General features: G+C 40.7%; 3 long non-coding RNA genes across 7 annotated transcripts; all 3 read left to right on the forward strand.

The window, feature by feature from the left end:
* The first annotated feature begins 39,698 nt into the window (after window positions 1–39,698).
* LOC109311058 lies at window positions 39,699–113,622 on the forward strand. 4 transcript variants are annotated; one of them, XR_002101390.1, is made up of 4 exons: window positions 39,699–39,784; window positions 41,355–41,451; window positions 41,603–41,635; window positions 113,306–113,622. It is a non-coding gene; the product is annotated as an uncharacterized LOC109311058 (long non-coding RNA). The 4 variants fall into 4 exon arrangements; XR_002101391.1 differs by lacking the exon at window positions 41,603–41,635; XR_002101393.1 differs by lacking the exons at window positions 41,603–41,635; window positions 113,306–113,622 and adding an exon at window positions 48,427–48,538.
* Window positions 113,623–126,313: 12,691 nt separating this feature from the next.
* On the forward strand, window positions 126,314–127,195 carry LOC109311059. The gene is made up of 2 exons (XR_002101394.1): window positions 126,314–126,445; window positions 126,838–127,195. It is a non-coding gene; the product is annotated as an uncharacterized LOC109311059 (long non-coding RNA).
* Window positions 127,196–132,546: 5,351 nt separating this feature from the next.
* LOC109311060 lies at window positions 132,547–136,868 on the forward strand. 2 transcript variants are annotated; one of them, XR_002101396.1, is made up of 2 exons: window positions 132,547–133,269; window positions 136,758–136,868. It is a non-coding gene; the product is annotated as an uncharacterized LOC109311060 (long non-coding RNA). The 2 variants fall into 2 exon arrangements; XR_002101395.1 differs by having other exon boundaries at window positions 136,761–136,868.
* The last annotated feature ends 7,311 nt before the right edge of the window (window positions 136,869–144,179 follow it).

Raw genomic sequence — 144,179 nt, forward strand, 5'->3', positions numbered from 1 at the left:
TACCCCATTATAGTACCTAATAGAAACAACTGTTTTTGAACTATTCACCCAGAAGTGTTGAGTCTCTTCTTCTTTACTTTTCCTGTAATCCAGATCCATTTCAGTATTTTGTTCTGTGTCAGTATAAATCTTAAGCTTTAATTCTCTGTGTAACCCACTGATAGATCATTTAGGATCATTCCTTTTAAGAACAGTAAGACTACCACATAGCTGACTTCCAAAATGATTGCTTGTCTTGTTATAGATAACTGTTGACCTGCTCCTTTAATGCTTCAAGTCTGCAACTAACTGCTCGCTTAAGCCATTCTACTTCCTTCTTTTTAATGAAATTGTTCCTTTAGCCCTTTTCCAGAGCTGGCTTTTCAACAATAACGTTAGAAACGCTATGCTCAGTTCTTTCCTCTGCTAACACCTTGCCCAGAGCTAACTTGCAGCCTCACTCTGTCAGCTGTAAGATATAGATATACTGTTGTCTTAATTACTCATATTTCTCCTGCTGCTCATAATTCTGCTTGTTCCACCAAAGAGCTCTTCAGAGAGCTTTACTGCTTCCTTTTTCCTTTCTTTGGGGGTTTAAAGGTTGTCAGATATATAAATGATCCTTGTTGTAGAGCTTTGGTTGTGACAGTGTCCTTTGTGGGAGAGATTTAGGGGGATGGGAGAACTAAATATGAGTGCTTTTGGATTGCAGCTCAGTGAAAGAAAATACACACCACATTGCAGAATAGAGCAGCAGATACTGCATATGGTAAATTCAGTCTCTAATGGGTATCTATTGTACCTCTTAAATTGTAGAAGCTCATTGTTGATGCCAAATATTTTTTGACTTTCAATCTCCATCTCTGATTATTTCTAGGCAACATATTTGCTACTGTATCTGATCTCCTTCTTTACTTCTTTTTAAAAATACTGCTGAAGAAGGGCCAGAAAGTCCAAAAAGAGCTGTGCAGTAGCTCTTATACTTAGTCCTTTGTGATTTCGACTCCCTCTTATATGAATATGTACTATTGTTTCTTTTATCTGTATTAATTAACTAAATAATCCTTCCACAACTACAAGTAGAACACCCTAGAGCAAACCAATAATATAATGTTCCTGTTTCATACGCAAAGGTTCGAACAAGTTTTGTCATCAGCATGAGATTTCTAGTAGGCAACATCCTTGACCTTGACATGCTGCCCTTCATTTGCAATTACTTGAAGTCAACTTTGAAATTGTGTCTTTTAGAACAGTTTGACTCTGCTGGCAAGGATCTTTCAGTGGCAAAATATGGTTTGGTATTAACCTTGGCTGTTTATGGTCCAATGCAGAAAACATTATTATGCTTTTACTTTGCTTGAACAGATTCAATAGAAGTGCATTCACTGGACATTAATACATCTGGGCACTGAGATACTTGTAGCTGAATCTGTTACCATTTCCATCATAAAGTTTTTTTGAGATGTTGGAGGCCTTTGAGATGAAGCAGAATTTGGCAACATTTCAGCACTATGTTCTCTTCTCATGTTTGGTCTCAACCCAGAAATGTACATTTTGCTGGCTCTGCTTGGGTTACTTTTTAAACATTCTATGGTAAATATACTGGACAAGTATATCTAGCCAAACATTACATTACTGGAGAAAAGACGACACCAAGGGATAGCTGTGGAACTTTTCAGGGTTTAAATTCACATAAGTACAGGTCATAGACCTACAAACAGTGGGTTACAGTAGGCTCATGACCATACTCAACCAGTGCAGATGTGACTAAAATAGCCATTTTAATGGACTCAATGACTCAAATGGAAATGGATGAGCGAACTCAACTGGAGTCATTGGAACTAAAAACCAATTCTGTTGGTTTGGGTTTTTTTGGTTTGTTTTTTGATTTGTTTTATGGAGAAACTGAGCCTGAAGAAGAAAGGTCCTTCAAGTTTTTGCTGTCTTAAAAAATGGCTGGAGTCTTTCAGTGGTTTAAATAAGGAAAATAAAAATTTGAAAATCTGAACCACAGATTTATAGAAGTGATAGTTCAGCTAAGGACCTGCCATTTATGATACCTGGAAAATGTGTAAGAAAAGTATTACTTAATTTTTGTCTGACCTAACTCAGCATATGGCTTATAAAGAAGGTATAGTTACAGTGCTGGATCTTAGTGTCAAAGAATGCAGTTTGAAAAACCTAATACACATTTAGTCTGAGGATGAACCTTGTGAAGTGAAAGTAGAGTACTTATGAACTCGTGAAAAAGGTGTCCTTGATGTTCACTGCCACCTTTTATTTATTATAGAGCAAATGGATGCAAGCTCTATAGCAGAAGAGCAACATCTGAAGAATGTGTCCAAGGTAGTTTTTTCTCATCCTTCCCCCATCCTTCTGGATTTGGTGTGGGGTAGCAGGAAGGCATATGGCCAGGCAGTGTGTATCCTGGATTACAAGTGTATGGAGAATTGTAGTTCTCCAGTGGAGTTTGCTGCTGCTGAGGGATGTAGGACAATGTCATCCCATTTCTGGCTCTGAAGCCTATGTTGAGAGGGCAAAAAAAGTCTAATTTCAGCAGCAGAAAATGGGGCCAGTTTTCTCCCCAGCATCAGCAAATTCCACTGCTCCTCTACAAAACTACAATTCCTAGAACGTCTTGTGCTCCATGATACACCTGGCCTATGTTGGCTGCTTCCTGGAGCCCTCTTTGCTGATGGAGAGGGGATGGGAGGGTGAAGCACCCTCTTCCCCCTTCTGGCCACCCCCGCCCCCATTAGGCAGCACCTGAGGCGTGTGCCTTGCTCACCCACTGCATGCTATATTACTGCTCTATAGATTTAAGAAGCCAAGGCCACATTCTGTAGGGAGCTCCATGTGGCCATATGGGGTTGCACCTTCATAGGGCTCTATGCAGGAGTAGGGCATAAATTCACAGAGGAGCTGTTGTATAAGGTGGAGTACATATGTGGACACCATAAGAGAACATAAATATGTTCAGGAAAGGCAATGTTAAGTTTAACTTGGACAGCTCTTGAACTGGATTATTTACAGTAATAATAATAATGTGCATTTACAGATGCATGATGCCTTTCCTCTGAGAATCTGAGTGCTTTACAAACCAGGCTAAACTCAGAGAGGTATGTGGGTATTTATACACCCATTTTATAGCTATGTAAAACAAAGTGCATGAAACCCAGCTAATTTTTTTCATATTTCCCCAAATCTTGAGCATCTCAACTCTTGGTCCTAAACCTGGAATGCCAATACCTTGATTTTCAGAGGTGCCGAGCCATCTTCTCTCCAGGGGAAGTAAACGTTAATTATGGAGGTTCATATACCCTAGTAAACAGGTCTCAAACCTGGGCACATGAAAATGGAGGTGCCCAAATTAGTGGTCACTTTCTAAACGCTTGGCTTAGCTCTCTTGTTTGTGGCAAGCCAGTGGCAGAGACCTGACTCCTCCCTGTTTAAAGTGTTAGCCAATCTTTTGGTCATACGTTTATTCATCCATAGATAGATTTTTGCTAACATTTAAAAAAAGCAAGAGTACATACAGTTTGGGCTGGCCAGAACACAACTATTTCTGTTTCTCCCAACATTTGAGGTTTCTAACTTTGTCTTTGTTTTACATGGGAATGAAAATAAGACCTTTTGAATTTGTTCATGAACAAAACACAAATCCTGTTCCAGAATAACCACCAGCCTGGTGGTTTCAGCATTCACTTGGGATATGGGAGAACTATGTTCCAATTACTGCTCTGCCTGATTCTGAATGGGGAGCTGACCCTGGGCGTCTTGCATCCCAGGTTGGGGACCTCACCACATTGCTTTCTGTGCCCAGTGGTTGGTCTGTCTGTCTCTTTCTTTGCTTTCAACAAGTTAATATTTTCTGATAAAAGAGAAGAAACAGGGTTGGAAAGATGAGATGACAAGTTTTGGGCTGGTTATAAGGGGATCAGGGTTCAGTTCCCTGCTCAGTCAGCTTTCCTCTGTGATGTTGAACAAATGACTCCATGTTGTTCCTCTGTTCCCCACAGGTAAAATTGGGATAAAACATTGCTACTGCCAAAGGTTGTTATGAGGATAAAAAGCATCACCATTTGTGAAATGCTTAGTTGCTATGGTAATGGGGACCATGTAATTGGATAGATAGGAAACTGGTTTTCCTAAAAATACCTCTGAGGGACAGGAATAAGATTTGTAGAACTTGTTTAAAAGTGGAGAGGGATGATTGTCAAGAGAGCAAGTTTCTACGTGTTATGGTCCACTACAAAGTCTCACAAAGTCTGAGAGTCTGATTCTGAAAAAGTGGCTGTTATTTGAAGACAGGGAGTTGGCTGGCAACACAACCAAAGATCCCCAGGGTAGAAAGCCCAGTGCAGAAATGTCTGCTGTCTCCTGCTCCCTTCTCCTTTACCAGTTTATTTTTATCTCTTTGGTCTTATTCTCTTTCTTGTCATAGGTTGAGCTGTGAAGCTGTTAAACCCAAATAGTATCCATGTGTAAAATGGATGTATAGACCAAAATATTGACTAGATAGACACACTGAAGTCATAAAAGCCCCTAGATCTGAGCAGTCTGTACATTGTTTTAATCTGCTGGGATTTAAACATCTATAAATTTTACATTTAACACTGTGTAGCTGAGAGTTATTTTTTAGTCATTTTGTCAAGTTCTTCTTTCAGTTACATTCTTACAACCCCGTCTGGGTATAATTGAGGGTGAAATTTGGTCCCCTTTCTATGTTTAAGTTCATAATGCATTCATACAACAAAAGATAAACCATTTCCACTGATTTAATTGAACTAAAAAGAATCCCAGCAATGTGATTAAACTTCCATAGCAAGATTCAGAACATTTTCACTTAAATTAATCAAAGGAGGATCTAATAGTGGATGGGTGTGTGTGTGTGGGGGTGGGGGGGGAGTGCAAACTTGTCCTGGTAGGTGCTGTTTTATATTTGCTTAATCAGTCAGTCTCCTTTGGATTTTTTCATGCTAGTGCACTGCAGGGCATATTCAACCATGTTTTCTATCCTGATGAATGAAGGAATTTAGCTCAAGGAGTTTAGCTCAAGGGGTTTAGCTCAGATTGGCTTCCACTTCAGGAAAGATTGCTCCTTGCCATCTGAACCATAATTTTAAAATATGAAAGCTGTTCGTCAGGGAGGCAACACTTAAAACCTTTGTCTCTTGCACCTGATCTTTGATGGGGAAAATCCTGGCCCAGTGATGTCAACTGGAGTTTTGCTCTGGACTTGAACAAAGTCAGATTTTCATCTTGATCACTGTATCTGTGTGATACCATCAATATACTCTTTACAACTCAGTCCTAGGTGTTTCACTCATCCAAATATATTTCGTAAGATATTATCCAAGTAACCATCTGAATGATCCAAATATCCGTCAAGGCACCAGAGCTGCAGGTGGATTTAGAGTCTTGTGCTTCCCAGAAGACATGCTGACCTCAGTGATGCTGCTCCTGGGTACAGGGATCTACACTAGTAGATGTAGATGCAGGTCAGGGGTCATGTCAGCAAAGTTTGGTGTTCTAGCAGATTTCAATTTTTCCTGTTTTATGAGGCAGTTGCTTTGGGGCAGAAGAAGATACGTGTACTCTTAGCCTATCATGACAACTTTGACTGTGACACATACCCAGATCAAACAACATGTATAAAATAATTTCAGGTTATTCCTGAGGAATAAATCTCAAAAACATTTGACTTTCATTTTTAGCTGGATATTTCAGCTTCACAATTACTGTGCCAAGGAAGAGCCTGAAATCTTAACTGTATTTCCTCTGAGAAGTTTTTTGTGATGCCAGGTTATATAAATGTTTTGAAATTTTCCTCTTTCTGGAATCACTCCTCCTTGGTTTCACTGTTAACACAATGCACTATCAGATCTGTTACTAAATGTCTTGTAGGTCTAAATCCGGCAAAGCACTCAAGCACATGTGTAACTTTCAGCATCTGAATAATCCTATTGAAGGCAATATGGGCATCCATTAACAATGCAAACTAATCCTTAGCAAATTTTCTAAAGTGCAAAAAGACAACCACTTAGTTTTGAAGTCTATAAAACTACTCATGCTTACAGTTTTGCACATACTAAGTGCTGGATCAGGATCCCATTGAGGGAGCAGTGAGGTTGAACCCATATTTAAATTGTAATTTATCAGTTACCTACCCAATGAGAACCTAATGTAATGTGAACTTTGCATCCTCCATATTGTGCCACATTAGATGCATTTCTGGCTTTAGATTAGCATTGGGTTTTTTGGACATTTTGTAATTTTCTAAGGATTTATTTTTATTTTAAATAGACACACACACTAGCTAAAGCCAGATAGCTGCTTCTGACCAGCTTTGCCAGTAAATCACTGAGCTATGTAATTGAGTTTGTGTAAAATTATGCATTGTGATCTTGGGAATAAATAAAACAGAACCAAAAAGGTTGATCTCTTAACAGTACCACATTTGTTCAGTAAAACTTTTGATTCTTCTCTTTTTGCCCTCTAGCTTCATCATGTTTGCCCTCCTTTTGAAGTTCAAATGAAAAGCAGCATGCAGTCTAAAAGTGGTGAAATCTAACAATAATGTTTGATTTAATTTGTAGGTGGAGTCAAAAACAATGCCTGCATTTGTGGTTAGTTACAAGAGGTTTATTATGAAGAAGATAGTATTCAGACACATATAAACAATTTGATTCAGACAGATTGGATACAAGATTTCAACCAGCATAAGGAGAACAGGTGAGAACACTCGAGAGTGAAACTGAAATGATAAGTGTTCTGGTGGTCAGGAAAAATATTTAGATCTTCTATTATAGATCAAAACAATAGATCTTCCATTATAGATCAAAACTACTAATTACAATCTGTCCAAAGACGTATTATAAATTAAGTGGAAATACAAACATGTTTATCAAATGGGGAGGCTTATTTACAGATAAACAGTAAACCAGCCACGCATCTTCACAAACATAATTTTAGCTGTTTTAATTAGCAGGTTTGCTTTGATTTAATTTAATTCAGTGATTACTTCTATCTTCAGAGACACATTTGCGAAGAAAATCTCCTGACCTGACTTCTGACTTCCAGTTTCCTTGTTCACTTGTATTTTTTGTTGTTGTTGATTTCCACACTGTTTACAGTCAAATGATGGGGTCAACACTTTCGAACAGCATGGCCAACAGATGTAGCACAGAGATGACAACTGTACATTTCAGTGCTCTTTTGTTACCTTAGCACTGACTGATTGTTGAGATGCTGGAAGTCAGAATGTCAAAGGGCACCAGAAGGCTCTAATAGTCTTTAGATCCCAGTTCTACTTAGGGGGAAAAGGCAAAAATATGCCTTTTCATTTACCTTTATGTAGCGGTGCAGTGAATTGTTTGCTAGAGACTCAGACTCGAGAAAACAAGCCCCTTATGTGCTCTTAAGAATTTAATGCATTTTGCCTGTCAACTTTTGGATGAAAAGCAAGCTTTGAAGGCTGTCAAAATTCATATATTTAATGTTTGGAGATTTGGTGGTTTTATCTGACAGTAAAACTAGATATTGATGGAAAAGAAAAATTTTGAGTTGAGAATAAAAATAGCTCATTTGTGCTTTCTGGAAAAAAAATCTGTATTGACTTTGTTTTAGCTTTCTGTTGGTTTCAAGACTGTTTTTTCTTTGTCAGGAAAACAATCACTAATAGACCAGGTGTTGTTCTTCCTTCTCTTTCACTTCCCCTCCCCTTCCAATGTCTCACAGCTGTATGGTAGGTAATTAAAACAATCATTGAAATGTTTCAAAGCCGTGTAGCCTTTAGTTGACTTTTAAAATTTGTATTTGAAGAAGAACAGTAAAATTAATTTGTATCTGGCTCAGGAAAGTGCTCATGACTTGAGCAATGGACTTTACAACACTGCCAACAAAAAGAATGAAATTAATATTACACTTGCCTTTATCTAGGGTTATTCAGTTACCTGTTTTATATTGGAAATTAATTTCAATATCTTAGAGATGTCTTACAGACTTATGAATGCTACTGAACTAGCATACAGCCATATAGATAGCTCTTCCACTTAACATTCATGGTATTTAGGGAAGAAAAAATCAAAAGAAGGTAAACTGAGGCTTGTCTAGGTAATTGAATAGTTCTGCCTCCAAATAATGTAAATAGTAAGTTTACATTTTGTGGTCCATTATATTTTATAGTATGTAAAATTAAAAAGTGTCATGGACAATTACTTCGGAGAATACGAAATAAGAATTAATTTACAGGCTTGTCTTTCTAGCAAAAAATGTACATTCAAAGCCGTAAGCGACGGAGACTTACAGAAAGGCACATATTTTGTTTCTGAAACACTTTTTTCCTGTCTCATTTGGTACTTTAATAACTGACTTTAGAAAACTTGTCATTCATTCATTAACAAAGGAGGCAGCTGGTGGGACACAATTTTATTTTTATAATAAACTTCTTAGTAATTCATTCTCTTTCATCCTTTAAAAAAACCTGCTCCACCATAAACATCAGTTTAAATCAGTGTACTATGTCAATTTAAAGTGAATCAGTCAAACTATATAGCATAGGTGAAAAGTATACAGGATGAACGATGTATATAATGCCTGGGAACATGGGCTAGAAAAATATTTCTTACAAGGCAGGCATTAACCAGAAAAATATTTGTCAAACAAATCCTATTCCCTTAAAAACTAGTGAGAAGTTGTTCATGTAATTTATTGATAAAAAGTGTTTATTTGCCAAAATGAACAAAATATACTTCAGAAGGAGCAAGTACTACATGATGTGACAGTTACTATAAAATCATTACATTCCCTAACAATTAAGTCAGTAGCTGCAGAATACACACAGACCAGTTGAATGGGTCCATACAGAAGTGGTTACAGTCTTCAGTCAACTGGGCTGTTTTTAGGAGCTTATAATTTTTATTTATACCTTCTGTTTTAACTGACCCATAAGTCTTCCCTTCCTCTTATCATTCCTCTTCCTTTCTCCCTTTGTTTGTTTGTTTGGGGTTTTTGGTTTGATCTTATTTGGAACCTGTGTACCTCTTTGGGCTGAAAGTAAATGTAATAACCAATTCAACCAGAATAGAGTGAGTTTTCAAGACATGCTTATTTGATGAAGCTTGTGCGATCACCTGTTTTCTAAAGCGCGCACACAAACATGAATGAATACCTCTTCCCACTCCTTATTGCACTCAGGCAGATGTTACTTGACAGGAAACCACACAAAAACATATAAAACTACATACAAAAAAGAAAGAGTATTTTCAGACATTCTTTCACAAATCAGGACCAGTATTTATGAGAGAACCAGCATATCAGTAATACAAAACAAAACATTAGATGTGAAAGCTCTAAATAATGGTTTTCCCTTATAAGATTTTTTTTTTGTTTAAGATCTGTCATTGTTTTTATAAACATTTTCCATTCACTAATAGCTGTGTACTGTCCTCCCTTTTCTGTATTTTTCTATGGACAATTTTTTTGACTACACACAGGACAAGAAAATTTACAAACATGGATAGAAATTAAAAGATTTTTATACTAATCTGTATCTCTGTTTCATCACAATTTCAATTTGACAATGCATTTTTGCCAGGTGGAACAAAGAGCAATAAATTAGTTTTGAATGTTTATGATCTTGCATTATAAAGATTCTGCAACACACTGTGTTCAAAATCAATTGCCAAAGTGATGGGGGATTAATAACTCTGGCACTATACCTTTTACATATCTGTACACTGGATAAGGATACATTTCAAAATCAGCAGCCATATTTCATTATTGTAACATTTTAAAAACCTTTTGGTTGCTTAAAAGAAGAAACATATTATTTTTTTCTAGTGCTGAGTGAATAATTCATTATTAATAATTCATTTGGTGAATTTTGTTATATTCTGTTAGTGATTTAAAAAAAAATATTTGACATTTTTTTCCATGGGTTGCATTGACTGTATGGCTTACTACTGAAAATTAGAAATCATAAATTCAAACTTCAATGCCTATATGTCAAACATGAGTCACATGATATTGTTTGTGTTCCATGATTAGTTGAAGGCAACTTGACTATACTCAGATTTATGGGGTCAAGATATGAAGTAGGTGAACTTAAATATCTATTTAGAAGTGTGCAAGCTTAACAGATTGGTTTTAACAAATGTTATGGATAGTAAAAGACAAATTGCACTAAATTGTTAGAAAGCAAACACAAAAGAGGTATGAATGTGACCGAAACAAATTCTTTAGAAAATTAAACTGTTTTTTGTTTTTCTTTAGGTATTTTTGTGGTATTCATCCAGATCTACTTTTCCCTGTTTGATTAGATCTCTATTTTTGGGAAAAATACCCAATTTAGAAGACTAATATAGGGGAAATGCTAAGGAGATTTATATGTACCAGGGGTTCTAAACACTGACAACTTATTGAATGCTTTAGCTCACCAACCTGAATCTGAATTGTGCTTCATAATTATTGTATAAATGCATAAAATCAGTGATAGCTGTCATGTTCTGGTACCACCCTAATTTTGTTCATCCCTCAGCCAGTGATTGTGGATCACATCAAGAGGAATTCCACTTGTAGACTGTGGGGCTTTACTGATGCATAGACTTTTTCTTTTTATCTAGGCATGGTATTTGGCTTCTTTCTCAATGCAGGGAAAACACATTAAAATATTTTCCAATAAAATACACATAGATAATCTCAGGAGTCATGCATGCCACTTAACTATCATTTCCTATGATTAACCTTCACCTGACCTCTCTCCCTGTGGTAATTTCAATTCTTTTGTTCCTACATTTAAGTACTGCACTCTATCAGGTAAGGGCATCTGTCATTAACAAGCTGGCTGTTTTTATAGCACTGACCATAGATGTTTGTGATAGAAAACTCTTTGCAAAATCTTTCACTGTTTAAGCCATCTAAGTCCAGTGCTGCCAGACTTGTTGTAAGCAGCTCTATAAACCCTTTAGACATGATAAAGGGACCATATAAGGGTAATTGAAGACAGCTGAATTTTCAGAGGGTGTGATTCAGTGTTTTACTTAAGAGATATTAAGGCCAGAAAACCATTATTGGAGCTGACTGGGGCTTTTCCAGAGAAATACTGTTGTCAGAAAATGCCACTTTGTTGAAACTGAAGCCACAGGGAGATGGTCAATTTCAGTGACTCTCCTGATTCAAAATAAAATTTAAAAAAAGTTGCAAAGTTGATAAAAACAATCCATTTCAACAGTTTCAGAATAAACGTTTTTAAAAAGTTGAAAGGCCAAAACTCAAACAAAACATTTCAAAACAGGCAACAAAAAAAGTGTTAACCAATTTACTCTGATTTCTCTCCCCCCCCCCAGTTATTGATGTACAAACAACAACAACTTTTTTCCCGTGATTTGAGGCAAGAAACATTTTTGGAATCTCAACAAAAGTCTTATGGGATAGGAAAATTGTTTCCTGACTAACTCTATCTAGTCTGACCTTATGTATACCAGATGCCAAAGAATCTGATGCAGTAGGTTTTGCACTAAGTATCTAACTTCTATTTGAGAGGTAGCATATCCGTTGAAAACTGATTTAGTGCTGATTTCAAAATTGCAAACAGTAGAACATCTCTGACCTTCCTCAGTGGGTGATTACCCTTACAGTTAAAAAAAAAAATGTGCTTTATTGCCGGTCTGAATTTGTGTGGCTTCAGGGCCATCATGCTACGTCTTTTCCTGCCAGATTTCGGTCTACTGTTAGAACACTTTTCCCTGTGTTCACAGACTCTGATCAAATTGCCCCGTAGCTTTCTCCAAGCTTGGTAGATCAAGCTTCTTTAAGACTTGCAATATTAGGCACATTTTCCAGACCTTGCCTCATTTTTTCCAGATGTTTTCCAGTATTTTTCAATACTTTATAAACACCATTTGTAATTGGATGACTAGAATCAAGAATTGCCACCCTCAAGCATGCAAAAATCTCATGGGGTTGTCCGCACTCACTAGATTAGCTTTAAAAATTCAAGCTTTTAAAAATGCTATTACTGTCATGCATTAACTTTGTGTTGTACTAATACCTATAGGAGTCCAATTCAGGGACCAGGACCCCATTGTGCTATGTGTTATATAAGCACAGAGCAAAAGGTTGGCTCCTAGTGCAAGAAGTTTGCAGGCTAACTGCTCTCTGCATTTGGAGCCATTAGGTCATGTTTTTCAGCTTTCTCCAGAGGCATGGAGGGTAGAAACGGAGATATTTTTTTGTTACCAAGTGAAAATCAAGGTTGTCAGAACTGCAGGAGTTGGGGCCTTAAGAAAAACATAAAATATCAGAAGACTTGTAAAATTATGCAAGTTGGCAACATTGAGATCCTCAGCTGCTGTCAATTGGCGGAGCTCAGCTGACTTCAGGGTTTTTTTCCTTTTGCTTAAAAATATGTCACTTTTTAAAAAGTCAAGAAAGAGTTTCTCTTGGTCTAAAGTCTCATTTTGGGCTAAACTTGACTCAATATTGTCCCTTCAAAGATTTTGCAGACAGTTCTCCAAAGCAAACTTTTTTGATGAAAATCTCTGTAAAAGCAATCTGCTCTCAGTGAATGTTCTTTAATGACAGAGATGTACTTACCTGGTATACTGAAGAATCTAAATGTAAGAACAAAAAGAAACTGGAATTGCCTTAGGGACTGAGGTCAGGTGAAGGTTAATCAAAGGAAATGACAGTAAAATGGCATTCATGGCTTTTGGTACATTTTTAATCATCTCTCTCTCTCATATAGACATACACACAGCATTTATAACATTTGACCAATATATACAGTTAGAATGGGGTTATGTTTTCGTTATTATTTTAAAAGAGCTTTCTCATTTTTCATTTCTACTGAAGTTTAGATGCTTAAAATTGTACAGAGATCCTTCAAAATGTTTGCAGAAAAAAGGACTGTTAAGTAAAGTGGATTTTCCTCAATTATATATATAGATATGTTTATGTTTTTCCTAAATTATGAATTACAATGGAATGCCAGAAAATGGGGAGTAAATATCTTGATAAAGCCAAGTTTGACAGTTTTTTAAAAATGGGTCCAAATAGTTTTTGAAGACAAAGTAAAGCAACAGATCTGCTGCCAGTAAGGAAAGTTGTAATCCATGAATAATAACTTTGTTTTAAAATGTAGTGTTTATATTTTACATGATTTATAAAAAAAAAAAAAAAAAAAAATTAAATTGCGAAGGGAGATTTTATTTTATTATGTTGGGTGTCAGTCATCTGACTTTTTTGTGGGTGAAATAAGCCAACATTTAGGAAAAATGGGTTGCAAACTTTTGGGTTGTCATTTTATGCTAATCACCATAGATAACTTTGACACGTGGAATGATATGAATGGGGGCAAATTTATGTAATTTATCACTGCCTGAGGCATCTTTTTAAAAAATGAGAACAATGCATTTTTCTTCAACTATGTTTATCTAACTCTTTCTCCAATAATATGAGGAATTCTAAAGCAAACGTTTAAAAAAAATCCTCTGCTCTGGTACATTTGCTGTAGCCAAACTATTTCCTTCACTCTTTAGACCTTATGCAGTAAAGCACTGAGCATTTTTAGCTCTCACTAGAATATGGGAGTTGAGGTTGTTCAGCACCTTCCTGGGTTAAGCCTTTTGAGAGCAGTGGTAATGTAAAGCAAACATTGCATTACTATAAAACCTTGTTATAACATTACACAGTGAGATGTACCAAAAAGTGATGTTTTATCCATATGCTGTATCCACATCTGAGCAAAAGTCTGGAAATAGTTTTCCTTGTATCACTGTGCTGTTTATCAGCACAATCACTACTGGTAAAATGGCACTTCCCTGCCAGATCCCACATACTGAATGCTGTCACATGCATGCCATATGCGATGTTTGACACTGAACTGTAGAGGGAAGGGAAAACATTGAGGTTACATGTCTATGAGCAAAGCTGTGAAAAGGTGAGCCAGATAATGATAATAGTAAAGTGGAGAGTTGGTCAAAAACAGAGAACATTGATCTGAACTCAGCACATGCTTGAATCCAATTCATCCCTGATTTTGGTTTTGTAAAACAAGACAGCTCCGTTTTCTGTGGTCTGTCATCAGTTGTGCCTGTGAAAGGAAACAAGCAACAACACCTTGAAGTCTGAGCTAAGTTCCAACCCATTAACCTATGGTTAATTCAATACAAAGGGCTTGATCTTACAAAGAACTAACTAGGAAACTCATGTGCTTACCTGTTTACAGGCTTGGACTTTTTCTGATGTCTGATGCTGTAACAGGCATAACGGTACATAGGTTGATTCATAGATTGTAAGGCTGGAAAGGACCTTGGAAAATCATAGGGTCCAGCCCCCCTGCACTAGGCAGGAAAGACAACTGGGGTCAGGTGACCCCAGCAGGGTGACCGTCCAGTCTCCCCTTGAAGATTTCCAGGGTAGGTGAATGGGAGTTTCAGAGGTGTACTTGGTAGCCGTTTTCCAGCTGGTCTAATAAAAGGTATCGTTTTGGAACCAAGAGTTCTAGTTTTTTGTATGGGAGCTCCAGAGAGATTTAGTGTAGGCCTAAAGAGTAGGAGAAGGGTTGACAATGCCAGCATAATAACATACTATTCTTGTGAAGCTTTTCCATTTGGTTACCAATTATTGATGAACCTTTGACTAAACAGGAATGTGTACCAAAACATGTGTCACTGGCAAGAGCAGTAGTGACATGAAACTTTTCTTCTCTAATGTTGTACAAAGCCAAATCATATATCCATGTAAAAAAAAAATCCAAAAGGTAATACAAGTAAAAATATCCAAGTCACTGTGCTGGATATGGAACTATTCAAATACAGGAAATATGCAATCAAATATAGCATAATTTTCCAGACCATTCAGACTTGCATTCAGTGCATAATTATTACTTTTGTTTCTATGTTTCTTTTTAAAAGTTACAACCTTTTTTCAGTGTTATATTTAATCTCCAACAGAAATTTGGCTGTAAAAGGCACTGGAGTTTTGATGCAGAATGAAAGGAGATTCTGTAATTTCCTAATAAAATGTATGCCTGGGTTTCTCTCTTTCTTTTATTTTTTGTATGAACATAATTAATCACTGTTCAGGTTTTTCTGCAAGGCCATACTGGTAACAAACACTGGACAATTATGGTAGACTGGAAAGAGCTTAAATCCCAGTCCTGCCATTTGAACCTTTCAGGAAAAATCTTTTCCCTTTTCAGAATTCCCTGGAATGCCATGCTGGTGATCCTTTATTATCCTGCCTTGAGAATCACACACTTATGTTTCCCTTTCATGACTGAGATCACAGGATCAGGGCCTATTTTTCTGAGGTTTTCAGGTTTTTTTCCCTTTACGCATTTTTCAAGATTGTTATAGTGGAAGAAAGCACCATTTGCCTACTAGGCAAAGAGCAGGTTTTTGTGTTTTGTAAAAACTGTACTTCTGTGGTATAATGAGATGGAAAAAAAGATGGAGATCAGTGGTTCCATTTCAATTTTCATGAGCAGATTTTTTTTACATCTTTTACCAGGTTAACAATATTCTTCTTCTGGTGGGGTAGTTTGGAGAGTGAGGGAGCTCACTTGATTAAAAAGAAGGATGAACTAGCAACAAAATCAGGATGTATTTGCCATTAATTTTCTTTTCTGTTTTTGGAAATGGGGGGCATTATTAGCTGTTATGGAAAATTTGTTCTCAGCTTAATTATTTTGATGGAGAGTCAGAAAGGACTGGAGGCCTCAGAGACAGTGAGTTTGAATCTGGTAATGATAATATTAGGAACACTACACCCAAAATGAGGGGAAAAAAATTGGGAGTGGAGGGGAAGAGGGAGGGAGAATGGAGAGAAGAAATGGGGGAAGAGATGGAATGTAAAATCTTTTCCCATTGTGTGCTGTCTACCAGCATCACCAGCAAAACAGCAACCACAGCAGTTTCATTTAATTTCAAAGTGGCAGGGGCACATGCTGAAATAGCAGCTGTACCCACAAAGGTCAATGATATTGATAGTTTCTGCCTCCTCTCAGTGAGTGCATCAATGAAAACTTCAACGCTCATCTTTGTGACTTGGCCTCAGTCAGGCTTGTGGCACTATAGCAGTCTCATATGAGGAAAGGGGAAAGGTAAACAGCTGGAGTGCCACAAAGGGCCCCTCCGCATGAGCAGGTAAAGGTGCAATAGGATCTAATGTGTGACCCACACAGTTGCATCTTCTGCCATGCCACACGTGCATGGCAGGAGGCATGATTGTGGGATCACTCCACAGATCCCATCACACCTTATTGCCAGTACAGAGTTAGCCTGGGATTTGGATCCCCCTGCACTGGCAAGAAGCAAGTTCTGGCAGCTGGGAGCCCCAGGGATCTGCTATGATCTCCCAGCCTTGGTAATGCATGAAACCTCTGGGATGGGAGATCACAGCAGCTACAGTCTCCCAGCCCTGTGTGTGCATGAAACCTCTGAGGGCTGGAAGATTATAGCTGCCACAATCTCCCAGCCCCAGGGGCTCCATGGACCCTGAAGGGTGGGAGATCAAAGCTATGGCCTACAGCTGCCAGGACACAGTTGGGTTCTGGCACTGGGATAGCCAGCTTCCACAGCTGTGGGACTCTGGGTCCTTATGCTGCCAAGACCCAGAGCTGGCAGCTGCTGGGGCTGACAGTACCTTCAGTGGCAGGACTCCCAGCCCCAGCTGGCATGGTGCACCCCTGTGGCTGGGAGCCCTGTCAGCTAACAAGGCTCCCAGCTGCTGGTGAGACCATGGTCCACATGCAAATTAAACCTGGATAGCAGCCAGCTATAAAGTTAGTACATATTTTTGAGGTCTAACCTTATAGCTGGTTGGAGCTTTTTATGGTATGATAGCTACTTTGCAGGTGTAGCTGGTCTCAAGATAATTTCAAGATCAACCAGTTAATTACATGAAACCTGTAATGTGTAGAGGGGGCCAAAGTGACTGGTGGTCAGAAATGAAGACTTTGGCGATATAGAGAACCTGCTTCAATGACCACTTATCTGTGAGTGTGTGTATGGGAAAATGGATTGGTATGCATGCAGGAATTATTACCTTGCTATTCTTAAGATAGTTTTGTTATAAAATGGTTTATTCACTGCCAGTGTGGTGGTCATACGAGAACAAAAGTTGCCCCCAAACTATTGTGGTTTATAGTCTCAAATGAATTACTATAGTTACCTTACAGTTTGATGGTTATTTGGTAGTCTACATTGAAATCAATTGTGGGTCTCAGTTTTGTCTGTAGTCCACGGATTCCACAGTACCAAAATTGTCATTTTATAACAACTTTGCTGATACTCAGAGTCCAAAGTCTGATGGCTTAAAGAGAATGAAGGACCTTCCAAAGCCATTTGTGGTCACTTTAGCATCAATGTGATATATGAAGTAATGGAGCTTGCAGCTCTGTGCTGTAGCTACTCTGTTGACGGAGGATCTAATGCTGCCAGTTATGGAAACTTTCACATTGGAATAATCAGACAGAGCACACAATGACACTTAGAACCTAAGAACAAAGATTATAGACTGTCTTCTCTTGAAGTTACAGTAAAAGCTTTGTTATCTGGCAAGAGTGAGATAAGGGAGGTGCTGGTTATCTATAAATTCTGGTTATTTGAGAGTTATACCAGCCCCAGCCTGCAGCGGCAGCCCACCCTGCCCTGTGCAGATCCCTCCCCGCTCCCCTGCAGACTTTCCAGCCGGCAGGGGGAGGGGTGTGTGTACACATGTGTGCGCTTGCTCAGCTCCTCCCTCTCCCCAACTTTTTCTTCCTTTGCCTTTGCAAATATCAGCTAGAAGGGCTCCTGGCAGCTCCTCTATCGACAGCATCACTGACTAATGTAAACAGCAGAAATACTTGATGCACATCCCAGATAGACTCGGCAAAGATTCTGGTTGCTAAAGTGAGGATTTGTATTGGGGGGGTGGATATTGGAAATTCTGGTTGATAGACTATTCCAGTTAGTAAAATGCTGGTTAACACAGCTTTACTGTAATTTTGTATGTGTGGCTATAAATGTTTTTATATGTATTAAAAATTAGAACAATGATAAACTCCTCCCCCAGAAAAACAAAATAAAACAAAACAACCCCCCACCCCCAAAATGTGTGAAAACATTTGAAACTGGACAAAAATTTACCCTGTATTTTAAGCCTGGTGGCACTTTATGAACGAAACCCAAAGTTTTCCTTTAGCTATTTAGAATAAATGCTGAAGAAGGGTGTTTGTGCCCAAAAGCTTGCAAAGAACAAATTTTCCAACTATTTAGTTCGTCTAATAAAAGATATCGCATCTACCCAAATAACCTTGTTTGCCAAAGGAATGTTATGATATCCTGATAGCACTAAGTGTTCCTGGTTCAGCTCAGCTTGAGCTCTTTTGGGCATGTTCCCATCAGAGGTGTTCTTCAATGCTGGAAAGACGTGAGGCAGGAAGAGACCAGTCCTGAAGTTGTAAGCCTTTTCTTAAATTGAGCAGATGTGGACACGCCGAGGTCACTTCATATAATATATGTAATTAATTTATCATATAATACATCCCAAAATGAGCACTAATTTCTTTTAAGAGTTTTTGAACTGGAAAATGAACTCACCAACATTACTGCCTCAAATTCCCCTTTGTAGAACTGATCAAGCAGAAGGATGGGTATTATCTGAAATGTAGATCTGAAAAATGCACATTAACAATAATGGCATTTCTTTATGGTGTTAATTTAGAAATATGAGCATAGCAAGAATTGGCTGGCAAAAGATGCCTTCAGTTTCAGAGCTGTTGTCCTTACTGGGGTCATCAGACGGTCAGGAGAGGAATATCTGACTGAGCAGCCTTGGGAGACTTTGGGCCATGTAGAGCTCCAGCCTCTGGTTATTAGTTTAGCAAGTGTGTGAGTATTTGGCATCTGCTCAAAGTACTAGTTCCATCAGTTAGGAGTCTTTCAGATGAAGAAGGTGGAATCCTTTCCTGCCACCCAATATGTGAGTAAATTGACATCAGATGTACTGATGGAAAGACAGCTATTGTGAGAAGAAGCAAGGCACAAGAAAATCTGGGATAGTGGGTAACTTCATGATACATTATAAATCTTCAAGGACTTTTATTGCTCATAAACATTAATTTCAAATGACATCTAAATGAGGGGTTCTCCTTTAAATGCATTTACAATAATAACTTAATTCAACTGCAATTTCATAAAATACTACCATTTATTTTTTGTCAGTTCTGTCCTCCATAAGCCAGTATTTTTGCTACTGAGTGTTCCCGCCTTCCTGTTGCTTCCATTTTCTCTTCCTCAGACACAACACCTTCTTCACTGCCCACCTGCAGTCCATATGTTAGTATGTGAAATACAGGGCTATTTTTCAAATGTCTATACTAGCATGTGCTATATTTTGGCCTTTAAAATTGTTGTATACTATTTTATTAGCACTATGAACCTGCTTGCTCACTACATATCTACTGCACAAACTGCAAGAAAGTTCTCATTTCTGGTGTTACTCTCTTGGATTTGGTCTTCTCTAAGAAACTTCTCATTGACTGGAGTAGCTTTAACTAGAAATGCCTCCTTCCTTGTTATAGTTCAGTTGGTTTAAGTGCTCTATTATGTATAATAACTGAGAACACGGTGGCAAAATAATGGAATATTTTGACCTACCAAGCTGTCCCTACTCTATATTAGCCTAGTAGACAGAACAGGAGTTTCTAACAGGATTACAGTTCCCTAATGTTGCACTGGATATCAGTATGAGTTTTATAGAAGGTTGGTCCAAAGTCTTTTAGTCCAATTAGTTTTCACCTGGGTTACCTCATGTTGTAGGAAAGTGATCAGTAGCTCAGGTAGGCCTAATAGGACACTTGCATGAGCTGTTAGATAATGTGATTCTTTTAGCTTGAATTTATTCTCCATTCAGGAAAGTGTCAGATAATGAGTATGGATGGGGATGAGAGAGAGTGACTGAAAATTGCCAGTGCACTGAATGCTGACTCTGGTGTTTTTGGAGACTATCTTTACCTTCTTTGAGCTGTGCTTGGGGTGTATCATTCATTTGCATTTACAGCACTCCTAAAAAGTGAACTTTAAAATAATTTCTTAGCCTGGGAAATGACTGAGCCATTTTGATTTTATTTAAGAGAGAGAAAGAGAGAGAGAGACTTTTTACAGGACTGCCAATTAAGATATTTAGAGAATTTTCATCCACATTGTATTCCCGAGGAATTAATCCAATGAGAAACAAAATGATTACTTCTCTTTTTTTAAATTTCTGAATTAAATTCTCAAGTTTTAAATGAAAAAAAAAAAGGCTTTTTCCCTCCTAAACAATGGGAGAAGGATTACACAGTGGACCTTGCAGATACTTGAAGGTGCTTCTGCGAACCATCACTATTACTCAGCATAAAAACTCTTTACTTATAGAAAAGATTTAGGACAGATTAAATTCGGGTTCTGAATTCCCCCTGTTCTTGAAGTGGGCAACTAGACTAGGACGGTTCCCTTGTATTACTTTATCTTCTGGAAAGCAAGGATAAGGCTATACAATTAGTTTTGTATAGCTATACAATTAGTTTTCTGGCTCTTCTTCATGGAGAAAAAAAGACCCTGTTTGAGGTAATGTTTATATGAAACAAAACAATCAATTCTCAATATACAGAATAAAGATGGAAATTGAGTTAATCTTAATTTTCTCGTACAGCTATATTTTAGAGAACAAAGCTGGAAAGGAACTGCTCCTACAAAACCTGATTTTGCTTTGATTCTAGCTTAAAGTACAAAATATTTGACAGTTAATGTTGGTGTGTACCTTTTGAAATAACTGACCTTTTGGGAGTTGACAGAGCTATAATATTAGCCTTTGTATTCTAGCCTGGGTTTTAAACTCTCTGCCTAGTGGATGTAAGTTCAGTGGATACAGATCTGAAACTTGATTTCCTCAGTATAGCTGCATTAGCATTCAGCTGTGGGTATGTAAGATAATAGTATTAAAAGCAACCTTCCATCCTGTTGTCATGGATGCAGCACAACCCAATATTGGTAGCAATACACCACTAGTCTTTGTACAATCTCATTTTTATCTACCAATTTTAATTTAATTATACCAGAAATTCTTTAACTGTATATAAAATTTGATTTTATTTTCTGTTTTAGGCATTAAAATGTAAGAATTGAGCAGCTAATGTTCTTTGTCCAACGCTCATTTTTTGTATTCCAAATATCTGTCAGTTTTAGTTATGAGACTGTGTGGAATAAGTAGCCATGAAAGATGCCTGCTCTTATGACAGAATGAGTGGTTTCATGAATTTTAAAGGAGCATATTTGTATTTCTTCCTCTTGAACTACATGGGGCTACTCACAAATAAATGACAGAAGATAATTGTTTGAGGAATTATGATGCCTTTCAAGATTTTGTTGGATATTACTATTTTCATAATCTTTCATTTATCAGGTGATATAGCTTGATTTACTTATGTATATAATTTGGAAATTAAAGTACTCCCATTCTGTCAGCATAGGTACATGTTTTCTCAGTATAGCTCATACTCTCCTATTAGCAAAAATAATGACTGTACTAATTTTTTTGTCAGTTACTAAAGAAATGGAAAAGAATTGGCTGATAGTCAGGCATTATACCACGTGAGATAATAGGAAGCTATACATATTGCTCTGTCAATGTTTTAGGATTTCATGAGAGCCGATTGCAATATGTAGTAACATTAACTGTGTCACTAGTCAGCATGTGTGCTGTAGCTGGTATAGATTTAAATGAATGCCTTTTTTGCATTAACTTCAACAGGGGTTTTGTATGACTAAGTAAAGACTTCAAGCCTTTAATTCATTAAGAACATCTCTTTAGTTCCGACTGTAGGGACAGATCCTTCACTGGTGTGAACTGATGTTGCTCCACTGAATTGTTTTTTAAACCAAATCTGAAGTCAGTGGAGCAGCATTGATTCATTCTGATTTATACCCGTGCTGTTTTTGGTCCATGCTTTTTAAAATGGTTTTTCCAATTTGGGACTGGAATGGTACAGTGAGCTCTTTATCAGAGATCTTCTCAACTTATGATTAAAATTTTAATCAATTCTAGTGTAAACAAATCTTCGGGCTCAAAGAACCTATCTTATTTCAGTCATGACTTATTACTTTAATTCTGTTACAAGGTAGGCATTGTATGCTATTTCTGTAAGGTACTTCTTTAATCACTTCTTTAAGAATTTGGTATTCAGTGTAAAATTATATTTTTATTTAAGGAACTAAAATTAGTCCTTTATATATCTACCTTTCTTCCTTTTTATTAATGAATTTTTCTCTCTTTCTTTTGGTAGCTTTTAGCCACTTCCCGCCCTTCGATAATTGGGTCCAACTTTATGATAATAAATCTTATTTTATTTTATTTTACATAGAAATGGTGTTTATGGCATCTTCAGTTATTTTGACTGAAAACTTCCCCCCCCCCAAGAAATATTTGTTGTGCACCCATAATTAAACTACTATGAAGGTGCAGTCAAGAAAACTAGGCACCAGTGCTATGGAGTGAAAATTAAAGAAGCAAAACATCAGAGTGTCTACTGTATATATGCCTGCTGTTAGACACTCAAGCATGGTGAACAGGATATACCTCTATGGATGGATAGCTTTCCTTATTAAAAAAACGCAGTAGGATGCACAGTAGGGGAACATACTAAAACAAGGCTTTGTAGTAATTTCCTTGAAAGAAATTTCCCAAGATAGCAACTTGAAAAGCTTTTAATCTTATGACTAGCTATATAGTGAGTTTTACTGTAGGTGGTATAAAAAAACCCATTAGATTACAGCTGATTTGGTAGTGTTGGTCCAAAGTCAAGTCCCTCTACCCTTCCTGTTCCCCCTTCTCCACCATGCCCCCCCTCAAAAAAAGAAAAGAAAAGAATTGGAGTTTTCTAGTATTCAAATGCAGTAGCATACATCAATGCAAGTTCTGGTATCTCTGAGAACTTTATTTTTTTTCCACTTAGATTGGTTTTTAACTTTTGAGCTTGAGACAATATTAGAAACTAGCCCAAATGCCTTACATGGATGGAATAATAGTTTTCAATAACAAATTCACTTCATTTAAGAGAGTGATCTTGTTTATTTAGGGGTTTCTGCACAAAAATATTGAAAATAAGTTTTATTCCCATCATTACTTCTATTTTCTGAGCTGTTTTAATGTTTTGGCACTTGCCAGATTGACACCTAAACTTAGTTTTCTCTTATTTGAAAGGAACACTAGAAGTAATTCTCATAACATCCAGAAAAATAACATTTGATATACCATCCTACATTTGTTCCATGTAGAGGAGTGCATTAGCAGTGGTCTTCTTGAACACTGTATGGTTTATATTTTTTATTCAATGCAATTTTTAATCCTCAAAAATATGGAAAAAAATTCCACACAAACATACACAGAATATATTGTGTGTATTATGTTGCTGGAATACAATGAGCTGGGCTTTATCATGTCTCATTCCTGTGTCTTTTAGTACAGTAGACATGCTTACATGTGAAGGCAGAACTTCCGTTGCTTCATCAGACTAACAGTTGCAGACTTGAGCTGAAAGTTTTGGGTTTTTTCATTAAAGCAAATCAGTGGTTTTCCACAGGTAATACAAGGTTAGGTCCTTCTCCTGCAAGACAATGACTGTCTCCTGTCTGGGTCTGGTGCTTACCACTCTCAATTCTTGTTAAAGTCAACGCAGGTTGAAGATATTCAGCACCTTGTGGATTTGAGCCATAACTGCAGTATATTTGAATCTTGTGAATAACTTGTGTCAGCCACCAAAAGCTGGGAACAGGAAACAAACATGCTTGATAACGTGTTTCACATTTAAATAATTAGAGAGAATTGTTGCTGCAGGGAAATTTGTCTTTAAAAATTAGCCCTGACATTTATACTGACAAAATGGTTTATTATGCAAGATTGTTGTTATTTATTTATTTATTTATTTTGAGTTATGCCGAACCTGATATTGGCCAAGTTGTAATCCTGAACTTTATGTAGGTCTTTCAGCAACTTAGAAAAGAAGAATTGTAGACCCAGTCCTTTAGAGCTTGTTTACATGAGTAATCCTTACTCACGAGTGGTGTTCCATATTTCCCCCCCATTGAATTACTCATCTGAGTAAGGGTTACAGCATCTGTCTCTTAATAGGCGAGTCATCAATATTTTAATCTCTGGAACCCACACCAGTAATGGTTTGAATATATCTCCCTATTGTAAATGTTGTGGTATTACAGCATGCAAGATTCCAATCTTGACATTTGTACATTCAGTTTCAAATAGCCATTAATTGAACTTGCTTTTCTTTGTCTTATTATAACAAAACTGGTCCTTGTAAAAGGAAGTGACTAATTCCCATCTAGTATTATTAATTTCAAAAAGTAATACATATAATTATGTATTATGTATGTCTGTATGTTCAGTGGCACATGAGAGCTATGCTGGTGCTTTTAAAAATACTAATATGAAAGCAGTAACTATATTAAGCATATTTAGTTGTGGCAGGTTAAAGATGGAGATAGATATAGATGGTTTGAGAGATGTGCTTTTGTTATAACATGGCTAATATATACTTAATTTACTGATTCGAATATTGGAAACCTTATCATGGTGCACTAATACTTGATTTTCATCTCTTTCATTTGATCAAAAATTTGGAAATGCAGTGTGCAAAAGTTTTGGGTTTGTTTCAGTTTGTTTGATCATTTTTGAACCAATATAATACTGCACGATCCATTTAAACATAGCAAAAGAAGAGTCTAAGGTGACAGAAATGTGTGTCTGAGGTTCAGATGGCTTTTTATCGGTTTGATGTTGTTTTAGCTGCTTCAAATTGTTTTTTTTAAAAGAAGCGTTTCTTCTTTCTGTGTGTCTGACTGTCAATGTAGGGAATTAAAATAAATTATTCTAGTCATAATAGCATAGAATTTTAAAATTCTCTGTCCTGAGAAATGGTTTGATTATATTTACATATTTTCAACTTGAATCAAATAATTAGCAAAACAGAAAGGCACACTCTCCATTTGGAAAGTTTTTCTTTTTTTTTCTTTTTTTTAAATGATACTATAATCACTAAACATACAGCAAAGAACACATAGGTCTGAAGAAATACTTTAATTATTTTTTATTACAAAACTCACTAATGAGTTTGCAAACACTGGAGATCATATTCTCAGATGGATTGATTGGCTTAGAGACCCATTTGACCTCCATTTGGATCTACGCAGATTTACGCCAGTGGAGATTCTGATCCCAGGACTTGATTCTGAAGCCTTTATATGGTCATAGGGAATTTTGTCTAAAGGCTGTAGATTCAAATCCCCCCACCTTTTTTGTACTTCAGATCTTTTAATACTGGATGAGGCAGGGACCAATCCTGCAGGGGGCTGAGCAGCCTCTGTTGGGACTGAAAATAGTAATGGTAAGGAGCATGTAACAACTTTTAGTGTTGGGCACTCTCTTGGCTATTTTTTTTAACACTTTGCAAATACAATATATTTTACATGACTTGGAAAAACATTTTATGATTGATGTTAAAATGGGACATGACCATTAGGTGTTGTGACACTTGCTATAAAGCCAGTTGTACTCTTGCATAGTACATTGTACACTACATTTGGTACATTCTTGCTGGCTATTAAAGGCTTATTAAAAAAATTAAAGTCTCCACAATTTACCATATTTTCCATTGAAATAGCATGTTAACACATTTCTTTAATCAGGGTATAACTGTCAAGGGAAAGTACAATTCATCTAGTATATGCATATATTAGAAAAAATTATCAGATATAATTTTATTTGTTTTATATTCAGTTTTTTTTCAAGGAATTCCTGCAGGGAAATGGTTAATCTATTTTTAACTAAAGCTTACTTTTGTAATCTATCCAGTGCTTAGAGTTCTGTCATTGATCTATGATTTATGTGATTTAAACCACCTCTTGGCTGTAACATTGGTTTCTATCCAAGATGCTGAGCTGAATACTAATTACAAGATCAAATTTATGCTGTTGGGCTAAGCAGCTGAAGGAGCTTTCCATGCAGGACTCCCTTAAACCATGCTACTGTTGAGCTTCAGTGATTTTTGGGGGGGCGCGGAGGGGGGAGAGGAAATGCTGACGGGGAGAGAAAAAATGTTGCATAAAAATTATAATGTCCTTTGGAAGCTTTATTTTGAAGTATATTGGACTAATGTTCTGTGCCACATACAGATCTGTTTTGCATGTGCATTTATGCTGGTATGTACATTTGTATGTATTTTCATCAGAACCTCACTAATTCACACTAATGACTGGAAAACCTACTGAGGAGAGCCAAATGGCATGAGTGAACAAACAAATAAGACTAGGATATCTTATCCCAAAACGTATTTTGTGCTTTTGTTTTGATGAGTATCATTTGTTGAAATGATTTATAGCATCTCATGGCATACTAGTATATGCATGGTACTTTACTTCCTTAAAGTAAAGAAGTGTTAGTAACATCAGCCTTACTCTAGCACTCCTTATAACACCTTTGTTGAGAGGAGGGCTGAGACTATCAGTTTTATAGTGAGCCTTATAGATCTTATGGATTCGTGCAGTAAGAATGAATAATGTTCTTTACTTGGTGTGTGTGTGTGTATTACATTTATGGTGGAGGTGGGGATTAAAAGGAGGAATATTCTTTGCTAGAGCTGGCTGACTATTTTTCAGTGGAATGGTTTTCTGTCAGAAAATGGAGTTTTGTCAAAAACAAAACACTTCATAGGAATCTATTGGTTTGGATCCGTTATTTTGTGGGAAACTGTTTGGAAGAATAATTTGAGCTTTTAAGTTAATTTTTGTGATGTTGAAATGTTTCATTTGATTTTGTTAATACTTCTACATTCTCTTAAAAAAATAATTTTATTCCGCTATCTATTGATAATATGCTACACATGTTGTATTTTTTATTTTCTTGTTTCAGCATTATTAAACTGGAAGAACTTTACAGCAAAGCAAAACACTTCAATGTTTCAGAACAGAACTGTTTTAGAACTCCTATTTTGTGAAAAAAAAATCAAACGGAGTTCTGATTGAAAAATATCTAAATATTGGAATAAATGGAAATTCTGTTTTTTGACAAGCTCTGTTTCTCAGAAGCCCTAACCCTCTTTTAAAATGATGCATCTTGAAGGCCTCTCAGGTGTTCTTGGCAAAAAATAGATTAGTGAGCAGCCTGCAGGGGAGGTGATCAAGAGTGCGCACTTAGAACAACCCCAAAGCTCTGGAATTTACCACATTAATATTGCCACTGCATATATAGGTTGGATTGTATTTGAAACATACAGTTGATAGTGTATCTACTGGAATCTAGAGGAAGAAATATATCACGTCTGATTACTGTATGTCCTACCTGTGGAAACATCCATGTCAAAGCAGGTAGAAAGTGCTGTTTTCAGTTGTGCAGTTTGCTTCAGCAGTATCTGTATGTGACAATGACCTCAAAACAGCAGCACATGCCCTGAGACTCCAGTTTTGTGATTCTGTGCCCAGGCTGTACCACAGGTATCTGCAGCTTGTTCAGAATGCAGCAGCCTGATTGCACTTTGGTCCGAGATATCGCTGCTATTTTCTGCCCACTTTGTGTTTTTCACAGAATCTAATATCTAAATCTCACTAAAGCAGGGAGACCAGTAAAAGTAGTTTAGCAAAACCCCACTAAAGAGAAGTTAGTATATTTAGGGGGATGAAGGCAAATACAAGAAGCCCAACAGAGCATGCGCAAGCATATTCCAAACATCTATACAAGTTATGGTGAGCAAACGCACATTGTGGTGGCTCAGGTGGGCAGAAAAAAAAAAAGTGCGTGAAGCTTGGACGAAAGCCACTGAATTTTCCTCTGAGGTTTGACCTCGCCAGTATCCACTATTGGGGATGAATTGGAGGTGTCTCCTTCCCACTGGCAAATGGGACAGGGATTCTTGTGGAAAGTTAGGTTGCTGTATTATACATGTGCTCTGGGGTGGAGGGTGGGGACTTTTAATTAGAGTGGCTCTTGTATTCAGTGTCCAGTGTTTCAAAATGGCAGCGGGGGCGCTTTAACTGAAGCTTGTTTCATGAGCTTCATTAAAGCGCCCCCACTGCTATTTTGAAAGGCCGGGATGCTGAATACGGAGGACGCAGCGTGCTGGACCATTCTGATTAGAACGCTCCAGCAGGCTGGAGTGCTCTGATGCTGCCTTCTAATCAGAACAATTGGAGAACCTGTAAAAATGCCATCAGGATGACCCCAGACAAAGGTGCTTCCTCCTGATGTTGCATTTTCTTTGAAGCTATGAGTTACATGACCAGCACTAGGGATCTCGCATCTAACCACAGGTCTTTCATGCTCCTAAGACTGACTTTGCATCATACTGAGATATCCACATACAGTTAGAAACTTTTTTATTCACACGAGGCCTGATTCTATCAATGTAAACTGCTACAGAAATGGAAGCAAATGTAATGATGTATGTTAGAACCTGCCAAACATTTTTACCCTCAGCAGAATCTTATTATGTCACTGCTAAAGCCACTTTCTCATGCCTGGCATAAAGAATTCAGTTTGGAGAGACTTGTGGCAAACCTTGCCTGTAGGGCTCGTTCCTACCCTAGCTTGTGTCTCACAGTAGATACAGGTGAGAATGGACGAGGATCAAAGCAAGGCAAATGTAACTTAGAGCAAGCTATGGACCTTGCCTTCTGCCTTGTTTCTAACATGCCCTGGATGGGCTTCTAGTCTGTCACTCAGTACATTTAATGGTTTGTTCCTTTCTCTGACATTCAAGCCAATGTCCCTCATACCAGGAACCCTGAAAATAAGTTCTTAAACATATCTGTCTTCATGCAGCCCTAAACATAGCTGCAGGCTCATCTGCACAAAGAGCTGTAGAGTTTGGGCTGAAGAGTAATAGCTGGATGAGGTGGATGATCTTTCTTTAGTTTTTTTTTATTGTCTTACTGCAACAACATGGTTTTCTAATTCATGGTTTAGAGACCACCAGACTTGTTTCAGAACGAAATGGCTGGTGACAGGGAATACCACCATTTCCCTTCACTAGTGACCTTACATACAAAGTTCAGATGACCTAATAATGAACAAATTTGTTTTAGTAGGCTTCTTTCTGTGAAGGCAACTTGTGCAAGCAGCATTTTTAAATATAGTTTATGGAAAAGAATGATTCCCCCTCCTCCCCCCCCATCTTGAATTACCGTCCATAGTTGATGATAATGAACTGGTTCCTGAAACTCTCTTTTCATCTTTTCATCTCTGAGACAAAGGATCTTCTGATTCTCAGGTTATGCTCAGAATACATTCACAGACCTTGTTAGCCATAGTCTCAACTGGGGCAGTTCAAGGGGCAGTGCAAAAGTGTGGTCACAGCCCAGCTTCCACAGTAAAGGTCACACACTGAAAGCTCCATTTCCCTGAGGCCCCAGATGTCTGGGTCCCTGCAGTGTCTGAGGCATGGCTGGAGTCCTCAGCTGGAGTAGGACACTGGGAGACCAAATGGGATCTGATGAGGAAGTGGGGGGAGGGGGAAAGCTCCAGGACCACTCCTGCCCCACTCTGGCTGGGGGCTCTGGGGAGTGGCTGAGCAGGGTGCCAGGCCCCTTCTCTCTTCTTTTCCACTGCGTTTACCTCACTGGCCTGAGGCTGCCAGCTGTGGAGAGCAGCTGCATGGAGGACCAGGCAAGGCTGGGGATGGTGGTGTCAGTGCGTGATCTCCCCTTTTCAGCACTTGCTTCTGGATCATGGGAGACAACTTGGGGGTAGGCATAGTATAGGAGCACCTGAAAGGAGGGAATCGCCCATCCTCAATTCTGCACAGCATTCCTTGCAGCTGGAGCTGCTGGGCCCTTGGAGGAAACAGTGGAGTGGGAGGAAGCAGGGATTCAGCTCCCTGTGCAGCTGCCCCTTTGCAGTACAGAAGGTTGAAGTCAACCCAGGTATATGAACAACTAACCAGTAAGAAAAAGAACCACAATGTAAATCTCTTATAGTAAAAGCAAGAATTCATACAACCTGTGGAAATACAGTGTTCAGCAAAACTGTTTTCCCTTGAATGTAAGCACTAGCTGCAGCAAATGAAAAATTACTGAGGAATATAGACAAAATATGACAATGGAAATTTAGTGTCTGTCTATACTGTGAGGGTGCCCATGTCAGAAGGCTAATATACTTCAGATACTATTATTTTTTTCTTGCATGGTGGTCAAAGTCAGCTCCTAGACTACTGTTTCTGGTAGCACAGTTTAGGGAGATGGTGAGCAGCCAACAGGTGTGAAAGAACAGGTTGGGGCCTATCTAGAAAGTCTGGATGTGTACAAGTCCCTGGGGCCAGACATGATGCACCTGAGGGTGCTGAGGGAGTTAGCTGATGTGTTTGCAGAGCCTCTGGCCATTATCTTTGAAAACTTGTAGCAACTGAGGGAGGTCCCAGATGATTGGAAAAGGGAAAATACAGTGCCCATCTTTAAGATGGGACAGAGGAAAATCCAGGGAACAACAGACCAGTCAGCCTCTCTGTAGTCTCTGGAAAAAAGGAGAAGGTCCATGAGAAATCTGTTTCTAAGCATTTGGAGAAGGTGATTAGGAGCAGTCAGTATAGATTCACTAAGGGCAAGTCATAACTGACCAACCTGATTGCCTATTATGATGAGCTGACTAGCTCTGTGGATGTAGGGAGAGCAGTGGATGTGACATACCCTGACTTTAGCAAAACTTTTGATACTGTCTTCCACAACATTCTTGCAAGCAGGCTAAGAAAGTACAGGTTGGATGAATGTACTGTAAGGTGGTTAGAAAACTGGCTGGATCATCAGGCACAAAGTGTAGCAATCAATGTCTCAATGTCTGGTTGGTGGTTGGTATCAAGTAGAACACCCCAGGGTTCAGTTCTAGGGCCAGTTTTGTTCAATATCTTCATTGGTGACCTGGAAGATGGGATGGAGTGAACCTTCAGCAAGTCTGCAGATGGCACCAAGCTGGGGGAGTAGTAGATACGCTAGAGGGTAGAGATAGGATTCGGAGAGACATATACAAATTGAAGGATTGGACCAAAAGAAATCTTATGAGGTTCAATAAAGACAAGTGCAAATCCCTGAACTTAGGAAACAGTCCCATGCACTGGTACAGACTAGGGACTGACTGGTTAAGCAGCAGCATTCTGGAAAAGGACCTGGGGGTTGCAGCAGACGGTAAGTTGAATAAGAGCCAACAGTGTGCCTTAACTGCCAGGAAGGCTAATGGTGTACTGGGTTGCATTAGTTGGCAGCAGATCAAGGGAACTGATTATTCCCCTTTATTCAACACTTGAGGCCACATCTGGAGTACCGTGTCTAGTTTTGGGCACCCCACTACAGAAAGGGTGTGGACAAATTGGAGAGAGTCCAGTAGAGGGTAATGAAAATGTTAAGGGGGCTGGGATACGTGACATCTGAGGAGAGGCTGAAGAAACTGGGTCTATTTAGTTTAGAGAAGAGAAGACTGAAGTAGGATTTAATAGCAGCCTTCAACTACCTCAGGGGTAGCTCTAAAGAGGGTGGAGCTGCATTATTGTCAATGGTGGCAGATGATGGAACAAGAAGCAAAGTTTTCAAGTTGAAGCAAGGGAAGTTGAGGTTAGATATTAGGAAAACTTTCTCACTAGGAGGGTAGTAAAGCATTGAATCAGGCTACCCAGAGAGGTTGTAGGATCTCCGTCCTTGGAGGTTTTTAAGGCCTGGGTATGGCCTTGGCTGGGATGATCTAGTTGGGCCTGGTCCTACTTTGAACATGGAGTTGGACTAGGTGACCTTTGAGGTCCCTTTCAACCCTAATTTTCTATGATGCTACATATCAGGATGTAATATAGAATAGCACATACAAACATCTAATTCCTGTAAAACAAATACAAATTAAGGAAGCCAATTTTGATAAAACTCAGCATGGGAAGTCCATATTTATTTATTGGCTTACATCACAGACATGAAAGATAATGAATCAAAAATTTTCTGAGCTTTTTTGGGATAAACTGTATCAGCATACACTCTATTTCTACAATGTGGTTTGCCTATAAACAGTCTGTGGTATAGTGGTGGTGGTGGTACATTCAAAACACTCACCCATCTCTTGAAAATATTTGAAGTCTGACAGCAGGCAAGAAGACTTGCACCAGAGAAACCTATGTTTGGACCGTTCAAGATGTGGTGGGTTGGATACCCTATGGGCGTTCTGTGATAGCCATACTATTGACATGTCATTTAATGACTTAAGATGCCTAGAAACTACAGAAGTGCCGCTGAGACCATATAAAATATAAATATTATCTAGTTTCAATCCTCATGTACACATCACTGATATCGACTGCTTAGATTTCTGTTGTTATGACACATGCATGGAATTTTCATGTTTGGGGTTTTCTAAATCAAGAGAAAAAACTAAACACATAGAAGGTGTCAAAATGGGTATACGTATGACATTTATGCAGAATGTGGTTGATTATCATGGTTTGACAAACCTTTGTAATCCATGCTAACCTAATAAGCGCTCTAGGAAAATACAGAAGCTTCTGCATGGTAGTATAGGGAGAAATGTAAACTCTGCTGATTTGCTGAAGGCTGGAATGAGCTTCCCAGGTAAAGAACAGATACACAGGTGGGTGAATGGCTCGAACCTAGAGCATTCACATAGTTCATTTTTCAGTTCTTTTCTTTGCAAGGCTGCATACCTTTAGGTCTAGGATTAAGCTGTCTTTTATCCTGTAAAATGAGTTATTTTCTCCAAATGTGGTGGTTCCAGTCATTTCTATAATTCATTTTGTATAAAAACATATGAAATGTTTCCTAAAGAAAGGCTTGAGGAACATTCTCTCTGCAAACATTTTTCTTTCTTTTTTATTAGATATATTTCTCTGAAATCAGGAATTTTTCAGCCTTAAAAGCTTACCTGAGTTCATTGCTCATATATTGTTTATCCCACTCAGAGGTTAAAATCCCCTGGTTTTGATATGATCATTGTTACCATGGCAACCAATCATGACTTTATTTACTTGTGCTTGGAGACCAGCAAGATTTATTTCTAATTTAGCTACCTCAAAGAAGCTGAGCAAACTTGGCTAAGGTAGTATTCTCCAAAAGGCAAACTTGTATGCCAACCTTGAATGACAATATCCCAGTGCTGACTGCCATACTATCATTCACATGTTTCTTGCTCTTCAAGAGTGAATTAGAAGATGGAAGCTCCTTATATTTGAAAGTGCTCTTCTGAAATAACTGAATGTATTTCAAATCTCATTGCATCAGTATGATGAAATCATGCACTCCTCAGGTGTATCAACTCTCCTGATGTTCCTATTAACTGAAACAAAATTCTTTGAAGAAACCATTTGAAAAGATGAATTGCATTTCTTTCATCCTTGTCCTGGTGCTAAAAATCTTTTATCTCTTCACTTCCTTGAAGGTCAGAAATCAGTTGTCTTTCTTCTGGGGCATCACATTGTACTTTATTTCCCCTAATGTTCTAGACATCTAACAGCAAAGATTACTTGACATAAAGGGAACAACCAGGAAAACTAATAAAATGAATTAAGCAACATACAAACATGGAAGGACTTGATACAGCCATTAGAGAAATCCACTTTAAGGTTAGTTACAAAGAACTTTGGTTAAGGGACTTGAAGATTTTCTATATAACCAAATTCTTTGTTTCTTCACTCTGTGTGGTATCAGGTAAATGGCAAGCATCAGCTTGTAAAGGGCTTGTCTTTTGTTCTCAGTTCCTCCCTTCTTTCATATAACTCAGTCCTGTTTCCATTGAATCCAACTGCAGAACTGCCATTGAGTTCAGTGGCAATAGAACTGGCTAATAGGCATATGAGGCTTTCTGAGTTCAGTTTTAGTAGCATGTTGTGAATTACCTCATGTGTTAATCCAAGATATCAGTATTCAAGTATAGTCTTATTTCAGAGCTGCAGCATATTTGGTTAGTTTTCATATTCTTATTTTCCTATATACACCTTGTATATATGCTCTGTAACTGCCTTTGGAAAATTTGATATTTTGGTGTGTGCATATACGTGTATCTCACAGATTGGTTGTCTCTTTCAGAAGAACTTTCTGGACATATTTAAGGGACAGTTCTTTAATAGGATGCAAAATCTTGTGTAACATTAAGCAGGCGATGGCATTTACCTTTACAAGTGTAGAACCTTTAAGTGAATTCTTATCTCCATTTTTTCTGCCTAAGACTATTTTCTCACTGGAGCAGAATAAGACTACCAGTTTGAAACATAGGAAAAGAAGTTAGAGGCCATTTCAGGTATGAAACCTGCCCTTGACTCTCCCTGTCAAGTTCTACATTTGTACAATGATAATTTAAATTTATTTAAAAATGTTTTTTAGCTTGTTATTGGTGTACGTCCTTTCCATATGATAGAGAAAATAGACTGTTCATGGGGAAAATGGAGGAACTGATGATACATGAATGAAGTGCTGTAAAATGCACAGACAGTCAAGCTGGACTTTTCCCCATTGCATCTCTTTCAGTTATCGTAATCTTAATTGTTACTTGGAATGATAGTATATAAAAAAAGTTGGAGAAGGGAGAGTTTTTTACATTGATTTTTGTAAGTCTTTAATGGTCATTTTACCTTAGGATTTTTCTGTCACTCTGTATATTATGGTTTAATTTGTAAATAGTTTATAAAGGGGTAATAAATGATTAATAGATATTATTAGCATGTTACAGCCATGAGTAAATCAGTAAGAGGCGTTACAGATGGTTAAAAACCATATTTTATAAACAACCTATTGAACTATTGGACTCTCTAGGATTGTTCATTTATTAAATCATGTGTTGATCATTAATTATAAACTATTCATAAATAGAAGCTTAATATAAAACACGACTGGATTGTCTGTGTTTTCAGTCTGGGTACAATTTGAAAAAGTCCAGCCTGATTGCTCTGGCAGCTATCTTTCACCTCAAAAGGAAGACATTTCTTATTACCAGTCAGGTATCCAGAGTTTGAGTCCATATCCTTCCATTGATGAAGGTTACTTGCTGTGATGAAAATCATTTAGATAGAGCAGCAAGCCCTTAATCATCAGTAAGGTACCTACCATCATCTAATGATGCCAGTCTTATTGTCTTCTCTGCTGAAGGAAGTATGAGTTCACCTAGTAACAAGCTCTTTTTCTGTGTTCTTTTTCTGCGTTGGACTCGTCAGAACATTTTTGGCAAAAGGGATTTTTCTCAGGAAATGTTGAATCATTAAAACTGATACCGTTAGTCGGAATACCCACCCTAAGTGGTCATCAGGCCATTGATTTGGTCACTTTCCTGGAATAGGGTAGGTTCAACTTCAAGTCTGCCTGATTTATCCTAAGGACTTGAAGTCCAAAGACTCAATCTCTTTCCAAAAGAGTGCTCTGCCCATCAGGCCCTTGTTGTTCTGGACTGAACATCTTAGTTCCTCCTCTTAATGTAATTCCATTTCTTATAAGTAATTAGGTAGTTATGGATTTAAACCTCAGTCTTTTTACATTCCAGGTGAGGGCACCAACTCCTTGGCTATTGAGTCAGTCTTTCTCTCTGGCCCAATAAGTCATTGATTATTTATATTGCTGAAGCACTCAACAGGGATGTGGGAGACTGAAATTCAAGTCTGTACATTTATAGTACAGAGAATCCCTAATGGTTTCATCTTGTAAAATGGTTTGTGTAACCCAGTGACAGAACCTACCCAATTGGAAAACTAACAACAGGTTTCTAGTTACACCTGCCACTTCTCCCACATAACCAGCTCATTACCAAAGTGTACATCATTGCTTACTGAGAAGCTATGTACAGTCTGTCATAGGTTTTGTACATTTTTGAAGAGCCAACCTATGCCTTTGGCAAGTGAGCTGATAGACAAAAGAAAGATGAAGAGTGGATAGTCCAAATTTGAATCTCTCCTAGCTGACATAACTGGCTTCATTATCTTCACTGTTTATATAGTACTGTAAACCCCTATCCCAATAATAATGTTCATCGCCAATGTGAAATGATGAAAAAACAGACATCTTTCTTCTTTTATGGGTGGGGGGTTGATTTGGGGCAGCAATGGAGTTAGAGAGTGTTGCATCGAGAGCAGAATACTAAGAGCCAATAGTCTTAGTTCTCGGCTCATAATTGGCTTCTGCTAAAAATGACTTATGAGAATGCACTGTACAGTAGGGCTGTGCAAAATTTAACCTGGCTTTCTGTGTCGAAGCTGTTTTGATGCGTTTCGAGCTTGAAACAGTGAAATCAAAATGAGACAAAATCCTCTGAAACAGTTTGGAAGTGAAAGTTTCGAAACATTTCAAGTTTCGAAGTCAGGCTTACTGGCTTCAGCGCCAGGCCCAGTGGGCAGCACCCACCTCCTGTCATCCGGCAAGCAGACTGGGGGCTCCCTGCACCCCCAGGAGGGCTGCGGGGGCTATGCCAGAGCTCTCCTGGTGCTGTGAGCCCCCGATCTGCTTGCCAGTTGACAGGAGCTGGGTGCTGTTGCTTGGGACCCGTGGAAGCAGTGATCTTCTGTACGCTGGTCCCAGGTGGCAGCACCTGGCTTCTCTCATCTGGCAGCCAGATCCAGGCTCACACCCCTGGGAGGACTCAGGCATAGCCCCAGCAGCCCTCCTGGGGGTGCAGGGGGGTCCCCGATCTGCCTGTCTGCTGCACTTCATGATTCCCCATAATAACCTATGGTTGAATCATCAAAACAGCAAAAAGGTTTCAACAAAACAAAATGGAAGTGGTTTCAAAATGAAATGAAACTTGAAACAAAACACTGTTCAGTCAAATCCTCGAAACGGAAGTCGAATAGGAACAATGCTGTTTCGCACAGCCCTATGTATAGTACACAGTATTCTATGGCTGCAGCATTTTTTCATGAAAAAAACAACCACGAATGAAACATTTTTTGTATTACATGCTCTTCCTCACTCATGTTATTTTGACTGTTCTCAAACAGGATGTGGTAGACCTCCAGTGATGACTACTCGGATCACATGGTGCCTTTCTGCCATTCTGAAATGAAAATTATACTGTGCTGTTGCACTCTCATCTCTTGATCACTGAACAGACCTCCTTGAAACCAGCAGACTATACTGTATGTTCAGGCTTCCTAGATTTCATTAACATTTTGTTAATGAAATAGTGCTTTGTCAAAGAGTCTTGAAAACTTAAAAGGGTATTTAAGCTTCTTCCATGAGTCATTATAATGTAATGTCAACATTACCGCCAAGGGATAATTCAGCGATGTCACACAAAGAATGTGTTATGCCATTTGCAGTCTAGCAAAACAGCTCAGCATTTATGTTGTTTAGTCCATCTTCAAAAATCTTTTGTTTTGGAAAAAGTTTTAAATCCATCCTTTTGGTATTTACTGACACAACTGATGTCAGTCACTGTAGCTTTTTTGGCTTCACTAGAGCTCCTCTGATTTGCATCAGCTGAGGATCTGGCTCATAAAGGACTTTTTAAGATCAAACTTTTAAATAATGTAATAGTGAATGATGCATTTCCTACAAATGAAAAAAATGCCAAATACAGAGTGAAGTATATAGCTTGAAATATTACAAGACAGCACAGAGAAATGACTGAAACAGATTGTTCAGAAATATGTTTGAATGTTCAAGAAAGGCAGCATCATATTTTTTTAATTTCTCATTTGTGAAACAATACAATTCCTGATTAGAAGTAAATTTGAAATATTAATGTGTCTAAAGCATAGCCAGACTCTGAAGCCATTCAGACTAGAGTACACAAACTCAGTTGGATAGTAGTCTCACTGGGTACACACAGGCATTACATTTAGATTGCTCTAACCAGGGTTAGGTTGATCTAAATCCTCAATCATATGGGCATGCAGAGGGCTTAAATCACCCAAAAAATGGTGCACCTGATCTAAATCAGTTCACCTGAGTAGGTACACTAATTTGAATTGAGATTAGGTTCACCTGATCTAAGAAAGAGTTCCAGGGATGGCCAACCAATGGTTCTGGAGTCCAAGCTTCCAAGTCCAAACAGAGTAATGTGCTCACTGCGAGCAGTTGCATCATGTGACATGACATAATGGCTATGGAAGCTGGTCACCTTGTGCTTATGCAAAGATTCAAGGAGATGCATATTAACTTCTGAAGAGCCGTATGTGGCTCCAGAGCGACAGGTTGGCCACCCGTGGACCTGATCTCGTGAATGCCTATATACATTTGCAGTGCAGCCTCGGGGCTCGGAGAGCCCAGCCACTTGCCCCAGCCCTAGGACTGCACTGTTCCTACCCTTGACCCTGACTGGGCTATTTTTAGCCTCTCAACACCCACTCCCTGGACCTACCAACACCCCTATGGTCCACTGATTTACACTGGGTGTGTCTACACATTCATTATGCACCTTTGCTGCTGCGCATTAAGTTTAGTACCTCTAATATGAGATACTAGATAAAGGCACAGCAGCTGCACTACTGCACAGTAGCAAAGGTGAACATTGCTTTTTTGTGATCTTCAGGCACAGTAGACTAATTCTTCTGTGCATTAGCACATTATCATGGTTTTTGCTATGACATGCTAATACACAGTATGAAAAGGAATCATATAGGTGCACCCACTGTGTGTTATAAAATGCTTTAATAGACTGTTTTATGAGATTGTCTTGTATTTTCTCACATATAATACATAGCCTTTCCCCAAAAATTAGATCACCCAAACTGGGGTGCAGGGAAGCTTATTTTCTGTGTGGGATAGAAGCACACTGCTCTACAACGCAGCAGCTGTGGTATTACTATTACTATTCAGACAGTGAAGGGAGTTAGTGGTCTTAATGATCCATTAATTAAGCTAACCTTCCTTGTAGCAATTTTAATGTCTGCTAGCTGCTCCTGGTCTCTCTTCTGTTTCATAGCCCTGGACACTTTTTAGCTGTTTTCAAAATCATTGATCCACTCAGGGAAACCAGTTTGCAGCAGCCACTAGGTTTTCAGCTTTAAGCAAGCGGGAAAGGGAGGGTGAGTCAAGTGAAAATTAGGCTCTGTCCCTGCTCTATGCATCCATAATTCTGGAAAAATCTTTTTTTTTCATTCTGCCTTTCAAAAACAAGACATGTATTATATTCTATGGTGTGTTCTATGTGAAAAAATATGGTTATAACTGCATCACCAGTTCACATACTCTGTGATATGTCATCATGGAATCCTTTGACATACTGTTTTATGAGGCAACAGATTCTTTTTTAATGGTACCATTAATTCTTACTATGTCTTATCTTCCTTCTTTCTGTATTCCATTATGGCATTGTTTCCATGACATAGATGTTTCAGTTTTCTGGCATTTCAAACTAAACTGTCTAATGAGGTAATTCTATACTACCAGGACTTTATAGCAACATTGCTTGTTTATTTTGTGCTTTACGATCATCTTACCCTCGTGATCTATATAATTATTGACATATTAAGATAATTTTAGGTAATAGAAGTGAAGTACAGATTTATTTGCAGAAAATACAGCGCATTATCCTGCATACGTCGGCTGACTATAAAATACTTTTATGTGGTTATTTCTTAGTGCATTAATTCTATTTCAGTTTCAGATTTTCTGGATATAAGAGGTAACCTCTACAAAAGATAGAATTATGTCTTATTTTTAAAATAAATTTTCATATTTCTGGGGCAGAGGTTTGTGTTTCAGTCACATTTAATTATTTTTTCTTTTAAAACAGATGACATAGAAAAAGAAAATATTATGGACCGGAGAGGACTCCAGAAAGAAAAGAATACCAGCTCTACACAAAAAATGTGAGTGAGGGAGAAATCATTTTAATGCTGTATTAGAGTGGGTGATTTAGGTTCATTTGCAGGATCTTAGTTTTCTAGAGTAGAGGATTCTTTTTGGCTTCATTGCACACAGCAGGAAGAAAAATAGCGTAACATGCTTATTTGTACTATTATGTTGTTTCATAACCCAGGAACCATATAAGACACAAACCAATCCCCCTTTCTGTGAAGACTTTGAAGAGTTTGCAGCATAGCTGCTTTGAGTGAAGTCACTCCAAATACAACAACAACAACAACAACAACAACAACAACAACAATAAAATACAGATAGAAATCAAGCAATTGGAGACAATAAAGGCTTTAAAAAAATCTGAAAACTTTACACAGCCTAACATATCTCTTGGTAGTATTAAAATAATTCCATGATTCCAGTCCATTTTTTTTCCTTCTTTTATGAAAGATGTATCTGATAGAAAATTAAACTATAGATGATGACCAATCATATGCAATACAAACTGTATATTACTGTTATACTAAACAACTGGAATTTTCCCAAAAGTCTTAGTACATTTGATAAATCAGGTTGAAGCAATAAATGTACAGCCCTAGATGCAAATGCTCTTTGCTAGATGGAAATGAAAATATGATAAAGCAAAGGTTACACAAGAAAAAAAGCCAGGAATAAAGTTTATGATCCATCCCAGTTTGCTTTTATAAACCCAACTTGAAGTAAATACATTGAATTTGAATGATGTAGTCAGCACTGAAGTAAACGAAGCATATGGCAAAGAAAATGAAAACAATGTTTAAAATTTTAAAAATGTTATTTCTAATAAGAAAGTATTCTGTACAGTGTGTAGCACAAGTGTATCTATACTGTACCACTCAGGCAAAAAACATCCCAAAATGCTTTACAAATTTAAATGAATATTTGCAGTGTAAATTATAAATTGTAACAGGGGAAGAGAGAGATATAGAGGAAAAGGCCAGTAAGAAAAGTACTGTATATTTTAATTCAGGTATGAAAATAAATAATTAATGAAGAGGCGAGATACAGAAAAGCTATTCTAAATAGGAGGAGTTATTGTGAAAGATAGTTTTTGCACCTACTGCAGTGAAAATGAAATGTGTTCCTAACTCACTTAAGTTAAATTAATACGAAGTAGATGTATATCCATTTCAGTGATATTTAACTAAGTTGAAATTAAATCACAGCTATAGTTAAGCCATTACAAATCTGTAAGCCAGCAAGCCCTAAATCTCTCTTTCACTCAGTACATCACATGTAAAATGAAGATGGTAATACTTCCTTTTTCCCATGCTTTATCTATCTTTTATATTCAATCAAAAACTCTAGGAAAGAGGCTGTCTTTTACTGTGTGTTTGTACAGTACTTGTCAGAGTGGTGCTTCAGTCTCACTTTAAGGCCTGTAGGTACTACTGCAATAAAAATACTAATAATTTAAGGAAAATAAAGAATATTTTAGCATGTATTTCATTTTAAAATTAATTCTGCTGTTTAACTTAAATGAAACAATGCTCTGCAATGCTGTGTTTTTCCCACTTCTTCTCACCTGCTTCCTTATTTAAGGTAATTTGGACTCCAGAGCCCTGTGGTCTTCCTGCTTATTGAAAACCATTTTTTTATTCATATCAAGAGGTCTGCTTTGGGTGGAACTTATCTGAGGGTAAGTTGTCTGGAGGCCATTATGTCTCCTACAGTTTTTATTATTTTTTCTAAGGGAGGCAGTGCTCTGTGTGTGTCTGTGTGTGAGGGAGGGATAGAACATTGCCTAGAGGGTATGGTCATCATAGTGTATAACTATCCCTTATTTTTAGTTGGAGTCTTCTGAATATCAGATCCCACTACAGGTAGGTGCACTGACCTCTTAGGTTTTCAATTTGCTCTTCTCTGGCAGCTGCAAGACTGAAACTTTGAAGGGGCACCCCCTCCTGTTCCATGTAAAACTCTTTGAATTGCCCCTGATGTGCTTCTGAGGCTCCCTGCTTGTAGGTAAGGTTCTTTGAAGATGAATACTCCTTCATAAGGAAAACATGAAACAAAACGTACTCCCTTATGTCACAGAGTGCTGTAGATGTCTCAAAGATCTTCAGTAAAATGGTTGCTCTTTGGTGGGTGGGAGAACATAGAATGGTTCATCAACCTGCAAAAGCACCAGAATAAAATTATATCCTGAACATACGTTTGGCAAAAGAAAAGCATTCAGAGTCCTCAAAATATTCAGCTATAGCAATACCTAATTCAAGGGAACTTATATAGAACTTATCTAACTAAATGCTTTCCCACCCCCACCTCCTCTTTTTTATCACAAAGCTCACTGCATTGTTTAACGATCTGGCACCCAATCCTGCCCTCTTTTGTGAATCCAAATGATTTTCACCAAGATGGAACCACTATGGCTATGTGGGATAGGAGGAGTAATTTGGGGACGCCGTACAGGGATGTATAAAACCAGTGGATTACCTATGGAATTCCCTAGTTACCAAATTTAACAGCTGTCAGAAACAAAGCAAGGTTGTTGAACAACCACCCTATGGATCCACTTCCTGTTGATTCTCCACACTGGAGGATATGGGTATAAGTTTTGCAAAACCTTCTTCAGTTGTGAGGTTGGAATAGATGCCAGGAAACTAAATCAGCAGCTGTTCCTTGTCCTGTTGCTGTGGCATGTTCTTCTTTGTCCCCATGGAAAGTCTTAACAACCAAGTGAACTACTAAGACCGGGGTTCTCAAATTGTGGGTTGTGACCCTCTGGGGGGTTGCAAGCAACTTAAAAAGGGGCTGCAAACTTCCCAGGGGGTATACGTGGCGACACAGGGAAGCGATGTGTGGTGGTGGCACAGAGTGGTGGGTGGCAGTGGTGGCTGCCATGTGTGAGCTCCCCGTTCCCCATCGCCACCATCCAGCACTTGGGGTCATGGTATCACAAAGTTTGAGAACCCCTGACTTAGACCATATGTTACAATAAGGATTTTGTTTTATATAGTTAGCATGTACAGTCTGACAGAAGGTAGGGCAGGGTGGAACCTTAGGGCATTTCTACACATACTCTGGGAGTGGGAGGAGAGGGTGCTTTAATTAGAGCAGCTCTCAGACTGGCTTTAATTAAAGTTCCTAGAACGTCTTGTTTATCAGTGTCCCTGCACTTAAAAATAGTGGTGGGGGTGCTTTAGCTACTGCTTGTTTGATAAGCTTTAGTTAAAGTGACCCCGCCACCATTTTTAAGGACAGAGAAGCTGATATGCAAGATGCTGGAGTGTGCTAATTACCACACCCCAGCAAACTCGATTAATCAAGCCTGCTCCGATGCATTGTAGTTAGGTATAATGCAGCACATGTCTAGGTGCCCTGAAAGATTAACTGGTTCAGAGTGGCATGAGTTTTGTAGGCAACAAGCTACTTCATCAGATACTGGCATGGTCATGAATGCTTATGACTGAACTAGTTAATCTCTAAGGCTAAGTACAGATGCTGAAAAAGTTCCTGGAGGAAGTGCTTTATTGTGCTTTCCACTAGAGTGAAAGCAAACCAATGCTGTTTGGTGAGGGGCGTGAAGCCTGCCTGCACTGGCTAATGGGGGTGCTCCCAAATGCCTCCCAGGAGGCTGCCAGATTGATCCCTGTCTCAAGCTCCAACCCCCACCAGCTAGTGATGGTTGGCAGTGGCTGGGAGGAGAGACCTTGGACCCCTCTCCCTGCAGTCCCTCACCCAGGGTGTGCTATGGTGTTGCTTAGCAGGGGCTGCTTTATGGGGGAGAGACCCTGAAGCCCTTTTCCTGTAGCCCCCTGGCCAGGCTGCAGTGCACCACCCCTTTTCCCCCATTCTCATCCCCTTCCCTACCAGGCTGTGCGCCAGGCTCTGAACAGAGTCTGTCACTGACTAGGGTCAGTGACAACCAAGGGGCTGAGGCTGGTCCAGCACTTGGACAGAGGAGAGAGCTCTGCCTGAGGCTAGAGCACAGCCCTGCACAGTGCTGATCATACTCTAAGTTAATCCTCAATGGGATCTGGCAGAGACATTTGATAAAGCACCCCAACGAAAAATGCTTTAGGTTAGTACACATCCACACAGGGTTAACTTAGAGTGGGATCTACCATTTTTGAAGTGCTCTAAGAGCTGTGAATGTCTGCTCAGTTATGGCTTTAGAGCACTTTGTTTGTTTAACATGTGATGTGTAACGTTTGTACCTAGCCTAAGGTGCCACTCTGACCTACCTTCTGCTTGACTTCAGACTAATACAGCTAACCACCTCCATGCACTATAGTCTGAGGAAGTGAAGAGTCCTTGCATCTTAAAAGGCTAGGTTTTATGTCCATTACTCAGTCTTCATGTGGTAGTTATTCTGTCCAACTATACATGTTTGATGGGTTTAGCACCAACATGCCATCAAATTTTAGTTCTTCTGATGTGGTGAATGTGTAACCAAGAAGTCAGTATTATTGTCAGTTGAATCTTACAATGTTGAATGAATAGGTGGCTTTATATAGGAAAAAATAAATTGATTGCTATGCCGATTTGGTTAAATTAATCATGCCTCCTCTAGAGGCAATAGATGATAGTAGAACTGGATGTAGGAAAATAAAGAAAAGAGAAACAGAAAGAGACAAAGTAAAAATGCATATTGCAGTTAATGCACAGTGAAACTACCATTCTTTAGTTTACTTGGCACCTTGTAGCGGTAACTTCCCCTACATAATTCTAAAGATATCTTGTTGGTTGCAAAATAAAATGGTCAGAGAGACACCTCTGTGTTCCTGCTTCCATATTTTACTATTCGGGACTCAAAGGGTAATAACAGTTAGTTCTAGAAATGGGAAGAGACCTTTTCTCCTTCCATAAAAATTTTGGTAATTTTAGAAAATTCAGGATTTGTCTACTTTAGGCAACTCTAATATGTACATATTTCTGTTTGTTTGCAAGACCTTATGAAAAAAAAAAAGAGCAGGAATAAAAGGCTCTTTCTAGTTTCTTTTTTAAACTATAATAATGATCAGACTGCCTCATAAAATGTACCTCCAGAGGCAGTTACTGCCTGTGGCATCATAAAATGGAATCCTTCACAGTCCTCTCCTGGTAACTACTACGTGTGGATGAACTGCAGGTTTTTATTGCTGGGAAACCCCCAAAAGAAGCATTTAGTAATCCATCAAAGTGGACTCCTAGTGAAGAACACACACATCTAAGCAATTACCACTGTTTGTGTAATTCATCTTTGATTTAAAAAAATAAGTAAAGTCATGTGCAATTTAAGCATGACCCACAAGCTTCTAGCAATTGGAAAATGTGTTCCTTGTGTTTCAAAAGTCACTGCACCTGATGCACAGTTAAAGTCAATATGAATTGCAAGGGGTAAATAGTACAAGCAAGTAAAATCTGAGTTATTTATTCTTAAATCAGAAATGGAATAGTTGTAAAAAATCATGTAATTTTGCTTTCTCTAACCTGTTCTGAGAAGCAAGATGAGCCTCCAGAATATTCAAAAGCTTGCAAATTTTTACATTTTAAAGTACAAGTTTTTTTTTAACATGATTTGTATTCAAATTATTAGTCCAATCAACAAATAAAGCAAGTGTCCGAATTCCTATCTGTTACAGAAAAATGGATGTGTCTACATAAGCATTTAAGTGTGCCTAAATTTAATGTGCATTAGCTTAATGTGCATTAAACAGGTTTAGGAAGGCATCTACATGTGCAGGCATTAAAGCACATTAATGTTGTATGTGGACTGACTTGGGATTAAAGCTGGTCCCAAGTCAGTCAACGCACACAGTGCTAACATGCTTTAAACTTCTACATGTTTGTTAATGCACTTTAACTATCATGCCTAAATCTGATACCTTCATTTACAAATATCAATTTTAGGCATAAGTAGCCTATATTAGTCATTTTAATGCATATTAAGGGTGCGCATGTGTAGATGTGCACCCTTAATGTGCATTAACTTAGGATAATGCTCATTAAAGCATTACATGTACACATACTCAGTATCACTTTTCTCCAAATGATAGGCATGGTTGTTGTATTTTTATCTTAATCTACAAATCTTTCTGTCTAATACTGGAATATTGTTGCTTGTAATAATTGGTTCTTTATTGGTATTTTGTGTTTTTTCTGCAATGTTTTGACTTTCTTCACAGAGTCCTTTTTCATTCTATTCCTGCATGATCAAGTGCTTACAAATGTTACTAATTCTGGTGGAGCTGTGAGGTTGTAAGGAAAAGGCAGTATTTTGATTTGTTGTGCAAGACATGTCCTGTATTTGGTATCTCTCTATTTATCTTTTCTAGTAAAAATATCTCAGTTGTTACTGGATATATTTAGCAAGTGAACTCAATCTCTCTCCTCTATCTGTTATTTTCTATCTGTCCCTAGCTTCAAGGGCTGGTGGCACACACTACAGTGGATAAATGCAAGCAAATCTAATAATGTCTTTCTAGTAAACACATTTATCTGGTATCATACTTTATTTTAACTCTTAATGCAACTGGATAATCACTTCTCCATTATTATAATTGGATTTGGAAGTTAATTTCTGCAATTTCATTACACCTATAGCATTTCTATAGGCTTACTTAGAGTACTTAATCCTGTAATTTCTACTGGAACTATATTTTATTTCTATTGTATGTTCACTTTTTGTCCTGTGATTCCTCAGTGCATTTACTAATTGCACTTGTCCTCACTGGAAGTATAAACAAAAAAAGTATAATAAAATTTAAACATCTCCTTCTGGATCAGGCTAATAGGGTGTAAATAGCACTCAGTCTTGTAATATTTTAATATAAGACATACAAAGCAACATTTCATTACTGAAGTCACTGTATAACAATGCATTTTATATTGATGGTAGATAAAGAATAGCTGTTTCCAGATTTTTAGATTTGATAATTTATAGATATATTCATGCAACTTTAATATTCTCTAGCTATTAAATTATGGCACTGTAGTGGCTTTTAAAATATTCATTTTAACCAGATCTTTTTGATAAACTTCAGATAGAGAGATTCTAGTAAAGTCTGCATGACAGAGACTTAAAATATTAATATTTTAAGATATCCATGTTTAAGTTTTGGAAATCCTATTTCTAAAAATGGGATCTTTTTCATTGATATGTTAATTGAAAATTTGTTCCCTTTTTAATTGAAAATTTTAACTTGAAATTTGAAATTATTCCCTCAATATTATGTGCATTTTTATCTACAATAAATTGTTAAATGGAAAAAAATCCTCTTGCCCCTCATACCCAAAGCTAGAAAATGTCTCCTTTTTAGTTCAATTATTTTCAGTCAATTACATTTTGAAATATTCACAATATATGATACTTCAGTGTTATCACTGTTTTAAGTTTGCAATTGATGACTCTCATTAACTCATTCCAATATTAAACTACATCTTAATCATTGTGGGATTTTTTTTTAGGATTCTTTTTATTTTCTGCATGGTTGCCACTTCTTTGATTAAAGATTTTTTTTGCTCAGAGACTGTGTATCTCTCTTTTAAAGAGTTATAATTAATGGAATGTCTCCAACCTACCATTTTAGGGGTAAATTTTGGGAAGACAGTGAGGTGGGGTTACTTCTTGAACTCAGAAGTGTTGTTGATGTCTCCTAGTCAGGTTTCAGATGTAAGGTGGAGTACAGAAGTGATACTGAAGATCTTCTAATGTTATCTAGAGACATCATGTGTAAAGAAGAAAATATTCATTCTGCCTTGTAAGTTCTAACTAAAAAGTTTTGCTGACTTTCCAGATGGACTAAGCTTGCTTTGGATTACACAGAAAGAATATAAGAGAACAGGGATTGTTATAATGGATTAGAATAGCAATCTGTCTACAATAGTAACTTGTTTCTGATACCAGATGCTTCAGAAGGAGGTGTAAACTCCTCATACTAGATTGCAGTGTACTGGAAGCAGGGGTTTTATTTCTAACCCCATGCAGTTAATGTCTTAAAAGCATGAAACTTATATCCCTTAGACATATTTGTCCTATACATTTATCCTATATAGTATAAATGCCAATATTTTTATTATTCAAGTAAATTTCTATTTTTTTTGGCTCTTCTCCACCTTGATATCATGTGGCAATAAATTCCGCAGGATAATAGGTACAGTACATGATCAGTCATCTGCACTGCAATTATCTGAATTCTTGGCTATCAAAATGGCAATCTTTTTATAGTGTTAAATGATGTTGTATCCACGAGGGCCCAGGAAATACGAAAGAGGTAAGGACTGTTGTGAGTAATACCTTTCACAGAACCAACTGCATGGCTGGAATTGACTTAGACAAGCTTTCAAATGCAATGCATTCTTGTTCAGCTCACTTTTTTATACTAGCTTAATAGTTTTTGTGCTCCAGACCATTTTCCTTTTAAGCTCAGTGGTATAACAGAGGGGAGGGGTGATAGGGGCAACTGCACTGGCACCAATGTGTTGGGCGGGAGGGGAGAGAGATGAAAAAAAGTGGCTGCTGTTAGTAACCTAGCATTTGTCATCACAAACCAGAAGTTACTATTTCTACTTAGCCCCAGGCACCCAGCTGCATCCTTACACTGATGTTCAAGCTTAAATTAAACATCTCTAATGAAGTTACCTGTAGCTGTTCACTTAAATGGATTCACTTTTGTGAATGGCTTTTCAGCATATGCTTTCTAGAGGGGTAACTAACTGATGGATGGATAGGACTGCCAGTGAAATTCACCTGGGATGATAAGGATTAAATAGAAGATATCAGCTTTCTTTTAATCTTTTGCGAGGTTGTATGGGTTGGGTGAATGGACTGTAAGAGCATGGAAAACTGGCTGGAACATCAGGCTCAGAGTGTAGTAGTCAATGGCTCGATGTCTAATTGGCAGCCAACATAAAGTGGAGTACCCGAGGGATCAGCCCTGTAGCTGCTTTTGTTCAATATCTGCATCAATGACCTGGAAGATGGCATAGAGTGCACCCTCAGCAAGTTTGCAGATGACACCAAGCTGCGGGGAGTAGTAGTTATGCAGGAGGGTAGGGCTAGGTTTAAGACACCTTGGCTAATTGGAGGATTGGACCAAAAGAAATCTCATGAGATTAAATAAAGACAAGTGCAAAGTCCTGCACTTAGAATGGAATAATCCCATACACCGATAAAGGCTGTGGACTGACTGGTTGGGCAGCAGCTCTGCAGAAAAGAACCTGGAGGTTACAATGGGCAGTAAGCTGAATAGGAGCCAACAGTGTGTCCCTGTTGCCAAGAAAGCTAATGGAATACTGGGCTACATTGGTAGGAACATTGCCAGCAGGTCAAGGGAAGTAATTATTCCCCGCTATTCAGCACCGGTGAGGCCACATCTGACATACCATGTCCAGTTTCAGGCCCCCCACTATAGAAAGGATGTGAGGAGAGGTTGAGAGAACTGGGCTTAGTCTACAGAAGAGAAGACTGGGGAGATTTAATAGGCCTGATTGTGTGAAAAATGTATCTTCTGTCTGTGCCCTGAAGTTCTTTTGTGGATTGAATTCTTCATCCTTCTGTTCTACTCAGTTCCTTCCCAACATGATACAGCTTTCCTGGAATATTTGCTTTAGGACACGTAGCTCTGATGTGGACCTACATTACAATGTCCTTGAACATTGTATGCATAAGAATTTCTGCATCTCATTGAGCTTCTAGGCTCAAGATAAAAGGACACCATACCTGAACTCCCTGTACTTAAGTTAGAAGATCAAGAGCTGCTTGCACTGAGTGCAGACATTTGCTACAGTACAGCACAGCACAGCACAGTACAGTACAGTACAATACTTGGCCAAAGGGCAAGTACAATTTTTCACTCTTCAGTAAACTGGATAGCTTCTATACTTGTTAGACAGTTGTTTTTACTTTAGCTGCTTACTCCAAACTCTTTAATGAGTGATTAGTTGCTTGTTCTACTTCTGATTGATTACTGGGTTTACTTCGGACTTTTCTTCCCAATTTGTCTACTAGATATTTATTGAGAAATCTGGTGACTTCATCGCCTATTTCCAGCTCATTTTAAACCCCTCTTAATCTGTGTTGTCTCTGTCACTGGTTTGTCACTGCTCTGACTACCAGTTGGTTTTTTGCCTATGGAAACTTATGCCTTTCTGAACCAGTTGGTCTCTATGGCCAGATCCAGATGTGCAGGCATGTGCAGTTTGTGGCTCTGCACCCCTCTTTGCCATGCCACAAACCACACATGTTGCATGTTAAACTGTGTCCTGCACTGCTGACTTACACTACTGGGGCAACATTTGCTGCCAGGATTTTCCAGTAGCAAAAAAAAAGCTTCTCAAAAAAATGTGGCACAAAGCAAGTCAAAGTACAGTGTGCCAGGCCAAAGGTGGAGATAGGGAGCAGGCAGCCCAGGGATGCCTGCCCCCTTTCTCCATGCTGCATGGCCCCCATGCTGAGGCACCCTGTGCCCTAGTGAGCTGCTTCCAAGCTGGCTGGGGTGCAGTGTGCCTCGAGACAGTGGAGTATGCAGCCCTGGAATAGCTGCTCCCCTGTCTCCACGTGCCTCAGCGTGGAGGCTCAGCTGTGGAGCTCCTATGCTGAGGCCCATGGAGCTCCCATCTCCAGGCTGCTCTATGGCTGGCTGCAGTACAGTGTGCCTCGTCAGTGGAGCCCTCGCCCTGTGGCACATGGAGACAAGGGAGCAGCCAGGCCAGGGCTGCCTCCTCCTCTGTCTTGAGGCATCCTGATCTGCAGCCAGCTGAGGAATGGCAGGCTGGTGCTCGGGATGCTTCTGTGTGTGGGCTCCACAGTGCATGGAGATGAGGGAATAGGTAGCCCTGGGTTGGCTTCTCCACTGTCTCCGTGTGCCACTCGCTGGCTGGCTGGGACATAGAGTGCCTCAGTGTGGGGGCTGGCTAGCACCATACTGAGGCAACCTGTGCCCCAGCCAGCCCCCCTGCAGCACATGAAGCAGCAAGACAATGCACCCCACTGCAAACTGCACGAGCAGGGGCATGCTGCTGCAAATGCACTCCCTTGCTCATGTGGATGCAGCTTGTGGTGCCACCCTGCCCTACCCTTCTGCTTGATCTACAGGCTATCACAGATAATAACTAATTATACTCACTAGCTATCAAGAGTTGCTCCTTCATGAAATTTGTGTTTTATATATGATCTATATAAATCCTGCGTCTATCAGTGCTGTGCAAAGCTTCAGTCCCTGATTTGATTTGGCAGAGATTCAGCCTGATTCAGTGGCCGAATCTCTGAATCCACATTGAATCAGAGGATCCTTTAATCCTTCCACTCTCTGAATCAAATTGGAACCCTCTGAATTGATTAATAGAGATTCAGATGGATTTGGTGATTCAGATGTTGATACAGCTTTAAATCTGTTTTTTTGATATACCTCTATTTTTCTATATACCTCTATTTTTCCACTCCTTAGTCTGTGGTTTTGTAGGTGTTAATTGTTGCTCATTAACTCATTATCCTTGCTAGCTACTGTGTATTGAGCTGATCCCTGAGTGAATCATGATTGATTGGTAATGCAGTAAGGACAGGAAAGAATCAATACAGAGCTGGGAACTGCTTTTGTCCCAAGACAGAGACAGTCAATTGCACAAGCACCCATGTCATGAGTTTTGCCTGTCAGCAGCTGGGGGTGCAGGGCCCCAGAACCCAGAATATCTACACATATCTCCTTGACAGCTGGCAGGCTTCATGGCCTCAGCAGGGGCTAGCAGGCCTGCAGCTTGCACACTGCTGCACCTTAACACACACAGTGTCGCTCATGTCACAAGTTTTGCTTGTCCTCAGCTTGAGGTACAGTTTCCCTCAAACCCCTGCACCTATCTCCTTGAAACTTGACAGGCTTTGTGGCCTCGGCAGGGGCTAGCATGCCAGCAGTTTTGATCCCACAGTGACTTAACACACACACAAAAGACAACAAAGTTATAGATATTTCATTGATTTCCCATTATACCCAAAGGCTGAATCACTGAATCTTTTCCAAATCTTTTCTGAATCTATTTGGAAGCTCCAAATCAATTTGTAAAGCCTAAAGCTTCCAGAGATTTGATTTGGATTCATAGATTTGGCCTCCAAATCATCCGAATAATCTCCAAATCTGAATCCTGATCCGAAGCTTTGCATAACCCTAATACACACACTCACACCCACACACACATGTGTATGTGTGTGTATATATCTCTTTGGTTAATGTGTGTGTGGGTGTGTGTGTGTATAGTTCCTTCTTTGGTTAATATGTGTTGTAATCTCCATTAAGCCTAAAGGAAACTGAATTCCAGAATTGAGAGGGCCTTCCCTATCAAAGGTCACATTTTGCCTTGGAAGCATATGTGCCACTTCCATTAAAGTTTTGTCAAAAAACTTTAAGTAGTGTTTTGCCACTTTAAAAGCCTGGAAACATCACAACATTCCTTTAGAAATGACTCCAGGAATTAATTGCAAATGACTTATTAATGAAACAAATATTCAGCTGTCACTTGAGCTGAACTACAGGATATGCTTAATGATTATTTTTTGAGAAAACACTTTAGTGTTTGTTTGATCCTCACAGTGTTAACAGCATTTGAAAAGGAGGAATGTACTTGGTGTCTGAAGGGAAACTTGAAACTCGCAAAAGCAGAATACAGAAAAGCAGAAGCAAATAGTAAATGGCTGCATGGTAGGGAAGAGCTTGAAGAAACAGGAGAGTTCTGGCAAGTATGAGGGGAAAAAAATCATTCAGTTAATGATTACGTATTAAAATATAGAAGCTTACATCAGTGTGATGTGTCTGTTCCAAAAAAAATTCATCTAAGATTAAGAAATCTAGAAGTGAAAGTTCTATAGTAATACAAATACAGGCAAGTTGTGTGCTCTGTAGAATGAGCATTTACCCCATAAGGGTACTGAGTGCTGCAGAAGTTCATGGGGATTCTCAAACTGATGATGTTCAATGAAATAAAATAAAATAAATTGATTTTTATGAAGTTATAAGAAAAATAGACACAGCTAATCACTAACGTATTGTTTTTCTGGTGGATTTCTCACATCTCTGGACTCCGTCTCAGACAAAACCACTATAACTGTGAACTTAAACACTCTCAGCATGACGGCTTGGTTTTTATCCCAGTTTAAATGGCTGAATAGTGGTGAGCCTAGTGGAGCCTTAATAGGTGACTGTGGTACACCCAATAGGACTTTCACTAGAATTGGCAGACAGTTTGCTGAAGCTTCACATTTTTTTCATTTGCAAGGGGCAGATATAAATAGATAGCTAAAGCTTTTGTTCTCTTTGCTGCATGATTCAAGCTGTTTATAAGACTTGAAACATGGGGGAGCATATACACAAGACTGGGGTGCCTGAATTTTGAAGTTTGAATCTCAGACTCGTGCTGTTGCTGCTAAATTAGTTACCTTCTATATCTGCACATCTGCACAAGATATTTAAAGAGGGGTATTTGAGGTGAAATCTCTTCAGTTTACCTAGAACTGATGCTGAAATACTCATTATCATGTTAGATATAACCAGAATTAAAAAGAAGGCTTCCATTGATGGAGAGCTAGTACACATAACTTCTGTGCAAGCAACCCTGTGTGACAGAGAACTGACTATGAAAATTAATAAGTAGAAACAGTATTCTTTATTGCTAACTTTAATTTCTTGACAAAGATGAGAGTTGGTAGATTTAAATTCCATTTTAAATCCAGGGTGGATTATATAACTTTGTAAATAGCCAAAAGTGATAGAAAATTAGTACATATTCTAGAGGCTCAAACCTAGTCATAGGCATGATTCAAAATTTCTGATAAAATGCAAAATGTGGTTTTGATTTTAACACACGTTTGCCTTTGTAAAAAATTAGTTTTATGTCCTCTAGGAAGGCAATTGTTAGTGCCACCATGGGTGGATCCAGAATTTCTTAAAAGGGGTGCAGCACGCCACCCCTCAGACCATGAGGAGATGGGGGTAAAGCGTGGCTGGAGCCCCTGGGTCAGCAGCTAACACCAGGGTCCTGGGCAGGGAGCAGGCTTATGGGAGAGGAAGAGGGGAGCTCGCCTGCCAGTGCCCCTGCTGGTGTTCCTGGCTGACCTAGGGACAGGGAGAGCCCCAGGGCCACCCCTATCCTTTAGAGCCCCAGCTCTGGGATGTTGGAAATAGGTGACTGGAGAGCTGGGCTCTGCTGGGGACAGTCACAGCGGTGTGCAGTTTCCTCCCTCCAGTGCCTGCTCCCTGCCCAGGTGTCCCCCACTGGCTAGGAGCAGGCATTGAAAGGAGAAACCTTTATGCTCTTGTGAAACCTGCCCTGCTCTCTGAACAGCCACTTCGTGCAGCCTGCGGCTGGAGAAAAGTCGGAGCGACTCTGGGACTTACCTTTGTCTGTGTCAGCTGGAGACAGCAGCAGCAGCAGCAGCAGCAGCAGGGGGCAAGTTCCATCTTTCAGTGCCTGGTGCCTGCCAGGAAGGGGCACCCTCGGGGGTGGCAGGGAGCAGTCACAGGAAGGGGAAACCCACCTGCTGCAGCAGCTTGAGGCTGTTAGTGTGTACAGCTTTCCATTGGAGGATTGTTAGAAGGATTTAGGGAACCGTTTGGGACTATGACTCCAATGGGGTTGAGTAGCAGTGAGAGATATGAGAAGTCATCATTGAAAACACCCTCCCTCTCTAGAGACCTTGAGGGATAACAATTAAAGGAGTTATATCTACTCCTTCCATGGTGATGACATTGGAGAGTTGGTTGAAACTCATTGAATTTGACTCCCTAGAGTAGGTTAATCCCATGCAGGAGTCAATAGGGGCCTGTGATCTATTTCATGGGATTGTTTCTCATAAAAGAATTTGCAGATAATACTGGGAGAGCTAATGTTAGATTCAGCAGTGATGAACATATAAATAAATGAGAGAATAAAACCTGTTTCTGTTAAGTTAAGTGTAGGTGCAACACAAGCAAATGAAAAGGATTAATTCATAATTAATGTTTTGTTGAAGTATGGAAATGTGAGAGTGATTGCACCACCGTGAGGAATTTTACAGTTGATAAAATGAAATTATTCTGTCCTGTAATAGTTATAAAAGGCATTCTACTCTGGCAAATAACAAGGGAAGTAACACTCTCTGTGATCTAAAGAAAGGCTTGTTTAGGCATAAATGACAATTGATAAATTCTGAGTTGGAGCTTGGTTGCAATGAAATCATAATTCTACAGAATAACATGAGGTCTCTTCATAGTACACTGAAGATATTTTATGGCACATTCTTCTTTTTATGCCTCCTGTTTTCATCTTTAGTTGTAAATGTACTTAGTGAGCAAGAATAAAATATAAACTTGCATGCTGTAGATACAAATGTGCAGAGTACCTTCAGCTTTCATTAAAGCTTGTACTGCAGGCAGATAGGAAAGAAATGATCTGTGAGTAAAATTTAGAGAACAAGAAACAATCTATGTTTAATCAACATATAAAGGAGGAATTACATATGCCCCAAACCTCCTCTTATATCATACTTAAAATCCACCCACCTTCGATGTGTTTTTCATAGTTTGTCTTATCCCTTATGACAATTAATCATGTTTCAACAGAATTTGGTCACCATTGCCCATCTGCTCTTCCTTTTTAATCCTGCATCGATGCCAAAGCAACATTCCGATAGTGTTTATTCTAATATGTTTTGCTATTATACATTCAGTGATTTTTATTTTTCACTCAAGAACAAACAGAAAAAAATGACCTGGGTTGTGGGAAAGATAGATTTTATTTTAAACACAAATATCCTTAGCAATAGCAAGGGGTACATGAATAATGAAATGCAAACAAAATTCATTCTTGTTCAATTCCTATTGAGGTCAATGGGAGTTTTGCCTACAATGTAACTGCATGATTGGGCCCTAATGGCCACATCCTGCTTCCATTGAAATCAGTGGCATGGCTCCCATCAATTTCAATGGGAGTTGTATTCAGTAAATTTTCTTTGTATCAAGTTTGCTTCAGTGTGAGAATCATCTTCCTAGCATCATGGAGAAATGGAACTGTACAATGAGTTAAGAACACAAGGCTAAATTTTCATCCCAGGATTCCCACTGACATTTATTTGAGCTACTCTGTTAGATCCACACATACAAAATTAAAAACATTGTTCAGAATATCTTGATGTATGCTACCAGCTTAAAGTAATTGAATCACAAATCCCTATGTCTTTCTTTGTGTTTTGAGAGATGTTAATAGTCCAGAAAATAATGTGATGCTGCTTTAGGATATATCATGTAAATAGGCCTACTTGGAATGGGAAATATTTTTTTTTATTCCTTTAGAGTTTGACAAGATCTCTTGCAAAGTTGTAAGAGCCTGTCCTCCATACTTCGGCACTTTCTAAAAAGTTTATGTTTGATACAAAGCCATTATAGTTGCTCATAGAACTACTGCTTAGTCTATGGCTCATTGACCTTATTAGGTCACCACAAAGACTACTTTGGGGATATTATCTTTTCTCTCACATCTTTCTGGCTGCCACACATATTTATTAAGTCCTCATGATCACCCTTGTAAAAGTTTTGTTTTGGAAAAAAAGTACTGAACAACTGCAATGGCCAATTTATAAACCTTGGTTTTCCTGATGATGTTTAAATTACTAGTAAAATATTTTTACAAATCTGCCCTGACGCTGAATATAGCTTATAAAGTTTCTTAGTGGCATAACTGTGCAAGTAAAGTCATTCCTTTATAATCATTATGAAGTCATTATTTCATAATAATACTTGTTTTCCTTCAAAGTGGGTGAATAAGTGTACTTTGCTTCTTGCTGTCCTTTGTTACAGAAATCCTGATCTGGCCTGTGTATTATAATAGTTAGGTTTAGGGATTCAGAAGATGTCTATTCTTGCTGAGTGGAGCAATGACAAAATACTACAGAAATAACTCCCTCTCCCCCCCCCCCCCAAAAAAAAAAGCTGGAGGCCAACCAAGCAGCAGTATGCTGCCCTGCCATGTTTGAGAGCAGAAGTTAAATTTCACTTTCTGAACAAACTAAAAAGGACTTCATGTAAATGGATCAAATCCTGCTATTTTCACCAAGTTCTTATTTAGATATAACTCCAGTTGATTTAATGAACTGACATGCATGCTTAAAGATACTGACTTGGATGACAGTTGTTTGCAAGTTCTGGCTTTGAGATGGAATGAACAAATCAGGACAAATAAAACAGTACATGTAAAGAAAGCTACATGAGGTGTCACTGGAGAACAAAGCAGGAAGGTCACCACTTAAGAAGCAGGAAGAGAATAGATGTTTGAAGAAAGGGCAGAGAATGTGTGCTTCAGGCACAGGTACTGAAGCAGTAGCCAGAAAGAATTGGGAAGAAGAAAAAAAGAAAGGAAGCACTGTATCCAGCTGAAACTGAAATAACGTAGTACCTTGAATATGAGAGTGAGAAGCTTGTTTGATGCTGGTGTCATCAATAAATATGTGTCTCCAAGAAATGTATAAGTAGAAGGGGAAGACTTTAGGAGTACATACAGACATTTGGGGAGGTTAGGAGGAGGTTAGATCATGTTAAAAAGAGCCACCCAATCTAACTTGCTTTGCCCAGGTGTGGACCTGAAACTTTGATTCCTAGTCAGCTCAATTTAAGTGTGTACTGTATAGAAGTTCAAGGTTAGCTAAGATAAACTAACTTACATCAGGTTTGGAGAGATCATTCTAATTGAACTTCTGTACAGTTCTCACTGCTGCCCCAGGTGATGCGAAAGCCCAGCTGCTAGCCCCAGCCCCAAGGCACTGCTTTTCCTCCCCCTTCCCCCCAGTACCAGGCTTTTTTTAGCCCACAGACCCCTCCCCCAACCCCAGATGGACACCCTGCCTCCCAGACCAGACACTCCCCTATGAGCCTGCCAAACCTTCCATCCCACAAGCCATTCCTGTTACCAGTTTTACCAGTGTTTGCCAGTGCTGGGAGCCAAGTAAGTAAGACAGGGTGGGGGGAGGGGCAAGTGCAATTGTGAGGGTTGGTTTACTGGGGGGGAATGTTCATTGGGGGGTGGAGGGAATTGGAGGGCTAAAAATAGCTCTTGACCCTGGTGGGGGAGAGAGTTCCCCAGCTCCCCTGTGGATGCTGCTGGCCCCTAAATCCTGCCACCTCTCCCAGACTGAAATAACCCTACTGCAGAACTTGCTAGCCCCTCTAATCTTCTCAACCCTCTGCAGATGCTGCTTGCCTCCTCAAATCACCCAACCCCTCCCCTTCAGCCCCACCTCCCCCCCGATTCTTCCCACTTGCCCCACTAACCGCCCCACATCCTGACTTACCTTAGATTGGGTGACCATTTTTAACTCAATGTAACCTCCCCAAATGTCTGCATGTACCCTAGGAGGAGTGTTTTGTAGTCAATATAGGGGCAGTGGTAGGCTGGAGTGAAAGGGTATAGTAATCAAGGTGATCAGCATATGAATCTGAGCTTAGCAGGAAAGGGTGGATTTAATGAAGCAGGAGAAACAGAAATTAGTAAAAATGGATAATAGAGAATAACATGACACAATGGGTGCAGGCAAAAGTGCAGCTCCTTGATTTAACTCATGGCACTGAACTCCACAGAAAGCGCCATAAGTTAGACCTATCCTCCCAATGCAACAGGCATTAACTGTTGGGTCAGGAGGATGGGGGATTGAGCTCCAATTTGGAGCCAATCCAAGGAAAGACATGGCATTTCTGCAGCCTCTTCCCCTAGTGTGTCCCTCCCACACCCCTGGTCCCTAGTGCTGTCTCAGGATGGGAGGGGGAAAAGGCAGGGAAGGGAAGTCCATTCTGGTGTTTCCCCTGCCTGAGCTGGAGTGGAAGGGCGGATTGGAACTTCCCACTTCCCACCTTGCCCTCTACTGCTGACTCGGCAGCCCCCAGAATGAGCTCCCTCTCATTTTGAAAACAATGCCAGGAGAAGAGGCTTGTGTCTGTGCCTGCTCTTGGCACACACAGACGCAAGTTAATGAAGGTGCTCTGCTTTGGAGCACCTTAATCTGAACCCTCATGTCATGAGGGTTCAGATTGTCATGGGATTGGGCCCTTTTAAAGTTCTCTGCAGCCATGCACTTGTGTCAGTTCATGGCTGTGGAGCACTTTCAGGGGCCAGATCAGGCAAAAAATGTCACTTCTGTCTGTGTGCGGTAAACAGAACCCCTTCCCCAAAGCCTGAGAGTTTGCTAATCTCCCCATGTCATAACAATACCCTCAACATCATAACAATAGAACTGTAAGTAAAAGAATGACTAAAGAAAATAACAATGTCACCCACATATCCTGTGCATTTGTGCACACACACTGTGCATGCCCATCATGCTAGCAGACTAGCAGTATACTTTTCCTGGAAGTTGTGTCTTCTGAATCAGTCCAATAAATAAACTTGATAAGTATACAACAGTACAACTAATTGTGAATAAAAATATAAAGTGGATTTTAAAAGCTATGACTTCTCTTTAGTAGGACAAGGATTATTAAATTTATGGCAATATTTGTTAGAAAAAAATCCAGCTACAAATATTTGGTATCTAAACATAACATCCAGCATGGGACAGATCTATTATTAACAAAACTTGTTGCCAGGGCACATGAATTAATAATGATGATGATGAAAACATTTATCATTTTTTACCAATTTTTTTAGGTCTTGATTTTATGATACAGTGCTTGTGGGTGGACCCCTCTTGTAGATGGTGGGGGTCCATGTGGGCACAAGGTTTTGCAAAAGTAAGGCCTTAAATACTTTGATGATAAACTCTTTGGAGTAGGTATTGTTTTTTTTATTTGATATGAGTGCAATGCCAATCAAAATGGGATTCTTGATCATTGATTAAGGCCTCTATGTGACACCACTGCAAGTAATAGGCTACATAGAGTAATAATGCACTATTTAAGGATTTGGATAGTTTACATTTGATCATAAAGGATGTAGAGCACAACTGGCTAGAAGCAGTAGGTACAAGTATATGGACAGTTAATAGCCTCTTAGAACAACAGAAATAGTCATAATTTGTAAAGAAAGCAGAGCTGAATATTGAGAAAAATTCAGAAAGATAAAACAGATTTCATTTTGGTAGTTCATCACTGTTTTTGCAGTTTGGCAGCTGTCAACATCTCAAAATATCATCTCACCCAAACTGTTGAAAGAAAGAAACCCTTTGATTTTTCCCTTGAGACTCTGAAGCTGAAAATGGACTCTTTGTAGTCTCAGCCTCATTTCAGACAGTTTTTTTCTTTTCTTTTTTTTTTTTAAATTCTTGCTGGCAGGAGCAACTAATTCATAAGTAGAGGCTCTGTTAATTAAATAATTTTTATCATTTTAACTTGCCTTTTAAAATGAAAAATGGAAAGTAAATCTCTAACATATTTTTCCTCTTTATTACAAATCTTAAGAGACTAAACATCACATTTCTTGCATCATTAATAATGCAAATTAGTTTTTGTTTGCATCTCGCATAAGTTTATAATTAGAAGTAAATATTTAATGCACAGATCAAGAAATCAAATCATATACAGCAGGAATTGTATTCTCTACTTATTGGAAGTTAATGTGAGAGAGACTGCACGTACTACAGGTTTTGTTTATTTAACCTTTCTTACTCTTGCTTTTCTTTCACCAGCACTGTTTATAACTTGTCATTAAACACTGCTATATTCCTATAGTATCTGTTTATTCTATCTTTACAGTAGGCCTGAGCACTGGACATTTTAATAACATTATTAAGTAAAGGTTAAGCATATAGCAAGTTTATGGTTAAAAAGGTTCTTTAATTATATTTTGGTTTTGATTATTGGCAGGAAAGCTAGGTAATTATTTAGAATAATACCTGTGAATTTGTTGACTTTGTGTCAGCTTTTCTTACTTTGCTTTAAGGAAAAAATTGTCAGATATCCAGGAAAGATAAAACTTGCTTTGAAGGTTAGTATATTACCTGCCACAGAACCTCATGAGGGGGAGTGAGGTGTTGAGCTATTGTGATTTGTTTACTGGAGAAAACATGGATACCTTGCAATTTCCAGATGAATTGTATAATATCATATTCAGCCCTTTGTTTGCCTGAGGGGCACATTATTTTTTCACATTATTCCCAGAAGTCCCATACCCTTTCCAGATGATTCTTCTCCGCAGGAATGACACTAGGGCACTGGAAACACCAATTCACATACAATATAAAATCATTTTTGGAAGTAATCGGCCACCTTAGGGAAGTTCTACATTATGTCCAGGAATAATGACTTATTGTCGTAAGGTTATTAGGTACACAGTTATTTGCTGTGTCCATAAGTACACCCATGTTTCTTATGGTAGTATATATCTACAAATTTCGTTGGTGTTCTACCGAGGTTCTGCAGGATAGCTTTGTCAAAATGAATTATGTAGTAGAAACATGGTTATGCAATTTAAATGAGAGTTTGATAAGTCATAATTTTAAGTTAATAATAAATACAAACTCTCTGCTATATCACTGACAGATCCCCTGTACACATGCACACACACAATCTGCAAAGCAAACACAACTGTTCAGCAGTGACATCTGTGCTTTATGTCGTGACTCAATTTATTTTCATTGCAGTGGATAACATAACAAAAATAATAAGTGCTCTGTTATCTTGTGTATGAAATCTGATAGTGGAAAAAAAGAAAGAAAGAGAGTTTCCAATGATAAAAATTTAAATAGATCCATTTATCACTGTGACAGAGAGAGAGCTGACCTAGGAGTTAAAATGTTTGAAAGTTGAACGAGGTATTTTAAGGAAAGTTAAGAATGTGTTACAGATATACTATATTGTTTAAGTTATTAAATAAAAATCAAATGTACTGACAAAGCAATAAATTCCCCTTATTGTTCAATCTAGGAGATTTTAGAGCATATTAAGAACATTATCTGTGCTAATAGGCATTAACCCTTTTATTTTCTTGAACCTTTTGCTGTTCCATTTCAACAGATTCACTTGCTTTTATATAGAACTTTGCACAGTTACCCACATTACTATTCTGACGGATAACTCACTGTCACTAGTGCATTAAAGAAATGGGAATACATTGTTTTCTCATATAATTTTAAAAACTAGTGTGGATTTGGCTGTTGAATTTTCTGATGAACCAAGTCACTCTATTGGAGAAGCAAATACATGGCAAGAATATCTCAAAAGCAAGAAAAGCAACTTTGCAGGGTTCTCATCTCTCCTCAGGAGCTGGCAGAAGTATTTCATGCTAGTGCTCTGCAACATTTGGAAGGAGTGTGATGCAATATGGAAGCAGATGCTCTTTGAGGCATGGTTCCCTTTAAAAGTGACTAGTTCTGAAATGGGGAAACTGTGAGGTAGTTAATCTTTTCGCGTTATGATGCATTATACAATTCTCCTCTGTGACTCTGACCTTCCTCAGAAAGTGGGTAAGTCTGCAGCTGGAGGGGAGAAAGGAGCCAAACAACCTTTTGGCCAAGTGGAATAGGGAAGCTGGGCAGCAAGGCAGACTGGCAAGTCCTCTTCAGAAATGACTGAATAAAAATGGGGTTAGAACATGGTTTTTCTGGCTTCTCAGACTTCATGGGATTACAGGGGCATATCTCCTGCCCACAGCTTCCCCACGGTGGAGAGAATGAGCCTGCTTCTCTTTGACTTGAAATCTACACAGATTTTAGACTATTTCCCTCCTGCAGTCTTTTCCACAGAGAGTAGGACATTACTATTTATAGTGCACAGTACGCATACACAGCATGATATCCACTGGCTTTTCAAGCAAACATCCTACCAGTGTGGAGGGAGGGGGAAGCTTTCCATATAGAGAGTTTGTATCTGACTGTGGCCTCTCTCACTGTGACAATGCTTCAGACCTGTGCATCTCCACCACACTGTTATTAAAAAGGATATGCATGGGAAATCATGCTGTGGAGTTGCCCATCTCCTCTATTAATGTGTTTTGGTTACTTCTACCCATTTTTAGAGTGATTTACTTCCTTTGATGTCTTGGAGTTGTTTCAACAACATTCACTGCCAAAAGACTTTATTATTGCCATTGATGATGTGAATAATACACAAGTGTGGAGGGAGAATCAAGTTAAGAACACAGAAGATACAAAGGTGTTTCAAAGAGACACGCAGTTTGATTCCGGTGTTGCAGTTGCGTATGCTGACTTAGTGAGAATATGAAACCAAACAAACAGAACTACCTAGTTTTTCTTTTGTGTCTTCTGTAGATATACTTCTATGTCTAGGCATTAATTTCCATCTATCATCATGGCATCTGAGCGGTTACCTCTCTATTTTTATATATATATACACATATAAAATACACACACACACACACTTTATATCATATTTCACAGATGTTTAATAAAATGGAAACACTTCTGCAGGTTTGCTATTATAATATATTTGAAATGCCATAACCCCTGATCTATCAAGGAACTAAAAAAATACTTAAAATCACCTATGTGCTTAGGTGATCAGGATCATGAAGAGCTAGATATTTGCACAGTGTATACCATGTCAGAAAATGTTTGGTTGCAAACTATAGAACTCTTTTAAAATTTACACTATAATAAGCCTTAGAGGCATCAGCTGAAATTGGGCCTTCATTATGCTAAGCCCAATATACACACAAAATAAGAGAGTATCTGCCATAAATAGAATACAAATAAATAAACAAGACAAAGGGTGGGAGGAAATACTGAGACACTGAAAATTACATTGATTTCACCAACATCAGACTGCAGATCCAAAGTAAAGCTCATCATGGCACACAGGCTTCCTTACTACACGTTCAGCTCCCCAAGCACTAGACCACACTACCTATCTCTTTGTCTGCTGACTCCAAAATCAGAAAATCTTTATCTAAGACTGACCTATGCTATGAGAAAGAGAGAGCAATACAATTAATAGCAAGCAGTTGGAAAGGCCCAGCTCAAATTATGCTTTGTCAGTAGCTCTGCAAATGTGGGAGGGAATACAAACCAACTCTGATTTCTCTTTAAGAAAGTGAGCATACATTGTTAGATTTAAATAAGGATGTTTTCCTTATGCTGTATGTAAATTCAGTGTTATCCAGTAATTCATGTATATTTTTGGTCTGTATCATTTTGGTCTCTGCTAAATACAATGAAATTTGATAGCACACAGAAATACTCACATGGAATGTAAAATTTTTTGTATGTGCTTCTCACATATCCATAAAAGAGTTTACACATTTCTAATTACTCATTCAAAAAGAGACTTTACAGCACTTTTAAGAGAGAGCCAATTTTTTTCCACTGTGTTCTGTTTTTACAGCTTGTGGAAAGCTTATTTAATGAAAGTTTAAGTAAGCAGTGAAAGTCATTTCTGAGAAAAGACTGACAGATATGAAGCCCATTTTCACACTTCACAAGAGGTGGAGATAGTAGACATAAAATTTACAACTGAATAGTACTCCATTCAGTTTAAGTTATAGAATTATCGTGTTATAGATTTTAAAGAAATTAAGAAAGGATTTTGAAATGATTAAGTCCATATTGTACAGTACTGTGCCCACCTGGCTTCAAACGTCCGCTCACGTGCCGCCTTGGCCTGAGCTGTAGATAGCGTGCATTCCCTGGCTTTGTGGATCCCCTGGCTCCCCCTTTTTTGGGGGAGGCCAGTGGTTGTCCCTCTGGCCTCCCCCAAACGTTCCTGCCACATATTTGAATGTTATAACACTGGGGGGTAGCCTCAAAAGACCCCTCAGGAGTGGCCACTCTGCTCATCAGATGTTCATGGGGCTCCAACTCCCCTACACCCCAACCTTATACCAGCCTCTGGCAGAACGTCTGGTCTTGAAATGACCACCCCTCAGGTGTGGATGTTCCTTGTGCATGCTCTATGAAATCGTTGCTTCATGATGCCTCAGACTGCATCCTCCTTGCTTCTTTGGGAAGGATGGTTGGTTGGCTCAGGCCTAGGCCTAGGCCCTCCCCTTGAGCCAGTCAGCTCTATTCCTGGGGCTGGTGTGAGTGCCCCTGTTGGGCAGGGGTAAAGAAAACAAAATGCAGAAAAGAAGAAAAAAACCCCAAAAGGGTCTTCCAGTCCAGCGTCTTACTGGCTGAGTCTCCTAGCCCTCCTGCTTGCCCTTGGCAGTGCTCCTTTGACACTGGTCCCTCGGGGTTCCCCTTCCCTTTCCATCCCCAGCAGGTTCCCTGACCTGGTACCTGGGAGTGACAGGGTGGGGAAGCTTCTGTTCCCATGGGGTTAGCCTCAGCCTTTTCCTCCTGTTCTTGCCATGTCACCATTCAGTGTCTCCACTGCCGTGCTCCCCCAGCGGTATTAGGGTTGAGTCACCCCAGATGTTCCTCCCCTTCTGGGGCTCGAGCTCAGCACCCTGGGTAGTAGGAGTCCCTGCAGCTTCTGCTGCTGCCCGTCATCTGGGCGATACTCGTTTGCGCTGGCTCTGCCCATGGCCAGCATGGAAAGCCAGCCTCCACCTCCTCAGTAGCTCTCCCTGCCTTTCTGCCAGCAGCCATTTTTATCCTCATCAGCTGGTGCATCCCCGTGATGTCACCTGACAGCTTTAAACATATAAAGGTGTGGTTTGTAAACCACGCGGGCTCTTCTCACTCTTCCAGGGTCGCTCCTTCTGCAGGTAAGTGGTTATTTTGTATTTCTTTCTCTATTTTAATATTTTTCTCCATGCTGTGCTTCATGGGTGAGGCTTCCTGGTCCCTCATCTCACTGTCCCCAGGACAGGTACATATGTAATGTGTGTGCCCATACAAAAACCAACCAATACATTCCCATGTAGAAATGGTACTTCTCTGGCTTGCCAGATTTGCAGTGTTTGCTACCTTTAGAAAGAATCACTTCTGGAAATGGAAGCATGAATACTAGGATGGAAAAAATAAGAGACAGGCTATGTTAGGTAGCCTTTGAGGAAGTTAGATGTTTACCTCATTCATCTCGTTTACCCCAAGTCCTCAAAATACTATGGGGGTCCAGAAGCATTGATTTGCTTTAGCGTGCAAGACAAATTATAAGTTAGCAAAAGCTAAACGGGAACAGGAAGAACATAGCAAAGTTGTGAACTGAAAGGTCATCAAGCAGAGGTGGCAAGAAAAAATATTATTGGGGGTGGCTGAGGGTGTGAGGGGGCAGGGCAAGGCAAGGTGTGGGGGATGGTGCAGGGCCACCTCTCCCTCCCACAAGGCTGTTGCAGGGCTGGCACATGGTGGGTGTGGCAGTGCGGTGGTGGGGCTTGGCAGTGGTGCTGGAGCAGTGGAGTTGTATTTGTGGGGGGCTAACAGGGGTTAGCTCCAGGCTTCCGCCACCCATGTCAACAAGAAAGAGCCACTCTAGTTGATTTAAATGGTTATGCCATTTTATAGAGAAGAATAAACGTTCAACTACATGTCTTCATATTGTGAGAGGCCCATATGCTATGAAAATAGATGTTGTACAAAATGCTTATATCAAGCAATAAATAACCAAAGCAAAAGGAATTGATAAAAGCCTGTAAAGGCCATAGTCTTTGCATCTTCTTTTTGTCAGAGATTTTCTTCCAGACTTTATATCTAGCTGATTGCCCAAGAATAAATCAGAAAAACTTAAAAAAACAAAAAACAAACAAAAAAAACTGATAATGTGTCTTTGGTTGTAACATGTAAACCATGTGGCTAGATCCTGCTTCCAGTCAAGTCTTTGGGAGTTTTGCCATTGGGTTCAATGGAGAAAGGATAAATGCTGGCTATAACTGCATATCCTCCATGTCTGTGACATATTGTTCATCCTAATTATGGCAGACCCATATATAACATGGGTGGTGAACAGCCATTGTAGCTTATATCAACATGCAGTTTAAATATGTTGAGCATAATGTTTATATATTTTTATTCACTTTTATGTGAATCTAATATGGCCAGCCTCATAAAGTTCACTGTTCCACCAGATTAAAGCACAGTCTTTGTAGCATTTACTAGTTGTTCATAAATCATAGTAGCAGTTTGTTACTGTCCACATGCTGGGTTTTATGCTAAAGGTTTCAATAACCAAGATGTACAGTAGTATCTCATGCACGGTTTTAGTCCAGACAAATTACACTGAGTGGTTCTTTTGTACATGCGGCATTTGTAGAAAATGGTATGTGTATAGTGTGCCATTTGAAAGCTGAAGCATATGATACCATTAGCTGAGATAGTAACAAACACTTTAACTAAATATACAGGAAATTCTCTTGTGCATTTATACAATGCAGCAAAAGTACTTATCACACCAGTTGATGAATTCCCAATGTTTACCTTAGATGTCTATTTCATCTCAATTTAAGGTATTCTGGATTGTGAACATTTAGATTTCACAGGTACAGGTCTCAATTACATGAAAAGTACCTTGATTTGTCAAAACCTATAGGTTTTCAGCTTTTGTTATGATACAAACAATCCTGAAATCCTATTCAGCTTGCTCTGAAAACTGTATAAATGCATTCAGTGATCCTGCATTCAAATGGTTAATTTGCACTATGTTCTGTTAAAGAAAAGGAAAACTGTCACCCTGTCATTTTAGAGTCTGACACTAAGCTTGTCAAAAGAGACAGCTGTTAAACTGAATTACTGTTGACATGCAGAGAAACGGCCCTTGCCAGATGTAAAGGACATCTGCGGCAATGAAGTGGTACAGGGTGGCTTTTAAAATGTGGTCATACTGGTATTTGAATAGAATGTCTATGGCATTAAAATGTGGCCTTGACTCAGACAGTTTAAGGCAGCGAACCAGAGCCAATGAGAATCACAAAGAAGTGCTGATCTGTTACTATATCCATAACTTATGCATGAATATGAAAACAGTGCAGTGTCAAAGCTATTAAGCTCTTATCTTGTATCCAGGAGGATGTGGGTTTAAAACACAGTAGGAAATAGTTTGTATTTCCAGGTCCTTGAATATATGGATAGGTGAGGTGTAAATTCATAAGGTGGATTATGCAGAGAATGAATAGAAATAAGTCTTCTTGTCTTCAGCTAACAACTGTTCAGACAAGAATTGAAAAGGGCATTAAGCTTGTGAAGAGTGTGCTGGATGTGCCTGGCCAGTGTCTCAGATAAGGCTGCTTGCTTGTGCAGTGTGTGTGGGTGTGTGTATGTGTGCACATGTGCATGCTCATGGGTGGGGGAGAGGTTGTCCTTTAAAGAGAAAAGCAAATAAAAATGGAAATAACTACACAGAGATGCCTGTATAATTTTGTCCATATATTTTAACAAGATCTGCATAAGGGAAAAAAAAGTCAGGATACCAAATTCATTTTGTAAAAATATATATATATTATGAATATTTTATAATTTTGTGATTGAACTGACTGTAGGGGATTCTGCATATTATATACATCTATGGTTTTTTGATTTGCATGTTTTTAGGGTAGAAAGAAGGCTGTTTTGGAAAAATGTATCAGTTAGGCAATTTTGCTAAATGTATAAAAAATTAAATTTTATGAGCTGAAGCTTAAATGCATTCAGAAATGAAATTGATGTTTGAAGTGAAAAAAATGGAGGACAGTCATCATTCTGAATATGTTAAGGGATCACATCTTGATGATTTATTTATATCTTTGTCGGTGGCAGAACCCAAAACGTTTGCCATCTGTAGGGAGGAAGACAAAAAACAACATTTCTAGACAGTTCTACAGAAAACGTGCTCTTGGGAGGAAATATCCTCAAAGAGGCAGGTGTGAGAGACAGAAGATGTTTCTCTGGCATGGAAGCAAATAACTCAGCTCCTAAAGCCCAATGGATTCCCAATATGCTTCAAAAGCAGAAGGTCATCATATGCACAATGAATAAGGCCCATAACATGAAGACACCTATCATTACCTGCTGCCACACCACATTGGCATGGTTATCCAGCAGCATAATCCCAGCAGAAGGAAGATCTGTTCATCTAGTCTATTCTCATGGCCTTAAGTTTGTCACAAAGATTAATGGCAGCACATGATTTATTGAAGTCACGTGTAAGCAGCATGATATATTGCTGGATACTGCTGCAGTCAAATCTGGCTACTTGCACATGGAATCAGTGGTGTTCTCACCAAACCATTTGGCCATAGAAAGCTGTCTTACAGCAGAAGGTATCACTGTGGATAATTCCAGGAAAGCAAAATGTGTGACTTAGCATCTGCCATCTTAAACCTGCAGTTGTGAACAGCTGCCAAAATCCTACTTTTTTTCTGTGTGAGAGACAAGGGCAATTTGCAAAGTATTAGCATTTGAGCTACCATGACATGAAGCAAAATGGCTTCAGTGGGGTTCTGATTGTACCCAATGCCTTGTTCTGTAGTCTCCCAAGAGCCTGCTAGATCATGCAGTTTTTTTCAAACCTTGGGGTCTGCTCTTTGTGAGGGATGTTTAATATGATGCTACTGTCTGTGGTATGAGCAACAGGGAAATTTTTTGGAATACAATGCATGGGGGCAAATTACTCTTTGTATATAGCATCTCCATAGAGGTGATACCCACTGCTGCTTACTACAGCATATAAATTGAAGTTGACACCTTAGCTAACCTTCTCTGAATGATTCAAACCACAAACATAACAACTTTGGAATTAAATTAACATAAGTCCACTCTATGAAGTTAACTTTTTGCCTCAGCATAATGAACAACTCAGTGCTTCCAGTGCATGAGATACTGGTGAGGGCAATTACCTAAAGGACTGAGTATTCTCAAATTTTTTCATGGTGTGGATCCTATGTTAAAAGAGACATCGTCTCATGCACCACCTCCTCATCCATTAGCCATCAAATCACTTCTCTGTGGCAACTACAGGAATTGTTTACATGGAAAAGTGAAAGTAAGCAAGTTTGGAATATATTTTAGTGTTTTTCAGTGAAACACAATGGATAGAAATAAGGCAGAAAGCTAGATCATGGGACCAGCCACCACATATTCTACCTCTCTGTTCCATGGATCACCAAAGGTCTACAAACCACACTGAGCTACCGGTCTCAGCTGCACATAATAGGGGATCACATTACAACAGCCTAACCACTTTCTCTTGTCTTTGTACAGTCTTGCCCTACATTTCATACATCATGAATACTTGTACTACACCAGTAGTAGCATTTTAAAGTGGTGATTACTTTTCTGCCGCCATGCTGGAGTTTCAGCTGCTGGAATGTTTTCTGTCATCTATTTACCCTGAACCATCCCCTCTCGGATTTGCCTGTCAGAGTGGCAAGACTTGAGGTAGATCATTTTGGGCATTTGCTTCTTACTGTGCATATGAATTCTTCTTGTGCATATAGTTCCTATTCCAAATTAATTCACACACCTCCAAGATTTTGATTGATACAACAATACAATAGCTAAACCTTAAACTATACTATGCCCATTAAATGGTGTATTAAATACATTACTTTAAAGTTTACACAAGGAGAGGTTTTATCTGTAATTAAGTACATACAGTATATATCATTGTAAAAAGCTTTTATTAAAATATTTTGCCAAGGCCCACAATGAGGCTAAAGGCATGCTAAACACAGCCTCTTCCTTAAAGTGTTTTGAACACCTGCATTACATGCAGCCAACCAAATAAACCAGAAGGAAAAATATGTGACCTCAGCCATGTGAATTCCATCATGTAATCAGTCCGAGATCAAAACTTGACATTCAAAATGCATCGCCAAAAAGCTGCCTCAGAATCTTAACTGACATCCACATAGAGCAAATAATAACAAGCCTGATACTGGGTTGCGTCCAACCTACACATAGTGCAACTCAAGAGAAAAAGAGGTGTAAAGTTTGGATTAGGTCATGCTTATGCCACCCAGATATTGGGGCCATTCAGCTGCTGGACAAGTCCCCACACTAATTTAAGACAGTCTCACAGCTGGTTTATTTTCAAACTTCTGCAAAAGATTTTTTCTAGCAGTTAGGACAGCTTAGGTGCAAGAATAAGATGAAACAATGACATAAAGGACATTGATTTGTTTCTATATCATGCAAAGGTTTTGCTAAGCATAAGGCATCCTAAATTGGTAAGATTAGCTGGGTTCCTACTTACTGGGCGTGTCTTCATGTGCATTTATGTCAGTTTAAATTTACTGTGCAGTAAATTACTGCACAGTATGTGGCAGTAGGCCAGAATCTACACATGCAGGCTTTAGAGCATATTAACACTGTGTTTGAAGTTAGTCCCGAGTCAGTCCACACACACAGTGTTACTGCTCCGTAAGGTGTCTACACGTGCGTTACTGCACAGTAACTAATTGAGTATAAATTTGATACCTTATTGAATAATGCAGGTAACATATTTGTACTCAAATTGGTATAAGTTGCCATATTTACCATGCAGTATGAGCATGTATGTGTAGACATGCACCTGTACTGCGCAGTAATTTCAGTTACTGTGCAGTAAATGTGCATGTGTAGACGTGCCCACTCTGTACTAGTGGACTGGTGCAGAGAGAGACCTGAGCAGAGCTGAGAAGCTCACTGGGCACATCTAAATGTGCAATTAATGTAACTTAATAAACTGGCACAATTTGAGCCAGCGTAAACTAATCCAGACATCACCATCTACATGTGCATTTAAGTGCAGTAATTTGCTTTGCCGTCAGATATTTGCATCTGATGGGACTATCTGACAGTGCAATAAATTAGTCTACGCTGACCTAACTGTCATACATAGTGATGCTTTACTGTGCAGCAAATTAGTCTATTGCACAGTAAAGCTCATGTGTAGATGATCCCACAAAGTTTGCTGTGTCTAACTCAGACAAGTTTCACCGTCTTATGTAATGGACTAATGAATCTCTGCATGTTCACCAAGGCAATTTAAAGTGCAAAAGAAAGAACAACAACTGGAGCTGGATGTATAACAGAAAAAATAATAGAAAACTTGGAAAATCGTTGTAGTAGTCATGAAACACATGGTTCTATAAACATATTCCACCCAAGACAATAACTGGATGCATAATAAGGAAACATATGATCTAGTAATTTACTAAAAAATACTGCCAGATCTGTTGAAGAAATTATTAGATGACTCTTATTTTATGTCTTGCAATACAGTGCAACAGTTTTGATCTCAATTATTTCAAGTTTACCCTGGTATAGTTCTGTTTCATTTCAGTAGAGTTACTTCTGATTTATATCAATGTGACAAAGTAGTCAATCTCAGTGGGTGTGTCTACACATGCAAATAATCCAGGAGTAAACTTGGTTACTCTTGAGTAAACTATTCAAAAGTAAACTCTCCCAGGCATGTGTCTACCTGGGCAGGGACACAGAGGCAGATTTGCTGCTCCTAGAAGCAGATTGCTTCCACTCCCTGTAGTTCTGCAATGGGCTGCTGCAGCAGCCAGAGGAAGCTTTAGATTTCCCTGGCTGCTAGCCCAGGGACAGAGACAGCAGTCTTCTGGTGGGTCCTGGAACATTGTTCCCTGCACTAAAGAGCTGCCTGCTGCTGGGGCAGACTCCGCCACTGGACCCCAGGTGGGGACAATATCCCCCTGCCCTAGCAGCAGGGAGCTCCCAGCCCCTTCCCTGCAATCATGGCACCTGGGCTGAGAGATCCTTATCTCCCAGTGGCAGTTCCACAGTCCTGGGGCTGGAGCTGGGAGATCCTAATCTCCCAGCCTGAGCCCTGCAGTCATGGGGCCAGGGCTGGGAGATCCTTCTCTTCCAGCACTGGCCCTGTGATGGTGGAGCTGATGCTGGGGGAAAAGGATCTCCCAGCCTAGGTCCCGTGATAAAGATCTCTCAGCCCCAGCCCTGCAATTGTGGAACAGGCGCTGGGAACTCCCTGCTTCCAGGGAAGTGGAACCTTGTCCCCTCCTGGGCTATGGTGGCAGAGCCCCCCCTGACAGCTGGCAGCTCCCAGGGGCAGGGAACAACCTCTGGTCCCCTGCTGCCCAGCTGACCGAGAGCACATTTGCTCCCAGTCAGGTGTCTGCACATGTACTACTGTGCAGTAAGTAATCTTGAGTAAATTTGCTACTTGCATTTACTCATAATTAGATCCAATTACTGCACAGTAAGCATCTGCATGTGTAGATGCAGATGCTTACTGTGCAGTAATTAGCTCTACTACACAATAAAGCATCTCATGTAGATGCACCTGGTGTGTCACACTCATACCACTGCAGCTTTATACATTAAGAATTATAATATTATATGTAATGCAAGTTAGTGAATTGAAAGGAAGGCCATGCATAAGTTTTTTGGAGCTGGGCTGTAAGAGAACCTTGTTAAATAAAATGCATACTATCTGGGTAATAACTCATCTACCTTCCATTTCATTAACATGAATCTCTTATGCCACAAAAGGCTCTAACCCAGTGATTCTCCAGTAAGGTGCTATGGCATCCTGGGGTGCCTTGACTTCCTTTCAAGGCTGATGCAGGATGCTGCACAATGTTAGCACTGTTAGGTATACAAACATATTTCACGAGATAAGCCCAGAGATTTCAAATAGGAATTCATAGCACGAAAATGTTCTCACCTATTGTGGCCTTTCTGAGTTCTTTGTAACTTAAGATTTGCTTTATTATTTTCTGTACTCAAAATGAGTGAAAACTAAGGGTGCCTGTAGAAGTATGGGACTGTAATTACAGTGCATCAGAGCAGACTCGATTAATCAAATCTGCTGGAGCATGCTAATCAGCTTCAGCATCTCATGTATTCAACATCCTCGTGCTTCAAAATGGTGGTGGGGGTGCTTTTACAAAAGTTTGTCAAATGATCTTTAGTTAAAGTGTCCCTACTGCCATTTTAAAGTGTGGGACACTGAATACATGAGATGCTGTGGTTGCTTTAATTAGAGCACTCTAATTAAAGGATGCCCTCCCCCTCAGACCACATGTAGAGACTTCTTAAAAGCTGGCATTTTCCGAGGGGTACCTTGAGTCTAACCAGGGGTGCCTTGAGTCTAAGAAAGTTAAGAATCGCTGCTCTGACCCACTTTACATAGGAAACCAAGACAAATAATAAAACCCTCCTCATTTCAGACAGTCCATAAATCTGTTTCATATACATATTTCCTACACACACACACATCTATAGAGAAATACATTATTTGTATAATTAGGTGTGTATGTGTATATACATACACATATAAACATACAAGCACATACACACCTTGTTATCTGTACATATAAATATGATGTCAGATGTACCTCTACTTCTTATCATTATTTTCAAGCTTCCTTATGAAATTGCAGTGCTCGTGGAGGGCAATGAGACAGATCCTTAGCTACTGTACATAGCCTAGCTCCAGTGATGAACTATGTTCATTTATTCCAAGAGAGTTTCTGCTCCACAAACTTCAGTTTGCTATTTCCGTAACACAAACAATATTGAGACTAGACTGCATTATTCAAATGAAACTATAATCTGTCCATTTGTTTAGGAACCCTGTGTCCTCTGGGTAGTGAAACAAATCAGCATTACCTACCTGAATGTGATGTTTGGAACTGGGGTCTCTAATTAAGCTGATAGATGTGTGAAATCATTCATAGCCTAGCAGCTTGCACATTAATGGATGAAGATTCAAATGTAAGATCAAGTTATTCCAAGATTGTCGATAACATAAGCTTCGGGTTTCTGTATTATGCCAATAGTTTTAAACATATGATGTTATTAGTATTTGATGAACACCACCACTATACTTGGAGCTCTACTGTATATTCCTGTAGTGGAAGATGTGGTTCTGCCCTTAGAGGTTTACAATCTAAAATGGACTAATAGCACAGTTCAGACTAGAGCTGAGTGAATAATTATCAATGAATAATTTATCTCTTGAATTTAGCCTCTTACTCTGCTTGGAGACATTGTGATTTCTATGAATATTTTGTTACAAAAAGATTCAGCAAGCTTTTTGTGTGGAAGTTATTCTCTCTTGGGTAAGAGGGTATCTATTTGCAGGGAGGCAGAAGCAAATGAAGGGCCAGCCCTGGGCATGTATTTAGATGGGTGCCAGACTGGCAGTTCTTGTGGAGCCCATGTTGCACGGGTAGTAACCCCTGCAACTGCTAGAGCCTGCCCTGGCACTGCTGCAGCAGCTGAAGCGAGGGGAGTCCAAGTCATGGCAGATAATACCATCCCCACCAGATGCATTCCTCCTGCCTCTGCTGCTCTTCCCAGAGTGTGGAAGTAGCTCGCCATATCCCTGCCCTTTCGAGTGAATGCAAACTGTCCTCTGTGAAGACTTGACATTTATTGTTTGAGGTGTCAGGTAGTTGTGATTTGTCACATGAATCATGTGACCTCTAATAATTTCCAGCATTGTACGGTGGAGGGATCTAAAAGCTTTATTTGCATGAATTTAACATTCTGTTTCCATGAATGTAGGGGGCTCACGTTCCTCACAGAAATAAAGGAAGGCTCATGTACAAGAGTGTTTCTTCACAGTGGAATCAGCATGTAGAGAACACTTGGCAAGTTTAAAACCCATCAAGAGATTTAATCTAGGATGTCTTTCTGGGTGTTCCCAGATACACTCCCGTAGTCTTTACTTACACACATATTTAAGGTTTCGTTGTCCAGACAAAGGCTTTAAAATGTCTGCAGTTCTTTTGCTCCGCAGAAGCTTGGGAAGTGTTATTCCCTGTACACTTCATAAGAAAGTGAAACATTTCCTCATGTATTCTATGCCACCTATTGGGTTTTAGGCCTGTGCAAAGTGGCTGCTATTTGTTTCGGTGAAAGCCACAGTCCAGGACCGTGCCCTGTCCCACTTTTTTTTGTTTAGTTTTTTTAGACCCTGTCTCATTTTCTCCTCGGGCTGTAAATTTGCAGTGCGGGGAATATTTTTTCATTTCTGCACGTGCCTCTTGCCCTGCCAAAGGGGTTTGAGGCGGGGCAAGAGGCATGTGCGTACTTGTCAAGATGCACCCATTAGGTGTATAGGAGGATTTAGGTGCCCAAATGTGATCCTATGGGCATGTGCTGGATTTCTGAAAAAATGTTAATAACCATACCCTTAAATAATCATTTTTTTTTTTCTTAAAACTATATCACAAAAGAAAGGAGGAGGAGGAGGAAGACCCATCTATGTTTGGCATTAACTGTTTTTCAGGGAGTCCAGCAGGACTTAGATCCCTAATAGGCAGAATAAGATCTGGCCCTGGTACCTGGCTGACTGGATTCAATAGGCCAAGTTCTGTATTGATATACAGGCTGTTTAATCTCATTTAAGTTAAAGGATAACTGTAAGGTCTAAATCACTGCACAGACGGTTCTCAGATTTCATTTTTCTGTGGAAAGTATTTTTTTGTTTTGGTCTTTAATTAGAAATCTGCTTGTAGCACAGCGAAAAGCCAAATGAGCTGCATCTTGTCCACAAAATCTTTCCACAGCCAGTGTGTGGTTTACACCCAGATTTTCCAAAAGTAAATGTCTTCTGTATTTAAGAATAAACATAGTTTGTCCATTTATGCTGCATTCCTTTAATTTTAAAACTGCTGGTCAAAGTCTCATCATTACAGTAATAGATCCATGCAACTGAATACCCATTTTCTAAAAATTAAATGGGAAAGTCATGCATTACATAAATGTTCTCATATAATGTAGTTACAGAATCAGCTTCAGGTAGGAAGATCTGATTTCTAGCAGAGCTATTGGGGCTTTTATTGTTTTAGCTGTGTTTCTGTTGCAAGTTTCATATTTTACATAAGCTATTCATATGAGTAGAGATTAAGAATGAGATTAAGAAAGAGTTTTACCACTAACTATTATTGTACTCATTGCATTAGCTGATTTATAGAAACCTTTGAGGGAGTCTGCCTACTAGATGACCAACTTACCTTGCTTTTTTGTTTATATATTTTACTATTTAGCACGTTTACACTTTCCCATATATGGATTAATTTGCCCCCAAAAACATCCCCTGCAATAACTAATGTATAAGTGCATGGATAAACTGCAGAGAGGATTAATTAAATGAAAAAAATGTAAGGAAATTTCAACTTGTGATTACTTGTGACCCAGATATTTAGTGCTTTCCTTTTGCTGAGTCCTCGCATGTTACAGGAAAGGTTTTTGCCCTGAAATACAGGGGGTTCAGATGGCTTAGAGGCTGACAATATTTCCTGTTCACACAAAATCCAGTTCATTTATCATAAATATCCACAGGAAATAATAATATCTTTATACATCACATTTCTCTGAACTCCATAAGATTCTTGTTTTGATTTCTTTCCTGCTGCTCTTTTCATCCCCACACAAGAATTCCATGTGAAATGTTGCTGCTTACCCATAGGTATTTTTAACAATTATTGACTAATACCTACTGGTAATTCCAACTCTGACAATCTTTGATAAGGGTTTTATACAGTTCTTACGCTCTAAGATATTGTTTTAGACAGGAACGTCTTGAACTTTGGGTTGGCAGACTCTAATACAACCATCTTTTCCAAATCCTTGAAAAGAAAAAGGTTAATAATGTGGAACACTGAGTCTTTGTATTTTAAGAACTGAAGTATAAAGCTTAAATGGTGTTTAACACCCTTGCATTATTTGACACTGGAGCAAGTTTGTCCTGTTACATCTTTATAAGCGATAACTGTTAACCAAGCTACTATTCAGAAAGCAAGCGATTTAGGAAAGAAATGTATGTGTCACCTCAAGGCTTTCCCCATTTTGTCCAGTGATTTCTGAAGAAGTAGTAAATTAAAGCTATTACATAAAAATGGGCTAAAACATGAAGGTGACATCTCTAAAATAATGCTGATAGTCTGTCTTCTACTACAGATTTTGGACTATAGCATAACTAAAGAAGTTACTTGGAACTGGCTTGCAGTTTCTTTAAGAAACACTATTAATCTGTTCTTGAATATTTCCCTATTTTTGTTGTAAGTTTCTATAATTTTAAGACTAATATTTAACTTCAGGAAAGCTAAATTGGATCTCATTTCTAAGCAAATCAGATACAAAGGCCCTGATCCTACAAGTGATCAGACTGAAGTCAATGAGATTTCACATACTTCCATGTGGAGGCATCCAAGGTCAGAGCACTGGCACCTCTTGGACTACATCATCGTCCGAGGTGGAGACCTGAGGAATGTGCTTTTCATGAAGGCCATGAAAGGATCTGAAGACTGATGGACAGAACACCGACTTGTGCGCTCAGTGATGAACATCTGCCTGATGCCAAGACACCACAAGACCCAGAAGGCCACCTAGAGACAGCTCAGTGTCACAGCTCTGAAGGACCCTGGACAGCGGGACGAGTTCTAGGCCCAGTTGTATAGTGCATTGGAGCAAGTCTCTACTGCTGATGACATCTCCATCTGGGCACACTGGGAGCAACTCAACTCTGCTGTCCAAGATGCCTGCGCTATTGGGTTTGCATTGCAACAGAACCAGGACTGGTTTGACACTAATGACTTTTAGCTCCATGATCTCCTTGAGCAGAAGCGTGCAACCTTCATCACTTGGCAAAGCCATCCACCAACTCGGTGAAAGATGGCAGTGTGCTACCAGCTGAAGGCTGAGATCCAGTGATGTATCCATGACATGAAGAACAACTGTGAGTGGAGAAGGCATGGATGATCCAGAGCTACATTGACCAGCATGACATGTAACTTCTTCCAGGCTACCAAGACAACCTACAGACCCTCCTCCATTGGACAAAACCCATTCCAGTCACAGGATGGCTTCTGGCTCTTCCAGGACAATGATACCATCTGTCTGCATTGGAAGGAGCATGTTGAACTCCTCCTTAACCAGGAGTCCACCGTAACAGAGGAGACCCTCCAAGCTATCCTGCAATGCCCTGTGGTGGATTCCCTTGGTGATCCACCAACCATTGGAGAGCTGAAGTGGGCCATCCAACAGATGAAAACCAACAAAGCTTGTGGGCCAGATGGTATACCCACAGAGGTGTACCATGCTAGTGGCTTCTGGCCCACATCATGTCTCCACCAGTTTATCCTCCACCTTTGAGATGAAGAGGACATCCCCGGGGATCTCTAGAATGCAACCATCATGACCATCTACAATAAGGGGGACAAATCTGACTATGGGAACTACAGAGGGATTTCCCCTGTCCATTGCAGGTAAAATCCTGGCTTGCATCATCCTGAGCCACCTGTGTCCCATGGCTGAGGAGATCCTTCCGGAAACCCAGTGCAGCTTTTGACCATCTTGGGGCAGTGCGGACATGGTTTTCATTGCTAGGCAGATCCAAGAAAAATGTAGGGAGAAAAATCAAGAACTGTTCCTTGCCTTCAGTGACCTGAACAAGGCATTAAATTCCTTAAATTGTGAAGCTCTGTGGACCATCCTCCAGTGCTTTGGCTGCCAGCTGAAGTTTGTCACCATGCTGAGGCTCCTGCATGATGATATAACTGCCACCATACTGAGTGGAAGATCTGAAACTGATGCCTTCTACATCTGGACTGAGGTCAAACAAGGTTGCATGATCACCCCCACCCCATTCACCATCTACCTGAGCAGCATCATCCACCTCATCTGAGTTGATCTACCATCCAGTGTCAGTATCCAGTATTGACTGGACCGGAAGCTTTTTAATCTTGGGTGCTTCTGGGCAAAAACAAAACTCACCACTAAGGACATCCACAACCTTCAGTTTATAGATGATTGCTGCGTGATGGTTCACTCTGCACAGGATGTGGAAGTGACCTTAGATCTCTTCAATGCTTTGTATAAAAGACTTGGCCTGTCCTTGAATGTCACCAAGATGAAGGCTCTCCACCAACCCTCCCCAGTCCAGCTGAACATTCCTTGCATTATCTACATAGACGGGGAGGCTCTGGAGTATGTGGGGAACTTTCCGTATCTCGGCAGACATCTCTCTCAATGGGCTACTATTGATGAAGAAGTCCAGCACTGGGTCACCTACACCAGTGCCGCCTTCTTCAAGCTGAGACAATGTGTCTTCGAAAATAGAGACCTTGGGAAGTTGATGACGGTCCTGGTCTACAAGGCTGTTGTGCTGACCACCCTCCTCTATTGCAGTGAAACCTGGACCATCTACCAATGCCACATTAAGAACCTTGAGCACTTTCACCAGTGATGCTTGCGTCAAATCCTGGGGATCAAATGGGAGGACTGCCGGACTAGTGCGAACGTCATCCTTGAAGCTGCATCCACCAGTATTGAAGCCTTGCTCTTGAGAAATCAACTCTGATGGACAGGCCACCACATCCAGATGTCCAAGAATCTCCTCCCTTGCCAGATTCTCTTTTCTCATCTCTCCATTGGCCAATGCTCAAAGGGCAGCCAAAGGAAATGGTACAAAGATACACTAAAGGTCACCCTCAAGCATGGAAGCATCAACACCAATGGCTGGGAGGAGCAAGCTGCTGACCATTCAGTGTGGTGCCACCTGGCACGCACCACTTCAAGGCCCAATGACTTGATACTGAGGCAGAATGGCAGTGGCAAAGGAAGAAGAAGGAGACCAGCCCAGGGCTACAAATCCCAGTCCCCCATGCAACAACATGCCCTTATTGCCGAAGAATGTGTGTATCCAGAATTGGGCTCTTCAGTCACCTGAGGACTCATTAAACCAGACAGATGTCATCCTCGACTTTGAGGGACTGTCAATGATCCTACAAGTGATCAGACTGAAGTCAATGAGATTTCACATACTTCCACTCATGGAAGTTTCCAACAAACTTTACTTTGCTTTAGTGTAATATAGAAAAAAATGAGTAAGTGAAAAAAGGAAAGGAATGCACTACTTTGGTTTAAGGGAAAAAATAAGTAAAATAAAATTAAAGTATCCTAACAGGTCTATTATTGCATCCAAAGACATGTCAAGTACAATAGAGATTAAAGATTCTCCAAATATGAACATCTGACTGGTCATATGCCGCTAGTTCACACTGCTGACAACTAGTCATAAGCAGATAAAATAAGTTAAATAATATCCCAGGGTTCTTTTTCCCTATAAGGAATTGTTACCTGGAGGCGCTATGTTATAGTCCAGGGTAGACTGAGGGTTGCATGCAGTCCATGAGGAGTTAACATGCAGCCCCTAGACCTGCACCTGGCTACTGTTTCCATTGCTTTTTGGCTGAAGCAGCAGCTGGACTCTCCAGATTCCCCCTCTCTCCTCTATGTCAGGCAGTGGTACAGGGAGACGAGGCACAGTGCAGCACAGCAGGCAGTGGCTGGGTAGCCTGCAGTGGGGGTGCTGTGAATGGGGGCTGCTGCATCTACACACCACAGTGCAATGGGGGTGGTTAGGCTGGTTAGGCTGGGGGCTTGTGGCTTGAACTTGTGCTGACTGTAAGGTATGCACCCTCCAACCACTTAGATGTTGGACAGCCCTGGTCTAGGGAAAGGGGAGATGACATTTGAAAGCTATGCTTTGGCTGTATACTCTGTGCCTAACCTTCAATTCTAGCCTTCAATTCAAAATGGTAGGAATGCCTTTGTCAAGTAAACCCTAGTTTTGCATGGGGAAAGATTTTACGCTAATGGCCTTCAGTGTTTTAGAGCTTCTGTACTATCTGTAAAAGAAAAGGTGGACATTTGCCTGGCTTCTAGAACATACAGTATTTTGAATTCCAACAATATTGCACGTAAGAACTTGTATTGAGTTTAATTGGTGAAATACAGGAAACCAGTTACATAAAAAGCTTAAGATGATCCCTACTTAACAGTTGTGATCATGACTTTAAAATGAGAGGAGAGAAACAAAAGAAAACAGATGAAGAACGTTTTTGCTATGAGTTGAAATTATTTGAAATTATTAATTAAATATTATAGGCAAAGCAGAGACCTCATCCAGCATCACTGAAGACTCCAGAAAGTCAGGACATAATTTGAAATGGGAAGAGGTTTCTTGAGTGAAATGGAATCTAAGACCCCATCTACATGTTACACTTAAAGTACCTTAAGTGGTCACTTGTCCATGTTCAATCAATTAATAGTGTGATAAGAGGAACAAGCTACAAAATACTTCTACAAAATATGTCTAATAACCTTGTAGCTGCTTCCTATCACACGATTAATTGAACATGTAGCCAGGGGTTTGAGGTGCATGGAGCCCCCCTCAAACTGCTGGAAGATTGCAGCAACTGTGGTCTCCCTGCCATGGGGACCTCTGGGGCACCCCCAAGGCTGGGAGCCTATCAGCTGGCCCAGGCTACTAGGGAGGGGAGCTTGCTTCTTGCCACTGCAGGGGAGCCCAGGATTGGGCTCCCCTCACACCAGCAGTAAAGTACATTGGGATCTAATGCGTGATCCATGTCATCACACCTCCTGCCATTCATGTGTAGTGCATTAGATCCCACTGACCATTTGCCTGTAGTTATAGAGGGGCCCTAATTGTTGAAGAATATCTTCTAGGTTTCAGGAGAAATGGGAATGGAGAATGAGAATGGATATGGCAAATAAAAAGCAATTGACAAAAAACCCAGTCTTTATCATGTAAATTCTGATGAGCTGAACACTGTGAGATTTTATAGAGAAACTGGTGGCCTTTATATGATGAAGGATCATTATATCCAAAGCACAGGTGGTCCTGGATGAGAAGGAGAAGGAAGGTGCTTATAGTAACAAAAATGGGTCCATAACTGGCCACCCATGAGAGAGCAGCAAAGCTTCCACAGCAAGGCAGCAGAAGAATTTGACAACAAGCTTCAAAAAGAGAACCAATAACACAATGGGGTGGAGGATGCTTGGACACCTGTCGTGACAGCTGTGACTAAACACACTATGGCCAGATCAGAGCAAATAATGAGAAAATCTGTTCATTTAATAGTGTATATATGAACTCAGTGGGGACATGAAACTGTTTTATTTTACTGATAATATGTTATTGGAACATGCTGGCTGTGTCTTACAGTGGGTTTAGAACAATTACCTGTGTAATGTAAGGTACATTTAAAATGGGGAGGAGAGCAAAGGGAAAAATGCCTATGTTTCAATTTCTGGTTAAGAAGCAAAACAAAATGATATATTCCATGACAGATATGTTGATTTCTATTTTTCATATGCAGATAACAGAAATGTCCCTCCTATGCCTCTTATAAAATTTAAATTGCACAGTAGTCGGTGATTAACCAACTTATATCTACTGCCCTCAGCAGATTCATTTCCAAAACTACCCATAGGTACTGTAACCTCACCAGCTCCGTCCTCCAGGTAAATGATCATATTCAGGAAGCTTCAAGATTAGTTTGTTTGCTGACTACTATCGCAGTACACTGGCACAAAGAGAGGGCTTGTTTTTTAGGTGACATAAGTATTTCTGACATTAAAAACCAGTGCTTACACTTTGAATTTTACCTGGGAGCCTACAGGACACCAGTGTAGAAAATGTTGTACTTATTGTTATGCTCTGCCAGGTTTCAGTTTCTTAACAGTCTTAAGTAGAACATTTTGCTGGTGTCTGATAGGTTCAGAGAAGCAAAAACCACATATAAAACATGAAGATCAATGCCACTAAGTTTACTGAACGCTGCTGAAGAAATGCACTCACTCTTCAACACATTGCTTTCTGTCTATCCAGTAGTTTTGTTGGGTGTAATAATACAACCTGTTAGGTGACAACCTGATTCTCAAATAACGGTTTTATATGCAAGAATAACCGTTCTTTCTTTCTTTTGAATGAAAGGCTGTATCAAATAATGTGGAATACTAAGAGGGTATTGGTGGGATGTAAGTACCCAATAGGGGTAATCAAGCAGCACAAGATATAGTTAGAAGGACTTGAAGCTGAGCTCCTGCTACAGCATATTGTGCTTGCAGAGCTTCATGTACAAGGAATAAATTATGGCTGAGTTTGTCAACTAATTTGGTGGAAGTCTGAGTTTTTTAATCTATTAATCAGTCATTGAAGCAGCTATAAACCCATTCACCTTATTTTAATTTTTTGTTTAATTCAAAACCGTCTGTTTGATTGGAAAAAGTGGAGGTGCCTCAAAATATAGAAGTGTCAAATTGAGTATCTTGGGTAGTGGTTGTCTTCTGTGCAATTTTGGTCATACTAGGTCAAGGACTTTTGATTGTTTTCTAGAAAGAATACCCCGGAAAACTGCCAATGCTGTTGAATTTATTAAAAGAACGTGCTTTTTGCCTCTTTAAAAAGTTTCAGTTCACTGTGGAAAGTAGAGTGCATAATAAAACCGTCCGCTTGTGTCAAGCGGACCAGTGTTATACCACTGCATGTCCAATTTGAGTGGGTGCTGATGTATCGGATATATTAAGTATCAAACCTCCTCTAACATAACATTTTAGGGCCAGTTCTTTAAAGTAGGGATGACAGGAGAGCCCACAAACATGCACACAAACTCTTCACACCTCTAAATGTTTCAGATTTGGTTTGAGGGGTAAGAAAAGTCTGTTTGTATTTGGCTTGGGTTCACAGCCCAATATTCAGAAGCTTAGCAAAGCCATCAAATCCTCTATAATCCTCACAGGTGAGTTAACCATTTTGTACATTTTTGCTCCCAGATGGCTGTTCTGTGTGGACAGCTTTTCTTACGGTATTTCCGCAGTTCTGATTTTGTTTCCAGCCTGGAAGTTAGTTGGGGAAATATATGTTCAGACATTCTGGATGATAAAAAGGGCTTTATTCTGATTTTTGTTTGCTTCTGAAAGTTGGAAGATGTTTTGAGATTAGATTTGAGGGTGATATATATGGCTAGATCAGGAAGGCCTCACTTACATTAAAGTCTAAAGGACAGGTTCTGTGATTAACAGCTTGCAGTGCGAGTAAAGTGCCCACAATATGGCCTTTAATCTGAATGGTTTCACTGCTCTGTTGTCTCTGAATCTTTTTTCTTCTTTAATCAGTTTTCACCTCTCCTAATTGTTATGTGTATGTCATGTGTAAGGAACTCATTTAAAGTCATTGTAGAAACTCATTTTTCTCTTTTTCTTTAAGAATTATTTTAATATTCTTTACACTGAAGTCAGTGTTAAAACTCTTATTGACTGCAGTAGAAGTGACGTTTGGACAATCCCCTTTAAAAAAAAATCCTTGAATTGATTAACTTTTCTTTTCATTAGAAAACTATCAGTTGTTATAAGGCAGGGGTGGGCAATTATTTTGGGTGGAGGGTCACTTACTGAGTTTTGGCAAGTCATCAAGGGCTGCAGGACAGGCAGTTAGGGGGAGATAAATATTAATTTTCTAAATTTTTTAGATTGATAAAGATCATTTTTGAGTGCTGCTGGGCAACTAGATGTCCAACCAAGAAGACACAAAAATGCATCTGCATGAGAAATCATGAACTGAAACTGATGTACAGGATCTTGGGCATATTATGGTTAAATACTGTCCTCTTATGCAGATGTACAGAGATAATTGTTGATTGCAAATTCCACCCTCTTCCCACTTTTTTCTTTTACCATCACATCCAGATTTCATAGCTGTGAATTTTGATTTTGACGCTGTGATGAAATAGCCTCACTTTCAGAGAAATAAAAGATTTATGGCTCAGAGAATTGTGAAACTATAACAAAAACCCCGCAAAAACAACAGCTTTGGTGCTATCAGCCTAGTTCTCAATGGACAGGTGCCCAGCATGACAAACCCCCATCTCCTTTGCTACCTCCTGGCAGTGTGTCCATAAAAAAGTGGGTTTTGCTAGGCAAAAAATTAGACTACCTTTTCATCTCCAAAGATGCTCTACTCATGGCAGAAGCACAAATGTGAGACTTAGTGGTGAAAGTGTCAGTGTCAGCGACTGCTTAAATTCTGATTCATGGAGAACTAGAGGATTTTTAGTTTCCAGGGTAATCAACATCATCTCACTAGCACCAGAAAGGCCTTTCCATAAAGGCCTTAGGGTCAGTGGGTTGATGGATTAAAACCTCATTCATTTTACGGTTAGGTTGTTAGAATGAGTTGGGCTGGGTTTTTTTTTAGGTTTCATGGGTTAGACCTTGAAGTAATTAAATAGTATTGTTAATTTGAATTTTTAGTTATTTCATGCAAAATGTTTAGAGCTCAGGACAAGTACCAAGATGGTAAAAAAAAATCATCAAAATATAGGAGAGTGACCATATTTTGAATTCTAGCTCATGGTGTTCTGTGTGTTGTCCCACAGGGGTATTTGGGTGAGGAGAGTCATACAAAAATGATCCCTATTCATGCTTGTGCAGCTCCAGTAGCAGTTTCTTCACTGTGGGGTGCAAAAACAAAGCTGTCTCCTGATTCTTCACGCTGGGGAGTAAATTGTTCAACAACTGTTGTAAGCAAGTGGTACCCTGGACCCTACCCAACCTGTGCACTGGCTGGTAGAGGGATCCAGTGTAGCAAGGAGAGAGATCCTGCCTAATGGGTAGTGCACACTGAGAATCTGCCTTAGGGACAATCTCTCTGACTGCCCTGCTTGGAGTGGCACAGCTCCATACTGCCCCTTATGCAAGGCTGTATGATGTATGCTGCAATCTAGCCCCACATATTCTAAACAAGATCTACCAAGATATCCAGTATCATCATGAAAAGGGAGTTCATGCTGATTTAAGAAATTCTGCAAGATACAGTCTGTGATTACGAAATACGATCATGAATTGGTAGTACAGATGGGATTTTCTTTTGGCTGATTATTTGCTCTTAATGTCACACAAGACATTATTAAAAGTTGCATTATTCAAGCCTTTTTAATGTATTCATATTGCTTGCATGATGCATTTTAGTGGGAATTTTCACTGCAGCAAACACCATAAACAGTTTCCACACTACAGTATGTTATACTGCCACCAGAATTGGTTCTTCTGATGGTTCATTTCTTTTATGCTGAGAATTCAGGACCAATTCAGCTTGGTTTTATGCATCATTAGAGATTTACAATTACTCTGCTATAGTTTCTTTCTGGAAGCCTATCTCTCATGGTTAATGCTATGGGAGTCCTGTTGTGTAGAGGCTGGTGTTAGCCACCTTATAGCAATAAAGTGTTTGAGGAGGATTTAGAATTATGAGTGGCAAAATTCTCCATGCAGTGACTGTAATACTGTTATCCCTTGCTGAGCTTGGGTTGAAATATTTCTTCATCTGTGCAAATTAGGAAAAAAATACTGCTTCTTTAAGAGGTTTCACGGCATTTACATTTTATTTTTGTTGAACTACTGCAAGTAGAGATGTGAAAATTAGGAAAAATTTCCATTTGGGTGTCATGATATTTAAGAGACAATGATGCTGCATTATTATGTGATGAATGGAAAGGCTGCCTCACATTTTGCTCTGTTTTTAAAGCAAATAATCATTTAGAGTTTTTTAAAAGGGAATTTATGTTGTGTTGTAAGGTTGCATTGATTATTTGCCATTTGCATATATAACATTAGCAGTGGATTCTGGGTATACCATAGTTTGCGTAACTCATGATTTGTATAAGTACTGTACTGCCTGGAAACAAACACGGTTTGCTCTACAGCCCATTAAAATCAATGGAAATACTTCAGTTAACTTCAGTCGCCTTTAGATCAGAACATAAATGAGCATATTAAAATTATGGAGTTTCCTGTTTACATACCTGTGTAATGCATTAAATATATTTTATGGATTTTAAATTACTTCGTACCCTTTCTTATGCTTATTTAGAGTAAAGTTTGCCAGGGGCATCAATAACCATTTCCCAAGGCTTAAGAACAAGGATTATGTAGTCAATCCACAAATGAGTTAAGCCATGGTAAAACTGGACATGGTTATTAGGGAAGCTTTGAAAACAGGAAGAACAGCCACAATATTAAGGATATTTCATCAGAGATTATTTATTGTAATGAATGCACTCAGGTGATCAGTATGGGCTATCAGACCTGGACTAAATTTATAAAATTTTTAAGGATAAAATGTTACCCTTATACAAGTCTTAAGCAGACTGGCTCATAAAAAAGCCTATTTATTTTGAAGGGGGAAGAAAGTGTTATCTAAAGTGCTGGAGATACATGTGCAGGAAGAGTATAAGTGTTGTCCAGAGTTTTAAATCCAGCATTATAATCTATTAATCTTCTTTTCAACAAAGCAACTTGGATCTCTATCGCTAAGTACACATGTTCAAAAAGTCCCTGGCAGAACCACTTTAACTATTGCGCCATAAATTAAAGCACAAGGGAACCAAACAGGTGTTTGCTGTTCCGTTGTGTGGCTCCAAGCGTGCCTGCGCTGGCCGCTGCAGGCTAGTGCAGGCACTCCCACGCACCCCTCAGGAGGCTGCCAGAGTGGCCCCTCTCCCCAGCCCTGCCCCCCACCAGCTGTGACTGGGGGGTATGGGGAGAGACTCTGGACCCTGGCCCTGTGGCTCCCCTGGCCAGATAGCAGCATGCTGCTGCCTGGCCTAGGCTGCTGCCTGGAGAGAGACCCCAGACCCCTCTTCCCACAGTCTCCCACTTGGGTGGTTCTGTGGAGGAACTGGCAGGGAACCCTGGAGTTGATCCCTTGCAGCCCCCCACCAAACAGTAGCATCCTGCTGCCTGGCCTGCTGTGGGGGAACAGACCCCAGAGCCCTTCCCCTGCAGGCCCCCCTATCAAGTAGTGGTATGCTATGGGATGCAGCGATAGAAACCCCTCTTCCTTCACCCACTCCCTTGCCATCCCCTACTGCCCTCCAGGCCAGGCTATGCACTGGGCTGGAATCAGAGGTGGTCCCTGACTAGGGTCAGCGACAGCCAGGGGGATGGGACCATCCCAGGCTCTGGGAGAATAAGCAAGCTCTATCTGAGACTAGAGCAGAGCCCTGCACAATGATACCTGGGATGGCAGCGATTGAACTCTAAGTTACCTCTTGGTGGGATCTGGCACAGACATTTGACAAAGAGCACTAAGAGAAAACACTTTAGGTTAGTACACATCCATCCAGGGTTAACTTAGTGTGATCCACCATTTTTAAATACTCTAAGAGCCATGAACATGTTCTGTTACAGCTTTACAGCACTTTCTGTCTGCTTAATGCGTAATATTTGTAACATCTTTACCTAGCTCTGCGTAAGAATACCCCTGACCTAAAAGATTCTGATACCTACTAGTTGTGTAAGTATTAAAAAGAGATACTCTTACCTGTTCTTTTTCACTGCTCTATTATTAAAAAGTCTTTTGGAACAAGAATGAAAAAAGTTATCACAATATCTAATTAAATAATTATGACCTTGTCTATTTTTGGTGGGCTATATTTATACGTCATGGAGAAAGTGATATTTATCATGTAGAAGATTCATGCATCACATTTTTCATGTGTGTTACATATACAGTTATATTCCATAGACTATGTGCAAACACATGTGCCAAATCCCTACAGGATTCAATGCTTGGGGGATTTTCAGGATCAGGTCCTTAATGTTTAATGTGTTAGATGCTATTTCCTTTTTGAGCTTTTATCTCTTGTTTGGCATCATCATTTAGCTTGCTGTTGTACAAGATTATATTATTTATAACCTATTTTTTATTTAACTATGTTAAAAATACTCTTTGTGTATTTCATTTCCTTTATATGTACAGGTTCAGACTTTGACAACAGATAGAATGTGCCTAGTCATCTATGAACTACCCATCAGTGAACAGTTGCAGGCATTACAGGAAAACAAGAAGAAAACGTGGATAATCTTAGAGTGGAAAGTCTTTTATAAAACGGCTTTTCAGCAAAGTGTGTCTCTAACAGGCATCAATTCCAGTGAGGATGTTAATGTCATTGAATAGTCAATTTCCACTTGGTGATACCATCCTTGGATTTATCACTTCTAAGCAGGAATCTTTTTAAAGTGTTATAGTAACTAAAGGATATAATTTAACAATCTGAACCCCAACTTGTTCATTGACTATCAGGCATCCCCAACACCAATCATCCCCATGCTCCCACCACTAAGAATATTTCAGTGTGATAGTCTTTGACTTTACACAGCTGGATCAAACTGAGATCTGGATTATGTAGGCACAACTCTTAAGTTGTTTGCAACAAAAACACTCTATGGCCTCGGAGGCATAGATCAGTGTGTGAAACCATAGGGGGAAAATGACTGTTCTACCTTTAATGGGACACCCTCAGAAAAGCCAGGGTATCATCATGGCTTAAGGGAGAGTTGTGCACAGGAAGAGGGACAGGAGCTCTGTTAACACCTGTAATAGAGAGTTCCAGGCACAATTACAAACAGAAACCATCATCTTCCACCTTTATCATAGGGCTAGGCTTTTTGGGTCTGTTGTGGATGTTGTGCTAATTTCTCTTCTGTTGTTGGGAATGAGTTTTCCATTATTGCTAGACTGGCTAAACCAGGATATATCTTTTCATCTTCCAAAAGTCTCTTTAGGGACCTAGTGAATAGGAGAAAAGTTTCAAATTATTGCAACTTGGTGGGGTATACTATGCAGGTGCTTGTTTACAAGTTTTGTTTTTTTAATAAGCAAGACCTGGTAATAGATTAAGGGAAAAGGCATCCACAAAGGAAGCTGGGGAAAAGATTCAAGGATCCTAATATCTGATACACTGAGGGGACAATCCCATTCTCCACCCCCAACCTTCAGGCTAGGAACAGGCATGAGGAGGTGAATAGTTATGGCAGAATTACAGCACATGACCACAATTAAGGAAGCATGAATACTGCATACTCCTGGAGGCTGGGGGGACACAGCAACTGCCCATTGGTGGTGGTGGCGGTGGCAGTGATGGCAGCAGGAGCATGGTGATGAGCACCAAACAGCAGTCAGTGAGCACTCGCAGACACCACCAGCAGAGGCAGAGGTGGTGGCAGCCAGTGGCGAATGGGGACTGCCTGGGGGATGGGGGCAGGCATCGCTGGCAGTGTTGGCAGCGCTTTTTGTAGGGGGTGCACCAGCAAGCTTAGGCAGTGCACAGGCACCCGTGTGCACCCCTTACACGTCGTCAGTGTAAGGAAGGGTGGTGTAGTAGCTCCTAGATGAGTTAAGTTAAAGTTGTAGCCTAGTCAAACCACATTTCCTTCTTGAGTGTCAGTGACAGTTCAACAGTATCATGAACAGCTGCATACGTTTCAGGGCTTTAAAAAAAAATCAATTTACATCCTATTGTTTTGACCAGCTTTACTTCAAATATAATGTAGCAGCTATCACATTAATGTATTTTGACAGCACTTTATTTTGCTAGTTAAGATGGAAGCAGCTTACCATTGATCACTGGTAGCCATTCTTTTTGTATCACAGCACAGAATCCCAAGGCACTGTAAAGTGCACCTCCCTTGCAAACTTCTGAAGCAACTGGTATTTACTACTGCCTGTAATGGGCACTGCATAGATTGGCCTTTAGTTTTATCCAGTTTGGCAGCTGCTAAGTACCAATCCTGTGGAAGCTGATAGTCAACAAATTAATGCAACATAACACAGAAGCCTAAACAGATAAAAAATACTTCTTATACAGATTTTTAGAAAAAATCTGGAAATTACATTTCAAAGCAGTAGTGCTCAATGGGTTTTCAACATCCCACTATTTGAGAGTAAAATCATAATTCTAGTTAAATTTTCAGCCACTCCTGGCCTTAATAAAACTGTGCTAATATTTATTATTATGTGACTGACCTATGATTTCACCATAATTTACATTAGCAACCCATGATATTCATAGCAGCAGCCTTTAAATCAGAGAAGCAGATGTCAACAGCGCACAGTGAAATCACATACTATGCTTGTTTTTTTATTTACCTAGCACAATTTTTCTTGACAAGATAACTTTACAAGATGCATCATTTCATTTCCATAGGGTCTCCAGGGGCATATAGGATCATACAGTGCATTTTCTATAATCTTTCCAAAATGATTCAATTCAATCATAGGTACAAACAACAATGTAAAGTCAGTCTTTCACTTCCAACACTGTCTGACATCTTCTAAAAAATATTAACAGGTTCTTGCATATGTTCTATGATTAAAATTTTTTAAGGGAATTTGGGGGGGAAAATGGGAAATGGAAAAAAAATGACTTGATTTACAGCACTTCTTTAACTTCTTTCCTAATATTGGAACTTAGTTTAAGAAATGGGTGAAATAAATTCCTCTAAAACTACACAAGCTGAAGATGGAAATTTCTCATTGAATTAGTGAGTGTACATGAATAGTATAAAAATGCTAAGCAGCAAATTCTAACATTAAAAGAGAGCTACACATCAGTGTCTAAAGGTGCAATTTTGCTTTCTCCCTTCATTTTCCAAACATTTCTCTTGCTACTGTTAAACTGAGCATTACTTTATGAATTAATAGTTTGCAATTATTTTTCAATAAATATGTACTTCCAATAAAATGGCCTTTCCATGGAACAGACTTTTGTAGGGAAAAGTATTCCCTAGACTTTTGTAAGGAAAGTCTAAAGGAAGGTGGCTGTAAGAATAAGAGTGTGGCCTATATCCATTGGCAATAATTAACAGTAACATTCCTACTAATAGCTTGTTGTTTCATTGAGCACTACTAAAATTAATCTAATATGGGTGGTATCACCTGCTATAAATACTATAATTCTTATTAGGTCTAAAAGTGCTTTCATTCTTTTTTATTTGTTTTCAGGCTTTAGTACAAGAAAGGAAGAAGGAAAAAGCAGGCCTTTGTTGTTCATTGTCAGTATTTTTTAGATTACCACCAAGGCATACTGGCAGGGGCTGCACATAAAAGTGAATGTTGTGATGATAGGTGGCCCTTGAATATACAGGTCAGGTGCCAAGACAAGTTTTGGGCTCACCACATTCTTGAATGCTAGAAAATGGACTTGGATTTAGCTTCAAGATGAAAGGAGAAAATGTTTCACAGACCACATTATTGTCAAAAAGTTTTAGTCTTCTGATGGACTGACAGAAGGGGCAGATCCCAGGGGTGTGCAGTGGTGTGGAGGCACCACTCTTCCACCACTGCTTTCCAGTGATCTAGGCACAGAGAGAACCCCAGAGATACTTTAAAAAGGAAGTGGCCAGCCTGGAGAGGGTTCAGAGGAGGGCCACCCATTTGGTGAGAGGGGAACAGGACAGGCCCTATGGGGAGAGACTGAGGGACCTGAACCTGTTCAGCCTCAGCAAGAGGAGGCTGGCGGGGGGCCTGGTGGCTCATCAGGGGAGATCATTAGCAAATAGGAAAGGCCCTATTCTCCCCAGCACCACCTGGGGTGACGAGGAACAATGGTAATAAGCTGATGGAGAATAGGTTTAGGTTAGAGATCAGGAGGCAATATTTTACAGTTAGGGTGGCCAGAACCTGGAACCAACTTCCTAGGGAAGTGATCCTTCCCCCTATCTTGGGTAAATTAAAAAAGAGGTTAGATGATCACCTGTCTGGGGTCTTGTGAACCCAGTATTCATTCTTGCCTGTGGCAGGGGGTCATGCTAGATGATCTGTTCAGGTCCCTCCTGACCCTAGCTACTATGAAACTCCTGTGACTCTCTCCACAGACTGTGCCTGTGTGGGTGCCAGGCATGGCCAGGGACAGCAGCAGCCAATGTGCATATTTCTCTTGCCGTGTCTGAGGTGTCCTGCCGCCCCTCCTGCTGCATCGTAGCCTGTCCTGCAGGCCCTGTGGACCCCGTGGGACAGGGAGGCAGACCCCGTATGGCCCTGCGCAGCCTGTTATGCCCCTGGGCTGTGCGGGCTCGGCAGTGCAGGCTGCTTTACTCTAGGCCATAGGAGCTCGGAGAAACCAGAAGTGCTACAGTGGGCATTTCCAGTTTCACTTTGTCTTACAGGCCAGCATGCCAGTTAGTGGAGCATGCCAGCTTGTAAGATGCCGGATAGCACAGCTTTTTACTGTACCCCACATTGCCTTATACCAGATCACAGAATTATAGAAAATCAGGTTTGGATGGGACCTCAGGAGGTCATTCAGTTCAGGGGCAGGCAATTATATTGGATGGAGGGTCACTTACCAAGTTTTGGCAAGTGGCTAAGAGCCACGTTGATAGCCCTGCCCCTTGACAGGTGCCCCCTGGTCACCACCTTGTGACCAGAAATCCTGCCTCCTAACCCCCAACTTTTGCCACTAGAAGTCCCTCTTCTTGCCCGCAGAAATACTCCTTTCAGCAGGGGGTTTTGTCATCTCAGAACCAGAAAAATACCAAATTATGTTCTAAAAATCAAACAACTACAGCATTCATTAATTTTAGTTCAAAAAATATTTTTGTCCTAATTTACATGTTTGCATAGAGGTACATAGAAGTGATTGCACAATAGCTTAAAATGAAGTCTTACACTTGTGTATTGTGGAGGCCTTGGGTGGCATGGGGGTGGGTATAGGTTTGTCGGGGGCTATGGGTGTGTCTGTGGAGGGGTGTGGGGTGAGGCAGCATGTGGGCATGTGTGTGGATATGTGGGGTGTGGGTGGGTATGGGGTATGTGGGGAATGTGTGTGGGGGAGTGTGGCTGGGGTGGTGTGGATATGGGAGTCTGCCTGGATGGCATTGTAAGGGGTCTGTGGGTGCATGTGTATGGTGGGGTGTGCATGTGGAACTCACCCTATGAACACAGATGCAAACACACAGACACACACACACCTCTGTGATGCCCATGTGGTCCCATGCTCCCACAGTCCAGTGATGCAGCCAAGGGCCACATGGTGCTGGAGCAGCCAGCAGTGTCCAGGAAAGCAGTGAAAGTGGAGGTGGGAGGGGGCTGGTGGTGAGGCAGGGCCAGGCTGGCCTTGCTGGTGACTCCTGTTGGCTCTTCCTGGCTCCCCCTGGGTCTTACTGCCCCTGGCTCCTGTCATCTTTGACAGGCAGCCAGGAGCAGATAAATAAATATAAATTTTCTAAATTTTTAGGGGCCCCACAGGCCAGATAGAATGGTCTGCCTGGCCAGATCCAGCCCATAGGCTTTATTTTGCCCACCCTGATCTAATCCAACCCCTTGTTCAAAGCAGGGCCATCACCAACTATATCACACTATCCAAGGCTTTGTCTTCTGAGTCTTAAAAACCAATAAGACTGGAGATTCTATAACTTCTCTGGGTATCCTGTTCCAGTGATTTACTACCCTCCTAGTAAGAATTTTTTTCCTAATATCTAACCTAAACTTCCCTTGCTGAAACTTGAGACCATTGCTCCTTGTTCTGTCATCTGCCATCACTGAGAACAGTCTAGCTACATCCCCTATGGAAGCACAATTCAGGTACTTGAAGACTGCTTTAAGTCTCCCCTTAACCTTCTCTTCTCCAGAACAAATAAGCCTAATTCCCTCATCCTCTCCTCAGACATCATGTTCCCCAGCCTTCTAACCATTTTTTGTGCCCTCCACTAGACTCTCCAATTTGCCTACATCATTTCTGTAGTGGGGGGCCCAAAACTGGACACAGTACTCCACATGTGGCCTCACCAGTGTTGAACAGAGGGGAATAATCATCTACCTCATTCTGCTCCCAACACACCTAGTAATGCAGCCTGGCATGCCATTAGTCTTCTTCACTGTTGGCTCATACGCAGCTTAACCAACAAGTTCTATTCTGCAGAGCTGTTGCTTAGCCAGTCAGCTCCAACCCTGTAACAGTGAATGGGATTATTCCATCCTAAGTGCAGGATTTTGGACTTATTCTTATTGAACCTCATGAGATCTCATTTGGTCTTATCCTCTAGCTTGTCTGTCTCTCTCTGAATCCTAGCCCTACTTTTCAGAGTATCTATTCCACCCAGCTTGATGAACATCTACAAACTTCTTCAGGATGTACTCCATTACATCTTCCAGATGTTGAGCAAAACTGGTCCCAGGACCAAACCCTACAGCCCTCCACTTAATACTGGTTGCCAACTAGACATTAGGGCTGTGTGAACCTTTGGTGGCTGATTTGATTTGGAAGAGATTCAGCCTAATTCAGCATCTGAATCTCCAAATCTGAATCAAATTTGGAGACCAATAAAAAGGTCCAAATCAATCCAAAGCCTCTGAATCAATTTGGAGGAGACCTCGAGGAGATCTAGGCAGTCCCTGCTTGCCACCACAGGGAGCTGGACCCAGGCTCCATGCTGGTACATAGACGGGTGGAGAAGCAGGGAGGAGACCATGGGGGGAACCCCACCAGGTCCCATCCCCTGCCTGCTCCCTCAGCCCTCCTGAGTGCCCCTTGACACCCACCCACTCTTCCAGCTCCGTCAATGGCTGCCCTGCCCGGCCCCAGCATCCAGGCATTAAAATTAAATTTAAAAAAGCCCTGCACTCACTGGCTCCTGCCAGGTGTATATGTGGGGGGAGGAATTCCCACTGCCTCCCACTGCCCTGAACTGTGTGGAGGTGCTCTGCCATGAGCTCCCACCTGCTCTCCCAGCCCTATCAGTGGCTGCCTGCCCTGCCCCACCATCCTGGCATTTAAAAAAAAAAAGTCATGCATTCACCAGCTGTTGCAGTGGCTGTCAAGGTTTCTGGGGGTTTGTGGCAGAGCCCCCCCACACAGCACAGCACACTCCCCCCACATGGCAGGAGCTGGTGAGTGCAGTTTGGTTTTTTTTCAATTGCCGGGACTCTGGGTGGGGCAGCCATTGATGGGGCTGGGAGAGCAAGTGGGGGATGGGGCCTGTTCAATTTGGAGATTTGTCCAATTTGGCAGTGGCCAAATCTCCAAATCAGATTCGGCTGAATCAATCTGGGACAGTGATTCAAATCACTGAATCATACCACTGTCCCCCAAAGCAGCCGAATCTGAAGTGAATACTAGCTGCTTCGCACAGCCCTACCAGACATCAAGCCATTGATTACTATACTTTAAGCCTGATAATCCATCCAGTTTTCTATCTACCTTACTGTCCATTCATCCAACCCATACTTCCTTAATTTGCTTGTGAGAATGCTGTGGGAAACTATTAAAAGTCTTGCTAAAGACAAGGTATATCATGTCCACTACCCTCCCCACATCCACAGAACCAGTCATCTTGTTATTGAAGGCAACCAGGCTCATCAGGGATGACTTTCCCTTGGTGAATACATGCTGACTGTTCCTAAGTACTTTTTTTCCTCCGAGTGCTTAGAAATGGATTCCTTGAGGACCTGCTCCATGATTTTTTCAGTGATTTAGGTAAACCCTGGATTTTCCTTCTTTACTCTCTTAAAGATAGGCACTATATTTTCCCTTTTCCAGTCATCTGGAACCTCTCCTAGTTGTCATGGACTTGTATACATCCAACTTTCCTAATGTCACAAATACAAGTGGCCTGACCTGTTCTTTCAGCATGGTTGGCTGCTCACCTTCTCCCCAAACTGGGCTGCCAGGTACAGTAGTCTGGGAGCTGACCTTGCTTTTGAAGACTGAGGTGAAAAAGGTGATGAGTACTTCGGCCTTTTCCTCCCCATGTGTCACTAGGTGGCCTTCTCCATTCAGTAGGAGGCCCACAATTTCCTTACTCTTTCTCTTGTTTCTGACATAAGGAAGATATCCTCTTAACTGAATCCTCACTTTTCTCAGAAATCAGGTTTAGCTGGCCCAGAAATTAGCTGGTCCAGAAAGGCAACCAGTTGGGTCTGCTTCAGACCATTTTTGATCAAGCATTGGAATCAAGTTCCAAAATTGATGGGCCCTCATCAAGAATGCCTTGACAGCTGATACCTCTCTGTTCTCCCAGCATGAATATCCTTCTGAGGTTTGGTGCTATATAATACTTATTAACAGTTTGTATAATGCTGCACATTACATACCATACTTCCTGATAATAGATGGCTGGGATAAGCTCATGGAGTAAAACATGTTCCTTTCAAAAAAGAGGTTATAGTATAATGGTTGGAGTTTTCTAAAGACTAAGGTAACATCAGCAATATATACCTTTTAGAAGAAGGGTTTGCTGCTAAATTAGTTTTCCAGGTACAAATAATTATGCTAAGAGCCAAGTGGCTCTAAGGCTGTCTCTATTTGACTGTGAATGTTAGTTGTTGCCGCCTTACTGTACCAAAACCAAATGTTCCATGTACCTTGAAAGTGTCCTTATATCTGTAAAATGTTTGGAGAAAAGCTGGCCTTTAATCTTGTCTCATCTAAAGCTTTTGCTTCTCAGTTACTTCCCACTCTCAGATATTATAATACTCCCTGCCATCTCCTCTTACCTTTTTTAGAAAGAAATTGTAAATTCTCTCCTCAGTCATTTTACAGCCCTCCCTCACTCAACTTTAAATGAGCCTGCTTAAAAATTTTTAAAACTACAATGAAAAAAACCCCTTTGCAATTGTTTATGACTGCTGTGCATTCTGGCACTATGGCCTGAAAATGAATGTCAGTGAAGCTAGTAAGTTACCCTGACTCTGTCAGCCTGTCAACATCTGTTCAAGCTGCTGTCTGGATGTATACCCAGGAGAAAGAGAAGATAGGGATCGGAGAATGAAAGAGCTTGACCAGTTTCCAGAACTGAAATTCCTGTCATTATTCTCACTTTATTTGCTTGGTCTAGATTTTCAGCTTGTGTAAATTGTCATAGTGGCATTGATTTTATTTGAACTATGACATTTGACAAGAATCTGGCCCTTTCATTCATTCTATTAACTATTAATTTAAAGTTGCTTTGCGGTCCAGTTATAGGTTTCCATCCCACAATTAGTGTTTGTCATGCACTTTGGGAAGCAGTTGCATTGTTTAGTGCGACTCTGAGTGCATCTAATTGTGTTTTCTTTCATTTACGTAACAGCAGCAGCAAAAATTAGAATCTAAACAGGAAAGAAAATGTTTTTGTCTTAAGAATCATTGAAATGATGTCACAAGTACTAAGTAAAATCAAATTGTTACTATTTATAAATAAAAAAAATCAAATGAGAAGAAAATAAAGTAACTAGGAAAACAGTGATGCCTAAAACTCATCACCTTCCATTTGGAAGATGAATATATTGTGCTGCATTTGGTAAAAGAGAAGAATAAAGCAATCTGAAGTGCATATCTCTAAGTAGGATGGGAACCTTGTGTTATAGCTGTGGGGGCCAACCTTTTTGCAGGCATGCTACAAATTAAGCCCCATGCTCTCCCCGGGCACCACTCCAGTCCCCTTTTCTGCCTGTTCCGTCACTTTGCTCTCTGCTTCCTGCCCTGTGCTCCCTGTTTGATCTATTTCTGTTTCCAACTCTTTGCTGTGGGCTCCCTGCTGTGGACTCCCTGCTGCTCTGTTTTCTGCTCCTTGCCCTATCTGCTGCTGTGCTACCTGCCTCCTTTCTCCATCTGCCCTATGCCACACACAGAGGCTGCCCATGCCACTTGTGATACGTGTGCTGCACTTTGCGCCCCCCGGCATTATAGCAGTGTTGCAATAGTATATTGCCAGGTGTTCAGAAGCAAATGTGATTAACATAAAGTGGGAGGATAGAAATAAATAATAAGTGACAATCATTTCTTGTTATTTCAGGTGATACAACTATAAATTTTTAAGTTATAGTGTTTCGTATGCCCTTGTTGCAAACAGAAACAATTGGAACTAAAAGTCTCTGGAAGTCAGTGGAAAAGCTCTGATTGACTTCTTGAGGTCAAAGATCAGGCCTAAAATGAATATCTCTTACTTGCACAATTTTTTTGGAATAGAGACTTCAGAAAGAGAAACTGTAGCAAGTATAGGATTGAGTGGTCTCATGTCTTGTCAAAATCTTATTGCTGAAGGGGGTGCCTGTTTGATGTTTTGTACTTGTGTCATGGAGAAATGAAATTCCTCTGTTAGCCTTCTCTACCAAGAGAGGCAATGCTGCTTTTTAAACTCAGTATTGAGAATAACTGATGGACCTTGGTGTAGGAAGTAGATGGTAAGAGTCTTAAAACAGTATTGCTTTCTTTATTTACCTTGTATCTTTTTCCAGTAGACTGCTTTGGTTTCTGGATACTGCCTGTAGATCTGGGTACACTTAATTTAGTAGTTTTGCTCTCTGATGCATCGTAAAGTAGGTAAGAAATTTTGCAATGACTGGGCTTGTTTTATGGGCAATGAATTTTAAAGTTTCATGTATTTTTGTATTTTTTTGTCATGAAAAAAAGACTTATTTCATGGGCAAGGTTATAGCTGAGTCCATGTTTGAATGTTTATACCTTTTGCAGTTTTCATGCTGATTGTGCCAAATACCTTGCCTTCCATGTTCCCATCCAACACTGTTAACATAGAGAAAATCATTTCCCTCAACGACAGCAGACTGAAGGAGCTGTCAGGGAGTTGGTCACGAGTGATTCGCAGTTGCTTAGTCCTGGAGTTACAGCGAGAGGGAAGACTATCCACTGACAGTCTCTTACACTTTAGGTTCATTTGAGCCATATGGAATGCTCAGTGTTTCATGCTTGCTGACAACCTGACCCATGGAACTTACATACAGATGACAGAGTTCATCTACCCACACTTTGTTTTCTGTTACTCCAAAATCTAGATTTTACTTGGCACTGCCTTTCTGCAAAGCTAGAAGAGCTCCTTCTTTTTATTTCCAAAAATCTTTTTCCTTTCTGCTTGAGATCATAGAAGTGGTTTTTTAGGCACCAAATCAGGGATAAATTGATATAGCAAGTGAAGACATCAACCAAGCGATTAGAGAGACTTTAGAGATCGTACTACAAAACAGAGACCAGCCTTTAAGCCAGTGGGAAATGCTTAAAAGTTCCTAATTCCAAACTTACATATTTTTTTAAAAGCTTTTGTACCTTATCACCATTCAAAACAAAGGAATTGGAGACGTGTCTACATGAGAGGCTTCAAGCTCAGTACAGTTATTCTACTGTGCATTAGCGCAGTGGGCAAAACCTGTGCTAATGCACAGTGGAATTAGTCTACTGTGCATAAACGTCATAAAAAAGTGTGTGCTGGCATTAATGCACAGTAGCCCCGATTATGGCACATAAAGTTAGTATCTGTAATTACAGATACTAAACTTAATGCACCATAAGTATGGCACATTAATGAACCTGTAGACATGCCCTTTAACATCCAATTGATTTCAGTAGGACTTAAGCATGTACATGTTGTAAACAGTGCAAAGCCCTGTTTGAAGTTATGCTGGTACTTCCTCTTGAGATATAAAATATACAGATTTTCCAGCATAGTTAGACCAGTCTTCAGTGAACTTGTGTCAATGCAAATATTTCTTAATTGTTAGGTTTTTTTTATTTCACCACCTCTCCTGTCTCCTTTCTTCCCCCCCCCGCCCCCCAAGTTTGATACCATGATGAGAATGTCTGGCCCACTGCCTTCCAGAATCTGGTAAGATTAGACATCGCTAATTATTGCTTTCTTTCGCACTTCACTCAGTGTTGCTACACTGAAAATGTCAAGTGTAATATGGTGTTGGAGAATCAGACAATATTTTTTTCCAAGACATCTGAACAACTTCTGACTAGGTTGATGAAATAATAATTGACAAAAATGTACTATCCATAGGGCAACAATATCCAAAATAATAACAGTGACATTTTGAATTATGTCCTTAAGTTTAAGCCCCTAAGTATTTATTAAAGAAATTATAAGTTTTCCATCCATATTTCAAATAATCCTATAGAACTTAATAGAGAATTAGAACTCCTTTATGGAATTCTATAGGATGGTTAAAAAAACATAGACTATCTAATTCTTCATTACATTTTTAGTTTAAATTTTAGTTTTCTGTAGAATACTGTGGTTCCATCTGTATTTAATCTTTAATTTAATGAAGGCAAAGTTCACAACAATAGCAAAATTAAAGCAATTTGTGTGGTGTCTATTGTAACCTAAAAGGCCAAATTTTCCTGAACCTGTATTCCTTGACTATCTAAATTAGTGGTCTCCAAAGTGGGGTGCGCAAGACGATCGATTGGGGTGTGGGAAGAAATGTTAGAACTTCTATTTCTATTTCTATACATATATCGGGGGTGCGTGCTCAAAAATTTCTTACTGATAGGGGTGCACGAATATAAATATACATCTATTGGGGGTGCATGCGCAAACATTTTTTACTGATGGGGTGTGTGATCAAAAAAGTTTGGAGACCACAGATCTAAATCTTCCACTGACTACAAGATCAAGCAGTAAACCAATATGAATTACTAATTTCTACAGACAAGCATGGAAAACAGTGTAACTGGAATGTTTGATAACATTCAGGAGATCACTGAGTTTTTCAATCTTACCCAGCTCTTACAAATTAATGTGGAACCAATGTCTATATTTAGCCAGAAGAAAATACTAAAGCTTTGCTGGAAAGAAACGCAGCATTGTAACGCCTAATGATATGTATGAACTTTACTTGGGTAAATAAATAAAGACAGCTAATGTTATTTCCTAATTCTAGTTCGATGTAACCAATTACATATTTCATGTACGTTAGTGATGTGTCATGTCATGGAAACAAATTTACTTAGTGTGTAGTAACTGTTAATGAAGAAGTAAAACAAACATCAAACCCAATCCACATTTACAATTGCAAGGTATTGTCTGGTAATAATTGGATACAGACAAGCTGATGGATAATTTTGAACAGTGGACTAAATTAACCGAATGAAAAATTAAAAGACCATTACATGAGAGAAATAGATCTTTTACAGGTAAGGTGGACATGGACAAAACTTCAGGAATGCAATCAAAAATACTTTCAATTATTGTACTGTTGTATGGAATTTAAAAATAGGTAAAAAGAAATCAAATCTTTTTCTCATTGCTCATACATCCTGAAAACTGGAGTGAAATTCATACCCTACAGAAATTAATAGGAGCTTGAAAATTCAGTAAATAACATCAGTTTTCTGGTTCTGGAAATGGAAATAATATCAGATTTGTGAAAAGATAAATTCTTCTTTTTTTCGTTGCATTGGTGAAAATACTTAGAAATGCCAGCGGAAATTTTCCCAATAGAAAGATTTTACATCAGAAAACAAATGTATTAAAAGTGAAAATTTTTGTAGAAATATATAATATTTCACTTAAAAATAATAGAAAAGAATATTCTACAAAGGTCAAACTTGAATGTTTAAATTTTCCATTTAACATAACTTTTGGTTTTGAAGTCTTTGTCTATTATGTTCACAAAATCATATAAAACAAGAAAACCAAAATTGCAAAAAAAAAAAAAAGATCAAACCAAAATGATTTTTCAGCTTTTGATTCAGTGGAAATTCAGTTGAATTTGTACTATACAAAAATGTTAATCTCATTTTGAAAAGGAAAAAACTGGAAATGATAATTTCCTACAAAACAGCAATGTTGGTTTTCACTTATGTGGAAAACTAAAACCACAGTCTCAGTATGGAGGAAAGAAAATCAAATGCATTCACACAGTGTTGCTCTGAATAGGCTTGCAATTGGCAGCACCAGCCACATCTCCATGTGTATTAATGTGCCATAATTACAGTGCTTTAAGTTAATACCCATACTAACTTAATGCACCATAATCAACGGTACTGTACAGTAGTGCTACTGCATATCTCTTAGGTGGCATTTAATGTGCAGTAGACCAATTCTACTGTGTATTAGTATGGATTTAGCCATGACATGCTAATGTGCAGTAAAATTAGTCTACTGCACTTGTAGTGTCTTGTGTAGAAGCACCCAGTTACTATCAAAATAATGAGCTTGGAAGAGTGGGAAGAAGTAAATATTTGAGTAAAAATTCAAAAGGTTTTGGGAAAAGATAACTTTAAGTTTTAATTTAATTTCTGTCTGACGTTTTATATAATCTTTTATATTTTTCAAATACTGCAGCATGCAGTAAAAAACTAAACTAAAACTGGAAGATGCAAAGGGCCAATTAAAAGTGATGAAGCATAGAAAAGTCTAGGGCATATCATGTAAAAATCATGAAATCTGTAGTCAAATGAGGCACTCAAGAGAACTACATTTACTGGGGACCCAGCTTGGGGGGCCCTTGCACCTCCTGGGTGCATTCACATATGCAGGCATATGCGCTTGCAGAAGCTCAAATAGGAGCAGCACAAATTTGAGACAGGGATTTTTGCCTCAGCACATGTGCCCAGACATGCACTTTGGTGTGGGGCAAGTTGTGCCGCTTGGGGCAAAATAACCCCACCCAGCTCCTCCCAGATCTGCAGCCAAGGGGAGCTAGAGCCTGATGCTGGCCCCAACAGTATAAAAAGCGGACCTGGTCTACTTGCTCTCAGGAACTTCTGGGATCATTTTCACATTTTGACCCTTTGACCCTAATGTCACTCCTGTCCTGTTTTTTGCCTTTGTTGTCCCAAGAATTTTGTTGTGTCATCCATTCACCCATTAGCCCCATACAGTAGGGGCTACTGGTTAGCCAGGTGGGCCTTAGGGCCCACAGTACTTGAATGACACAAATAGACAGGAGCTTCTGGGGCCCAGCCAATTAGTATCTGGGGACCCTTTGTACTAGCTGGACTGCTGAAGCAGCCCTAACCAAGAGTTCCCTGCACCCTCTACCCACATCAGCAGTTTAGCAGTGGTGGCTGCTACCTGGCTATGACCTGCTGCCACCTGTGACAGCATGTGACCCTAAGGCTGTGCACCTGCCAGGCCCGGAGGGGGACTGCATGGCCACAGCAGAGGCATCTGTACCTCTGGCCTTTGTGTGGTACTATTACCATGTGTGCCACCACCTTCCCATCTGGGCAGCTATTGCCTGGGAGATATTCTCAGTGTGGTGGCCTACTTTGAACTGTTCACCTGGGTCCCGGGTGCCAGCCCTGAGCAGGCTTCTCTGCCTGGGTACTGCCACTTGCCTCACTAGCAGGAATTCTGGTGTTCCTTATTTTAAAACTGCAAAATAGCTGATAAAAAAATCCCAAATCCACTCTTTAAAATACCCCAAAATCCATGTTCTTCCACAATTAAAACAAAAGACCACTAGAGAGAGAGAGAGAGAGAGAGAGAGATCAGTTGGGCAATGTTTTATTGATATATTTACAAGGTTAAAGCAATTTGGAAGCCTACCAGTGTCTCTATCATCATCTAAATATCTATGCTTTGATGTTTGCTTTTAGTTTTCTTATCATAGTTAGAGCTCCCCTTGATCCCTTCACTAGCCAGGATGTGGGGACAACTGCCCCTGCAGCCACAGCTCCTGCCAGAAGGTCTCATCCTGTCTGGCAGCTGGGCACACAGAGTGTGTACTGGGGGGATATGGGGTTTTCAGAAGCAGGGTGTGGGGGATGTGTGGAGGGATGTCGGGGGCACATGGTAGGTGTGGGTGGTTTGTGAGCAGACTTTGTAGCAGGGGGCTGCTCAGGAGGGGTGGGTGCCTTGCCCCCACACAGGGCACGGACCCCCACCACAGCACATGGACTGTCTCCCCACACAGTCCCAGCCCCCCCACAAGACACCAGCCACGCACCCCCACCTACTTCACATGGCTCCAGCCCTCCCCTCCGCACGGCTCACCAGCAGCAGCAGCCACCATCAGGGTGCTTGGGGCCTCATGGCACAGCTCTCTTGCATGGTGTTGGGCAGCAGAGGGCAGCGAGGATCAGCCCCAGCCACCTGGCACCCAGTGCTGCCTCTGCCATATTGTGCGGGCCCGGCCCAGCTCATTGCAGTGCCATGTGCTTTCGGGCAGTTCCAGGCCACTTGGGCTGTCACCCAGGGCCCCGTGCCACTTGTGGGGACCATGTGTCATGCTGGGCCAGGTCCTGCATGCATGGGCCCCATGCACCTTCAGACCGGGCTGCTTCCATGTATGCAGGACCTGGCCTGACATAACACATGGTCCCTGCATGTGATGCAGGGCCCCAGGTGACCGTGCAAGCAGCCCAGAGCTGCCAAAAGGCACAACACCTCACTGAGCTGTGCCAGGCCTGGACAATGTGGCAGAGGCAGTGCTGGGTACCAAGCAACTGGGGCCAAGCCACATTGCCCCTCGTTGCCCTGTGTTGTGTGTGTATGTGTGGAGGGGGTGGGGTGGCTATGCCATGAGGCCCTGAGCACCCCAATGGCTGCTGCTGCTGCCAAGGAGCTGTAGACCATGTGGTGGGGCTGGAGCTATGCTGTGGGGGGTGGGGATTGGCAGGGAGCTGGGGCTGGGCAGGGGAGCATGTGGGCCCTGCAGGGGCGGGCAGGGGACCCACCCCTCCCAAGCTGTCCCACCTTCTCCCCTGCACCTCACTAGTTTTCCTCCCCCCACCTCCATCCTGCCCCCCACCAAGTCTTCTACTTACTTGGACCAGAGCCCAGGTCCAGGTTGCTGCAGCCTGTATCACTGTTTGCCCTGTACAGGCAGGCAGTGTGCTGCAGCTCTGGGGCAAGAGGCAGGCACAGAGATGCTTTGGCTGGCTACCAGAGTGTTTTTGTGGAGGACCCAAGCATCTAGTTGCCTCAGGGCATGATCCTGGATCATGCTCTGCCCTGCTTTTTTGGGGGGTTGAGTTTTTTTTTATTTTTTATTTTTTGATACCTGGATCTCCAGGTATTAAATCTTGAGTGCTTGCTGCATATGTTTTTTGTTCCCAGCATGCCTCTTGCCCCATCTCAAACTGCTTTGAGATGCAGCAAGAGGCACGTGTGCACTCATCTGGATGCTCCCTTTGAGCCTAATTTTTCTTAATGAGGGAGATGCATGCACTTGAGGGTAACAAATACACTACAGAATGTTTCCAAAAAAGTTATTTGATAGCATAGGGACAAGTTAATAGTAGAAATTCTACTTTCTATTACTATTTGGTGCTCAGAACTCCCACTGAAGTCGAGGGGGATTATGAGGGGTTCATTAATAGGAAATGGTCCAGGGGTACTTACCTTTTTTCTTTTTTTTTTCAGTGAGGGAATGAAGCAAAAGCAGAAAGGATGGATTAGGAATATTAAGCAGCCCAGGTATTTTAGGCAGGAGGGCATTGTCTTAAAAGGTTTTGAACATGAAATAAAAAACATACTTCCAACATATGGCAGCAGCAAATAAATCTGCATTTTCTTGCTGCATCCTTTATTACTGCCTCACAAGATCATTGTTCTCAGAGACTCCACCACCACCCACTGAGCAAATATTGCTGCAGTGATAAAGAAGTAGAGCTACTGTGAGCAACAGTGATCTCCTGTTGTAACAACTGACCAGCAAAGCCAATTCACAGCAGGTGGCCACCTTACAAGAATATTGTATGCACACTAAAAGTTAGCCACCTTTTGAGCAAAGTGAACAAGAAGTGAAGCAAAGGGTGAAATAATGAAATTCTTGAGTCTGCCCTGGTGAGTAGGAGTCAGGAAATGACTGCATGGCATTGAAGCTATGCAGCAAGTTAGGGCCAGATTCTGCCACTTTTACTCATACTGAGAATAAACACTATTCCTAAAGTGGACCTATTGATTTATCTCAGATCTGAAACTGACCTTTCTTCATGCTTCCCTTTTTATCTCTCTGCTTGCTCAATCACCTTTTTATTGTTGAAAATTGATATAATTAGGAATGGTGAAGGTACAGAATCCTAGTCGCTGGTTCACCAATCTTGCCTTTTCTCTCCCACTTTCCCATTTGTCAATCCATACACTAACAAGTTTTTTGTCTCCCATGCTGTGTTGGAGCTATGGGGTTCAGAATCGACATGTCAGTCACTGATTTCACTGTTTAGGAGTCATTCTTAGAAAATCATGCCAGCAAGTTCTGCCTCCACACCAGTAAAATGCTAGTTTATAGGCAAAAGAACACAGGTTGGGAGAAGAGATGCTTAAAAACAATGCTCTCTGGTTATTAGTTTTGCTTATTATAAATTGACTGTTGAATCACTGATCCTGTAATTCAAAATTACTTTTGAAACTCAAAAGGTCTCAGACAAACTGTAGCTAGCACTTTTCAGCTGCCCTGACCATTCTCTAAGATGGCAGATATGCGGCAGAAAGGGGAAATTGTAAATAAGAGTTTGTTCTGATCTTTCCCTTCAGCTATAGACATGTAAACATACACATGGTTACTGGGGCAGGCAAGAAACAAAATCACATTACACAGAAAGTGGTGTGAATTACTGTTGAAGAAATATTTTAAAATGCTTTGGACTACAGCAGATGTTATATCTGACTACAAGCTCTCTTCACAACTGTCAAAAACACTGAGTAACTCAGATGCCTTTGTACCCAGCTCAAACTGAAAAGGCTGAGGAATCTTGGTGACTTATGGATTATACAAGTTCAGCATAGAAAACCCCTTGCTGAATTGCTTTCCAATGACTGGGGAACTCGTGTTTTGCATTGTTTTTGATTCATGAGTTATATTTGGCCTGAACATAGAACCAAAGCTAAAGGAGGAGCATGATATTGCCTGCAGCATTCAACATAGTTTACTACACAGAACAATGGTCAGAGAGCAAACGGAACTCATGAAAGAGGAACAATCTGTGACAAGTCAGTAACAGTACGATCAACCGTAATTAAAAGCAGATATAATCACACAAAGTATGGTAGGAAAAATATTGATTTGGATTAAAACAGTTTGGCTATAAAGCTGGGACCTAACAGCAATAGTATTCCTTTCAACTCTCATAGGATCGCACTGCCACAGGCAAACACTATTTGCTAGAGCACTGACATAAGAGCACATTGTGCAGTATCATCTATTCTCTAAGAGGCTGCTGCCTCTGAGATGGAGATAATTTGCATTAACAAAGTAAAGAGAAGCAATGTTGTGATGCAGTTCTCCAACATTTACAGCTGCTTCTTTATAGTAAGAAAATATATCAGGACTTGTGGTTTGTATACTGTCACACAATATTTGTCACATCTTTTTTCTTTAAGAATGGAAAATAATTCTTGGGCATCTTCCCTAGCCTTGCAGAGAGATTAACAATACGAACAGACTGACAAAGTGAAGAATTCATAACTGCAGAAGGATAGCCTGGATGGGATTGTGCTGTCAAACAAAAAAAAAAAAAAGGATTGTAGTGAAACCATTGATCAAATAGCAAACGTTTGTAGAAGGTAGTGCCCATTTTATTGGCAGATCAAGAAATTAGCTGTGCCAATTTGTGGATACATATCAAGAAGTAGAGCCTGTGTAGAAAATGAGATGATGTTAAAATGGCCCAGTGAGCAAAAAAGATTGTTTTAAAAAGCCTGACATTAGAGCAGAATGAAACTGAAAAAAAAGGATTTTGTGACATTCAGTTGGCCATTTTTGTTTCTGTTTAATCCTTATGTACCCTGACTACTACCTTTCTTTTTTTTGGTAAAATGTTATTAAATGATCACTTCTGTGTCAAAATCCTGTGCACATTTTTTAAATGAAATTTCAAAATTTTGCATTGTTTGTTACTAAACAAAACAAAACAAAACTTGTAAGTTCTACTACTTTATTTTTTCCAGTAAAAAGCCCCATACAATCCCTGAAATTTTGGAACACAATGCAAACTACTTTGGCTTTATGTCTTGCGGAATCAGATTAAAATTTTTCTGGCTCTGTCCAGTGCTCATATTAAGAAATAATTGAGCACCTCAATGTTTGACCAGGGTGATGAAGAGTTAATATAAGCTGTGATCTTGCAAAGACATAAGCACAAAGTTGGTAGGATCCTAGCTGCATATTGATCTATGTTGATGATAAAAAAGAGTGGATAAGTAGGTAGGATATAGATAGTGGTTCACCATAAACTAAACTAGTAAGACTGGTACATTTCTTGTACACTAGGGTGATCAAAGATCTGGCCAGCATGCTAAATCTGGTCCTCAGAGCCCTATGATTTGACCTATGGTGCTGCCTGTGGGTATCAGACTTATTCTGAGAACCAAATGAAGTATGTGACCTGGACTGGTCCTGCACAATACATGAAACCCATGCACTGGTTCCCAGAGCTGACCCAAGCAGGGTGAGGGGCCTGGGGCAAATCAGCCCATGCGAGACCCTGCCCCGTTCCCACATGCCCTGGATCTGAAAAAGCTGCTGCAGCCAGCGGTGCTGTCGGTGGCAGAGGGGAGGTTGCGGGGGGAAGGGTAGCGAGCAGCTGGATGTTGCTGCTCTACCTGGCTCCACAGGGCCCCCCAAAGCACGGGGCCCAGGGTGGTCACCCCAATTCTTTACCCTTACGGATGGCCCTGCTAGCTCCACTGCACTGTGCACTGCATGGAGCTTGCACCGGACTGGCTCCACTCACTGTGTGCAGAGCATGGGCCATTCACTGCATGCACGGTATGGGGCTCATGCAGCCTGCAGAGCTGGTCTGGGGCACATGCTGCATACAGCACCCATACTGGGCCAGTGTGCTGGATGATTTTGTTAACCCTGATGTAGACCCTAACAGCTTTGTGAGTTGCAGGGATTACATCTTGGGTTCATTTAAGTCCATGGGAGTTTTGTCATTGTCTTAAGTAGGGCCAGCGTTTTTCCGTAGATTAGCAGTTACTGAAAAAGGCTAGCATTTCCTACTGCCCTAGAATACATTCAAATCAGTGATGGTGAGGTGAAGAAACTCCTCAACATATAGCCCAATCTTATGAGTATCCTGGTTTCTGAAATTTCACTGACAGATATAAATAACCATTCAGAATTTCACATGATTATCTACTGTATTTCCATTTATATTGCAGCTCTATATATTATATTTTAATGCACTGTCCCCCCAAAAGAAAGATGTAAATATTTTTAAAGAGAGATAAGCAGTTTAAAGGAGACAACAGTGTAATTTTGTATTCTATATGTGATCTGTTTTGTAAATACATTTGCATAAAAATATCTAGCCCTTGATGTCAAAGTTCTATTTTATCTTTAAGTCTCGATGCTCGAGAAATATAAATTATTTTTACAGCTAAATAAAAGCTATACAAAGCTGCCAGGAAAGAATAATGAGACACACGTTGTGCCATGCAGCCATGATAAATCCAGCAGCACCATGGTTACAGTCAAAATGTAAGGCCACCAGCAACTAGGGAATATCAGAGCATATAGATTTCTTTGACTAACTTTAGCAAACTAATCTTAACTGGGGAAGCATGTCACATATGACATTAGGTCAGCAACAGAAAATATTTACCTACAAGGTAGACAGGCACCTAATATGAGGAGGAACTGTGAGTGTTTATAGTGAGTTTTTATCATGGAATAAAAGCATCAGTGTTTGTTGGGCCATACTTTGCCTGAGTGTGCATGTTTTATAGAAATAGGGAGATCAGCATTCTTGTAGCATGCTATGGTTTACAATTGTTGCTGAGGGGAATACTAATGTTAGGATACACAGCTTGCAGAATATGAAGTAATCTTGGGGATGGCACCAATGATATGCTTTAATTTAATTTTCTCTACTTTTGGGGCCTTCTTCTAACTTTAGAGGCAAACAGTGTGGAGTGAAAAGGTTCAGTTGTATCCTCTGTAGTTCTTATGGTGGAAAGTTCATTTTTACATTAAAAATACATACATAATTAAAGTAAAACCTATTTGTATTGTGTCCTGCCTTCCCATACATGTAGATCAACTCAAAGTAACTCCATTAACTTCAGTGGAATTCTGGATTGACACTTGCATAACAGATTAATATTTAGCCCTCCCTGTAAGTTATCACTAGAAATGGTCATTAAAGTCAAAAGATGAATAGATTATTATGAGGAAAGAGGGCTTAAGGAACTTCAGCTGACACATTATTAAAAGAGAAAAATTAGTGTCCAAATAAAAGTGTATTGGACAGAGCAGGAAGAAAACTCACTGAGTGAAAAGTTTAAAGAGCTAATTACAAGGATATAAGCAAAAGCAAAATTTGACCTGAGACTTATTTCATTCCGTGATTCAATGTAATTGCAGCAAATACACAGATAGAACCGCACATTCACTGAGCTATACTCCAATTACATTTCCTAAGTACAGCTCCCTCTCTGATGTGACATTCTTTAGTTGATGCAAGTATCCTAAGATGCCTGGTTCGTACAAAGTCCATACAATAAAATAAAGCCTAGATGTACAACAACACTGAGTTTTCATGGTTCCTTGCTCATTCTGCCCTGCTGTTGCAATGCTGCCTTAATTACTCATAAATTCAGCATTCAGGTTAAGCAGTTTGAGAAGTGTGGAACACATGGAACTCTGCAAATCGGGGCATTTAAAGAGGCTTTGCCACAGGAATACAACAGCAGCAGCTAAAAGGACTGATGAGTGCAATCACAATGCCTCTGGAACTGCATCTACACAAGCGGCTCACTGCGCTGTCATTTAGCAAGTACTAGATGACTGTGCAGTAACCAATGATACTGCACAGTCCCATTGCCACACAGTTATTTTTAGCTGCTACTGTGCAGTAGCATCAGCATCACAGGTTGTGTCCAGCAATGCTACATCATTGTAGCAATGAGCTACGGTACAGTAGCTCATTGCTACAGTAAAATAGGATCTCATGTAGACATGCCCTGGGAGTGGGAAACTTACATGGGGCGTTTGGAAGGAAGTGATCACACAGCATGTCTATCTCTCAGTAGCTTTGGGGCTGTGTGATGTCTTTGAAGCTAAAGAAACATGTAGGCAGTTCCTTGCTATCTTTGCTTCCTTTAGTTTTTTAGACTAAGTACAGACAGTCAAAAAACCTGAGGCTGAATCAGTTCAATCTTCTCAGGTTAGTCTAAGTTGCATACATTGAACTAATAAGCAAATGAATAGACATTAACTTTTGATTCTTGAAATGCAACCACATGCCTGCAGTGGCCCAGACCAGAAGCCAGGGGGCACAAGAGCACACCTCCCTGCTGGGCTGGAGCAGACATTTTAAGCAAAGGTTTGCCTGCACACTATGTAAGGGGGTGGGGGTGGGACTTTGGGAGAGGTGGAAAGTATGTTGGGATGCTGGGAGACTGTGAGTTAACTGGAATCTGGAGGGGGTCTGGAACAGAAATTCAGTAAATCAGTTTAACCTAAGTCAGTTAAGTCTGATACTGTGCCCATCAAGGCTTATTTTAAACCAGTTTGGGCCATTTTGAAAGTGGTTTATGTGCACTGAACTTCTGTTGTGTTACAGATTTGAACTGGTTGAACCCTGTATATTGGCTTATGTGTAATTTTTGTCCCTAGCCTTAATATTGCTGGTCACTCTAATGTGATTAACAACTGGTCTGCATTCTTCCTATGGCTTTCTGACTCCTTAAGTATTAACTTTCCTTTGAAATCAATAGTAATACCTGAATTTAGTAGTCTCTTAGTGCCTTGTTACATGTTACACTGTGAGCCTCACAAATGTTGATTGGTGTTAATGCTAACTTGAGTTTGGAGCAGTCACAGGTTCAGGCCAATAAGGGACTGGAGGACCGAAAGGGAAGAAATCCACCCCCTTCCATTCTGGGCTTCCCTTATGCCCCCCAGGCCTCCCCCTCTGGCCCTCAGGGTCCCCCCCACCTCACTCCACCCTGCTTACTTGTGTCTGCCTGCACTGCCTGTCCTGGGGGAGCAGGCAGGGAGAATTAACCTGCTCACCAAGCCACTGCTACTGCTGTTCTTCTCTGGCTGAACCTGGCCCAGAGAGCAGCAGGAGCTCCTGGACAGGCAGGTTAAGCCTTCCCTGCCTGCTCCCCTGGGCAGCCACAAGTAAAGGAGAGGGAGCAGGGGGAAGTGAGTGTGGATCTGGGATGCTGGGGGGGAGGGGCAGAAGGTGCAGGAGGCTGAATACAGGCCAGCAGGGGAGGCAGGGAAGGTGGGGTGCTCAGACCACCATGTGGGCTTGGGTGGCTATGTTACTGTACATGAACTGGGTAAAGTGGATCAGAGAGAAACCTGCCTTGGAGTAGTGTAACATTAAACTGCCTAAACGGGGCTTACTAAAGTTTGTAGTTTCAGGTATTAGTGTGGACAATCCAGGCATTAAGAGCTCCAGGAGCAGCCTAAAGTTAACTTCTAACAAGGACCTAAGGTTCTGGATGATAGCTCTCACATGGGTTAATGCTAATGCTACCCACCGTCTCTGCTTGCTTTCAGGCACTCACTTTATTGATGGATAATGATGGTGTGTACAACAGAGGGACACTAATCATGAAGAGGAGGAGGAGGAAGAAAGAATTGTTTTCATGTACAAATGTAAGACTACCTTGTTGTTTTTGCTATGGAGGCACTCAAAGGCTCTCTGTGGAGACTGGGGTTCTGTGATACTGTGAAAGTACATATGACAACAAAACATGTGTCCTGAAGAGTTCATCTGTATTCACATTCACACAGGTGATAAGAAGATAATTAGAAAAACATTATCTACATGCTTTTCATACCACGCTCCAAGGAAGGGCTTTTGAATGCCTTGTATTTGCTGTCTGCTTTTTTCACCCAGTCCCAGCTTTTAAAATTTTAATTAAGTAGGGACAAATATTGTTCAAACAATATTAAGGTTACATTAACAGTCAAATTCTACTATTACATACTTGGAGAAGTATTATGGCAGTGTGCTGAGCACTCCAGAAGGTTCCAAGGCACTTTGACCCGCATTAACTACTAGTATTTAGGTCAGGGATTATGGATGCTGCTTGTGACCTAGTGCCTAGTGTGGACCACCTCTCCTTCACGCCCCTCCCCTGGCAATCAGTAGAGACTGTAAAGCAGGGGTTGGAATCCCTGGTATTCATGCCGGAGCATGGCACAGGAGGCTATTATACTTGGCACACTATATCTGGCCTGGACTGTGGGCAGATGTTGCTAGCTATGGAGCTTGGGCTGCTCACAGCAGGCAATGGGTAGGCTGCAAGCCCTGCTGCAAAAAACTCAGACTCTGTGGTAGGCAGCAGCTGCCCAGAGCCTGGGCTGGATGTAGCAGGCAGCCAGGAGGCTATGACTGGTGCACTGGGGTCCAGAGCCCTGGCCTGGTTCTGTGGTGGCAGCAGCTGAACATGCACCTCAGGGCAGACAGTGGGAAAGGGGTGGGGGGCAGTGCAGCTTGTGCTCCCCACTCTTCTTCCTCCACCCTCTCCTGTGCTCCATCAGCAGCAGCTCTGGCTCCCAGGAATCTCTACTCCTCCCTATCCATCCCTCTCCCACCAGCTTGTTGCTGGTGGTGGCTTCATGCAGGCCTTCTGGAAGACACTGGGGAACAGATATGGGCTGTTCTGCCACAATGAGGATTGGGCCCTTTGCAGCTCCCCTGCCATCCACCCCTGGCATGCCAACATCTTCTGAGTTGAGGTTGCATGGTTTTTGGCACTTGGCCCAAAAACATTGCAGACCCCTGATGTGAGCCCTGGGCCCCCCAAGGCTCCCCAAGAAAACCCCAGGACACCTGATAAGCCTCAGCCTACCCAGAGATAATCAGGGGCCCACGGTGAGAGGGACATAGCCCAGCTACAGGGAGGCAGCTGAGAGGAGCCAAGAAAGGCCGTGGCCCCCCTCCAGCTCCTACTTCACCCAGCCCCCCAGGGAGCCACGTGACCAGAGCTGCATGAACAGGATGCACAAACAGGCACACTTCTGGGCCCAGTGTGTGAGTTAGTGTGAGGGTTCATGTAGGAGAGTGAGCAGGAGGGCCTGAGGCCCTGCCAGTGAGCCCCTAGGGAAGGTAGTCACAGCAGTAGCCAGACTACTACCAGTACAATGCAGATGGCCACACACCACACCCCAAGGATCCCTTCAGAATTTGAGACCTCCCCATCTGGCACTTCTGAGGTCTCCACCCAGATGGAACCTATGGTTCCGGGCTCCATACAGACAGAGCCTCTGGCTCTTGGCTATGGGGGCTGTCTGGCATGATGCTAGGCACATGGGACTGGGAACATGGCCACCTCCTCTTGTGAAGTCTGCTCTACCTTAATGTCTCTGAGGTGCCAGATAGAGGAACTCCAAACCACAGTCCAGAGACTGCATCCCATCAGGGATGGTGAGCAGGAGATTGACTCCTACTGCTAGGCCTTTCACCCCATGAAGGCTGAGGGTTGACGAGGGTCACTGTCCAGGACAAGGGAGGACTTGAGGATCCCCCACACTGTCCAGCCAGGGGGTTGCACCAAGGTGGTCAATGGTCCCAGGGCCCGCTACACCAGGGTCCCCTCCCCTCTGGAGCTCTGAAACAGGTATGCACCTCTTGCAGCCCCAGCAGAGCCTGCAGAGCTGCCAGTTCTGCATGCAAGAGAGGTTCACCAACAGCTACCATCCCTGCTCTCCCTAAGATGAAACATAGGAGATTCCCATCTGAGGGGGATTGAGGGAGCAATCTGCCACTCTGACTCCCTACCCCAGGAGGTATGCTGCCTCCTGGGAGCATGTATCTGGGATGTAGCAGAGAGGATCCCAAAGTTTATCTGACCCTCCAACCACTACCCTATGCTCTGTATCCATGTGGGCATGAATGACATAGCTTGGAGCAACCCCAGAGAGGTCATGAATGGCTACAGAGCTCTAAGAGCGGGGGCCCGGGGTGCAGGTGCTTTTTTCCTCTATCCTCCTGGTCATGGGCTGAGGAGGGAGAGACGGATTGAGGTAGTCAACTGAAGACTGTGGCACTGGTGTCATTGTGAAGGCTTTGGCTTCCATGATCACAGTCTGCTCTTTGGTGAGAGAGGCAGCAGTCTGCTGGGAAGAGGCAGCCTCCGCCTCGTTTCACTGGGGAAGAAGCTCTTCTCAGCCAGAATGGCTGACCTGCTGTATTGGGCTTTAAACCAATCTAGCCAGGGAATGGGTGGACAACCACCAAAGCAAGCCCTTTAGGCAATACCTACAAAACCAACAGGTTAAGGCACCCAAGGGATTCTACTCTGACCCCAGCCCTGGAACGGTGTCCTCCTGGGAATGTAAGGAAGCCCGGGGTTCCCAGTGGGACTCTCACATGCCTGTACACCAGTGCCAAGGGCTTGGGGAACAAACAGGAGGAACTGGTCCTCCTACTAAAAAAGAATGACTACTATCTCATAGGAATAATGGAGACCTGGTGGGCCACAGGTATAGATGGCTATACCTTGTATAGGAGAGATTGTGCAGATGAAAGGGGTGGGGGTGTAGTTCTTTATGTCAAGGATAGCTACACATCCCTGCAAGCTGACATTGGCACCCAGGCAGGACAACTAGAGACCCTCTGGGTTAAAATACACAGGGAACGTGGCACAGGGGACACAATTGTAGGAGTCTACTATGGACCTTTTAACCAGGAACAAGAGCTCGACCAGGAATTCACCAGGAAATTGGCTGAGGCTACACACTCTTGGTGCATGGTTGTCATGGGAGACTTCAACTACCCAGACATATCATGGGAAGAGCACTCAGCCAAATCCAAACAGTCACAGAGCTTCCTCACATGTGTGGATGAGCTCTACCTGACCCAAGAAGTCTATGGACCTACAAGAGGTAAAGTGCTGCTGGACCTGGTACTGGCTAAAGGGGATGATCTAGCCAGCAACCTAAAAATCAAAGGAAAGCTGCGAGACAGTGACCATGAGCTGATCAGTTTTACTATCCATCACAAAGCTGGCAAGTCAGACAGCAATGCAGAAGTCCTTGACTTTAGGAAAGCTGACTTTGATAAGCTCAGGAGGCTTGTTGTCGAGGCCCTAAGGGACCCACACCATGACAGGGAGAGGAGTCCAAGACGAGTGGTCACTCCTTAAGGGTCTGATTCTGAAAGCACAGGGGATCCCATCTCAGAGGGAAGGTAGCAAAAGGGCACGGCAACCCCCTTTGCTCAGCAGGGAACTTGTGGACCTCCTATGTCAAAAAAGAGAGGCTTATAAAGGATGGAAGATAGGAATCACCATAGAGGAGGGTTACTGTGCACTGCTCCGTACCAGTAAAGAGTGAATCAGGAAAGCCAAGGCTGCAACCAAACTCCACTTGGCTATACATACCAAGAACAATAAAAGTCCTTTTTTAGATATGTGGGAAGTTGAAAGAAAAGCAAGGGTAACATTGGATCCTTGCTAAACCAAATGGGACAACTGACACCCAGGAAAAAGCCAACCTGCTTAATGGATACTTTGTGTTGTTTTTTTATGGACACAAAGAGACTGTCCTGCCCAGCAAGATGTGGGACGGCCAGGGTGAGGGTGAATTTATACCCAGAATTGGTGTTGACCTTGTAAAGGAACACCTTGAGGGGCTGGACACTTTCAAGTCAGCAGGTCCTGACAGATTACACCTCAGAGTACTTAAGGAGCTCACATGAGTCATAGCCCAGCCACTGGCAAAGATTTTTGAAAACTCCTGGCACTCAGGTAAAGTACCTGAAGATTGGAAGAAGGCCAATGTAGTGCCCATCTTCAAGAAAGGGAGGAAAGTAGATCCAGGGAACTACAGGTCAATCAGCTTGACCTCAATACCTGGAAAGATTCTAGAAAAAGTCATCAAAGGGACCATTCTTGACAAGCTGGCTGATGACAACATCCTGAGGGACAGCCAGCATGAGTTTGTGGGTAGGTCTTGCCTGACTCATTTCATCTCCTTCTATGACCAGGTGACATATCACATATCTGGACTTTAAAAAAGCCTTTGATCTGGTGTCCCATGATCTGCTCTTGGAAAAATTGGTCAACTGTGTCCTCGGCTACATCTCAGTCTGATGGCTGGATTCAGAGAGTGGTGGTTGATGGAAGTGAATCATCATGGTGCTCCGTGACTGGTGGTGTCCCCCAAGGCTCCATCCTCGGACCTGTTTTCTTTAACATCTTTATCAGCGACGTGGATACTGGTATCAGAAGTGAACTGGCTAAGTTTGACAATGACACCAAACTTTGGGGTGGAGTGTCCACATCTGAGGATGGGCTGGTGATCCAGGCTGACTTGGATAAGCTGAAAAAGTGGGCAGATACAAACCTGATGACATTCAATACTGACAAATATAAGGTACTCCACCTTGGGGGGGAACCCCCCCAACAGCATACTGATAGGCCTGGCAGTGCTACACTTGCTAGCACTGTGGCTGAAAGAGACTTGGGAGTCATGACTGACCACAAGATGAACATGAGCCACCAATGTGATGTAAAGCAAACCAAACTCTGGGTTGCATCCATAGAAGCTTTTCAAGTAAACCCCAGGATGTCATCTTCCCATTGTACTTGGTCTTGGCGTGGCCACAACTGGAGTACTGCATCCAATTCTGGGCTCTACAATTCAAGAAGGACATGGAGAAGCTTGAGAGAGTCCAGACGAGAGCCACGCTCATGATCAGCAGTCAGGAGAATAGGCTTTATGAAGATAGGCTAAGAGCCATGGGACTCTTCAGCCTCGAAGAGTGCAGGCTCAGGGGTGACTTGGTGGCAGCCTATAAGTACACAAGGGGTGTTCATCAGGATCTGGGGGAACATCTGTTCACCAGAGCGCCCCAAGGGATGACAAGGTCCAACAGTCACAAACTCCTCCGTGACCATTTTAGGCTGGGCATAAGGAAAAACTACTTTACTGTCTGAGCCCCCAAGGCCTGGAATAGGCTCCCTCCAGAGGCAGTGCAAGCACCTACTCTGGACTCCTTTAAGAAGCATTTAGATGCTTATCTTGCTGGAATCCTGTGACCCCAGCTGACTCCCTGCCCTTGGGGCAGGGGGCTGGACTCGATGATCTTCTGAAGTTCCTTCCTGCCCTAATGTCCATGAAATCTAGTAAAGAAAGATAGAGAAGGCAGGCACTAGGACCCTAGGGATGCCTCTCCCACTTCAGCAGGGAGAACAAACTGAAAGAGTCAGTGAGGAGGAGCCTGTGATGCCTCTTCTTCTGCTGTGGCTGAAGCATGCTGCTGATTCCCTGAGCTGCCAAAGGCCAGATCCATAGGACTGATTGCTGACTCCTGATTTAGGGCCCTCAGCAATTTGCAGGGTTGAATTGAACCTCAGTTTAGCAAAGCAAATATGTAAATATTTTTAGTGATAGGGATAGATTTAGGCACAGGTTTAAAGTTAAGACTTAAATTCTTTGCTGAATCCAGGCACTCAGCTATTATCATTAAGTACTTGAGTTGCGTTTGTGCCTCACTTTTCACTTCAAAATGTGAAAAGCATCACTTTAAAGAAAGAAAACTGTTGTTTTGGAGTCATAATAGTGTGGAACTGTGAGAGCAGTAAACTCCCTGCCCTTTTACAACTTGATATTTATTATGTCCAAGAACTTAAAGGGAACCAGATAATATAATTTAAAAACATCTAAAAGAGAGAAAAAATCATTCTCAGCAGACAGCTCATATGACAAGTTTCTGCCCAGAGTGAATTTTTATGCTTGAGTTATAAACCCTTGAAAAATGGGGATCCTAATGCAAACGCTGACATAGCTTTAACTAAAGCAGCTCTAGTAAGTGCTGCTATAATTATTTGCTCATTAATTACAAATTTTGCAAGACATGAGAGTAACACAAATTGGAAAATAGGAATAATTATCAGTAATAATGCCACAGAAGCTGGACACATTGAAAGTATCTTCCTCTTTAAATTTAATAATAGCAAGACAGCTAGGAAATTAATAAGAAATACATAATTGAAAATTAACCTTGCAAATCTGCTGTTAATAAACCATGGTACTCTTGCATTACAATAATTTTACAGAGCCCTTAATTTGCATTTGAAGTACTATCCCAGGTAATACTTTGTGTGTTTAGAACAATCCGTAGGTGTTTGGGTTTTCAAGTAAAGTGTAGAGGGTGGACTTTAGTACAGGTGAAGGTTTTGGACCAGGGAATAATGTACATGCTGTGCATTTAAAGGCCTGAGGCTATGCATTTTTGGAGCCAGAATGACAGGCAACTGAAAGTACAATGGTGATCTTGTGTCTGCCGTTATGCCTGAATGCTGTTTTGTTATTGTTGAATTACAGCATTGTGATGTATGGTGCTTCACTCTCATTTTGTTTCACATTTGAGTAAATATTCCAGTTTTGGTGATATTGCACTATTTTTTACTATTTTGTTGGCATTTTCCTGGAAAGTAGATTCAGTCACTTAGTAACACTTGTGACTGTTCAGTGAGCTAGTGATACATATGTAGCACACAGCCTTCAAAGTGTTAGGCTACAGAGGATGTCTTCATCCTGGTATTTAGGGAGGCCATTTAGTCTATCAGACTAAGCGGAGAGCTGGTAGCTTAAGACCTCATAGGCCAGCTTCTCAGTTAGTGTAAATCAGCATAACACTTCTGAATTAATGAAAACACGCTAATTTACATTAACTAAATACTCACCTCAGTACTAGTCCACAAGTACTCAGCTCTGGCAAGGTTTTTCTGTTTCAACAAGTGTAAAATAATACTTGCCTAGATCCATATTATGGCTGTTGATGATTGATTGATTGTTTGTAAATATAGCACCACTGCTATGCACATTATATAGTATGTGTAGCACATTATTTGATCAGTTTTATATATGGATATAACAAAGAAGTAGTATTGCCTTTTAGTCTCAAATTTAAACTACTGGCCATCTTGAATTTTGTTCTATGCCCTTTCCTTATAACAAACTTTATAAATATTGTATTTTGCTATTCCCTAGTATATATCCACAGTGAATGTATACATGCATAGCAAGTAGATTTATGCAGGATTTCAGAACTGGGCATAGAAAATGGATTTTAAAAATTTATACAGAAACATATAGCATTGAGCATCATAGAAGTACATTGTCCATAGACAAATGGGTTAAGTGTACTCTCAGACAAGGGCTTCTGCATTATTCCAATGCCTTCCTGGATTGCAGATAAAATGTTGGCTTCATTGTCCAAACCCACAAATCCTAGGAAGAGGCCATCAGGGGTCAGCAACTCAGCTGTTTGTCTGTTCATTGTATGTAAGAGGTTAGCAGCAGTGTGCTTTTTGTCCAGAGCCAGCAAAAGCAGGAACAGCTTGTCTCTGAGAACTCTATGGATCCCCTGGTAGTGACAGAGGAAGGGGTTCTGAAAGAAACCTAGAAAGCAATCACTGTCATTTAGTCTTTGATTTGACCTTCTGTCGTTTATCTGTTATCTGCGTTGCTGACCGTACAGTATAACTTATGGCCTTTTGTCATTTCCTTCCATGACACTATGTCTAGTTCAGAGACTCCATCAGTGAAGACATGTTTTTGTATTGGCATGTTATACATAGGCGTAGTGCTGACTGCACTATAACAACAACAACAAAACACTGCACAAGAATAAGTTTCAGCTCATAATGTCCCAGTAGGGTAGGTACCTGTGGAGCTGTGAAAAGCTCAGTGGCTGCAGTTCATAGGAGGACTGAGGGCATTTTGTTTTTGGTTGGCCTGTGTTCTAACCCCCAGAGCTGCTCTTTGAAATCTGAACCTGAACATTCAAAGTGAAAGTTAACCATAAATGCCAAGTTTTTCCTGGTTGGAGTCCAAAACCATACAACACCATAAAGCCCTCCCTCAAACCAGCAGGTAAGAGTATATTTGCATGCAACTTGGTTCCAGTTCATCCACCTCACTGCAAGTGGGCCTGGTTTTAAGAAGCATAATTAAATCCCAAATGAGGCGAGTTTTGTTTGGTCTAAGGAATTTCATTTTTAACATTTGCGCACCAAAATATTTGTGCCAAAGCTGCATCCTGGGCAGGACTGGAATCGGTTGGACTGGAAATACCAGGACCTTCAGTTGGTTTCAGGCCTCTCCTGCAACTAGAGACAGCTTCCCTATGGATCGCTTCAGGGAGTTGGAGACTGCCTGATTTTTGTACCTTGCCATGACAGAACTGTTGAAGTTCCTGCATTTGTCCATCTGATACCAGCCCTACTAGGAAAAAAGATCTTCCCCTGAATCAAAGTGAGAGAATATGAAAGCTTTGAACCAAAGAGAAACAAAGAGGCTACTTGCCAACTGCTCCCCAAAGAAGCAAGTGGGCAGAAGGAGACAGGGAATAAGCAGAGACCTAAGTCTGAACTCCCTTATTGCTGAGGAACAGAGTATGTTGCACAAAAATGCCTTTCTCCCTGAAATAGGGGAGCCCCAGGAGGAACTGTGCCAATGAATGATGTACGTGAGACCCAAAATGTCTCACTGCTCCCCTTGACTGTTGTGGACATATATAGTGTTCCTTATCCAAGCAAGTATCTAAATGCAAAATCTAGCTGCAAGTAAACAATTTTTACGAGACCAAGGCCCCAAAGAGCCTGATTTTGCGAAGTGCTAAGAACCCACAATTCCACTTGGCTTTAAACATGCTAATAGCACTTCTGCCTCTCACTATAGTATATTAACTTTTTAAACCTGCCATCTTAATTCATTGATATGCATTTTTAAAACACTAAAAAGCAACTGATAATTCAAAGTGTGATACAGGGTAAAAAATGTTAATACCTTTAATCGATTGATGCTAATTAATAGAAACTGAACACTGTTCACAACCTTAGCAAAATACTAATGGTGACATCACTGAGTCTGGGGTCTGCCAGCCTGAGTTACAGTACTGGAATGACAATGGAATGATTTAACCGTTATGATCTAATTTAATATTTCATACTTAAAATGCAGTCTAACCTGCAATTCAGGTTTATGTGAAATGCATATTGTAGAATCACCTTAGAAAAGATTCTGACACAGAAACTTTGCAATTAAAGGAAATGTTCATGAATGACACCCTTACCATAACTTCTTAAGGTTGATGGAAATCCTTTTGGAATGAAAATTACTGTTGAATAGCTTTTATTATAAAAAGGGAAAGAGAAAGGTCTGGAATGCATTCTAAAGCTTTCTGATATGGACCCACTGAAAAAAACCAGCACATCACTTGGATGGAGCAGAAAGAAAATTGCAATTTTTAGGATCCTGAAACCATAAAAGCATCATTCTTACAACAATAAAACCAACAAAAATACAGCAGGAGCTATGGATTTTAGATTTAGACCTCTTAGCTACAATTTAGCCCCCAAGTTGCTTTATAATAATGGTGCCAAAGTGCTGTCAGCCTGGCTCCTTATACCTCATGAAGAAGATATTGCATTAGGTGTGAAAATGCTCTTGTATTCCTCCTCTTCTGTTTGACTGTTTTTGTAACAGGGGTAAGGAAAAGGGGCAGGGGGAAAGAAAGAAAAGGCACAGACAGCTTTCTTGTCCCTCATGAGCAATTAAAGTGGGATAAGATATGATTCTCCTTTACCTTATATATAGCTTCAAGTTGAGAAAACCAGTTCACCATCAAGAGGAAACAATGTTTATGTCAGGTTGGCTTGTTCTGGGGCTGAGGAAAAGAGCACGGTGGGGTTTAGAACTTGAATCTCTAAATCAGTGATCCTCAGCCAGGATGCTGTGGTACCCTGGGGTGCCTTGGGATCCTTTCAAGGGTATCATGAGGTGCCACATTGTTAGGTGTACAAACATTATTCATAGTTAAAGCCAGAGATTTCAAATAGGAGTTCATAGTATTAAAAGCATTTGGACCTACTGGGGCCTTTCTGAGTTCTTTGCAACAGAAGAATTGCTCTCTTATTTTTCTATAGTCAAAAAACAATGAAAACTAGGAGTTGGCATTTTCTGAGGAGTGCCTTGAGCAGTGGTTGAGAACCACTGCTTAAAATGAACCTATAGAAAAGGATGTGCCACTATCAACTACTGAAAATGCATTGCCCAAAATGTAAACACGTTTGCCCATTTCTGGTTTCCTATCCCAAAGAAAGAATCTAGAATAACTTGGCTTTTTAGCCTAATAAAATGATGGCTCAGAGAGGACGTGATTGTCTTCTGTTAATAGCCACAGGATAAATATCAGGGAGGAAGTCACGCTTCTTAAGCTAAATGATTATGTTGGCATAAGAACAAGTGGGTATACATTGGCTACAAATACATTTAGATTTGATTATAGAAGTTTTCTGGCCATCAGAGAAGTGATGTTTGGGAACAACATTCCAATAAGAGTAGTAGGAGCAAAAACCCTAACTTCGAGATGAAGTTTGTTAAATTGAGGAGACAAATTATATGAGATGGTTGTCTCTGTTGGTTAAGACTGGGATTAATGATACAGGAGATTTTTTTTCAGTCCAGTTTCCTATTATCCTAATCCTTTGGCTTTGTTAAGTGGAGGCAGTGGGTCTGTCTACACTGCATTTCCTATGTGTCCTGGAAGTGCAACCTGCCCATCCCCATGGTCACTCCCACCACAGTTATTTCCCCCCACAGTATCTACTGAGACTTCAATCTCTGATGTGCTTGACAATGATCACATGTGCTGTCTTTGAAGTGCGTTCACCAGGTTTGGAGTGTGGGAGCAGCTGTGGGTAGTTGGGGCATGCTCAAGAGCATCCCTGCTAAAATATATGTAAGGCTGTAATGCGTAAAACAATGTGGTGCCTTCTAACTAAAGAAACCAGGTTCCAATGAGAGGTCCTGTTCCACAAAGTTAAGGAATATCAGCTAGATTTTGATTCCTTCCCTGCAAAGAAAAATGGTCTGTGTTCAGTAAGAATGTTTCTTATTTGTGTCTAGGTCTTGAAGTCAAGCTCACTAGCTCATACTTAGCCATCAGCAACCCAATTTATTGTAAATAAGATTTCATACATTTCATAGATTTTCTGGGTCAGAAGGGACCTCAGCGGATCATCAAGTCCAACTCCCTGCTCTGGGCATGAAAGAGTGCTGGGGTCAGATGACCCCAGCCAAGTGTTTGTCCAGTCTTTTCTTAAAGACCTCCAAGGTAAGGGAGAGTACCACCGCACCTGGAAGGCCATTCCAGATTCTGGTAACCCTTACCATAAAGAAGTTCTTCCTGATGTGTAGTCTAAATCTATCACTTTGTGGCCATTGTTTCTAGCTACTCCAGGGGTGCCATGGTAAACAGAGCATCTCCGATTCCTTGTTGCTTCACCCTCTCTCCCCCCGACAGATTTGTAGATGGCCACCAAATCTACTCTCAGCCTTCTCTTATGGAGACTGAACAGATCCAGGTCCCTCTCCTCATAGGACCTATTCTGCAGGTTCCTAGTCATATGAGTGACCCTTCTCTGAACCCTCTCAAGGTTATCCACATCCCTCTTGAAGTTTGGCGGCCAAAACTGAATGCAGTGCTCCAGCTGCGGCCTAACCAGTGCTGAATCACTGAAAGAGGGAAGTATCACCTCTTTAGACCTGTTCATGATGCACCTGTTAATGCATGATAGAGTGCAGTTACAACCTACACCCCTGTTAGCTCTATTGATCATTTCATCACATTGTCAACTCACGTTCATCTTTGAGTCAGCTATGACTCTGAGATCCCTTTCCACTGCTGTGCTGCTTAGAAAGTCATTCCCCAACCTGTATGTAAGTTGGTGATTCCTTCTCCCTAGGTGCAGTACTCTGCACTTACCTTTGTTAAACTGAATCCTATTTTGTTCTGCCCACTTTTCCAGCTTGTCCAAATCCTCCTGAATCTGCTTCCTGCCCTCCAGTGTGTCTGCTTTGCCCCATAATTTGGTGTCATCCACAGATTTGGACAGTGAGCTCACTATAACCTTGCCCAAATCACTGATGAAGATACTGAACAGCACTGGCCTGAGGACTGAGCCCTGGGGGACACCACTACCCATATCCTTCCAGGTTGATACCAACCCATCCACCACCACTCTCTGGGTACATCCCATTAGTCAATTTGCCACCCACCTGACTGTGTAAGTCACAGCCACTCATTTTTTTTTATGAGAATGGGATGTGACACCGTATCAAAGGCTTTTTAAAAATCCAAGTATATGGCATCTACCTTGACTCCTTCATCTAAGCAGTTTGTGACCTGGTCATAAAAAGAAACAAGGTTTTTCAGGCAGGATCAATCTGCTATAAATCCGTGCTGGTTGCCCTTCAACATTACTTTTCCTGATGGACTCACACACATGTATTCTTTAATAATTTTTTCAAAGGTTTTCCTAAGGATAGAAGTGAAACTAACCGGTCTATAGTTACCCGGATCCTCCTCCTTCCGCCTTTTGAAAATAGGGACTACATTGACCCTTTTCCAGTCCCCTGGGACCTGACCTGAATCCCATGTGTGCTCAAATAGTTTTGTCAGTGGTCCTGCTATGACACTGGCCAATCCCTTCAGCACCCTTGGATGAAGATAATTTGGGCCTGCTGACTTGAACACATCAAGCCCCTCCAAGTGCCCTTTCACTAGATCATCACTAACTGTTGGTGGGCTGGTGTCCCCCCTGTGCCTGTCTATATTCCAGAAATTTCAAGAGTCCAAGATTTCAAAGGAATGTAATCAATATCTCTGAAATTCAGGTCAGTTTATATTTAGGTGCTGAAGGGTGGAGTTCAGTTGCTAAGTTTGGGCTTGCCAAATTTGAAAACATTTTGTGAATAACTTTATCATACCAAAATGGCCTTGTCAGTTCTATGAAATGGTGGGTTGGTATTTAAGGTTCCACAATGCAAAAAAACCCCATGTTTCTTAGCTGCAAGCATTTCTTTCTTTCAGATGACAGAATGGGAGACAGGAATGCATACCCAGGGTTTAAAAATGTTCAACCTATTTAATAAATGTTTCATCATAGGCTTATTTTCATTCTGGAATGGATTCCCACTGCTCCTCAATACTAATAGTTAATTTTATAATATTTCCTCCAAAATTAGTTTAAGCTACTAGAAACCATCCTTTGTTTGTTTATTGATAGAAAACCAGTAAACTGCTTTCTTCCTGTTTGGACTCCTATCCCCTGGACGCAATGGGAATCAACACAATAGAAGGATTTGTATTACAGGCAAGGCAAGAACAATTAAAGTAGTGTTTATATTTGCAAGGTTTGAGGATTTTAATTGGAGTTTATTTGTAAAAAAAAAAAAAAAGTTTATCTCACTTTATTTTTGATACTCTGTATTGTGTTAACCATGTTTACCACACCAGGGACATCTTTCATATAATAGTAGCATTTCTGATACTGTTCCAAAACTGCACTAGAAGCCATGAGAGCCCAGTAATAAATTTCTCCCTCTAGTGGCCGCAGAAGGAAAACTACAACACTTGAAAGATAAGCCATATTTTGTATTAAGCCTAAACAAGGCACATAAGGCAAAAAGGGTTGTATTGTCCCCATCTTAAATGAAGACTTGTGAATTTGCAAGTGTAATTTTTATAATAACATCTACACCTTTTTTGATTTCCCTTGAGTCATTGAGTAAATTACAGAAGCAAAACTGAGGCAAGTGTGAGTGATGGTTTATTTGTCCTATTTATATTCAATTACAGTTAAATATAATATACAATTGAGAATAGATATTTTATCAACACAAATGCCATTGAATTCAGTGTATTAGATTCGTAATGTGAGAAGAGTAGTAATAGCAAGGAATTGAGAGGAATCATAGTATGGTTACTATTTCCTCCTCCTATTTCTTGTAGCAGCAGTGACCAGAGGATCTTCAGTATAGTCACCTTTACTTTATTCCCAAATTCTATGTCTGCTGGATCAGACTTATCTCCCTTGCCTAAGTACATTTACTAGAAATGATGTTTGTAACAGTGTATTAATCTTAGCCTTTTGCTGCCAAAGAAGTGTTATGGAGCCAATATTTTGGTAAATAATGGTCTGTGGTTGCTTTAAGTGAATTTTTAGAAGGAATGGACAATGTTTTTGTAGTGTGAGTGAGTGCAAAGAGAACACTAGGATAGCACTGAGCAATCTCTAAGAAACTGCTTTTGTGAATTGGTTCAAATACAGTTGAGCCAAAACACTAGCCTGATTTTATGAAACCATTTCCTGTTATTTCTTCCTGTGTTTTTTCCAAATGCTGCTGAATCATGGCCTATTTTTATTTAGGTAACAGAAAAAAGTTTTCAATGCATTAAAAACAGAAAAATCAATTCCCACCATTAAAGCTTAGTGGCACAAATGAGTGCCTTGCAATAAATCTGCATTATACGTGTGCTTTTTTCTCACATCCTATTCTTCTCTTTTTTCTCTGTTCTGTGTCTCACAGCCTGTCAGAGTTGCAACATTGACACAGTAATACCTGAAACATCCTATAGTGCTGGAGATAGCACATAGCAGTCAATGAGATCATCACTGAAATGGAGTCATATAAATTGTGCTGATGACCCCTCTCTCTTTCTCTCTCTTTGGACTAAACTTAGGAAGGCTGGTGTGAGTGGGAACAGCTTCCACTGACTTCAGTGAGAACTGTATCATTTCAGGTCAAGGTTCTCTCCTTCTTACTGGATTTTTCTTCTAGCACTTCCTCAGTAAATCAAATTCTTTAGCTTAATTGTCAATTAACTGGCAGAAGAAATTAATGGTAGAAAGGGAAAAACACCCACCAATATTTCATTATTAATAGGAGAGAAATCTTTATATTGGGAATGCTAGTCACCAGTTTTTTACCTTGATAGCTTTCATACCAAGGTGTGAGAGAAAAGTTAATGGAGTCTCTAACACTGTTATATTCATCTGCTTAACCACTGAACTAAACTGTAATCTTCCATCATGTAATTACCATGAACATACAAATCCATGAACATGCTGAAGCCTCACAAATTCAATAAGATATAAAATCCAGGCAATACAAAAACTAGTTAGAATTAATAGTTTAGTCTTCACTGGGAGGACATGTTCCCTGACATTTCATCAAAGAAACATCCATCAGTGACAGAGAAGAAATCTGAATTTACTTGAATACTCATGGCTAATGCAGTACAAAAAAGGTCCAGTCCATTTTTTTTATATTTCTACTTTCAAATGGGCCCTAGCCAGAAAGTCTGATTTTTCTCTCTCTCTCTCTCTCTCTCACACACACACACACACACATGCATGCACACACACACACACACACACACACACACACACACACACACTTTCTTTAACTTTTTAAACCTTTACTGAAAACACATGTTGGAAGTGAAAAGATATGTGGTCCTCCCAGGAGAGAGGGAGAGAGAACAGTTGTAAAATTCTGCTGCTCATTTGATTCCCAAGTTCTTCCCTTAAAGTTGACGAGTTTTCTGACCATTGTATCATTGGTTTAGATCTATCACAGACAAAAGCTAACTCAACACCAGGTTGCCCACTGTCCCTAAATTTACAAACAGACCATTAAAAAGCAAGGCTAAAAATGCCTTTACATAAAATACGTAAAAATGAAGACATCCATAAAAAAAAATCTAAGCTACCAGAGCTTGATTGAAGCTCTGTTGTTGGAAAGAAGATGGAGGCAGTGCTGAAGTATAGACAAAGCAGAGCAGTGCCACCTGATGTTTAAGTGGGAATGCAGCATCCCGAAGGGAGCTCTTGTCAGGGCTTTGTGGCTCATGGGAGTCTTTGTAGCTCTCTCCCCATTGCTGACCTTGTGTTCCTCTTGCTGCTGCTGTGTCCCATTTACCTGTAACACTACTTGCCTTACAGGTAGGTAGACAGTAGTCCTTCTTTTGGGGGCCATGGCAGGGTAGGGGGTGAGGCTGGTGGGGAGTAAGGCTGGGAGGCATGGATTTTGGAGGAAGTATAGTACAGGGTATGGTTGGGAGCATCAGGGTGTGGAGGTGGGTCATGGACTCCTGAGGTGAGGGTAGCATGGTATAAAACCATTGCTGCAGTCAAGAACATGTTATTTACTGATAATCTGCAAACTTTTAACTGACAGCCAAACATTTTTCCATTGCCTGGTGTTAAATCCCTAAATGTGTACCCAGCCCTTGCTCAGGGCCTGGGAAAAGGTTACATTTACATTATGTAAAATATACATCAGTAAAAACATATATCAATAAAAAAAAAGTTTGCTTCTTAGTAGTTTGTAGATTGTCAGTAAAAAAATTGTCTTCGGTTGGCAACCCTGCTCAATAGGGAAGTGATTTCTTCAAAACTTGGCAATATTAAAAAAAAAAGTGCCTTTGCTTTCTAGTATTTTGATTTTAGATTATGATTTTGTCAAGCTTTTTTCTATGACAATTAAACACCATTTTAATGAACGAGGAAATTCTGAAGAAATAAAATGATTCTAACAGCTAGGAGTTTACGAGAAAAACCAAATATTAAGACATTCAATACAATTTAAGGAGTTAGCAACACTGGATCATGGGTACTTTCCTTTTTCATCCCTGGTTTACCCAGGGTATTTCTTTTTTTTTTTCTTTAGGGAATCTGTTATTGATCCCACTTTACTCTAGAACTTACTGAGGTTCCTTTTAACTTACCTTAGTAAGCCCTGATCTGGCAGTCTCATCTATCTGTATAAGCTCCTGTGTCCACCAGGAAATTAACTGGTCAATGGGGATCTCTTTGGGCATAGGGATTGACATGCACCAATCAGATTGCAAGATGAATGTCTTAGATAGTATAGTAACAGGGAAGGGATTGTTTCTTCCTCCATTTTTGTACAGCAGCCTGCACTCTAATACTCCATTCCTGCTTGGAATATAAGTGACTGTTAACAATAAATGCATATCATTGTAAGGCTTTGTCAGAATACTCCACATAAATCTTTTCTTCTTGCTGGGAAGATTTGAATCTATTAATCTGCTTTCCAAACTTTTTGACCACCACTAAGCAAGCAAACAAACTAATCTTTCAGCAGCTTTTATTTCTTTAGCCAGCATTTTGCCCTTCTGTAGTTCTAAGAGACCCTATGATCTACTTTGCTAGCCTCATCTTGTTTCCATACAGCACCAGAAAATTCTGTTATATTTCATTTTATCCTCTTGTGAAAGTTTCCTTTCATTCTCTACCTATGCTTTTCTTATCACTTTTTATGCTCTCTTAACTTCATTATGCAATCATTCCAAACCTGCTCACATTTGAAGTTTTATAACTCGTGTCTGTCTCTTTCTCACCCTTGATTACTTTTACACTTCTCTGTTCCTTCACACTAGCTCTTTAAAAAAACCTCCTTGTGCAATTATTGCTAGATGGCATGCATAACCCTTGGGCATACATTAATTTATCTTTGAACACTTTCCATTTCCCCTCTGTGTCCTTTCTCTCCATTACTTTATCCTGTTCAATTTCACCCTGCACTTCCTGCCTTCTACCAAATTTTGCTCTGCTGAAATCCAATCCACCTGATTTTTTTCAGCGTCTTAGTTGAACATTAATCCCAATGCTTAACTAAATTATAATACTTGTTGTTTAACTCACTCTCCCCCTCTTTTACAACACTAGCCTTAGCATTGTTACAAGATTCTTACAAAAATTAGTCCTCATTATAGTTACTATTATTTTATGAAGTGTATGATTTATTTTGCTATTTGTATTATTATAGCACCTAGGAGCCCTAATCATTGTCCAGGACTCCATCATGCTAGCACTGTAAGGAAACAATCATATGCAATGTCCACAAATTTGTTGCTCATTTTTTCCATTCCCAGCTTTAGTTTCATTATGATGGTAGCCTAGCAAAGTACTTCAGCATGTGCTTAACTTTGAATACATGAATAATCTCTTAAACTTGTGATTAAATGCTTTCCTGCTTTGAGGGCTGGAAATATCTTCAGGAAATTAAGATATTCCATACCTACAAGGTTGTATTTTCTGTCCCTCAGTGCTTTTTTTATTTCCTTCCCATCTCTTCATTATGTTAATTTCACTCCTTTATGAACTTTGTTACAGCCTTAATTGCTCCTTTACATCATAAGTATTGTTCTTTAGTTCTGAAATGGGGTCCATGCTTCAGGTGACGAGTTCAGCCCAAAAGTTGTGAAAGAATAAATAATGGGTAAGGCTTTGTCTATTGCACTGGGGATCAAAAGCAGCAGAAGCTCTGTGCAAAGGTACTCTGCTTCATTTGCTTATTGGGAAGATGCTCTTGATGGCAAGTTTTGCAGGTTAAGAAGAAACATAAACATTTTCTAATTAGAGACAGGATCCTTTATAAGACATATGATTATAGCTAAGAGAAGAGATTATTGAGAGAAACAATTCTAATATTACAAGGATGTCCTTAAGTCCAAAGGCAGCCAAAATTTCCAGGGAAAATTGCAAAACAATGACAGTTGCTAGTGGTGGAGGAGAATGAGGGATTAAACTGAAGGAACCGAAGAAGCAAATCTAAGGCAAGCCAAGCTCCAGTGCATATACTGTAGGAAGTAACAAGGAAGACTGAAGAAATCCACCCTATGGGCAATGTTAGAAGAAGCATGAAAATACAGAACCCCTTTATAGCCTAATGCCATAACTATTCCAAAAGAAAAAAATAAGTGTTATGAGCAGTGCTTGACACACAGACTTCCAGGAAAGAGGAGGATGTCTGTAGCGTGACTTCAGTAGATGCAAAGATTTCTAGTATACAGGCAGTTTAATGTTCATATTCAATTAACATATTTCAACTACTAGATCAATGAACAATTTGATTTGAGTTGGATAGTGAAACTAGTTGTAACATAAGCCTAACACAATGAACAATTGGATTTGAATTGGATAGTGAAACTAGCTGTAACATAATCCTAACATCATAGATAAGCAGGAACAGTAGACTGGTCAGAAAACGTCATACTTGAATGGCTATGAGTCTACCACTGGCCCAGCTGTAAAGCCCCTCTGGCGAGCTATGTAACCTCCGGCCCCAGCAAGTCAGCACATTTGGGCAAGAATTCTCAAGGGAGAGTTAAAAAGAAAGAAGTAACAACCTGCAAGAAACTTAGAGCAAGGAGCACAGCTTGGCAAAAGGAAGAAAGAGTTTGGAGGAGTTACCTGGATGCTACTATGTATGTGCCTGGCTGGAATCTACTGGCTATTGCAACGTCTCTTAATACGGAACCAGTTTAGTTTTAGAAACCTGGAGCTCACTCATACTGTTATGCAGTACCTGGTACTTTAAACCAGCTCTTAGTAATTTCCAGACCTTCTTTTTCATGTAGGATGATTTTATCTTACCTCAATGCCATGAAAACTCCCATCTCACTTAAATTTACTCTTTCCTACTCAATTTATGAATGATTATCAGTATATTTTAAATAGATTTATAGTGCTGATGTTTCCTGAATGTATATTGTTCCTGTTCTTCTTTTTTTTGCTTATGTTTCTTGCATTAGTAGAAAAGAGAGGTGCAGTATGGGAAAAAACCAGAAACAAATCTCCATTGAATGACCTTCCTGTTACTTTCATGGTTTTGACGGTCTGCCTAAGGTTTTTTTTTCCACATAAGGTTATTTTTCTTCTCTCTACATCAATTACATGTGTTCATTATTTATAATCTCTAAGCAATTATATTACAAATGCTTTATCTTTTCTGAGGGCTTTTTCTAGCAGAAAATGCTTTATTCTGTTAGACATTTTTGTTGGGGACTTTCAACAAATTATTGAAATTTGTCAAATTATTGACAAATTTGAAACCACAAAAATTAGTTTCTGATTATTTGATGTTTTATTCTTTTCCCCCCCAACCATCACAGGACTATCAATAAAAGAAAAAGAAAAAGTAGTAAAAAAGGGGGGAGGTTAAATGAAAACAAAACTACTGTATTATTATCGTTGTTGTTGTTGTTATCTAAAAGGAAAAATGCCAACCAAAACAAACAGTTTCTGGTTTTCCCCATTTGTCTTTCAGCTGAAAAGGAATTATTTCATTAAAATGCTTTGACCAAACACATTCTTCCCTTAGGAAACAAAAATCCCTATACCTATTTTTTGTAAAATTAATTCAAATGCAAAAACAGAAGTAATATATTTTATTTACTTGACTAGCTTTCATTTACCATTTATTATACTGTACTGTACAGGAAAGCTTTTAGCACAAAGTGTATCTTTCTCTTTATTTAATTCTTATTCATTTAGCTGAGCAAATACATTTTTAAATACTATATAGGATCTTTGCCAATCTAAGCGTAAAGGCTTCACATGATAAACTTTCTCTAATAGAAGAATTAGCACTCTCACTGGTGGCTTTTGGCTGGTATCTTCTAGTTATTAGTTCAACAGCCACCTGAGCCAAAGTACACCAAGATCTAAAATCAGTAACTTGACACTCTTAAAATATTTCCAAATTTGGCTGCACTCTGTCAGATTTCACTCCAGACCACCTTGTGTCATTTAATTCAATAGGATTTCAATCCAGACCACCATGTGTCATTTTAATTAGAAGATAAGAACAGGCAATTCAAAGCAGAGGCTGAGAGAAAATTGGAGAGGCACTCTATGTATCCCAGTGTATAAGTTCCTCTAAACAATAGCACAAAAGCTATAATTGGAAAAAAAAGATTAAACAGTAAATGAAAACAAGTTCTGAGGGTAAATGTATGAAAAGAACAGTGCAGATCATACTGAGTAAAGTTATTCCATTCCCTGTAAATCAAAATTAGTCATTATCTGCTAAGAAAACAAATATGGTTGTATCTGCATTTATAATTTGACTGATATTAAACATTTCCCAATTAAAGTAAGTCTATTTTATAAGGACTCGAATTGTCTGAAGGGGATTGCAAGTGTCTATATGAAGTTCTATAATGCACTGAGCCTGCTACCTATTATTTGTATGGAAGTAGTACCTCCACTTAAGAACAAGAACTGTATTGTTTTCTGGATACTAGGGCTGTATGAAGCTTCGGTAGCAGATTCAATTTGGAGGAGATTCAGCCCTATTCAGGTACTGAATCTCCAAATCCAGATAAGATCAGGAGACCAATTAAAAGCTCCAAATTGATTCAAAGCATCCAAATTGTTTCAGAAAAGCTTTGGAAAGGATTTGGCTGCTTTGGAGTTTTGGACAGAGACTAAACAGGCAGCTGATACAGCTGCCTCCAACTGGTAAGTCTGTTGGGGTTGGGGCTGGGACAAGCTGCCAAGGGGGGCGCATTACATGGGGAGGAGGTGGAGGGATGCAGACGCAGCAGTGCTTGGAGTGGGGGCTCTGCCCTGCTTCTGCTTGCCCAGCCGGGGTGCGGAGAAGGGGGGCATGATGCAGGTGCAGCTCGCTCCAGGAAGGGAGCAAGTGGCAGCAGGGCATAGCCCCCCACTCCCAATGCTGATGTGCCTGCATCCCACACCTCTCACACCAGCTGGTAAGCAGTGGCAGGGCAGAGCCCCCCTCCCAGTGCTGATGTGGGCCTGGCAGTGCTGGGAGTGGGCGCTATTCTCTGCTCCTGCCCAGAACAAGCCAAGCCTGCATCATGCCCATCCCCCCCAACCCCATGCTGGCTGGGTGAGTGGCAGCAGGGCATTGCCCCTGTGGCTTTCCCCACTGGGGCAGAGGCAGGCACAGCTGGAGGAGTCATGGGAGAAGCCCCCATGGCTGCCCTGCCCAGCCCCATCCCTTGCCTAGCCCAGCCTCCTGGCACTTAAAAAAAAAAAGAAAAAAAGCCCCGCACTCACCAGTTGTGGCAGCAGCAATGAGGGCCTCTGAGGGATCATGGCACAGCCCCCTCATGCAGCATGGGGCAGTGGGGGCAGTGGGGTTCTCCCTCCCATGCTTGGCACCTGTGTGGCAGCTGCCTCATGGTGTGGGTGCAGCATGGCTCAGCAGGGCACCATGCACTGTGTGGGAGCTGGGGCAGCTCTGGCAGTCAGCTGGAGCCTGGCACCACTCAGCCCCAGAAGACCCAGATCCCAGACAGCACATGGCACCCGCCTGAACCATGCTGGACCCGTGTCATGGGGCAGCTGCTGCATGGGCACCTGGCAAGGGGGGGGCATCCCTACTGCCCCCCACTGCCCTGTGCTACACAGGGGAGCTCTGTCACTAGTGCCCAGGGGCCCAGTCACCACTGCTGCATCCAGTGAGTGCAGAGCTTTTTTTTATTTTTATTTTTATTTTTATTTATTTATTTTTTTTAAGTGCTGGGACCAGGGATGGGCAGGCACAGCTGGAGGAGCCATGGGAGAACCTGCAGCCACCAAACGGTGCCTGCCTCTCCCCAGCTGATCCGCATCTCCAAATCAGCACTGAATCTCCAATTCTGATTTGGCCAGATTGGATGGGGCCAAATCTGAATCTGAATCAAATACTTCCCTATTCACACAGGCCTACTGGATACTGTGCAGACATAGAACAAAATGGCTGATCCCTGCTCAAGGATCTTACAAACAAATGGACCCTGGTGGTATTTCTATGGGGAGCTGTTCCAGTACTATCAGAAACATTTTTAAAAAATGGGTGTAGTACAGTGATTTAAGGTTTTTTAGTGTTTGGCTTGAAGCATAATAACAGGGGCCTGGGAATGGGTACTCTGGAATGTTGGTAAACCAGGCCCCAAAATTATTAGTTTTGTCTGTAAAAAATCTTAGACTGTAACACTTTACAGAATGTGGAGCCTCTAAGGATGTCCACTAAAACTGAATTTACCCAACCATGTCTTTATGAATATGAATAGTCTAGTATGAGAAAAAAATTCAAGTTCAATCAAGACAGTAAAATGAATTTTAGTAATCTTGGTGATTATTATTTAAATGAGAAAAGCCTATGTTGACCATTTTAAAAATATTTGTCTTTACAAACCTAATCATGACTTAGACAAAATCTCACTAGATCAATGACAGCATTTAATATTAAGTGCAGTAAGATCCTTGGGAGAATGATCAGAATCAGGTGTGAAAGCCTGGCCTTCTAATATCGTACTATCATAATAGGTTCACAGATATTGATGAAAAAAAATGGCTTCTGTACTTGGTTTTTATTTAAGCAGACTATTTACAATAAGCACCATAACTTTGAAAAAGTCCTATTGAGAGAGTGACTGTCACTTTAAATCTTGGAGACATCCCATATGGCAGGCAAGACCACTGGCAACAAGTAAGAGCTATACAAATATAATTGCTTTAGTAATCTACTGAGAATAAATATAGTGTTGGAGCTCTGGTGGTCCAGGGAATATGCCAGAAGCAAGATTTGTTTGGTCATATTTTTTATTGAAGCAAGTGTATGATTAGGAGAGATGTTAGACAAGAGTTCATACCACCTCAGGTCATAGAAGAAATGGAACAGAGGACACAGAAAGAGTAACAACCTACCTGACTGATTCAGCAGAACCAAAACCTAAAATTCTATAACATTATTAAAGAAATGTGAGGACTGCCTTTTGAAACGACAGATGCTAGACCCAGTTGTTTTGTATTTTGATTTAGGATTGCTATAAATACAGTCATGAACTGTTAGGGTTATCCCCATGTAGTTCTCCATAGATCTTGACTCCCTATACCCATAACTTATTTGTTATTAAATTAGCCAAAGTGCAGAAGATTTTCTTTATCTACAAAACGTGGGACTATTTAATATACAGTTGCTGGAGTTACAACAGTGAAACCTAAAGTAATATAGTGATGATTTCAGTCTTCTATGTTCAAGCTCCTTGGACAGAAAGGGCCATGGTAATGTTATGTAAAGTCCTTCAGAAGCTCACCCACTTCTGTACTATTGAGAGGCACTTCACTTGGAGGAGTGGATCAGGGAGAGGCTAGAAAACATTTAAGCATTTGGAAACAGCAGACCAGGTGCACTGAGAGAATGGAGATGTGACTAGGACAAGAAAGCAGAACGAAGGGTGAAGGAACATTAGGTCAGTGTAGATCAGTAAATTGTGGGCACATCCACACAAGATGCTTTACTGCACAGTACAGCTAATTACTGTACGGTAAGTGTCAGCATTTATATATACAGATGCTTAGTGCACAGTAATTGCCTCTAATTGTGAGTAAATTTGCTACCTGCAAATGCAAGTGGCAACTTTACTTAAGATTACTTACTGCGTGCTAGCGCATGTGCAGATGCCTGACCAGGAATAAATGTGCTCCTGGTGAGCTGAGCAGAAGGGGGCTGAAGATTGCTCTCTGCTCCTGGATGCTGGCTGTTGCCAGGGTGGGTTTCACAGATTAATAGATTATAGAGTCGGAAGGGACCCAATGGATCATCATGTCCGACCCCCTGCCCCTGGCAGGAAAGAGGACCACGGTTAGGCGACTCCAGCCAGGTGATTGTCAAGCCTCCTCTTGAAGACCTCCAAGTTAGGTGATGGCACCACCTTTCTTGGAAGCCCATTCCAGACTCTGGCCACCCTTATTGTAAAAAAATTCTTCCTAATAACTAACCTAAATCTATTCTCCACTAGTTTGCACCCATTATTTCTAGTTACTCCCTGGGGTGCTCTGGTAAACAACGCAGCCGCAATTCCCTGCTGTCCTCCCCTGATAAATTTATAGGTGGCTACAAGGTCACCCCTCAGCAGTTTTTTTTATATGCTGAAGAGATCCAGATTTCTCAACCTCTCCTTGTAAGGTCTTTCATGGAGACCACTAATCATGTGAGTGGCCCTCCTCTGAACCCTTTCCAGATCCTCCGTGTCCATTCTGAAGTGCAGTGCCCAAAACTGGACACAGTACTCCAACTACAGCCTGACTAATGCTGCATAGAGGGGGAGCATCACCTCCTTCAATTTATTGGTCATGCATCTGCTAAAACACAAGGTGTGATTAGCTTTGTTGATGGCCTCGTTACACTGCCTGCTCATGTTCATCTTGGAGTCAACTATGACTCCAAGATCTCTCTCAGCCTCTGAGCTGCTGAAGAGGACCTCCCCCAACCTGTAGGTGTGCTGGGGATTCCTCCTTCCTAGGTGGAGTACCTTACATTTATCTTTGTTGAATTGCATCCTGTTTCGTTCCGCCCACTGATCTAACCTGTTCAGGTAAGCCTGTAACTGCTCCCAGCCCTCTGGTGTATTAACTTTGCCCCATAATTTGGTATCATCTGTGAACTTGGAGAGGGTGCTCACCACACCCTCATCCAAATCTCTGATGAAGATATTAAATAACACCAGCCTAAGGACTGAAGCCTGTGGGACCCCACTGCCCACTTCCTTCCAGGTTGAAAATGACCTGTCAACCACCACTGTCTGGGTGTGGTCCCTGAGCCAGTTAGCCACCCACGTGACTGTGTAGGCATTCTGCTAGCTTCTTTATGAGAATAGGATGCAAAACTGTGTCAAAGGCCTTCCTAAAATCCAGGTAGATGACATCAGCCTCCACTCCTGTGTTAAGGCAATGTGTGACCTGGTCATAAAAGGATCTACCTGTAACAAACCTGTGCTGGTTTCCTTTCAGCATCCTTTCCCTTGCTGGGCTTTCACAAATACTCTCTTTGATGATTTTTCTAGTATTTTTCCAGGGATAGAGGTAAGACTGACTGGCCTAAAGTTACCCAGCTCCTCCCTTCTCCCCCTCTTAAAAATGGGCACCACATTGGCCTTTTTGAGTCCTCAGGGACCTGTCTGGAGCACCATGAGAGCTCAAACAGCCATGCCAGTGGCTCAACAATGACACTGGCCAATTCCTTCACCACCCATGGATGGCGGTCATCCGGGCCGGCTGACTTGTACCCATCCAGCCCTTCCAAGTGCCCTTTAACTAAGTCAGCACTAACCTTTGGCAGTCTGGTGCCTTTTGGACATCTGTCTATGCTCAAGGTGGAAGGACTGTCTTGGTCAGTATTGAGGCATACTGAAGCAAAGAACTTATTGAAGAGCCCCAAGGATCACTCCCTTGAGAAACTTCTAACCCTCTTGGACCCCCATTAGCTCTTGAGTTCAGCCACCTCACTAACTAGGTTTCTAAGTTAACTAAAGTTGGCCTTTCTGAAGTCTAAAACTTTAGTATCACTGGATATTTTTCTCACCCTTCACTGGATAGTGAACTCTACCAAGTGGTGGTCACTATCACCCAGGTTACTGTGTACCCGCAGGTCTCCAACAAGATCATCGCCTGTTGCTAAGACCAGGTCTAGCAAGGCACTACCCCTGGTGGGACTGGACACCATCTGGGTCAGGGGAAGGTCCTGCACACAATGGAAGAACCTCCTTGAGCAGCTCTTTTTGGCCGCCTGTTCCTCCCAGCTGATGTCCGGGTAATTTAGGTCCCCCATGACCACTGCCTCCTTCGCCTGTGTGGCATCTGAAAGCTGCTTGGAGAATACCTCATCTAGCTATTTATCCTGGTGAGGAGGTCTGCAGTAGACCCCCACTACCAAGTCCTTTTCCCCTGGCCCCCCCTGGATCCTGACCCACAATGCCTTGGTATTCCCCTCCTCCACTCCTGCCTTGATGTTGGAAGAAGTGTACTGCTCCTTAACATGGAGAGCTACACCCCTGCCTTTTCTCCCCACTCTGTCTTGTCTATACAACCTGTACCCCTCAATACCTACCACCCAGTCATGCATAGAATCCCACCATGTTTCAGTTGAGCTGACTAGGTCATACTGTGCGCTAGCAAGCAGGAGTGTCAGTTACTCCTGCTTGTTCCCCATACTCCTGGCATTTGTGAAAAGACATTTTAACCCTCAGTGGGTGATCTTGGTCTCCCTTTACCTGGATGGCGTGTGTTCCTCTTGGTGCTTACCTGGTTAGTTCAGGTGCATTGTTTGTGGCTTTCCAACTCCTGAGTTCTCATCAACTGCTGATTCCTTGCCCCACCGTTGAACCTAGTTTAAAGCTCTTTGGAGGAGATCAGCCAACCTGCAAGAGAAAAGATGCTTACCTCTAGGAGAGAGAGGAAGATTGTCCCATCCTAGGAAGCATTCTCCCTGTAAGTGCTGGTCGTGGTTTCAGAATCTGAAATCCTCCTGAAATACCATCTCTGGAGCCACTGGTTGACTTCTCTGATGCGGGCATCATGGCGCTTTCGGCTGCTGCCAGCTGGAAGGACGGAGGAGAATACCACCTGTGCCACTGACTTCCTGAGCCTTACCCCCAGCTCGTGGAAGTCTTTCATGATGCAGTCCAGACTACCCCCAGCCACATCATTAGTTCCCACATGGACAAGGACTATGGGGTAGTATTCAGAGGGCTTGATGAGTTTAGGAATCCTTGCAGTGATGTCACTGATCTTAGCTCCAGGCATGCAGGAGACCTCTCTCATTATGGGATCTGGTCAGCAGATCAGCCCTTCCATGCCTCTCAGGATTGAGTCACCCACCACAATAACTTGGCATTTCTTCTTCTGCCTGGGCAGTGGTCCCACACTCTGCCTGGCAGTGGCTGCAGGGACCACTTCCTCTGTATCCTCCTCCGCTGGAGAATGTTCCTCTGCTGCCTCCTCTACTGGAGAATGTTCCTCCTCTGTCTCCTCCACCAAGGCTGCCAGGGCCCTGTACCTGTTCCCCAGATGCACTGGGGAAGCAGATGCCAGGTTCTGTTGCCCAGGTCTGGAGGTGACAGTCGTTCACTCCCCTGCTGCAGATTCCTGTTGTGACTAGGCTGTTGTGAGGTTTCACCGGTAGGCATCTGGAGCTGTAAGGAATGGAAGTACCTGTCGATCACAGCCTCATCCTCTCTGATCCCCCTCAGCCTGCTCAACACCTCCTTGAGTTCCCTCCCCTGCTCCTCCAGGTTTCTGTCACTGGATCCAGGACAGAGACAATGTTTCCCTCCACCTTGCAGCAGAGAGCTCCCAGTCCCCACTCCACGAACATGGGGCTGGGTGCTAGGAGATCCTTATCTACCAGTCTGAGCCCCACAGTTGTGGGGTTGAGGCTAGGAGATATCTCTCAGTGCCAGCCCCATGACTGCGGAGCCAGTTCTGGGAGAGCCTTATCTCCCAACACTGGCCCCATGACCTCGGATCTGGGGCTGGGAGCTCCCTGCTGCCTAGGCAGGGGGACATTTTCCCTGCCTGGGCTCTGGTGGTGGAGCTTGCCCTGGCAGCAGGCAGACCCCAGGGGTAGGGAACAATGTCCCAGCTCCTGCCAGGAGACAGCTGTCTCCTGACCCCTGGGCTAGCACCCTGGGGGAGCATAGAGCTCGCCTTGGCTACTGTATGGGCTCATTGCAGGGCCATCAGGAGCAGGAGCAGTCTGCTGCTAGGAGCACCAAATCCTCTTCTGTGTCCCTGTACATGTAGATATGTGCCTGGGAGAGTTTACTTTTGAGTAGTTTACTCAAGAGTAAACTGCTTTCAGATTATTTGAACATGTAGATGCACCCCATGACATCAAGGAAAAAAGCGGGAGGTTTCACAGCTGCATAATACACTGCATAAGCTATTGTTTGAATTTGCAGATTATGTGGCTGACATGCAAGTTATATAACACTAAGGGTGGTTGCACGTTTTAAAAAAAGAGTGGCATTTTAAATTTAACACCTTCCGCACTGAGCCCAGTTCATGTCCAGAAGATGCTGCATGTTAGTTGGACCTGGCTCACCTAATATCTGTGTAGATTGGGCACTTTAGTGGGGCTCTTTCATCACTTGTATCTAATAGATGTTTGAATCAGGTTTAGATAGAAGTGCCAAAAAGCCCTGCTGAAGGACTTGAACTATACAGATTCTGTGGAGCTGGGGCGAATTAACACACTGCTTTTTCCAGTGAGGTGTGTATTTTGGGTTTTGTTTTTTTTAATGTCTGCAAGCTTTAATTTTTAGTTTTCCTCTATTGCAGCACTTAAGTATTGGCAATATTGACCTTGAAGATTTTTTACTCCTTCAGATTTTTAAAAGCAGAATCTCTTATAGCTTTGAAACAGGCTTGATGAAAAAGCACCTCTTCAAATGCTAGACTCAAAGATCAATGCACAAAATGGGGGTTTCATAAGTTAGCCAATTTACTCATGACTAGGCTAGTTGAGTGTTAAAATTACAGATTTCCACAGCTTTTAAAGCACCGAGGTCTAGAAATATGAACCTTTTCACAAAGAAACAGTTCTTAATTAGGAATAGATTTGAATACAATTTTTACATTCAAATCATTTCAGATGTTAAGAAAGGAGTCAGACTTGAACCTCATTTTCCCCCGTAATGTGCTATCAAGATACAGCAGCTCTGCTATGAGGCCTACAGTAAAACTGCAATGTTATACATGTTGGAAAGTGCAATAAATCTTTAAACCATTCCAGTACTACATACTGTAGGCAGTGTACAGGTTAGAGTCTTCATAAAGGAGCAATAGTTTCTGCAGAGAAAACTCCATAGCAAAGAACTGAAAATAGTTCTGTTTATAGTCAACTTCAAAGACTTTGCTGTCAGAGTGTGTCTGTGTTTTCTATGGGTTTTAGAGCTTAATGCTAAAATATTCTTAGTCTCAGGATAGTAATAGCTAGTTAGTACAGAAGAGTATGTAGAAAATTAGACCTGAACTACATGAACTGTGATCCAGGAGAAAAACCTGGAATTGTGGATTCATTCAATATATCAGCTTGAACAAATGGGTTGCCCCATCAACTCCACAGGTAGGTGTTCTCATGTATGTTAGTCATTGAAAGTCACAGACTTCACCAAACTTTAATTTGGTTTGGCTTTGCATAAACATTATGTTCTGTTGCAAATCTATCTTGATTTTATGTTAGAATCTAATTCTCTAGCCCTGCTCATATTAAACCTCTGTTTTTAATATTGGACCATTGCCAAGACTGACCACTGAGGTAACAAGATGGTTTTTAATTCCAGCCTGCTGCTTTCATTCTTCTGCTAGTTTGTTTCACCACACAAGGCATGGATTTTGTACTAAGGATACTGAAATTCAGATCCTTATTGACATTTCTGTAGATTTGTCTCGTGATGTGATGAGCCATAGTTACTGTTGCTCAAAGGTCTCTCTCTTTCCCTTCAAGAAAGTTACACAGTACTTTGCAAACAACAAAACCAGGAATTTGCTGCATCTTCTTCTTTTTCCTATAAAGTGTAACATAGTTGTTTTACTATGATAACCTAAAACACAGTATCTGGACGTCTTAATTTGGAAAAAGGTTTTTATTTGTTTGTTTGTTTGTTTGTTTTCACATAATAATGAGATTGCTGGGGAGAATTAAAAAAAACCAAGGGAAGGCAAATTTTTTTCCAGAGCCAGCAATTTGAATATTGGCTGGTTGTACAGCAACTTTTCTTAAGAGAGGGCTTCAGAATGTAATCAATTAAAGAAGGGATCTGATTTACTTTGTAATTGTTTTTCTGTCTATATGAATGATGCAAAGGTATATTGGAAGAATTTACTTTACTATTCTATGTCTTTTCTAAAATAACAGGCTTAGCAGTTGATTTATGGGTTTTTTGTTTTGTTTTTGTTGTTCTGTCTGTAGGTGAGAAAAAGGTTAATTTGCTTGAGAAATCATGTCTATGCCTGAGAAG

The sequence above is a fragment of the Crocodylus porosus genome, unplaced genomic scaffold (assembly GCF_001723895.1).
Source record: "Crocodylus porosus isolate Cpor-Errol unplaced genomic scaffold, CroPor_comp1, whole genome shotgun sequence".
NCBI lineage: Eukaryota > Metazoa > Chordata > Crocodylia > Crocodylidae > Crocodylus > Crocodylus porosus.